At 33.4% G+C, this 144,179-nt stretch overlaps 3 protein-coding genes and 2 pseudogenes across 3 annotated transcripts; 3 read left to right on the top strand and 2 right to left on the bottom strand.

Moving 5' to 3' along the window:
• Positions 1–5,365: 5,365 nt before the first annotated feature.
• On the top strand, positions 5,366–7,276 carry LOC134267336 (large ribosomal subunit protein eL27-like). The gene is made up of 3 exons (XM_062749562.1): positions 5,366–5,446; positions 6,869–7,038; positions 7,183–7,276. The coding sequence occupies exons 1-3, from the start codon at positions 5,366–5,368 to the stop codon at positions 7,274–7,276; spliced, it is 345 nt and encodes a 114-aa protein (XP_062605546.1).
• Positions 7,277–14,647: 7,371 nt separating this feature from the next.
• Positions 14,648–17,175, bottom strand: LOC134267338 (uncharacterized; annotated as a pseudogene).
• Positions 17,176–23,286: 6,111 nt separating this feature from the next.
• Positions 23,287–27,639, bottom strand: LOC134267335 (uncharacterized; annotated as a pseudogene).
• A 17,669-nt stretch (positions 27,640–45,308) lies between these two features.
• Positions 45,309–47,547, top strand: LOC134267333 (uncharacterized). The gene has a single exon (XM_062749560.1). The coding sequence runs from the start codon at positions 45,429–45,431 to the stop codon at positions 47,049–47,051; it is 1,623 nt and encodes a 540-aa protein (XP_062605544.1). The 5' UTR covers positions 45,309–45,428; the 3' UTR covers positions 47,052–47,547.
• Positions 47,548–64,089: 16,542 nt separating this feature from the next.
• On the top strand, positions 64,090–125,496 carry LOC134267332 (PDF receptor-like). Its single transcript, XM_062749559.1, has 12 exons — positions 64,090–64,141; positions 109,314–109,422; positions 110,689–110,799; positions 112,090–112,235; positions 113,210–113,476; positions 113,867–114,023; positions 115,608–115,668; positions 117,017–117,086; positions 117,180–117,271; positions 119,763–119,943; positions 121,210–121,338; positions 125,305–125,496. Exons 1-12 carry the CDS (start codon positions 64,103–64,105, stop codon positions 125,386–125,388), a joined length of 1,446 nt encoding a protein of 481 aa, XP_062605543.1. The 5' UTR covers positions 64,090–64,102; the 3' UTR covers positions 125,389–125,496.
• Positions 125,497–144,179: the final 18,683 nt, after the last annotated feature.

Here is a 144,179-nt window from a genome sequence, read left to right as displayed (position 1 = left end):
TTCTGTATCAGAAAAGAGCTTGTAAAGTACTGCTTCATAAACTACTTTCCCTTGCCTTTTCAAATGTTTTGATGCCCTGTCTATGAACTTTGAGATGCCTCCTAGAAATACCAACTCGGAATGTTTGAAGTATGGTGTGATTAGATGGTTTAAAAATAGATTGAAAAATTAAAACATCTCTAAATTTCATATACGGACGAGTAATTTGTCAAAACATGCATTAATTAAAAGCTTCCTCTGATATTCCACTACAAAAGCAGATCACATGTAGGCAAGTGTTCAACCTGTTACCTTTCTTGTTTGCCACACAAATTTTCCAAGGCACACTGTAGCCAACATCAGCTCGTTCAAATCCAATTTGGCAGCCAACATGTGTGTAAAAAAAAAATGTAAACAATGTAAATCGAACCTCTGACGGTTTGTTTACTTTATGTCAAACTTTGTCAAGGTGATACAACTTTATACTCTTGTTTTTGAGCTGTGTTCTTAAACAACTGAAGTATTTTATATATTAAAATTCGAACATGAGCTATTTCATGTGGAAATGAAAATAGGGTTCATTTCAAAGTTAACAAAAATAGATTTCCAGATCAATTTACTTTGATGAAGAAAACAGTGAAAGTCAAATGAAAAATTAATTTATAATCATAATTTAACTTTTATTGATAAATTCATTAACTTTTATTGATAAGTTCATTATTGGAAATCACAACACAGCATATGCATACAGAGTTCCCGAAACGCACCGGTCCACCGGGGATCCCCGGTAAACTTTGAATGGGACCGGTAAAATCTTAATTTTATCGGTCAAAATGTCCGATGGTTTTTTTTTTACAGACTGTATAACGTTTACATAATCTAACAAAATCATTTAATTCAATTGTCCTGACAATAAACAAATGCAAAACTAAAGGAATGAAAAAAACGTCAGGGGCGCGCCAGATCTTGTTTAAATATAAAATGTAGACGGTGATTGTCTAATATAAAAAGCTACATATAAAATAATAATTTCCATAAGTCTGGGAGGAAAAACAGTTTTAAAAACACTGTCAAACAAATATTTTCCCTCTGATAAATATATGCACTCTGTAGTTCTGACAGTAAAAAAATGTGACAATCTACTTTCGTTTTGAAGGACGAATTTGCAGGGTTGCAAGAGTTGCCTGCTATTTCTGCTTGATTACAGACAATTTGTTACCATTTATTATTTTCTCTATAATTTAATCTATTAGCATGATAATATTATACCAACTTCTGGACTTTTTTTAATGTATTTGATAGCATTTAAAATACATGCGCGTTTTCCCCCTTTTCTAAAAATAGCGGACTGACTTTTATGTAATAAAACGACAACAAATTCACTTAAAATCATCATTTTCATGATAAATTTGCATATCTTTATATCATTAGTACATATTTTTAACTGTGTGGAGGTTGTATAATAAATTTTAACTAGTCAGAAATATCGGACGTTTTCCAGGCTTTTTAAAACGAGTTTGATATTTTACGTAATATTTTTCCTGGCACATAAAATACCAAAATCCAAAATCCAAAAGAAAAAAGCCTGGAAAACAACATATATTTCCCACTAATTCCAAACAATCAACCAAGAGTTGTCATGTTGCAGATTTTATTTTAAAAAAAATATAAAAAATCTGTCAGAAAGGACATAATAATTTTATACGATGAATTAAGCGTTGGTCATCACATGCCGTCGGCGACGTCAAATCCTGCATACACAGGCCTTATAAAAAATATTTTAATAATTTTTTTTAAAAAAATCTGCATTTGCCATCTTTTTATTTACACATATTATTTATTATATCGTTACAATTTCCAATCCTATAATATGTTAAATTTACATACAAAAAATTAATGTCCGGTAAATTTTACAACTGTCCGGTGAATTTTGAATATTTACAGGACAATTGTCCGACATATTTTTGACTAGTTTCGGGAACTCTGTGCATAATGACATATAAGCTAATTATACCCCCCGCAAACGAAGTTTAGGGGGAGTATATTGGAATCACCATGTCCGTCTGTCCGTCTGTCTGTCTGTCTGTAGACGAGATTTTGTCCGGACCATTACTCAGAAACTATTGGAAGGATTTGTCTGAAAATTTGTACACATATTATTCACCATATGAAGTTGTGCACCTGATATTTTCATCTTGATTGGATTATTATTTTGAATATTACAGGTGTTTTTTCATTTTTATTTTGTGGTTTTGTCTGGACCGTTTCTCAGAAACTATTGCAAGGATTAATCTGAAAATTTGTACACTTATTATTCACCATATGAAGGTGTGCACCTGGAATTTTCAACTCTTTTTGTTAATTTTTTTTGCATTTTACAGGTTTTATTTTTTATTTTAATTGACTTGTTCATTTTGGGTTCATGTATAAGGTTTGAGATATAGAATCTAGAATATCTGTTCAAAAATACTACAGCTTAAAACTACTCATAAAAACTTAAAAAAAGAAACATCATAAAGTGTTAAAAACAGTTTTTACATTGCACAGAAGATAATGTAATTTCATTTGTCTCTTGGGAATAATGACTAGACATGCATCCAGTTAAAGATAAATTAATGAGTTTGGTGTTGGAAGTTGTTCAGGCATATCTCTTATCAAGTGTGTGTGTTATCTATCTCCAGGGAATAAGGCACAAGAATTAAACTGTCAAAGCACTTCATCACTGGATGACCAGCTCTTTATTTTCAAAATGCATTTCAAATTGATATATCAAGATTAATTTGATTTTGTATAATGCTTTTTTTCAACAATCAGTTTGCAGAGTGACATAACACATAATTGCAATATATTTTTTTAATGCAATAATAAAAAAAAATAAAATGAAAAAATTAAAACAAAATGTTACAATGGAATTACAATGTATTAGTTTTGATGTTTCATTTGGTTGCACCTTTGTTTCATTCATTAAGAAACATGATGAGCAATTGTATTTAATTTTTTTAATTTTTGTAAGTAAATTGTTAACACGTTTAGATCCTTAAAGTATTTTTGAATTGGCACCTTCTCTGAAAAACCCAGCGGGGGGTATTTGTCCCTAATGGACAGTTCTTGTTAATATATAATAATAACGAAATCAGAGGAAGACAAGTCTTGCTTTTTACATCTCGTCAATATAGTCCTCTGTGTTTCAACAATGGCCGGGAATATTATGAAATTGCAGATAAAAATCTCTAACTGGTACCCACATTAAATTCTGTTAATATTTTGATCTCTTTTCCTGTATTTAAGGCCTAGAAAAAAAATATGCTTGTTTCCGCTTTCAGGCTGAAAAAAATATAGGGTAGGTAGGTAGGCAATTTTTTTTTTTTTTGAAAAAAATTTTTTTGCTTCTTTAATCAAAACGTGTATAGAAGTAACATTAATGACAAAAGAAATGGTGTTTTCAAGCATTACTGTGACTTAACTTATAATAGAAAGGTGACCCAAACTTCTTTCTGTCTTGAAAAGCTTGCAAAGTTGGAGGCTATAATTCCCTGGTTGAAATCTTGCACATCATGGGACAAAAGCATTAAAAAAATATTTAGGGTCGGCACTATAAATTAGGGTCGGTCGGGAAAGCGGAAACAAACATATTTTTTTTCTAGGCCTTATCTGCTTTTTATTTGCCAATACACTTTCTAATCATTTTCCGTGGAAAGATAGCTAACTCTGTGTAAACTCTGCATTTTTAAAACATAAAAAACTCTGATTTTTGTTCTCTTAAAAAACTTAATTTTTTTGGAACATTAATATCTCCCCCGTCTTTTGAATTTAAAAAATAATTTCTGAAATTTGGATTATTTGTAGTAAAATGAGAATCAAATAAAAGGAACTACAAATGATTTTACTGAAGGTTAACTTCAGATCTTATTTGAAATCATTAAAACAATCTCTTTTTAAATATTAAAGATGTTGATCATGGAATATTGGGAACATGTATATTCATTTATTTAATTTTTTTTTTTTTACAAAAAAACCCAACTAATTTACTTTGATTTAGATTCATAATCTTGTAAACTATATTATATTAATTATCAAGACGAAGTCACAGATTATCCTTACTTCTTTTAGTGAAACCCTACAATGTTGCCTATTTCCTTTTATTAGCATTACCTTATATCTACCAATAGCGGTCAAAGTAAAATGTCAACATCAAAGCATGTATCTGGGACCTATAACCATGTTAACAAGCTATTTGTCTGGTTATATCGATATTTTCATTGTTTCATACACTTATCACAAAAAGTTTAGCATGTGTCTGGGTTTGGGAAATAAAATTCAAGTTAAAAAGAACATACATAGTCTTTGTGTGCAATTTCTATAATTTTTGTCCAGTTTCATTATATTAATTCCTAATACTTTTGAATTGGAAGAAAAATATTACCAATGGGAAAAAATAGCGAAGTTATGTCATTGAAACAGCTGATATTTGGTGGTTATTTTTATTTCCATTAAAATCACAGAAGATTACATTTTTAACAGGGCTCTTTGGGGAAAAGAAACATTGCATCTCCCATTGTTTGCTCTTCTTTCATTCTCTGCAAAAAGTTTTTGGACATCGTGCTATCTCCAAGACATTTTAACTGCACTTTAAAATAAAGACATGCTTGCCGCCATGTTTACACATTTCTGTTTATGGTCACTGAAACGTTTGAAAGAATGACACGTTTTATTACATGTTACTCAGATGCATTATTAATATTAAAACCCTGATGATCTGTTTTCCGGAAAATTATCGAAGTGGTGATGAAATCCATTTTTTATTTTCCTGGGTCTTATTAAAAACTGATTGACTTTGTATATCAGCCTGATAACTCAGTGGTTAGAGCACCTGACTATATAGTAATGCAGGGGTCCCGGGTTCAATTCTTGGTCCAGCCATATGTTTTCTTCATGCAATTCTTTTCTCCTATTATGCATGCTTTGCGCTTCTAGCTGCGCTCACTATAATAAATTAACACACACAGTAGATGTTCCTACGGATAGCGACAATTTAAACTCTCTTATAATAAATTCACACACAATGGAAAGGAATGATAAAGAATTAAGTTTCATAAAAAGAAAATATTGATAACATTCATTACTTACCTATATTATATACACTGATATATTTGTTTATTGTTGATTGAATAGCCAAATTAAGATATTGTGGTGGACCTGGTGATTTTCAAGCAAATCATTCAATTAAGCAAATAAATATTCTTGATGCTATTTTTCAAAAAACCTCAGATCTGATTTCTGTAAAATTATGACTTAATATTAAATATATAATTTATATTGTAAAGGTTATGGTTATGGTATACAAATGTAAAGGTTTAAAATTAGCAAATTTGTATTTTTTTTAGCCATGGGCAAATTTATGAAACCAGGCAAAGTTGTGCTTGTATTGAGTGGACGATTTGCTGGGAGAAAGGCAGTTATTGTCAAGGTTAGTTATTAACGTTAAAGCAATATGAGATGCATTTTTGAAAATTTTATTTTGCTGTTAAAATGTGTTATTATGATAAATTTGTATGTAAATTAAAACTTTATGATCAGTTGGGCTAATATAAAGCAGAAGAAAGACTCTATACACAATTCAATATACAGTTTAATTTATATAAGGCCATCCTTAAAAAAATTTCTTTTTGCGGTAACGCGCCTCATCATTTTAAGTGTGGGTAGGTAGGTAGGCTTAATATAAATTTCGCAGAAGTTACTAATCAAACAAGAAAATTAAGGCATTCTTAATGAATCCAATCTTTTATAATTGTAACAGTTCAAATACACACATTCTTTTTTAATATACAGTTTAATTTATATAAGAAATCATTATTTTACAGGACAACAATAGTGTAATTTTGATTCAATCTGAGGTTTATAAATAGTTCTCCCATCGCAAATATGGACAACAGACTGAAGTTAATTAACATTATTTTTTCTGTCATTGAAATAGTTTATTTACAATATTGCAACAAAAAAATTTGACATTAAAGTTGCAGCTCATATTGATTTAAACAACATTTAATATTAAGGGAGAATATTGACACACAAAAACCGGTTTTGGGTGTGCCACATAACCAGGATAGGGTGCATGCAAAAATATTGTAATACATCATTACATGCACAGTGTGATGAATAGAGGATGCCTATATTGTGTGATTTGATATTTGCTTTATTCAACCAGTTGAAATGGAGTATATTTGTGAGGCCTGCCAAGCGAATATACACCAGTGCAAGAAGTTGGATAAGGCAAGTATCAAATCACACAATTATAGATGGTTTATTTATCTAATACAATTTTGTTTTGTTTTTTTAACAAAACGAGAACACCACATATGTTATCTCCTTTATGAGCACTGAGGTATTTAAACCTTGCATTCATTACACCCAACTGCTTTTACCTGGCATATAGATGTCATTTATGTTATGACCATGCAAGTCTATTGTATTGACAATGGAAGAAATGTCTGTTCAGTTCTGTGCAGCAAAATACTTTGAATTCTGAACAATGCTTGAAGCATAAGTAAGTGACAAATTTGAGATTCAAGAGTAAAAATAATGGACAGAGATAACTCTCTTCCTCTTTTGAATCATGTTCAGCTTTGAGAACAAATATGCTAGCCCTTAATAGTAGATGACAAATTGTTTTTACTATCATTACAGATTTAAAATTTAGAATTGATCTCATTTTGATATTGCTAAAAGAGGAACAGGGTTTATCTTTTTCAATATTTCTTGTGCGAGATTCATTTTCAAGTTTTCAATTATGGACATTATGTTCCAGTACTTCAATACCACCATTAAATGCAATTCCTTTGCTTGGTTGAAGCAGACTACTCCCATTTTCTATTTCTGTTAAATTTTACAGAACCACGATGATGGCACACAAGACAAACCATATGGACATGCTCTTGTAGCAGGAATTGACCGTTACCCACGAAAAGTGACAAGAAAAATGGGCAAGAAGAAAATGAAGGACAGGTCTAAACTGAAGGCTTTCCTGAGAGTATACAACTATAACCATCTGATGCCCACTAGGTATGTCCATAAGAATTACAGACTACACATTTTAAACGTTTGAAAATATATATAAATGATAATGTCACACCTTCCTTAAACGTCACACAACAGGCTATGGAGAACTGTGGATCAGGCTTGTGTTATTGATATGAATTCTCTTAGGAGCAAGGCTCCTGCTATCCATTGTCTTGAGCCACAGTTAGAAATTCACTTAAACATCTCTGCTACATTTACCTGTGGCTGCTTAAACACATAAATTGTCGTAAGGCCACATAAAATTAAAATTACAGTTCTCAGGCCCACACACATCCATTTTTTCGAGGTAGCAGCATAATTTTATTTTTTATAAAAAAAAAAAGTTGGTATTGCAGAGACCAATCTGGAAAAAATAGTTCCGTCCTCACTTTTTTGTTATATATAGTACTCAAATATCACTGGTAGCCATTTGCATAAAGATTTGGCTACTTCGTATAAAAATACATTCGAAGACATTGCCTATGATGTTCACACATTGACAAGCAATGTATAATGCAAACCTTTTGATTAGAAATGGAAAGTATATCTATGAACAAAGAATTTTTATCATTATGTTAAAGTAAATTAAAATTTAAAAAATACCTTCCTCACTTTATTGCCAATAAAATGATAAATAAAATACCGATTTTCCTTATCTGTTTCGGAGAAAATTGGCCTGAAAACCAGAGAACTAAATTTATATAGCCTAATCTTGAATATGTTAGCCTCTATCGTGTTCAGCCAATGAAAGTATCTTTTACCATTGCAATGGAAATCAGGCCATCTCTAAATAATTGTTTAGTTGCCTCTCCCGAACAACAAAAAAATTTTTCTAACCACCATCAGGGTTTCAGATTGAAATAAGTAACTAAAGGACATATGGCATATTTACCAGAAAAGTTATAGGCCATAATGTCTTAAACTTCCTAAAACTATAGGCCAATAGAAAAGTTAAACTAAGATTTCTCTCAGACTTTTACAAAAAATCATTTAATTACATAGAATACTGTAGACGTACTTTTTTCCACGGGGTCATAATTCTGCGGAATCTCAATTTCTGTTTAATCCGCGAGTAGAAAATTACGCGGATTTTCTGGATTTTCACTATATGCCTTACATTTAGATTAAGTACGCTTAGACAAACTTCCGCGGAAAATTTGTGTCCGCGTACATAGCGTAAATTAATACCACGCGGGAAAAAAGTACTTCTACAGTATTCAAAAATGTTAATTTGTTTTGAATAAAGTGGAAAATAATATTTTGTTTCTTCTAAGCAAAATCAATTTATTGAAACAGAATAGGAATTGTTAGTTTTCATACATGCCAACTTTTGAAAATTTTCTTGGGGGAGATTGCGCGTAACGACATTTTTCAAAGTCCCTAATTCGCGGCATTTTGTTGTGAATAATAACTATTTGTAGGGTTTTATTTTTTAAATGTCAATCTACTACCTTGTATCATATATTATCACTACTTCAAAAAGTGTTTTCTTCTCTATCAACTTCAACAAAAGCACAAATACAATATCATTTGAAATTTTAAAAAAACAATTTTATTCAAAATCATTTAATATGTTAATATTAACTTAAGGTAAACATATCCCCTGCCTAAAAGAATGTGATGCACAAACAGATTATTACATGAATAAGTATGTTAAACTTTACAAATAATCTGAATCAAGTTAAGTTTATGCTGCAGTTACAATGTCCCAGGTTACTGTTCATTGTCTGTTGGTAAATTACAAAGTTTATAAGGCTACTGTCACAGACACATTTTTTTTTAAATCAGAGGGAATATCAAGAATTAATTTTTAACATTTTTGTTCAAAGTCTGCAAAGGCATGGTCTTTCCCTTTCTTTTTCTGAATCACTCCTAATGGTTTGTACTTGTAGTTGCAGGCAAATCTTTTCATGTTGGATTTGGGCAGTGTCTTTTCCATGAAGTAGATAATTTAATGAGAAATGCCATATTTCCAAAATTTGGAAACCTTTTATATAAGGTTTATACGTATATTGTCAAATTTTGCTGTAAAGTGAACTCTCACAAGTTTGTCAGTTTGTATCCTGTCAAGTGTATTTCTAAAATTTCCACATCTGGCGTAATTGTCTAGGTTAAAATACACTGTTAATGAGGTTCAGGAGCAATTAAAACCATTGTAATGACTGGTAGCACAGTTGACACCTTGTTGATTACCTGTTATCAGCGGCAATAAACAGATATCCTACCGATAGACATTGTAACAGCCATGTTTTCTGCACACGGAAATACTGTATTATTCAAACCGATTCGGTAAAAAATCCGGATTTTCGAAAAATCGGTAGATACGGGGTGAAAAAATAAATCGGTAGGCAGGCGGTAGACAGGGTTTCAAATCGGTAGACTCCCGAAAAAATCGGGAAAGTTGGCATGTATGAGTTTTTTTTTTGACGTTTACAGATTGCCTAGACTAAAAATGTTTTCCTTTGTATAGTAAAACCTTGCAATATTGTCCATTTCCTGCAATTAATCTGTCCCCATGTTCAATCATGGCTGTAAAAATATCAACAGATATCAACAAGAGCAAAGTTTTTATTGAATACATGTACCCTTATGGTTGTACAGAAGAACACAAGTAATCTGAGTACAGAAATAAAATTTTATCATTTGAAAATACAAGCTTGACAGCTGTTGAGACAGGACTTTGCCTGCTGTTTGTCATGTTTACTTACTACTACGTACCTAACCCATTACACAGTCATTATAAATGCCGCCAAAACACTCTTTATTAGCATGATTCATTGTGATATGCAAGCAATTGACCAAATGCTTCAATAACAAGGTCGGATCTTAGAAAGTTTACGAAGTTTGGATGCCATTCTATCAGGAACATTATTTATACACGTCTCTGGTTCTATCAAAATTTGTACAGCTGCCATAACATTACGTGATCTAAGTCCATGTGATGCTTTGTAAAGTGTTCTTCAAACATTTTCTTGATAGAGAATCTTTACAAATAAAATCTCGATCCTGATCTTAAAAATGGACATTTCCAGCCCAAATTTTCTCAGTCGCGAAAATGCGAGTGTGTTTTCATTTTTAGTCGCAAAATCCATATTTTGGTCGCAAATGCGACCATTTTAGTCGCAACTTGGAGCACTGCCAAAGGGAGATAACTAAGAAATTGTGAAAAGGATGATGTGACATAACTCCTATCTGGGGCCCCTTTTTCCACGACGAATTAGGTTTAATCTACAACGATGTTGGTAGTTTTCAAACACGAGTGAATAAATACGACGCCTTTTGAATAGTTTCAATAGTTCAGACACTTTTAAATTATAAGGAATACCGCAATATCTTTGATTTTTTAGACCCTATCACAGCTAAATTCGGCCAGGTTTGTGCAAATATTTTGTCTTATGGCAAGAGAATGGGCGGGTCTTAGTACAATAGAGGGATATGCGTGTCCGAGAAGACCTTATATGGCTATTGTTGTTATTTCGCACTTAGTCATTGTCCAATCCGATGACAGAACAACAAAACATGCTGGTTTACTACGTTTACATTTTATCGCAGACACGTGGTTTAGGTCAATTTACCTATTATCCTATTCCACATTTCAAACTTTTATAAAGGTCAGCCAATGCTGTTTATACTTAATAATAAGCATGGATTTTCAGTATTTACGGTTTTTAGGACTACAAATGCGCATGAAACTTGTATTCACCGATACTCGTAAATACGTATAGACCTAGCGAATTGCTCACCAAACACGCTACAAAACTTTAAACTAATGTATACATTTCATGTATATTCTATCAATTGTTTGTAACAGTATATTATAAATTTTACTGTGGTCTCGGAAATGGTACATATGTAGATCTGTGTCTAATCTGTGACTCAAATGCATAAAAAGCAGTAAACTTCCAAGCATGTTTCCATAGTATTTTTGTGGTACTCACTCGTAACGAATTTCATTTAGCTGATTGGTCAGTTAGAAAGAATCGCCTGTGCCTCGATTAGCATATGAATTCATTCTTACGTCAGAAAATCTAGTTCCGTCGATCTGTTTATAATGGGAAAGGCCAACCAGATTTTACAATATTTTGAAAAATAGCATGTGAGCGCAGTTAGGTACAATTTTCTCCTTTCACATATAGGTAGATTTCGATAAAATACAGTGACCAGACAAAGGAGAAAATTGTACCTACCTGCGCTCGTATATTTTAAGGGCTTCAAAGAGTGGGGCGGGGTTAAAATGCAATGGGAATTGAATGTAAACATGATACCCCTACCCCAATAAAAGATCTATATCTTTCAAATCACGTCTCTATTTTTGTTAAAAATAGTATTCTATAAAGGTTCACATATCAGTGATTAGTTACATACAAGAATTTGAGTAAAATTTAGACATTTAATTTTTATCAATATACGAGGGGCCGCAAGTCACCTCATCCCTTGGCGGGTGTATTTAAAAATCTTTTCCTTAAGAATCAGTGGGCTGGAAAAATGAAACTTATATGAAAGTATTTTGATATAATTAATGTAGATTCATATCTGTCCAAATCATGACCCCAGTGGGTATGGTGGGGCCACTATGGTGAATCAGAGTTTTGCATAAAAATATCTGGGAAATTTCTTTAAAAATCTTCTCAACAAGAACAGCAAAGCCATGATTGGTGATATTTATAGGAAAGCATCCTTAATAAGTGTAGATTCATCTTCGTTCAAATCTTAACCCTCGGGAGTAGGATGGGTCCATTATGGCCAATCAAATTTTTACATAAGGCCAAACAAATTTTTACATAGAAATATATTGGAAAATTATTTTAAAATCTTTTTAAGAACAGGAAAGCCATCCTTAGGTAGTGTTCATTCAAGTTTGTTCAAACCATCACCCCTGAGGTGAAGGCCTAAAGGAGTATTAAATTCAAGTTCCCCCCCCCCCCCCCCCCCCTTCCCAACCTGTGCAATTATCAATACTGAATAGGGCTGAAACGATTCACCGAAATATCGATATTGTTCGATATAAATGCTCGGTTCAATGTTCGATTCACCATCTCGATTTTCGGTTCGATACGTTTTTTATAATCGGGTTTGGTTAACTCTTTGAAATAGATCGGGTTCGACCTTATTTTAACAGTTTGACACACACGAGGGAGAAAATTGGGACGGTAAAGTTTCAAAGTAGACTGCCTCTGCTATTATTTATATGAATAAAGTGTTCTTATTCAACAGAACCACAAGTATCAGAGATGTGGAATTAACAAATTAGTAAATTCGGGCTAGCAAAAATTATAACTACGCATGTAATACATGAAAAGTACAACCGGTATTTTACTCATTATTTTCTATCAAGTTCCCAAACAGTGAATATTTTCCAGGCAGCATGCTCCTACTGTCAATAAATCTCCATAATTTTCTCCATTTTGCAGTACTTCCTGACTTATTTACTTCCAAAAACGATCGTTTTTTTTTTCTAATCCGAATTTCCTCCATTCCTCCGTTTATTGTAAATACATGCAGATATCTCATTAAATTATTTACGATCACTCAATCAACTGAAAGATCAGTGTGATTCACATGAAATATATTTCTAGTGTATTTAAGGATTTAATATGAAAACAAAATGAATTTATTTTCATTCTAAATGAGCTAGTGCAAAATAATCAGAAAAGGAAAGATCTTCAGATAATATTTTCTGTCATAATCATTAATTTTATATGATTTAATCTTAATAGTGAGAATAAAATTTTAATTTTCAAAAGAATGACCTTAGTACCCTGACTTTTCCAATGATTAATTTTTTTTTCAACATTAGTTTTATTTTAATTTTTGTCCCTATATTTGGGCTAGTAACATTTTACTTAGGGCTAGTAACTTTATTGCTGCCACTAGCCCATGGGCTAGTACTTGAATTTTTAAATTGCATACCCCTGGTAATATATTTCTATTGTATCACCACCTTTTACTCTTTTTTTTTTTGAAATCTGAATACGTTTTCTTTAACATTATGAATAGTTTCATTCTTAAATTGTATCGTATTGAAAAAATTGAATTGTGACACAAGTATTGCAATACGTATCGTATCGTGTAGGGGGCGTATCGTTTCAGCCCTAATACTGAATTGATTTGTGCTTTTTCCTAGCCAATGTACTTGGGTGAGGGATGTGGCCCTTTGGTCTCTTGTTATATGTTCTCTGGAAAAAATGGTTTTGAAAATTACCATTGAAATTGAAATTTTCAGAGAAAAAGTTCTCATCTACCTACCGACCCAATATTTTCAGATAAAAAAGATGGCAACCATGATGAACCTAATTATTACTATAGTATGGTAAGAAGGGAGGGCATATTGCTTTGCTGCTGTCTGTCGGTCCACTTAGTTTCCGTTCATTTTCTTCGCAACTGTTGCACATACTGTAATGAAATTTGGTATACAGATATATCATATTAAAATCAAGGTTAAGGTCTTCAGGCCGTAATGCATTTTAATATGCACAATTTCAAAAATGATAATTTTCTCTCAAAACAATTAAAATACATTATGTACGAGGGTTGTCCCGTAAAATCGTGGACAAAGCGTTTTTCTCGAAAAGTAATGGGCGCACTAAGCTGAAAATTTTAGTAAATGTTTATTTATCATATTTAAGTGCATGATAATTTTTTTTTTATAAAAAAAGGCAAAAATTAAGATTTTATTATGCTTGAATGTGCACAAGGTATTGTCCTACGGCGCACGGTAAAAAAACCAAGGTTTTATTAAAGAATACACAAGTTTGAATTCAAAATAAAAGTTTTAAATACATAAGATTTTGATTAAAATTATCATAATTCAATTCAACAATCAATTTTGTAGTCTTTGTAAAAAATTTAAGGCATTTGCTTAATTTTTGGCAGTTTCTCGAGCATTCGAAATGGAAAAGTAGTAAATACAACACACGAAAAATGGCGACGTTTTATGACGTTACGGCGCACCGGAGAACAGTTCAGTTTTATTTCGATGTTGTAATGATACCTTTAGAGACTTGAAATGACCATAGAAGAAAAACGATTATAAAAATTCACCATATCTTAAGTATACAAATGAAATATGAGTTTTCTTAGCGAAGTTTTTTTGATCGAGTCCCTGGGGAGTTCAAAACATACGGACACACTACTGATGTAATAGCAAAAGACGCTGTCACAGTAGACCGCCGATATGAGATTTTTTATTAGTTGAATGATAGTGAGAATATTGTCCATAACTTACTAATAAATCTTTAGAAGATCGCATGAGGGTGCCAACTGGTTCTTCGGCTGTTTATGGAGACTAAAGAATGTGTATCAATGAAATTCCAAAATTTAAGTCGGACTCATCCAACTTCATTTTCAGCAAAGATAAAACGTGACGCTGTTTTAGACACTTTGACGTTATAATCCATGCGCCGTAAGGTGATACAATACATCGTATAAAATCTCATAATTTGTTTATTTTTGCATATATTTATCTTAAATTTGCCGTGTATATTACTGAAATATGTACTAAATAATAGTGAAAATTTCATAACGCAGTGATGTTTATTTTTCACACTAGACAACTTGTCCACGATTTTATGGGACAACCCTCGTACTTTATAAATAAACAAATTTATCCAGACTTTTCTTTAATCTGATCAAAATATTTAGAAATATGGTGATGCCATATTGCGCACTAGTAAAATTAGATACAAAATCACATTTACTAGCATATTGATATCAAATAAAGTGTTCTGCAAGTAAAACACATGTTTCTAGAAACCATTTAAATACTTTTATTAGTTAAAATAAGATTTGTAGTTCTTTCAGTAATATAACTTTGAAAATTTAAGAATGTTTCATATCGACTTCAATTTTTTGACAATGAAAATATATTATTCTGATCATGTCAACACTCCTATGAGGAAAAAAAAGGAGCTGACATGGGATAGTTTGTAATAAATACATTCTACACTATATGATAATAAAAATAAAAGAAAAATTGTAAACTTTTACCACAGATTATATTATTTTTAAACAATTTTCTAACCCTACCCCCCAAATTTTCAAAATCACATTTTGGATACTAAATATACAAAGACACATATCATAACAAAATAGACATAGCATCACAACTTAAATATAAAGGCAATGTAATAAGTGACAGTATTAAGTGCTTTACTATGATCTTGACCTTGACAATGACCTTTAAATAAGTAATGACCTTGCAAACAACCTTCACTTTGAACAATAGTGGTCTTTGAACATAAACTATCATAGGATATGGCAAAGGCAAAAGCATTTTAATAATTTTATATAAACATAAGTGTAAATGTCATATTGTTTTTCAAATTCATACCAGTATTTGAAATAGTAACGGTTTGCATGAATAAGAGCCCTCACTGCTCAATGACCCTGAGTGTCAAATATAGGTCTAAATTTGAAGCCTTTCAACGGCATACGGTGATGTCTCAATACAATTGAAAAAGTCTCGAATGGGACATTAAACAATATACAATCAATCAATGTATCAAATTCAAATTTGTATTTGACCTTGTCCTTATACTTTTTTCAACAGTTTGATATTAAAATTGCCATAGACAACAAAAAGTAATATACATATTCAATTCGCTTTGACAACCACATGTAATATATTCAATTCATTCTGATAGCTAATAGAACTGAACAACCTAATCTGTTTGTAAAATATTTACAAAATACTTTCTGCAATTTCTCACAAATCATTGTTTCTCAAAATATTCTACAAGTTTTGGAATTACAGAGTCTAGAACACGTTTTGCAGAAGATACCCGCGGCTGACCATCCGAGGTTTTCTGACAAAATGTAGCTCTCAGTCCATCCTCACCATCTCTCTTAAATATTTTGTTAAGATGTGACAGGTTTAGGCCAGAGCCTGCAATGTTTTCTGCCGTATTATGTTTAATAACACCATTTGCAATTAGAACATGTAATGAAGTAATATTTTTCGATTTCTCATTGCTGAAAAGAACACTTTGAAGTACAGAAACTGGTGGAAAACTAAATTGTAAAATTTGTGAATCTGATAAATTGGCCTGTTTTATCAACATTCCCAATGTTTTCACATCCTCTGTAGCATCATGAGCACTGTACGTGGTGTTTAGAACCGTTTTTACCAAGGTCTCCTGTTTTTAATTTGGCTGGCCACTAAAGACTTTCTTAAAGACACCAAGTGAATCAATAAAACCAGAAACTGTAGAAAATAGCATAGTTGTCATTTTCAGACTATGTAAGGTACTGATAAGAACTGGGAAATCAAATTTCCTCCCATTGTGTGCAACTAAAACTACATTTGGAAAACTTTTTAACCATGTCAAAAAATCTGTCAAAGCCGATATAATGTTCACGGCATCAACTTCTTTTCCATGGACAGTCATTTTATCTAAATCTGAATTTACAACTATTCCAGTGGTATTCATCGCCTCCTCTGTAATGGGCACCTTGGGAAGAATATATGTATTATAAACAGATCCCGTTTTCATTTCAAGTGCAGCAAGTTGTGTGATATGGGGCATCTGTCTTCCTCGAACTGAAGTGAATAAAAAAAATGCAAACAATATATTTCAATTGTTCTAAAAATTCATATGTAAAATTTTTATTAAAAATGCTTTCTTATCAATATTTAGTATGTTCAACTTGCCCCGTCCCCTTCAAAGAAATTTACTGATAAGTTTGTTCTTTGTCAATCCTCATTGTGGCTTGTGTCCCACATTCAGTAAAGTTTTTAAAATTGTGTTTCTGATTGTTTTCAAATTCAGGAAGGGGGTTATACACAACTGCTAAAACTTTGGAAATTGAAGCTGTGTGTTAAATTTTCTAGAAGTAAACTAACTCAGATCTGTGGTCTCTAAATCAAACATCACAAGAGAAGGATCTCCAGTGGACAAGGTGACAGGTTTGAAAACACCACGTGGAACAGGATCCGGGATTTGTTCAATATCAACCTCATCTGCCAATCCAATCTCTGAAAAAATGTTCATGTCATAATGGAAGTTGCAACAATTTTCATTTATATATAAAAATTTAAAAGTATAAATGAAAGTTATGGATACCTGACTCATAAGTGTCCCCCTCAGGTGCCTGGAATGCACACTGTGTAACATTTCTCTCCTGTTTCAACTGAACTCTTCTTATTTTCTCCCTCGTTTCACTCCTCCGCAAATAAATATTTTCTTGACTAATTTATTGAAAAACAAAGAAAAAGAATATACTGTAGGATTGTTGCGTTCGTTACAAATCGCATTTTTATTCAAAACATACAAATCAAACTACATGTAATAAATTTTACACGATAAACAATGCAAGGGCTGGGAGGGCAGGGAAAACCAAAGACACAAAACAACCTGCGATTCTTTGTAATGAACGTCGCATTAATCGAACATTCCCTGGTTAAAGTATTTATAGTGAGCGCTAAATCGCTCGTGCATGAAAAACCAGTTTCTTAAGATACGAAGTTTCACGGAGAATACCGAAGTAAAAACGTAAAGAAATAAATTTATTTTCTCCCTCGTTTCACTCCTCCGCAAATAAATATTTTCTTGACTAATTTATTGAAAAACAAAGAAAAAGAATATACTGTAGGATTGTTGCGTTCGTTACAAATCGCATTAAACAAAGGACAGTAGGTGCAATAAATTAAAATAATTTTATAATCCAAGATTCATTGAAACCAGAAATTTATGTTCAAGATTGGCTTTTATATAACCGTCTTTGGCTTTATCCGTGACCCACCGACCATGTATTTTAAGCAATCGAACAAACACATTAAGCAATCGAACAGACACATTATCATTAGCAGCGGCTGTAACTCCGCCGCTACGTAAACTGTGTAAAGCATATTCAAAACTGTCAAGGCCAATTTCATTTAAAGAAGACAATATTTTCCTAGCTCTTGTATATGACAGAGGTTTGAGTTTATTTGAAACTTTGCATTTATTGAGGGATTTACAAAATTTACATCTGTAAACATGTAATCATTGGAAGACATCCATCTCAGACATGACGATGTTTAACCAAAACACAGGGCACAAATCGTTTCCAGTTTTTGCGTATATCACCGAATTTCCTCTCCTGTAGATATCCGTTTTGCTTCTGGGAATATCAATTTCGATGTGAGCACTTTCCCAATTGATATCACATAATCAAATATTTCATACCATAAAAACACAATAAACACATCACAAAGGAACTTATCCTCGCATGGGAACAAGTTTGAAGAAAATTCATGAGTCCGACTTATACTGTAGAAATACGCTTCCAGAAGCGACGTTGATACCCTCTGTCGCACCAAACCTCCCACAAAAAGAGCAACAGTAGACACTGATGCAGGAGGATGCGTAAATGAATGCTTCGAACACCAGTCTCTGAATTTAGAGAAATATATGTCGTAGATCTTGTTCGTTGATTAAGATTTTGTATTTCTCACGATATGCGGCAAAGACTCCACTATGTAGCTAAAAGGAAAATCGACTTTAAACTTGTCAATATTTATCCATTGGCCTTGATAATTCTTCAATGTCTGAAATATATATTAACATGAAAGCACATTAAAATTCAAACCAAATTTGTACAGTAACCAATAATAGCCACGATATTATATCACACATATTTACAAGCAACTTTTTCATCAGAATCATAAATTGGAGAGCAGTCCTCCATGATTAAAAATCAGTCATCAAAATACTAGTATATGATTTTCAGAACCGGCATGTTAGATTATAATCTTATATTAGTATTGTAATCATTCAAATCTAGGAGAGCAGTCCTCCTTATTGGATAACAGTCATCCAATCATTTCATTTCAGTATGCAAGCACATTGTACACTGGTTAAGGCCATCCTTAAAAAAATGTTTGTTTGGAATTGCCGCCTGGGGGTTTTCAGACCCAGGAGGGAGGGAGGGATTTTATTTTTTTTTTTTTTTTTACAAATTGAAGCTAAATGATAAAAAAAATAAAATCTCAATGAACAGTGGTAATTTCCATTTATTATCCTCTTTCTTTTATTTTATTGATATTATTTGGTCCGATTGTGAAAAAAAAGATATGCCGGTACACAGAACGGTACTCAAATATTAATCTCATTTAGATGTTAAGATCTGTTCATATATATTAATCAGGTCCAGTCCAAAGACTATTTCTACCTACGTAGCTATTAATAGCTACCTAGGTATTTAAAGCTCCCAAAACTAGCTATATTTACCTACTTTATATAATTTCTGCATTTTGCGACCAAAAGACCAAACGGCGCAACATGGTGAATACCATATTTTTTGATACGGTCACACTAATGATGAATACGACAAAATTTTGGCGAAATGATTACTTCCTGAATCGGCAATTTTACATTAGTTTCTATGCAAAATTGATAAAATACGAAGTTTTCATTTTTTGGCCAAATATTTGTCATATTCATCATCAGTGTGACTGTATCAAGAAATTGTGTGCTCACCATTGCGCCGTTCATGCCTTTGGCCACAAACTGCAAGTAAAGCAGAAAGTAGGTAAAAATAGCTACTTTAGGTAGCTTTAAATACCTAGGTAGCTATTAATACCTACGTAGGTAGAAATAGTCTTTGGACTGGACCTGTTAATAGCTAAATTTCAGCATCAAACTTCTAGTTTATTTTAAGAATCTTATTTAATTAATAAACAATACTTATATCAGACTATTTCATAGTATATCTCTTTGAAATTTACCCCTTTGTTAAAACAACGTAAGCAAAGAGTTTGAACCACACAAAATTTCTTAGGAATAGTTGGGATGTTTTGTGTAAAACCGTGAGGGGGTGCTTCGTATATTCTCGAGTTTTCACCATGCATCAGTATTAACATTACGTTTCAAGGACTTGTCATACTGACAGACAACATTTTTCCTTTAGTATTTGGGATAAAACGTTCCTGAACCATGTAATTTTTTAAGTGGGAACTGAACGATCATTTTTTTTTCAACATGGCGGACTTAACTTATCAAGTTCAATGTGCAATCTATTACAATAGCTCTTTCCAGGTATCGATGTATCATTTCGTTTAATTTTTTATTCACCTTTAATTTTCATAGAGATGCATAAATGTTCTGCTCTTCAACACAACGCTTGAATGTTTCCAACATCATGAACACAACATGGTCTGACATTTTGGCGGCTTTTATTTTGTCAAATCGCCACCTATAGTCGTTATATCATACACACTATGAAGAAAGCGTTTTATTGACCCGAGTTGTTAAATTAATGTGAGCTCAAACCCGACTTTAAAAAGCTATTTTGACGAACGAACTAACTTATATTAAAAAATGCAAGACGATAAAACGATAAAAAAAATATTGTTAATATTTTGCCAATAAAATTTTTTGAGCGGGGGGTATTTTAATGAGGCGGGCGGCAATTCCAAACAAACTATAATTTTATTTTGGCCTAACAGTCAACCTTTGTGTACTATTCTGTTCATATTTCACGATCAAAGCATGCAAATGAACATATAAATATAGTGTTCAACATCATAAATAGGAGAGCAGTCCTCCATGATTAAAAATCAGTCGTCAAAATACTAGTATATGATTTTCAGAACGAGAATGTTAGATTATAATCTTACATTAGTATTGCAATCATTCAAATCTAGGAGAGCAGTCCTCCTTATTGGATAACAGTCATCCAATCATTTCATTTCAGTATGCATGCACATTGTACACTGGTTAACAGTCAACCTTTGTGTACTATTCTGTCCATATTTCACGATCAAAGCATGCAAATGAACATATCAATATAGTGTTAAAGTGACTTAATTACGAAGCATCCAATCCCAGTGCTATAGCATTACTGATTAATTTGTAAATACTCTTACTCCTTATTGGATAGCAGTCATCCACTCATTTCATTTCAGTATGCATGCACATTGTACACTGGTTAGCAGTCAACCTTTGTGTACTATTATGTCCATATTTCACTATCAAAACATGCAAATGAACATATAAATACATCTGTATGGTGTTACAATGACTTAATTACGAAGCATCCAGTTGCGGTGCGATAAAATTACTAAATGTTAGCAGCAAATACGTTATTTTTATCAGAACATGAACTTTTTTTTTTTTTTTTTTTTTATACTCATATCTTTCACAAACCACAAGAACTTTCATTTTTTGTCGATCAAAGAAGACCAAAAAGCTGCCGAATTCCATTTCGGAACGATTAAGGCACCATATACACTGTAGAACCGTAATTTAATACATGTAAATGTTTTAGTGACCTCCCTATCAAATTAATAAATGGGAGGAACAATCCAAATCCTGTGACCAGTCGAAAGAAAATGCGTCGAATGCGCTTGTTCCATGGATCCTAAACAAAGAAAAAATTATTTATTTATTTATTTATTTATTTTTTTTTTTTTGGACATTTTTTCAATACGCAAAGAGATATCGCAAATATAACGTCCCCAAACCTTATTGAAAAATGCAACAATATAATTGCTTATGCCCCAAGCGACAAAGTTTGCTTCCACTTTTTGCTCTCGTGAAACCCAACCTACAGAAAAAGTGAATATAGTAAAAACAAAAGATAATAAATCCGAATTCATTGTGCCGATCTGCGAAATTCTACATGTAACATGTTTTGATTGTGTATATGTAGTTTTACAAGTTTTATTTTCTAAAAAAAAAAAAAAAAAAAAAAAACCCAAAAATTTTCACGAACATTTCAACTGTTTTAAGTTCTCTAAAAGTTGAACTTCGAACTCTCTCTGGTTCGGCCCACATAACATGCAAAACTTTCTTAGTCGAATCTAACATCACTCCACCCCCATCAAAATCACTAGCATCAGTAAATACAATGCGTTCCGTATGCGATACCGAGGGGAAATAACCCTGGCGGGAATATATATATATAGGCTCTAGCTCACACCTTACGAGCAGTGGAATTCTAATACATGTGTATTTTCATCCCAACATGATGCATTAGCAATTAATAAACATTGACAGTTTGTTTGTTTGTTTGTTTGTTTGTTTTTTTAATTATTATTATCTTTCTATACAAAACTTTCTTATTTATGTCGAGGGATACCTATAAAACCGACTTCTTAATTCCACTCAAAACCAAACCATTCTAACTTTGCATAGGACTCTTACTTGTAGCATCAATAATAAGAAAACCGGCATGCAACAAATCTTTTTGAATATTCTGTAAAAATAAAATACAGTTTTGTTTGGAATCGCAATCCCAGCCATCGTCTAAATACATTAAAACTCCATATGCTTTAGCTCTCCAATACAATTCTAGTGGTCTAAATACTTTAGTAAAATATAACCAGCACTATTGAGACCGAAGGGTAGGACTGTGAATACGAAATAACACTTTGAGCCATTGAAATTCCAGGTTAAATTTACATGATGTTAAACACTTGTTAAATAAAATTTGATCATGAATAAACCTTTTTGGCAAAATTGAGATCCTCTGAAGACCCCTCGAATTTGAAAATTTCTCTTTAAAACGCATGCATTCACTTGTCAAAAATCAACAATCAACCTTTGCTTTTTATTCAGTGGCGCCGAAACGGTCAGTGGATTAACAAAATTGGCGGTTCAATTCATTCGATGGCTAACTCTTCTCATCAATTCTAAAATGTACATGTACGTTTCAATAACGGGGGAGGGGGCGCTCTGCAATATTGATTTGTTGTTAGACAAATATACAACTTTAGAATATAATATAAATTCTATACTCTAACCAAATTTGATAACATTTAAAATATTATTGTTTTGTTTTATAGCATTCTTATAATTCAAGATATTTTTTTTTTTTTTTTTTTTTTTAAACGATCTTAAACTGAAACAATTGAATTTTCAGCAGACACTGTCAAAGTCAGATTTATAGTCTAATAAATGACTATTATACTCAACTTCATTCTGAACCTCGCAGTCTCTCCTCGTTGAGCTGAAACTGCTGTTTAATAAACTGACAGCATCAATGAACTCAAAATCCTGTCCAGAATTGAAGCTTGTCTCTGTACGTTGTTTTTAAGGAATATCTCTTTTAGAAGTTGAACTTGAAAATAAAACTCTGTAATCTAAACATGCCAAAGACACAAAACAACCTGCGATTCTTTGTAACGAACGTCGCATTAATCGAACATTCCCTGGTTAAAGTATTTATAGTGAGCGCTAAATCGCTCGTGCATGAAAAACCAGTTTCTTAAGATACGAAGTTTCACGGAGAATACCGAAGTAAAAACGTAAAGAAATAAATTTCTCTTTGTTGAGGGTAGTATTGACCTCTCCTCAATCCTTAGGCGCTGCTTCATTTGTTTTGCTGCATACTTCTGGGTATACTTTCCAGGTGACAAACCAGCTTCCTCATTTACCTTTCAAAAGAAGATTACAATTTCAGAAAAAATTCAATTTTTAACCTTTAAATAGTAATAATTTTGACCTTTGTCAATTATCAGAAACAAAATCTGTGTGAAATTGAAGAGGATTTGGTAGCTACTGTAAATTGGTCATTTTTGTGAAGTAAAATTTACACAATGAGAGGAAAAATTACCAGTTTGAGGGATTAAATTTGTGGTTATGGAGATACATAATACAATGTATTGCAGAATGAAATTTTCATACCATGACAATTTTAGAAATTAAACCCATGAAAATTAATGATTTCACTGTAAGTAAGTAATAATCAAGCCCAAACAAATTATGATTATATACACAAGAACAAATACTTACAGTTAATGTAGGCTTGATGGAAATTGCTGAAATCAACATGATGCTAAAAAAATTAAACAACAAAATAATTAAAACAATCAACATTTTTAAACAATAACAATTCAACAGAAACACAAACAACTGAAATTAGAAAAATAAAGAAAAATCCAACAATAAAAATTTTCAATCAAGATACCTTTGAGATGTAGCCTCTTCCTTCATTTATGAAGGCTGCGGTTGCATGGACCCTAAAATCAAGTGCCTCTGAATTTCCATAGTGGAGTGACTTAGGTAATCTCATGGTGACTTCTTTGTTAGCATGTTCACACTGTTGACTAGAGCCGAGGTCCACATACTGGGCTGCTCGTGCTGACACCTGATCAAAAATGGGCTCGAGATGCTGGCGAAGATGGTTGTCCTTCAAAGCTGCTTTGTACGGAAGACTTCTGTGAATGTATTTTTCAGATGGATTCCGTTTAAATCCACAAAAGCGAGCACAGCACAAGGAATGATCACCAAACTGATGCGGCAATATGGCCTTGAGGTTTTCTTCTAAATCGTCTTTGCTGCGATTTTTTGCAAGGGCATATTTAATGCATTTCTGCAAGTGAGTAATTACATTTTTACTGAGCTTCACGCCTTTTGTTCCATGAAGTGCATAGAGTCGTTTTCCAATGTTCTTAACCACATGATTTTTGTCCAATCTTTTCTTCATTGTGATTCCTAAGTCACTTTTAATTCTTGTAATCAATGTATTGTCCCCATCTCCTTCGAGAATATCTACAGGTGTACCTGAATCTCTCAGTTCTTTTATACCTTGAATACCGCTTACACTTTCCATCAGACGGGCACTTCCAGTGTGACTGTGGACGCATCTGTGATTTCTGATCTGTTGTCCAGGCCGGTTCCTCTGCCACCACTTACAGGTGCCACAAGTTCTATGAGATACCACTGTTTTCACAACTTTTTTCCCATACTTGGCTTTACTCATAAAAAATGTATGTGCTGTAAAAAAGTATATTTGTTATAGATTAATTGTTTGTAATACCAAGTAACTGGCAATATTTCAGCCACATTTCAGTGGTTAAGTATCATATACATGGAAATTCATATACACGTAATGGTAATTCATGCTAGTAAATATGTGATGCAGTAAATTTACTGTACTTACTGGTATTTTATTTTTGCAAATTTTAAGTTGTCTCAGAATTTTTTTTTTTCAATAATAAACTCACAAGTAAGGCTATCAAAACCACGTTTGTGCCATGCTGTATCTACTGCACAGGACATTCCAGATCTAGTCTTTGTTGGAAATTTAGACACAAGCTTTTTTCTGCACTTCAAAGACTGGTATTGTGAAGGGTTACAGAGAGCTCTCTTCTTCGACTTTGGTCTACTTTGAATTTTTTTTCTTCATTGCGCTAAAAATAAAATTAAGTCAATCAAGAAATGCCAAATCAAATAGCAAATTTCTATGAGCGTATCAAGCACTTTGTTTAGTCTACCTTAATGAACTGGATACATCCATTCCATTTTTGAGCAGTTCTGGTGACTGCAAAGCAGCGGATTTTTGTTGCACCAGTTTCCTAAATTAAAAATAATTTTTTTTTAAACCTTTGCATCACACACTCTTTCTTACTTATTTTTTTTTTAGTTTCCACAACTTGTAACACTTCAATTTACAACCCTTATTAGATTTTAAAATTATTCTTTTTCTACAGTAGATAAATCTTTTAACTTGATAGCTTTTATATTTAATAATTCATTTTGATTCATTATGCAACAATACTGGAAAAATTCACCACTTTCCAATTACCAATAAGGTCACAATTGTTAATTCACCCAAATGTCCAATTAAAATTCTACTGTTAGCACAAAATTTTTTACTTATTTCATAGCAATGTCAAGAACAGTGTCTACATAAATATAGCCTCTAAAAAGCGACCACATCTTTTATCAACGTCCATTAAAATTATTATGCCACTGGAAAACCAGTAACTGAATGCACCCAAGCTTTTGTTAATAATATACGCGTTTAAGATAGAGTGATCTCAGGCTTTTAAAAAAAAACGTGTGACTTGAATGAAATTTGAAATTATCTAACAACATAAAGATGAACAATAAACCATCAACTTATAAACTAAACATCCAGTAAAATCAGTAAAACTCTCACACAAAGGTTTATAAAAGATCAAGCAATCGTTATACTAGTAATAACATAGCTTTCGTTTTATATACCACATAGCCATCAAATTAAGAATTTAGATAACCGCGTTAATGTCTCCCCCGCATTCCAAACAACCGTTCTCAACTGCCATAAAGTTATTATCAAAGATATTTAAAATGTTTTTAATTTAAAATATTCATCAGGTGTCTATATTTTTATTTGTAATTTTCAACCAATTCCACGGAAAAATAAATGAATTATGAAGAAATTCCACGAACTTTTGGATCAACCCTCGTATATTTAATAATTCATTTTGTGAGGAAATTGTTAATTTTAAATTACTGTTAGCACAAAATTATTTTTAGTACACTGTACATGTATTAAAATCTTACTTTGCACTTGGAGATGTATCATGAAAAAAACTGACACCTAAGCCATCAATTTCCTCTCCCATTTTCTCTTGCGCTTGAATTGACTCTTCATTACCCACATCTCTACAGTGTACAAAATAATGAATTTTTTTAACTCTAAACTATTAAAAATTTCAAGTTCTTCATGTTTGATTTTTTAATAAAGAAAGTTAATATTCTTACTCCATTTCAAGTTCAAAAGACTCTTTCGCTGCCTTGGACATGGATGATTTGGCAATTGACTCCACAAAGTTCCCTGCTCTTCTTTCCATTATCTTTAAGTTTTTCTGACTAATAGGCTTTAAATTCAGTGCAGCCAAAACATTATTAACTCTATCTGGACCACCTAAACTGTCAATCATAACTGAAAAAATAATTGTAAACAATACATCTTACTGCTTAACACTGTATATGAATTATAAAAATAATATAAAAAATTTGTAAGCATTTTTCAAACCTCACTGTAAACGGTCATACTAAAATACGCCTGCCAGGAGAAAATACGCCTGCCAAGAAAATCCATATGCATAGGGCCTGTTTGACAAAAGAACTTATGACTAAGACCAAAAACTTCAGATTGCTGTAAAATTTTGTAAAATTAATAATTCTCTTTGAAACTGGTTGTGTAAAAATTTCTTACCACTTTCCTTTTAAAAAGTTTAAAATAATTTTCCATATAATGTTAATTAAAAAGTTATTTGAAAAATTAAATTTTGTCTTAAGTTGTAAGTCCTTTTGTAAAACGACCCCCTGCCGTTTTATTTATTGAATTAATTGAATTTAAGGCGTATAGATTTCCTGGACAGGCGTATTTTCTCCTGGACAAGCGTATTTTAGTATAACCCACTGTAAATGTGTTTGTTATTTATCATGGTATTGGAAAGAAGTGAATAACACTTAACTTAAAGTATAGGAAAGGGATTTAATTTTATGTTTTATTTATCCATAATATACTTTTTATCAGTTTACCTGTTCCGAGTTTTGTATTGACAGCAAAGCAGGGCATGCCTTGTTTCTTAACGCGGTGTGTGCTGCCATAGGGTACCCTATTGACATGGCCACAGTTATGATTACTGCATTTAACGTATAAATAACCTCCAAGGCCCTTCTGAAGTTCCCCAACAACGCTTTCATAAGTTAAAGCTACTGGTCCGAGGCGACATTTCTCACAGTGTCGAAGTTTCGAAAGGAGGACACCGAATTCTACAACACGCCTGCCCTCCTTCCAGTTGCAATCTCCTTCTGGCTCATCTGTTGCATTTGAAACAGTCACCGAAGTATCTGAACTGTAAGAATGTTCTTTTCGTAGATAACGTGGGGCAGCTACAACTCTTTTTTAGCTCACCTGAGCCGAAGGCTCAAGTGAGCTTTTCTGATCACATTTTGTCCGTCGTCCGTCCGTCCGTCTGTCTGTCTGTCTGTCCGTCTGTAAACTTTTCACATTTTCGACTTCTTCTCAAGAACCACTGGGCCAATTTTAATCAAACTTGGTACAAAGCATCCTTGGGTAAAGGGAAATTTAAATTGTTAAAATGAAGGGCCAAGTCCCCTCACAAGGGGAGATAATCAAGAAAAGACAAAAATAGGGTGGGGTCATTAAAAAATCTTCTTCTCAAGAACCACCGGGCCAGAAAAGCTGAAACTTATGTGGAAGCATCCTGGGGTAGTGTAGAGTCTAAATTGTTCAAATCATGACCCCCAGGGGTAGGGCGGGGCCACAATGGGGAATCAAAGTTTTACATAGAAATATATTGGAAAAATGTTTAAAAATTTTCTTCTCAAGAACCAGAGGGCCAGAAAAGCTGAAACTTATGTGGAAGCATCCTGTGGTAGTGTTAATTCTAAATTGTTCAAATCATGACATCCGGGGATAGGGTGGGGCCACAATGGGGAATCAAAGTTTCATATAGAAATATATTGGAAAAATCTTTGAAAATCTTCTTCTCAAGAACTACTGGGCCAGAAAAGCTGAAACTTATGTGGAAGCATCCTGGGGTAGTGTAGATTCTCAATACTTCTAATCATGACTCCCAGGGGTAGGGCGGGGCCACAATGGGGAATCAAAGTTTTACATAGAAATATATTGGAAAATCTTTGAAAATCTTCTTTTCAAGAACCAAGGGGCCATAAAAGCTGAAACTTATGTGGAAGCATCTTGGGGTTGTGTAGATTTTAATTGATTCAAATCATGACCCCTTTTGGTTGGGGGGGCACAATGAGGAATCAAAGTTTTACATAGAAATATATAGGAAAATCTTTATAAATCTTCTTCTCAAGAACCACTGGGCCAGAAAAGCTGAAACTTTTGTGGAAGCATCCTGAGGTAGTGTAGATTCTAAATTGTTAAAAACCTGACCCCCGGGGGTAGAGCAGGGCCACAATGGGGAATCAAAGTTTCATATAGAAATATATTGGAAAAATCTTTGAAAATCTTCTTCTCAAGAACCACTGGGCTAGAAAAGCTGAAACTTATGTGGAAGCATCCTGTGGTAGTGTAGAATTCAAATTGTCTAAATTATGATCAGTGGGGTAGGGTGGGTTCACAATATGTATTACAAGTGGGAAATCTGGTTAAGAATGGAATGGTCAAAGCTTCTCAGGTTAGCGATGTGGCCCGTGGGCCTCTTGTCTTTTTCTAGCGGCGAACCGGCCGTTATTATCCCTCGGCTTGGCGGTTATCTCTATGCAGGCCGCCATGCCTGTTTACAACAAGAACTATAACTCTTATCACTTCCGGTAAACAAGAAGGCTAACTCTTGCGTCTTCCGAAGGTGAGAAAACTTTCCGATGTTTCAATCATCGGGATTTTCCGGAATTTAAACAGGAAGTCGCGTATTACGGATTGAAATCCTTAAGTTCTGTTTTGGGTACAATTGCACCATTTTTGACAGAGTTATGCCCCTTGGACTTAGAAAAATTCCAATTATTTGCATTTTCCGTTCATTTTCTTCGCAACCGTTGCACAAACTGAAATGGAATCTAGCATACTGATTTATCATAGAAATATCTAGGTCAAGTTCTGTTTTGGGTATGATCACACCATTTTTGACAGAGTAATGCCCCCTGGACTTAGAAAAATTCCAATTATTTGCAGTTTCCATTCATTTTCTTCGCAACCGTTGCACATACTGAAATGAAATATAGCATACTGATTTATCATGTGGATATTTAGGTCAAGTTCAGTTTGGGTATGATCGCACCATTTTTGACAGAGTTATGCCCTTTGGACTTAGAAAAAATTCCAATTATTTGCAGTTTCCTTTCATTTTCTTTGCAGAGGTTAGACATACTGAAATGAAATTTGTTATACAGATTTATCAGATAAATGTCTTGGTCAAATTCTGTTTTGGGTACGATCGCGCCATTTTTTACAGAGTTATGCCCTTTTGGACTTGGAAAAATTCCAATAAGGGGGGAGGGGGGCATAAGTGTTTTACAAACATCTCTTGTTATTTATGAAAAGAAAGGTTAAAAACATCAAGTGCCTTTAATTATGGCTGTGGTTTGTGATGATGCCCACTATCCTGTTAAAAAATGTTTCATGATAATGAGCTTGATCATTTCTTATTTAACATGTCTAAGCTGATAATTCTCTTCCAGGTATTCTGTGGATGTTAACCTCGACAAATCTGCAGTCAACAAAGATGCTTTCAGAGACCCAGCTCTGAAACGAAAAGCAAGGAGGGATGTCAAAGCAAAGTTTGAAGAAAGGTCAGTAAACCATCCTCTTTTTACAAAATCAGGGTTTGACATTAAAATTAGTCAGTTAGTCTCAGACTAATACATTTTCATTCAGACTAATAAAATCTGGCTAATTAGTCCGAACGGACTAATAAAATTTTCTGGAAAAAAAAGAATAATTTACTGATGTTCACCATTCTCGACAACTTTCACTGGAAAACCACATATGTATTTTTAGGTCACCTGAGTAAACTCTATTGCTATCCGTTTTTGTCCGTCGTGGTGCTGTGTTCGTCGTGTTAACATTTGAACATTTTCAGCTTATTCTCTGCAACCACTCAACCAATTTCCACCAAATTTGGCATAAAGCATATATGGGTGAAGGGGAACAAAAATTGTGGGTCAGGGGTTCTGGTGTTAGGGTGGGGCTCTATTGATTATATAATGAAAATGCATTCATTATACCCCCGCTCCGAAGGAGAGGGGGTATACTGTTTTACCCTTGTGTGTCTGTCTGTGTGTCCATCTGTAACAATTTTCCGTCGCAGTTTTCTCAGCAACTACTCATCGTAGATGCTTGAAATTTTAACACATTCTTCTTTGAGGCTTCCCATATGGTGGGATATATTTTTGTTTAAATCTGATGTCAACTTCCTGTTTGTTTATGTGTCTGGCCGTTACATACATAACAAATTTCTGTAGCAGTTTTCTCAGCAACTACTCGTTGTAGATGCTTGAAATTTTAACACAATCTTCTCTGAGGCATGCCATATGGTGGGATACATTTTTGTTTAAATCCGATGTCAACTTCCTGTTTGTCTCTGCATCTGTCCGTTTCATACATTACAAATTTCCGTTGCAGTTTTCTCAGCAACTACTCATCGTAGATGCTTGAAATTTTAACATAATCTTCTCTGAAGCATGCCATATGGTGGGATTATGAATCTGATATCTGCCTGTAATTGAACTTGTGTATATTAACATGATAGTGCTTATTTACATCAGAGCAGGGGTATTACTAATGAGCATTGGCTCACAAATTTCTTGTTCTTTCAAAATCTCCTCCTCTGTTCCTGGGTATTAAATAAACTGGCTAAGTACATAGTAATAATGAGAAAGAGTGCCTCTTCCAAAATTGTAAATTTTATGGCCCCAGGGTCAGGGGTTCTGATGTTAGAGCGGGGCTCTATTGATTATATAATGAAAATGTATTAATTCTTTGAAAATCTTCTTCTCTGCTCCTGGATATTAAATAAACTAACGAAGTACATAGTTATAATGAGCAAGAATGCCTCTACCAAAATTTTGAATTTTATGGACCCAGGGCCAGGAGTTCTGGTGTTAGGGCATGGCTCTATTGATTATATAGTGAAAAGGCATTATTTCTTTGTAAATCTTCTTCTCTGCTCCTAGGTATCAAATAAACTAATTTAGTATAAAGTTATAATGCCTCAACCAAATTTGTGAATTTCATGGCCACTGTGTCAGGGGTTTTGCCATTCGGTGTAAGGAGGGGGGGGGGGGGGGCTCTTTTGATCATGTAGTGAAAAATACGTTAATTCTTTGAAAATTTTGTCCTTTGCTCCTTGGTATTATGCTTATGATATAAGTATATATGTTCATGAGGAAGCAAGGTGCATGTAGCAAAATGGTCAATTTCATGCCCCCTGGGTCAGGGGTAACGGAGGGGGGATGGTTATATAGTCTGAAAATAAATTGATGCTTTGAAATCTGCTCTTTGGTTATAATCAACCATTTATGATGAAATAAAATCTTTGATAAAATTTCCAAAATTTTGAAATATGTGACTCCAGGTCAGTGCTTCCTTTAGATGGGGTGCACAACTGGTTATATAAAAGTGGAAATGCATTTTCTCTTTGTTACTCTGATCTACCTCTGGGTATTAAGTAAACAGAGTAAGCATGCTAAGTTTATACTGTAATTATGATAAGCAATGGTGCCTCTTTCAAAATTGTGAATTTCATGGCCTCTGGTTTAAAACACGAACCAAATTCAATTGTTGGAAAGTTGTTACATGATACTCAGGTGACCTATAAGGCCCGTGGGCCTCTTGTTAGCTTTCTAGCCTCTCAAAGTTTTCGAAATCCAAAAAGTACTAGTTATGATGAGTAAAAGTGCTTCTTCCAAAATTGTGAATTTTATGGCTCCATTTTATTAGTCTGTCAAAATGAATAAGTAGAATAAACATTGCAAGGTATTTTTTTTTTATGCTTTTTAAAGAATAAACAAAGCATTTCTTGAAAAGTTTTATTCTTAGATTTATTGAAATCTCGCTATCAGGAACTACAATGAAGCGCATTGAAGTGGTAAAATTTTCCGTGTGGACGAAACGTTCTGAGTCATGTTTTGAACGTCAGTTACAACATAATGACACGCCCATATTTTTAGAAACGAGAAAAAAATATTCGTCGTAATGTTTTAGGACACCCCAATCTTCGCGAAAAGCAATATGAGTTACACTGTAAAATGGAGCTTTAAAAATTAGAAGAGAGAGTTAGAGACTCCCTGCTTCTGTAAAACTCTAATTGCAACGCATATGTACATATTTTTGAACTTATCATGATTGAAGTTACCACAACACATGTTTCGGTCGATTTTACTCGGTGTTTATTTAATTTCATTGGCTATTATATTTATGGAAAACCTGTTCTACAGGTCGAATAAACAAATTGACAGTTTTGTCCATTTCTAAAGAAATGGGCGTGTCATAAGATGACAATAAACGTTCTAAAGATATCAAAACCTTCCATTCGAACGGAAAATTTTACCACTTCAATGCGCTTCATTGTAGGATTGTATTTTCCAAGCTCATTCGTTTTTCTCTTTACATGAGAATTGATTTAATCATCCAAATGTCCGACATCTTTCATTATGTGTCATACTAAATCATGAACGCTAAAATGTACCAATGTGTCCTGAAAATAAGGCCGAATTGACTCAGAATTGCATAACTTCCCGCCAAGAAGCTAGAAAGCTAAAAATACGTAGTATGGGGTTTTCCAGTGAAAGTTGTCAAGAACATCGGTAATTTTTTTCCCCCAGAAAACTTTTTTAGTCCATTTGGACTAATTTAGCACAACTAACGGACTAATGTTAATGTTGAATCCTGCTCTTGTAAAGTAGATTATGAGTAATACATGTAGGATCCACATGTATGAGTGTGTCAACCCAAAACTAGGTCACCATGCTATTTCTAGGTATTTTGGATAATGAGAGGCATGAAAAGTGTAAGTCGATGCATCTTGGGTTGTTAAAATGTACCAACCAAAAAGGACGCCACTGTGAATTTTTTTTTGGAATTTCACACTATCATTTCAATATTTAGGAAAATAAAAGACTAAAAATCATCTTAGGGTCATTAAACTTTGTAAGTTGATTTGGGTTCTTAAGATGTGATTGTGTGGGCCAAAAATAGGCTTAATTAAAATTAACTGTGGTTATCGAAACTATTTTATTTTTGCTGATACATATATTTTTCGTTTTTCACTCTTGGATTAATGCTTTAATACTATATACTATTTTGACTATAAAACTGGCTTGTCTGCATTTACAGCTGTGACATGTAAAGTGAGATTTAATTTTTTTTTTCAGGTACAAGACAGGAAAAAACAAATGGTTTTTCCAGAAATTACGGTTCTAAATTGACAATAAACTATGTTATTAAAAAAAGTAATTAAGAGTTATTTGTATTGACAATGATGAAAAAAGGTCAATTTGCCACATAATTCAATAGAATACAGAAAATAAGTATAAATTCAACTACCGGTACCTGTTTTGCCAATCTTGCAGTTCTGCTCACCACCTAAATGAAAATGAAGAGCTTATATGATGCCCTCAATTTTGGTGTACAGTGTACATGTTTTTTTTGGAGCAAAATTCATATAAAATACAGTGTACATGGTTACTGTTTAGTTTATACCCCCTTTCGAAGAAGGGAAGGCATATTGCTGGTGTCAGTCAGCCGGTCCATCAAGTTTCCGTTCATTTTCTTTGCAGCCATTGTACATGTATATTCTTTGCAGCCGCTACTGAAATGAAATTTGGTATATAGATTTATCTAGCTGCAATAATGTAGCTCTCTCTGATTTTTTTATTCTGATGTTTTCTGGAGAGGGCTACAATTCAACAGCATCTCCGTAATGGTGAAAATATTTTTTTTTAATACGGGCAACGGCAGGCAAAATAAATTGTTTTCAAATTCAACTTACTTCTAATATAAAGACAAAATTTTTATTCACTGTCAACAACATTGCCCGTTAAATGAAAAAACCTTGGGCCAAGCTTAAAAAATTCTTTGTTTGCAGTTGCCGACCTATAATTTTTAAACTGGGTAGGTAGGTAGGAATTCTTTTTCCTTTTTTTTTTTGAAAAAAAAAATTGTTTTCAGATTTTTATTAGAAAACATAAAATAGCGTTTTTCGTAGGCTTACTATACACAAATAAGCTCCACTCTTGGTATAAACTACTGATCTGATTGATAAAAACCAAAATTGAAAATGGAACAGTTTCAATGTCCTGAAAAAATGAAGAAGAAAAAAATATATATTATAAAATGGCTAAAAAAAAGTTTGGGTCGGATGCATTTTAGTGGGTCCGTAGGCAATTGCAAACAAACAATATTTTATTTTAGGCCTTGTAAAATAACTATGCGTGTTTACCAGTCGGTTTACTCAGCAGCCATGACAGTTCATGTGTGATTTTCTGAGACTTTCGCTTGAAATTTAGAACAACTTAATAAAGCAAATTAATGTCGGTGTTTATAAATGATTGTGCTGAATTGTATCACAAAAACATTGATAAATAAAACCATTTCAAGTGTTATTTTTATGCAAACAGCAATATTTATGCTTAAAATACTAGTAAGGGAATTCATAAAAGATCAGCTCCTACAATTTATAGAACTTAAATTCTCATTGGCTGTCCCAAAATACATCTATCAAGGTCCGACGCGTCGATTTACCCAAATGGAACCCAAATGGAAATCAAATGGAATATTGAATATGTATTATCGTATTTTAATACTTATTTAAAATGATGAAAATAAATGAACTTACAGTTACAAATGGATTTTTTGAAAATTATTCTCTAATATTGTATTTTTGATAGTATTCTCTCCCCCCCCCCCCCCGCCCCCTTCCGTTCCTACGGTCATAGAAACTATAAAATACTTCAGTTTTGTATTCAATTATGTTCAATAGTTATTACAAATAGAATTAAATCGCATTTTTAAGAATACAATTGAAGAAAATAATGATACTAAAATATTCTCTTTTTGTTCTAATTTCTTTATTTTCTATATTTTAGATAAGTAAAAACTTGAAAATACGATATAATAAATATATTATATATTCCATTTGATTTCCATTTGGGTCCATTTGAGTTTCCATTTGGGTAAATCGACGCGCCCATCAAGGTCAGTAAACATGGCAGATAAATTTAAGTTGTGATGTTGACAAACATGAAAAATAACCGATATATGGATTGTTCTGTATATTTTTGGATTGATTTATGTCTTGGATAACCACATTTTTGGAATCCAGGGAATAATCAAGATTTATCATAAGAATATCTAGAGCAAGTTCTGTTTTGAGTACAATCATGCCATTTTTGAAAGAGTTATGCCCCATGGACCTAGAGAAATTCTTATTAATATTTACAGTTTCCGTTCTTTCTTTTTGCAGCAGTTTAACAAACTGAAATGAAATTCAGTGAACAGTATTCGAGCTCAAAAGTACATCAAAAAGGGTGGTTGCCGTTGGTCATGGCCATTTTTAGACTATTTCGATCTCCTTTAGAAGAAGAGCTCCATATAAAGATACACAAAAATGAGCAACTTTTAAAACTTACATGTATGAATTATTTCTTTGTTAAATTAAAGTTGACAGCTTAAGATATCATATCTAAAAATTAAAGTTATATCTGGTGGTTAGTTTGTTGTTAATTTGTTGACCCCCAGCCTCCTTAACATTACAAAATTTGAGCAAAGCAAACACAGACCTCTAAAACAACACAGATGGGATCAGGTGCCATGGAGGAGTGAACAACCCCTTTTGACCTGTCACGTGTGCTCCTTATGATAGGGAAAATACCTTAAAAAAAATAATTCAGTGTAAAGAATGACCTACCAATTGGTATGAAAAAAGTCAGTCAGCGTTTGACTTGATTGCCTGACGTCACGGCGTCAGGCACTACTAAGGATCAATATTTCCTAGGCGCGAATCTAAGAGGTCACAGTTAGCCAGCAGAATTTTGTGCATGCTGATTATCATGGGATTTTGTTACCTGCTTTTCAACAACAACAGTTTAGCAGAAAAATAAACATATTACTGATACATAATATTGATGCACTTATTTCCTTATAGTACTTATCGATTTATTGCATGCAGCTACTTATTTCATGCGAGTTCCTATACGGACATGTCCGTTTGACCTTTTTTCTGCGTTTCTATACTACTGGAATAGTCCATTTGTCTTCTAAGTAAGGGGTTACACAATCACTTCGCGCCAAAAGGCCACGTGTAAGTTTTTGTGCATTTTCTTGGACTATTCTATTGAATGGAAATGAAAACTGCCTGGATTATAATAGAGACATATAATATTATGTCAAGTCTGTTCTTTTTTGTCGGAATCTTGATCGAGCTTTGGAAAAAAACATATCGGTGATACATTGTGAATTTTGTTAGAAGTTGCTTCATTTAAAGTAATAAAAAACGAAACGAACAAATATACATATGATCATACCCACCCCCCTCCAGGGGTTTCCTCCTACAAAAACAGAATATAGACTTTCGAAAGAGCCCTCACATTTCAGGATTGAGGAAGTTTATTAATTTTTTGCTCGTACATTTTTTGTAGGTTCTATTGATATTGATGGCATTCGTCAGGCAAGCTTTTTGAAAAGCTGTTACTTGTGATAGATTAAATTTGCTGACAAGGTCATAGTATCGACCATTAACTTACCTCATTTTTAGCTCACCTGAACCGAAGGGTCAAGTGAGCTCTTCTGATCACATTTTGTCCGGCGTCCATCTGTCTGTCTGTCCATCTGTAAACTTTTCATATTTTCATCTTCTTCAGAAGAACCGCTAGGCCAGTTTTAACCAAACTTGTCACAAAGTATCCTTAAGGTGAAGGGGATTCAAGTTTGTTCAAATGAAGGGCCACAATGGCCGACCAACATTTTATGTAGAAATATAGAGGAAAATTCTTCAAAAATCTTCTTAAATCATGAACCCCGAGGGTAGGGCAGGGCCAAAATGGCCGACCAAAATTTTACATAGAAATATATAGGAAAATTCTTTGAAAATTTTCTTCTCAAGATTAACAAAACCATAATTGCTCATGTTTATATGGAAGCATCCTCAGGTAGTGTAGATTCAAGTTTGTTCAAATCATGACCCCCGGGGGTAGGGCGGGGCCACAATGGCTGATCAAAGTTTTACATAGACATATATGTTTATAGGAAAATTTCTTTTAAAAAATCATCTTCTTAAGCATAGCAAGCCATGATTGGCCATGGGACTTCTTTTTGATTTTAACTTTTCAATAATAAACCAATTTCTACTTTTTTTAGCCACAATGCTCAGGTGAGCGATGTGGCCCATGGGCCGCTTGTAGAAAATGTTCATACGTCGAACATGCTCTTCCGTATTAAATCAACTGAAAGATATAAACTCTGTATGCAGGTGAAAAGGGTACATGCATATAGGTAAGTTGTTGATTGAAAATTTAGTCATCATGTTTATCATAAAGCTTTGTTGTTGGATAAACATTAACGTCTTTTTTAGGTCCTCTGAGTCACTGTTTTTGTCCGTCGTCATGTGTTAACAGTTGAACATTTTCAGCTTCTTCTCTGAAACCACTGAACCAATTTCAACCAAATTTAGTATACAGCATCTATGGGTGAAGGAGAACAAAAATTGTGAATTTTATGATCCTCACCCCCCCCACCCCCACCCCACCCCCCTGGGGCCTGAGGGGTGGGTCTCAAGCGACCAAAATTAATGAAATCTTTAAAAATCTTCTTCTTTACTCCTGGACATCAAGCAGTCAAACTGTTGGTATGAATGTAATGGGCCTTGAGTCCTCCACCAAAATTGTGAAACTCCTAGCCACAGGGTTAGAGGTTCTAGTGCTATGGCGGGGCTACATAGATTATATAGTGAAAATGCATTATTTCTTTGAAAATTTTCTTCTTTGCTCCTGGGTATTAAATAAACAAAGTACATAGTTATGTTGAGCAAAAATGTCTCTTCCAAAATTATGAATTTTATGGCCCCAGTGTCAGGGGTTCTGGTGTTAGGGTAGGGCTCTATTGATTATATAATGAAAATGTATTAATTCTTCAAAAATCTTCTTCTCTGCTCCTGGCTTGGGTATTAATAACTAAGTACATAGTTATGATGAGCAAGAGTGCCTCTTCCAAAATTGTGAATTTTGTGGCCCCAGGGTCAGAGGTTCTTGTGTTAGATCAGGGCTCTATTGATTATATAATATTTACATCCGATGAATATTTTCTCCTTTATTTCTCTATTGCTCTATTGATTATGGATTTGTTCTAACTTTAAAAATCTTTTCTGCTCCTGGGTATTAAACTAAGTACATAGTTATGATGAGTAAGAGTGTCTCTTCCAAAATAGTGAATTTTATGGCCCGAGGGTCAGAGATTCTGATGTAAGGTCAGGGCTCTATTGATTATATAACATTTACATCCGATGAATATTTTCTCCTTTATTTCTTAAGAAAACCCATTGCGTTAATCACTGCATGAACTGCAGTCGGCATGTCGCCTGTACAGATTTCTTGATCAGTGGCTGTTCCATCAATGAAACGTATAAAGACGTTCGCATCATTAATACAATAATTCATCTTTTTAATCCTACTTAAAATGATTATTTAAACAGATATAAGTATAAACAATAAAATGTCTTACGCGGGTTATGTATTTTTTCCGCAACAGCTGCTTCCGTTAATTCCAGTAATAACAAACAAAGAAAGCATTTTATTGTTTAAGTGAAAATGCATCAATTCTTCAAAAATTTTCTCTGCTCCTGGGTGTAAAAAAACAACTATAAGTACATAGTTATGATAAATAAGAGTGCCTCTTTCAATATTGTGAATTTTATGGCCCCAGGGTTAGAGGTTCTTGTGCTGGTGGTTGGGGGGGGGGGGGTGGCTCTATTGATTATATGGTGAAAATGCATTAATTCTTTGAAACTCTTCTTGCCTCTTCCAAAAGAAGACGGGCGCATTTGGCGTGTGATCTGCAGGAATCATTTGTACGAAACATTTATCAGGTTGGGGGGAAACGTAAATTCCGCTATAATAGTGGTATTTCACTATTATAGTGAAATTACGCTATATTTCCCGTCGCGGATACTCTCAATTTCATCCGATACCATGCAAGGCGTTTGAACCGCAAGTCATGGTGGGTATTAAAATGAACAAAAACTGTCATGATTGCATGTTTTGAATTTTAATTAATTTTCTACCGTTGCGTTTAATAATGCGAGCACTCTTTTTTTTAACGGAAGTTGCATTTTTAACATAGCAACCGATGATTGCGGGGGTATTTAAGCCTGTTTGAATCTCACTTATTGCTCATTAATGTGCACAAGTTGACTCTTGTTGCGATTGTCAACTTAAACTGGAAAGGTTTTATGGAATTAAACAAGAAAAAGATTATTTCTGTCTGCATGGTTACGGGTATGGAGGCCCGTTATGGTAAACGGAAAGACCCATTATTATCGCAGCGGCTGATCTTTCTGTGCATGGTTGTGTTAGATAGTGAACATGGGAATTGAGAAGTAATTTTATAATTCAGAATTGAGAAGTTATTTTATAATTCAGCATAATACTTCTTCTTTGATAACATGTAGAAAATCATAAGTAAAATATTTTTTTTAAAGCTTAATAAACAAAATTAAAATATTATTGTTATACAGTTTCAATTTCATTGTTATTTCTCATCAAGATATTTGATAGTTTTTGACTATATAAAAAGAGTTTACAAAAGGTACTATATAGAAATAAAAGGAAATTTTGAATTTCCGGTTGCATCATAACGGCGTGGTACATATAGTTCATGGTTAATAAAAAATCAAAAACTGTTCAGCTCATAAAAATTGAATATGCTACAGACCTGCGAATGTTGTGAATGATAAAAGAATAATTTCGATTCCATATTTTGCAAAGCGCCTTGCGGCATAACCTATACTGCATAAACGATAGGAATTATCACGTGATCAGGACCCAGGGAACACGTGGTTCGGTCATTTTTATTTCAGACTGTCTTCAAAGCAATATAAATAAATATTTTTTTTTAAAAGTAAATACGCACATAGATATTTAAGTGCATTTGCTCATCAGATGGATTAATCAAGTCCATAGGAGTCGGAAGCAAATTGAAGGGGGGGGGGGGGTAAACCAATAAAAAAGGTAAACCTCAATTTTCAATACATAGAAAATGTCTATCACTGCAAAATAAAAAAAAGTGGGGGCTAAGCCCCCCTCCCCCGGTTCTGACGCATATGAAGTCAGTGATAAAAGATTTGATTGAAAATGAAAATATAGGCTTCTCGTGATTCTAGTTCAGCTTTGAATATCTTATACTTCCATTGCATGGTTATGCATTCAAAATTGTGATAGTACTTTATCAAATGCTAAATTGTTTGCGGTCGATTTGGTCTTGACATAAATTTTTGATTGTGGAAAATATGAATTGAGTCAAAGATATTTTAGACACATCTTATGCTGAATATTGAGCAGTGGTGATTGGTTATTTGAAGTTTCCTTGTGTTTTAAACAATAATACAATAGCATAATTCGAAAAGCTTGAAAAATTAATACTTCTGGTGTGATTTTTGTTACATTCTTTCATTTCCTAGAATATAATTAGATACAAATATTTTTAAATAGCAAGAAAAAAACTACAGCTATTTCTCTCAGGTTTTAAAGTTAAATCATTCTTGCCTAAGTGCCTAACTAGAAAGTGTTAAATAAGATTCATTTGTGCAGAGTTAAAAAGATTGTTCCAATCATAATTATTTGAACATGTTTAAAATAAGGTTACAGGCACTCTTGTCAAATATTCCGGACACCAAAATAAATTGAGTCTTTTTTCTGAAATAAACAATTAACCAGCAGAAATTAAAAATTATATATATTTTCTAGAATCGTTTTTATCTTTTAAAAAGTAATTTTTTGATTATTTATTATAAATTGATTTTGTAAAGAGGATAGAAATCGAATTTATCATTACACTCTTTTTTTTATTTTTGCCATAATGTGTCTTTTCGTTTTCCATAACGAGCCTCCATACCCGTAACCATGCAGACAGAAATAATCCTTTTATTGTTTAATTCCATAAAACCTTTTCAGTGCAAGTTGACAATTGTAACAAGCATCAATTTGTGCACGTTAATGAACAATAAGTGAGATTCAAACAGGCTTAGATACTACTGCAATCATCGGTTGCTATGTTAAAAATGCAACTTCCGTTAAAAAAAAGTGCTCGCATTATTAAACGCAACGGTAGAAAATTGATTAAAATTCAAAACATGCAAGCATGACAGTTTTTGTTCATTTTAATACCCACCATGACTTGCGGTTCAAACGCCTTGCATGGTATCGGATGAAATTGAGGGTATCCACGACGGGAAATATAGCGTAATTTCACTATAATAGTGAAATACCACTATTATAGCGGAATTTACGTTTCCCCCTAACCTGTTTATGGTTTAAATGTTCATGATTTGGTTGGCTGAACATAGCTTGTCAGAGTTTACAAATCCATAGGGTTTTTTTTCAATTAGTTTGAAAGCGTGAGATTGTAAAATTTTTGTCCGTTTTTCCAAGGGGGTACTATAACATAGTAATGTTTCACAAAAAAATAAACAACTCAAATATTCAATGCATATAGATGCATGATACGTGTACATGTACATTATATATACAGTATAGAATAGAAGATTGATTTCGCTCGAGAACCAGACTGAACCCAAATTAATCTTATTCAAAATTTTAATATATCAGTAGATAAAACGAAAGTGACAAAATAAATGGTTGTTTGCATGAAAAGAAAATAATTAACGCCCCATGCTAGGCTCAAACCAAAAACTTTTCGATTCCAGTGCACTGAACATGTACATGTATAGCCCAACTTACTGAGCTGTCACCGCTACACATACACAGTTGATTTTAAATTAAAAGGACAAAGAAGCACTGCATTCTCACATTTGGATTTTTTGGGGAAAAGTTCGTTTTCTGTGGTCTTTGGGTCTTCTCTCCATTTTTTAAAAAACTTGTATTCGTTTCTTTGAATTAAAATACACACAAATAACGTTTCAAAATCATGGAGAGAAGACCCAGAGATAGAAAAATTTTTAAAAAATGTGTTTAAAAATGTACCATTTTGCACCAAATGTCTGATCTGGCCAATTTTCAAGTTATTTTTTAGCAATCAAAGCCCATTTTTATAGGAAAATATTTTCCTTTCCTGTTGCACAGAAACCCGATAAATTTAAAAACATGTTAAAATTTCATGTGACATGTCGATAAATTTTTCACTTTTCAATTTTGCCCAGATTCCTGCCGAATGCCAATCAAAAGCGCCCTCGTTCTTTTGAATTTTATGGCCCCTATGTGATTATAAGTAGTGTGAATACATTTATTCTTTGAAAATCTTTTCCTTTGCTCAAGGGGGGTACATATAGTCTTAAGATAAATTAATGCTTAGAAATCTGCTCTTTGGTATTAATTAACCATTTATGATGAAATAAAATTTATGATAAAATTTCTGAAATAAGTGGCCCCAGGGTGAGTGGTTCCTTTGGTGGTGCATAACTAGTTATAATGTGGAAGTGCATTAGTTTTTCTCTTTGTTACTCTGATCTACCTCTGGGAGTAAGCATGCCAAGTGTTTAATTATGATAAGCAATGGTGCCTCTTTCAAAATTGTGGATTTCATGGCCTCTGGTTTGAAACACGAAACAAATTCAATTGTTCAAAAGTTGTTACATGATACAGAGGTGACCTATAAGGCCCGTGGGCCTCTTGTCTTGTAAAATATGCAAATGTGAAACAGATGTGCCAGGCGTTTCATGGTTTAGTTCTACTTTTCCACTCGGCGAGGCAGGGTTTCGACGCTGTTTACGGAAATAAACTAAAACAAAGTACATGCATGCCACATATCGATGTGTAGACAAATTACCGTAGAAAAAATGGTATTACACTTTGCCATTGCACTTCCTCTGAAATTGTAAATGAGTGCATTTCTGAGAAGGGGGTACTGGCTGTAATTCGGAGTTCGATACCTTGTGTTATTTTTATACTATGGGTTAAAAATTTATTTCCAAATCAAGTGCCTATGATAATATACTATATCCAATGGAAAAATCGTGGTTAAATTTCATTCTAATAGGATTTAGCCAGGAACTATATTTTATGGCGGAAGGTTTTTTTTTAGACGAAAATGATCAATTTTTCCTTTTTGAAAGATATTCAGTATTGTTAAGTTTAGATTACTATTATTCCATGCTGGTTGCTCACAGAGCTGTTTTTTGCAGCGAAATGTTTTGTGCTGGTTCTGAAATATCTAATATATTCTGAAAGTCCAGGAAAAAAAATGAGCCGATTTTAGCGTAAAATCAACACCTTTGTTGTAACTATCGAAAAATTTACATCATCGACCCCCACTTTTTTTTTCTTTTCTGATATAAGATAACTTTGATCAATCTGCTTAAATTAAGTAAAAGTTTAAGACTTTAAATAATTTTTTAGCTTGTTAAATTTTTCAATACCAAAAACATCACACTTTGTGAGTGCAGAAAGGTCAAATAATTGATTATGCGGAGCAATTTGAAACTTTTTCTTAGTCTCAATTTTTAAGGAACTCCGATCCTCAGGTTCTGAAAATCAGGCATTGACTAATTTAAAATGCTTTTGAAAATGTCTCTGAATTCTTAAAGTAACGTGCTTTTACCCAAGATAATTCTATAAACTTCATCTGTAAAGATTTAATCATATTATATAGGGAAAATTAGTAAATCTCAAATAAATTTTCAGGAAATGCGAATTAAACCCCATCTATATATGCATTTTCCAATTCAAAATTGATCAATAAACACATTTTAGAAATAAAAATCATGGTTATCCAGGCTTTTGAAGAAATTGCATAATTTATATATATATAAGGTACTTTAATTTCTTGTATATAATTCGATCATTTCACAATGCATAGTGTATAAAGATTTTCCTATCATTGCAAAACACCATTATTCACTTCTAATTTCATATCATTTAAAAGACATTGGTATCTATGGTTATAGATTAAAATGGACCTCAATTTCTTTAAACAGGTAAATAAAAAATACTTTTATAAGATAAAAATTTCGACTTTTTATAAGATCTTTTAGAAACTTCAAAAAACCTTGAAGCACATAAAGAGTTAATTATAAAATGAAAATTGTTGCATGAAAAGATTTAATTTTCAAGCTTTATTTTGAGACTTTTTGAATTAAATTTTAAATTAAAGAGTTATTCGTCCTTGCTGAGGATCGGAGTAACTTAAACTGTCTTTTTTAAAATAGACTAATAGTGTATGTTGTCTCATAATTTCTTTGGAGGGAAATCGTTGAAGATGTGATTTTTGAATCAGACACAAATTTCAGTGCAAAAAAGTCATATTACGACTTTTGTACTGTAGTGCCAAACGAAGCATATTGACCCCCCTCTTTTTTTGTTTGATTTTTAATTAAGCTATGTGTGTAGAAACTAAAAGTATACTTGAAAAAAAAAGTTTAAGACTTTAAATATCATGGACTAACCTCGTTTTTAAGAGACCTTTTTTTAAACCCTAAACATTTCAATGGATATATTGTACATTACAGAAATCAATTAATTGGAATTAAAAACCTTCTGCATCTATCAGCTGTTTATTCCTGCTTTCTGCTCATTAATTTGAAACTTTCTGTACTGTTACGGACTCCATTCCATGACTTCACATTATTCCGCTCCACTAAGCATTTTACCCTAAGCCTTTTAAATCATACCTAAATCGGGAAGTTGGAAAACCCATATTTTGGTATTGAAGATAATAGAAAGGAATGCCTTTCAAAAATAATGCTTTAAATACACGACAACAGTGTAGGAAACGGGACAGGACACTTCAGGCAAAATATCCTAACCGGTCAATATTATGTCAATATTTTAATCGAACGAAACGATTTTTTTATCGTCTGCTTTTTTTAAAATATTTTTTTTTACATTTCGCACTACAGATTTAAATAGAATAGCCTGAATTTATTCAACACCAGAATTAGAACAATGTAAAATCAGACTGTTATTTTTTTGAGGATGTGATTTGTCTGAGATGTTAATTTGACCTGTGTTTCGATTCAGATCCCATTACCTTCCGAGGCAATGTTCTCGAGGTTTCGTGCTGAATGCACCAGATTTAATGCAAGGTGTTTTACTGAGAAGACTATACGGGCTGTATCGGAGTTTATAGATATACGACACGAAGACACTCTTTTTAGAAGTTCCGAACGAACAAATAAACTTTCCTCCGCGCGAGAAGTGACCAATATTACTCAGGCTGTTAAGTTTATGATGAACAAAATCATACTTGAATCTTCGGGAACTGATTATCGATTTAAAGTGAAGCAACTCCAGCTTATTGGAAGCATGTATGAGGACACCAAAATTAGGAAGCAGAACGAATTCGACTTTTTCGCCGTTTTTGGTTACAATATCTTAAAAGATAAAAATATCCACTTAGAACCAGGATGTCGCCCAGGTTTTACCAAGATTCGCATAAACGGTAGCTCCCATGAATTATCTGACTGCTGTCAGGGACTGTACCTGTCCCCTCATGTCTGTATGAAGAAGTTTGAAAGTCTTCTCCCTTCTCAGCTGGGAGATTTTGAACCGGTTAAAACCACTTCCGGTATACTGCGTGGATGGAAGAGGAGAAAGAGGACGTTTGATTTGGTTTGGGAGAATGGAGACTTCAGTATGATTATAGCTGTCGATGTGATGCCAGCTTTCCTTGTGTACTACAAGAACTTACCAAAAACCCTACGTGAAGATTGTACTGACAACAGAATGGACCAAATAGGGGCTGACCACTCTAGTTTCTTGATCCCAAGGTCCTGTGAACATCATAACGAAGGCAAGTGTTGGCACAACTCGTTTGCACATGCCGAAAGCACATTGATTAAAAATATGGATAATGAGAAAAAGAGATGCCACCGTGTGTTGAAACTATTGTTCGTAAGCAGTGACAGGTTTGGTAACCCCAATTTTTTGTCGTCCTATTCGCTCAAATCAACTATAATGTACAAGTCAAAGAGGTGCTATGAGAATGAATTTCATTTCCTGCTTTACGTTTTCGTCCACTTTGCAAAGTGTTTTGATCAAACATGTATGCCAACTTATTTTTTGACAAAAACCAATATTTGGAAAAACATAATTGAGCACAGAACACATAACAGTTGGGGGTCCAATTTTCTCTATGATTTCCGTTTGAGTCGACAGATTTTGCGGCACGTCAGCAATGCGGATCTAGAAGAGCGTTTTGCTGCCTGGAATGTAGCTGTTGTGCTTGAATTCTGGCGCCGGATGATGATCCTACTAGTCGTTTTGTTCTCCAGGGCACAGTCTTCTATGACAATTGACTTCTTTCTTAGTGTCATTTACCACTCACAAGCGAAGCAGGATAAGTTTTATATGGACTATCTAACAAACAAAAAAGTGAACTGGCTATTATCGGCCTCCCAGTACGACGTGCTTACAATACGGGCAAACCATAGAAAAATGATACGGACACTGGACATACCTGTCTTCACTGAACTAACTAACGAGTTACAAAAGTATGGAATGCTAGACGTAAATGCTCTGAATAGCTTAGTGAAAGAAAATAGATACGACTTCAAGATAGCACACAACTCATCAGTTAGCCTTGATGTACACAGATACGCAAACATTTATTTGCCTTATAGATCTTCCTGCAGAACCGAGGCCATATACCGCCATAATAAGTAACAGAATACGTGAAAACACGAGCAAAAAGTGATAAAAAAGACAAGAATTTACCACGTCTGAAATACATGTCATCGAACAGATTAATTATTTTGGGTTAGAATCAGAACAAAGCCGCAAGACACAAGCAAGATTTGTCTTAGGATCTACTAATCATGCTAATGTGTCTCATTCTAAGGTTGGGAATAAGGCGGGCCACCAATGAAGTAATTTTAGGTCCTTCGACATGACCTTGGCACAAGTAAAGTCCATGCAGTATACAGAGTATACTAACATAAGGAGAAATATGATAATGATTCCGGATTCATGCATAAACAATAGTAATTCACGCTGATGAACGAAATGGCATTTTGTAAATTAAAAAAGAATTGTTTGTTTAACGTATCGTCGAGAAGATGAATGTATTGTTTATCCAAATTCAAAAAGAAAAGGGGAGATAAGAGAAGTGTTGTATATTATAGGTGCGGCAGGACTTCCAGCCCTCATAGGCTGTCAAAAATTGACCGAGAAATGTCCGTCAAAAAGAACTCAAATGTTGACTATAGGCATGTCTATGCAGACATAATTTAAAAAAAAATCTGTATCGTAAAGAAAATATGTGTGTAAAAAGTTTCTAGTAAAATAAGCAAGTTTTACACCATAATTAAATGTTATATATACATTGTATTACCTGAACTGCAAAGTCTGCAATATCTAAAATTGGATTTTAATTATGCTTTATCAAGGCATACATTGCCTCGATCTTTAACTTTGGAATGTTAAAAGTAAATGAGTATCATCCACCCATCACAATAACGTTATATGGGAAATTTTTTACTCAAACTCGGGGTAAAAAATATTTTTCAGTTTTAAAGATTAATAACACAAACTTTCTTTTAGGAATCAGCAATATTTCTCATTCAAATAGTTAATATTTAAATTCAATGATATTTTCTGATTAGAGTGAGAAAATTTTGTAAGATTTTTTCACAATGTCTAATCTAATTAGAATTAGATGTTCCGAATCCGCTATCGCTTCTCAAACGTTTGAGAAGCGATAGCGGATTCGGAACATCTAATTTTAATTAGATTGCACAATGTCAAAAATATGAGTAAGAATTTGTATAGAAGTACATCGCAAACGTTACAAAAACGCTTATCTAAGCAAGAAAATAAACTTTGTATATCTTTAAAAAATTGGTTGGTTGCCCTTTCCCGAGCGCCTGGTTAAAAATACACTGTGGTTGGACTCAAAACTTTTTTTTAACTTTAGAAAGCAATTATTTCTTATATGTGCATTGGAAAATATAAATTTATAAAAAGCATAGAAATAGAAAATTTCAGAGAAAATTTTTTGCTCACCTACTTACTGACCCAATATTTTCAGACCGAATCTGGAGAGGACAAACAGATTTTTTCAAAGGTATTAGTATATACTACTATATACTAGTACCCTCTCTTTCTCTCTCTCTCTATATATATACATGTAATATACATAGAGAGAGACAGGGTGGGAGAGGGGAATTCCCAGTTAAGTCTTCCTGATATTTACAACTGAGTCTAGGTGTCTTTAAAGTGTCCATTGACTGTCAAAACCAAACACTGGGACAAGTGATATCCCAATGATGAGCTAGATTGGAATAACCTACTCAGTGACAGGTAGTTATGGAAGTTTCTTATTGGTTGTTATTATTAGTACTGCAGTTCAAGATGTCTGTATGAACAGGTATGCAAACAAACTAAATCTCTGATAAGGGATATAAAACTTCCTCCGAGCTATGATATAAATTACAGATTTCATGCAAATCTCATTGCAGTTCTCATTTACTTACATGGAAGAGGACTGCTGTGTTAATCGATAAATTTATTAAAAGATGGTTTTTCATGTGACATATCATCGAATACAGGACTTCAATATCCAGCACATTCACGATACGCCGTCCTTAGCGCTGAGGACCCGAAGGTCATATCACAAAATTAGGTCCCCTAACATTCTCTCTGACTTATTCATATGCACAGGGATAGGACAAAGAAGCAGAAGGGTTCAAGCTAAAAGTAAATCTAATCAGGCTCCAGCCTTCAGGATTTTTTCCGAGAATGAGGTGGACCAAATCGTTAATCGTTTGTACAAAAGTCCGCCCAAGAAGGAAATACAGTCACTTCCGGCAGTAGAAACCTCACGCCTTCTTTCAAGAGAGGATGAAATTAAACTTAACACCCGACTTATGCAACCCACTGTCGCAGCCAAGATTCGGACAGCTTTCCTGAATGTGAACTCTGCAGAGAAACTACCGGATATAGTGAGGAGTTCCTGTGATCGGTTTGATATGGCGCCATCTTCCCGGTACCATCCAAGCTGCTACGAGAACATCTCTCAGCACAATTTCAGTTACAGATACTGGAATGGTTCATCAAGTACATTTTAAGAATCATGCTATAATTACTGTGTTTTACTTTGATTATTGCCTTTATTACTTATGATAAAATGTCCAGGTGTATTCATAGGTTTAGATCTACAATTATATAAGTTTAATCAGATAGATAAGTAAATCAGACAAAACAGCATATTTTAATAAGAAGTCGATTTCAAAAAAGTAGCATTTAATTAATTTAAATGGACGTTGTATTACTTAAAGTTGTTAAAATTTTTAGTTTATCTTAGTTGTACATGTACATGTTTCAGTAAACTTTTCTGATCAGTCTTTGACTGGCGCCCGTTTCTATCTTTACTGCACAGTTTCGGCTTTTTCTCTAAAACCGAATTTCAGCTAAACTTGGAACGTATCATACTTTAATCAAGAAGTTCAAAATTGCTCCGTTGTCCTTTTTGGAAAGAAGAGATGATTGAGATCAGACAAAACGTCTGGGGTGAGTTATAAATCTCTTCTTCTTGAGAAACACTGGCCCACAAAAGAAGAAAGTTGTGACATCTTCCCGAAATGTGCACACTGTAAATTTTAAATTATTAAAACTATAAACATCGGAGATAAAATTGGGGTCATAGTTTAAATGGAAATGTAGGGGGGAGATCTTTCTCAAGAAGTAAAAGTTTGTTCATTCAAATACTGGCCCAGAGCTAGTTTGAGCATTTAGTAAGGAATCTTTCTCATTTCTCAGCACCTTTTCTTCTTTTTTTGGCATTGTAAATTTGTTGCTTGTACATCACGTGTATATTTTTTTTATCATTTTGTTTGTGTTGGAGAGAACAATCTAAGTTGGAATAACTTGTGTCCAATTCCATTGATTATGTTTCAATAACATATGTTTAAATTAAATCTAGTCTTTTACATTCGTATATGAAAAGTTTTATTATAAATCTTTTTTCTCAAGAATAGGAAAACCACAGGATGCTTATCGATTATGATATGTAAGCCTTGTCATTTCATGTAGATTCGAGTTTCTTGTAAAAGTTATGAACAAATTTTAACCTTATTTTGCAAGAAAATTTTTAATTAGAAAAACAAGGTTTTGAAAGCTCTGTACATTCCTATCTGCAAGCTTTGCAGTTTAATAATCTATTGTTAAAGCATTTTTTATGTAATTTATTGCGGACCTGTTCTTGAAGTATGTCACCAAATGTCATCGCCAAAAAAAAAAAAAAAAGATAGAGCAAAGTTGTATAGAAAATATGTTTCTATCTGACTGCTTGAAAGCAAATGTGCTAAGTAATCAGAGAATACCGGTATTTAGTGTCCAAAGATTAATTGGAAAAGGAATTTCGATTGACATGTGATACCGTGGATATAAATATTAACTTTGTGTTCCCAAATGACATGAGAGATGGTGCACCTGTTTTTTTAAATATTGAATTCTATACTTTGTATAGATATTTTTTTAATCTACTGAATGTATTTGTTTAAGCTTTGATTGGTTCTCCGATTCCTTCATGGGCAATAACAAACTGAAATCTGCGATACATGTCAAATTATATTTAACTGAATTAAATAAGGGATGTTAAGAAAGTTCGTTCCAGGATGAAATGTTTTCAAAAATTTCAAAGTGGTGCTTAAATAAAGAGATGAATTTTCAAGTCTGACAAAATCACAAGAATGTGCTTTGAATTTATAGCAGTTCATTTCTTGCAGGAAATTATAGGATTTTTTCTCCCATATGGAAATATATATAACATCTTTAAAGCACCCGAATGATAGAAATGATGGTCATTTTGAGTGAGAATAAAGGATAATCTATTTTTTTTCTCCATAGCTTATCTTGCATAAGACAAGCTGATGACTGTATAGGTATAAGAATGATAGACAACTTTTCAAAAGAATTGGTTTGTCATTTTGAATATTTTCACAGATTTGATAATTTTTGCATAGTAATTATAAGGATGTTTTGAGCTCTGTACTTAATATATGTCACAAATATCCGTCATCCCTAATTTTTCTGAATAGACTTCATGTTGTAATACCAGCCCTCCCCTTACTGATTCAACAAAGGACAGTTAAAACCTTATCAGTAGCAAGATTGGACTCTGTAGACATGAAACATCACAAATGGTAAAAATCTTCTCATCTTTTTTCTTTTCGAAAATAAAAGAAAAATGTGGAACCAAATTTCTTAACACCCTTTATAAACAGTCAATCGATTACGGGAAAAATAACTTTTGCATAATTCCTACAATTAAATTTTGTTAAATTCTTGAGAAGATAAAGATTCATGAAATAACACGTTTCACGAGCTAAAAAATGTGCTTTGGAGATGAAAAAAAATTGCGTGGCCTTCCACAGTCACTACTTTCATTTTCGGTTAACATCCTAAAATTAGCATCAGAAAGTAATTAAAGTGGTGGTTCCGGTTTGCGGATCTAAGTTACTGGCATTTTATAATAAAACTGACAACAAACAATCGCTTATTTAAGGAATAACTGTCTTATTTTTAGATTTCATTGTGTGTTCAATCGATTGGCTTGTGTGATAATTTGCATAAACGCCGAAGGCGTTTATGCATAAAATTATCACGCAAGCCAGTCGATTGATCATCTTCATGAAATTGAAAAATAAGACAGTTATTCCTTATATTTACATGTTTTGATTCCGCCAATCCACGTGCTCCAAGCCCTGATTCAATACATTGATGGGGATATAAAATACATTTACAATTTGTAATTTTATCTCGAACAAAGACATTGGAAATGTAAATATTTATTTCATAAAACGTCATTAATGAATTATTCAATCAAAACTTGATTTAAGTGATATAAAAGAAATAAACTCTGGTCATTGATTAAAAAACGAAATGTGCATCCTTTCCGTTTATGTCTGATCTCACTCTTTGTTGAAAGTTCTAGCTAAAGTTTTATAAATTAATGTCGATTGATGGCCATGGTTATTTGTTTAGACATATAAAATGGTACAATTTGATTTTAAAATATATTACTTAAATGCTTTTAAAAATGTGTTCTTTGCTGAATACATGTCAGAGGATTCTCTACGTTTAAGTCTGTGTGTACCTACGGGTTGAAAACTAAGCTTTTTTTCAATATTTTAAAATGCTGACAAATTCATAGTTAAATGCGCACATTCATTCTCTTATCCCTGATGTAAATGGAAACAGAATATTCGAAGTATAATAAGCAATAATTATAGTTCAACATATGTACATATATTAAAATAAAGTTTCCAACAACAGTCTGTGTAATAAACTGTTAGTAGGATTTCCAGTACAATCTGATTCTGATAGATAGTTTTAAATAGTACTGTTAATTAGCAGTAAAAAAAAAATAAATCAATGTTTGGCAATTAATCAATGTTTGGCAATAAAAACAAAACCATGTGACTCTTTATTAAATTCTCATTGGATAATGCGCCATCTACTTGGCTCATATTTCCTGGGGTTCAACACAGGGTTAAATCAACGGGGGTTCCAAAAGGAGGGCAACTATTTTTACAGGAAAAGTATCGCCATATATGCTGTTGTCTACATAATAGGTGTTTTGCGTTGTAATCGGCCGATCTACTTGTGGTTGTGTTGCACATGGAGAAGTTTTTTTATTAGTTCAATAAATAATTTTTAAATGATAACAAGTAAAAATCATTAGTAAAATATTTAAAAACTTGCTTTAAATCTAGTATCAATTTTTTTAATTATATTTCAGTTGCATTATCATTTTTCATCAGATAATTGATAATTTATGGTTTTTTTATTAGACTTTGCAGCGAGAGTAAATTTAATTTTTGTAACCAGTAGAGGTAACTAAACCGTAAAAATCATTACATGTAAAATATTTTTAAAACAAAAATATGTGCGTTTTTTGTTCTTGTAAAGCAGACAGAGGTATTTTATTATAAAACCAGATAAAAGTAAAGGCGCAGCCTCTGACTTTTTAAAGAATACAGATCTTAACATCGAAGAGAATGTATCAGCCAATGAAAATCCATACCGATTTCTCGGTATTTTGAAATTACAAAAATTAAATAGGAATCAGACCAGACTCTCGCTCGGGCAAAGTCTCGAGAGCGAGAGTCTGGGGAAAACGAGACTATTTATGGTTATATAAAAAGAGTTTACAATAGATACTCCCCAGCCTTGGAGTGTGTAAGATATGAAAGGAACCGTTATTATTTTCCGGATAATAATGAAGTGGTAAAAGAGCGTGTTGAATAAAAATTGAAAAGTGTTTAAACTAGTAAATATTGTTTAGAATATGCCCTACAGCTGCAAATGACACAAAGATATTTTTTCCTACATTTTGCACCGTGGCTTGCAGCATAGCACTCTGCAGAAACCTGGGCATTATTACATGACCAAGATCCAGAGTATGAGCACGTGGTTCATTTTGAGAGGCCTATATCATTTTGAAGACAATAAATTCTTTTATCATTCAATCATCGATGATCATTGACTTTTTTTTTTTTTACATCAAATATATCTTTTTATGAGCAAATGCGGTAAAATGTCTATTTATTTAATTCTTTAAAATTTTTTAATATGCTTTGAAGGCAGCCTGAAATAAAAATGATTGACGTGCTTTTCTTGTATGGACGCTTTTAAAATTGCGAAAGAAATTTTTGAAATGCTAAATTTGTTTGCGGTCGATTTGATGCTTTGCATCAATTTCACTTGTTACATTGCGCACTGATCTCGTCGCAAAATGTAATGAAGATAAATGTAATAATCCTAAATAGTCTGTTGTTACATTGTGCGTCAATACATTCGATTTGCGACGCAAAATGAAATATCAACATTTGCTGTGTTTTCCTAGTAAGCCAATTGTGAAATTTATTTGAATACATGTACCAGTTTTAGCTCACCTGAGTCGCATTTTGCGTTTTTGCGTTGTTATTACATCTCGCATTGTTACACATCCATGCTTTGCATATCCAGAAGTGGAGGTTACGAAAAAAGACAATTTTTGAGAAGATAGATAATGTATACAAAAATTAAATGTTTTCAATGTTAAAGAGGCCGGGGGGGGGGGGGGGATGGCAGTCATTTTAGACTATTTCGATCTCCTTTAAAAGAAGAGCTCCATATAAAGATATACAAAAATGATCAATTTTACAAGTAAAATGTTTGAATTTTTTCTTTGCTACATGATAATTGACAGCTTAAGATACCGTATCTAAAAAATAAGTTAAATCTGGTGGTTAATTTGTGGTTAATTTGTTGACCCCCCCCCCCCCCCCCCCGCCTCCTTAATAGGATCTAGCTAGATTCTTACATATGGGAATTTAAAAATTATAATAGCTAATGATTATTTGGGAAAATGGAAATTGTTATTTTTGTCATCAGCTATGGCCTTGATTACTGAAGGTAATGTCAATACACGTACCTGTGAATAATTTATATCAGAGAATCAGAGGGTATGCATTAAAGATCCATTTATGTCGAGTCCCTCTGTTGAGAGATTTAAATATTGATTTACTTAGTAAATGCACCAGAGTTTCTTTGTTAAATCGGAGGGCATTAAATGTTTTTTAAACTGTCCCAAATACTTAAATCAACAGAAGTGTTCGGTCAGAATTATAATAAAGTTATTGACGAATATGGAATGTCAAACAGTCGTTTTTCTATAGGATAATAGGCGACAGAGACATATTTTGTTTACATTAACGACGATTTGTCATTGAAAGTGTTTTGTTGCAATGAAAACAACTATGAATTATAAAACTTATTTGATTTAAAATTTTCTCATGGTGCAAAACTAATGAGATTATTTTCTGGAAAATCCATCAAGCAAAATCAATTTCCGAAAACAAAATCATCAGTTCATCTTAGTCGGGTTGAGTTACTGAAAACTATTGTCACAGAAATGGATCTAGTTATATCCCACCCCGCCATTGTGGATAAAGGAATAAGGAATATATACAGCGGACTAAATTCTCATCATATTGTGGGTCCGAGATCATGTGATTCGGGAGAAAAACTGTTCAAACAGGACTTCAACCATGTGCATGCAATGGAAAAGTTCAGGAGAAGTCAGGTAGAGTACATTCCAAGGTTTAAAACCTGTTTACCAAGAGCTCCAGCGTACACAGCGGTCAGCAGTAGTAAGGTCAGAAAAATCGTGCAACGTCTATACTCCTCAAAACGGCCGGAAACTTGCACCTCTGTGACGGTACAAAATCAAAACAAGGAAAGTGAAACTTCATTAACTTCAAAACCAACGACCAAAAAGGAACCTAAATGCCGGGCTCACTCGGCGCATCCCCGTAGTTTAATTATTTTTCCTCATACTCATTCAAGGAAAAAAGAATCAAAACATTTCTCATCAGCTAAAACTGCTTCTTATATGTCAGATGAAAAAACTGTGAGAAGTGAGTCTCCAACCAGTTGTAAATCAGAACTGACGCTGGATCTGTCAAAGCTGAAGAGAAGAAAGAAACCTAGACCTGCAACAAGCGCCAAGAGTGAGGGATACCCCGGTGTTCTTTCCAGTATAAGTAACTGTTACTCGGAGAAAGACCAGTCTCACTACAGGCCAAGCCGACAGAGTCTATTTCAGATGATCCAGGATCTTTATCTTGATGAAGATGAAACTAAACTCAGTGGATATACAGTGTATACACAGTAGATTTACAATGGAATACAATGGATGTACAATAGATTTACAATGGATATGCAATGGATATACATTTACAGTAAATATACAATGGATGTACAAGTGATATACAGTGTATACACAATAGATTTGCAATGGATGTACATTGGATTTACAATGGATATGCAATACATCTATGATGGATACACAGAAAATACACAGATCTACGATGGATATACAGTAAATATACAATATATTAACAATAGATATACAGTAAATATAGAATATATTTACAATGGATAAACAGTAAATTTAAATAGATTTACATTGGATATACATGTACAATGGAAATACAGATGATTTTCAGTGCCATGCAACATTACGTGTTGTTAAGAATATTGATTTTTTTTTTAGTAAAATACTTATTCTGCATTTGACTCAGTATCAGTCAGATTCTCATTTGGCCTTTTTATCCGCCAATTATTTACTCTAAGTTAATTACAAGCACTCTTTGTGTACTAGTAGTGGTGCCAGTCAATGAAGATGCAACAGTTGTGGTATCCTTGTCCCACAACTGATGAAGATCATAACGCCAGTGCTTTGGTACCGTACCTGATCCACTACACTTCCTGTTGCCATAGATTTGGGATGCGATCTTCCAAAAATTGTGTTAAGAGTCTTGAATATAGCTGAATTTCACATAATGATAAAGTTTGAAGAAGAAAATAGCACTAACTATGCTTACCAAGAAGGGAAAATATTTAAATTTGTTACACTGTACCAATGTAGCAATCATAGTTTTAATCTATATGTGGAAGCTTCTTGCATCCAGTTTGAAACTGTTGCTACTGAGTCTTTTGTTGAATCAATAAGGGTCTCAGGTCTTAATATAATGTGATGAAATATTGATTTAGTGGATAGAAAGTTAAATGATTTTTTCCTCAACGTGAAATAAAACATTTTTAGGTATACATGAAAGTTGTCGTACACATTTAATTCATATAACACTGTAGAAACATAATAAATGAAGCACTGCTTTAAAAAAAAACAAAAAACAAAATATCTTATTGTTTTCTGTGCTTGTTGTAAAAAAAATGTAACCTTCTATAAGTGTAAGAGTTATCTTTCCATCGACATGAGTTATCTTTCTTCAATATCTAATATCTATTTGGGTTCGTCCATCCACTTGTCTGTCCGTCTAGCTTTGTATAGCTGTCTGTAAAACTTTTGCTTCCGCGCAATATCCCGAGAAGCCCTTGAGCTTTTGCAATGAAATTTTTAGTCATTTCCCTGTGGTCTAAAGAAAACCCCTGTTGATTTGAGGTCAAAAGATTGAAGGTCAAGATGATAAATTAATACATTAAAAAATATATTTATGCTAAACTGTTAAAATTTAGTTTTTGTGTTTGTCTGAGGGTGTGTTTGTGTTTTCTGTACTTTAACGTAAGGTAGGGGTGCGAAGTTACGACTTAAATAATAACCATCTTCTACCAAATCGCTGATTTACAATATATTGTATGTCATCGTTAGCACCCGACTAAAAACACCGCAATATGTATGTAATTCATTCACGAGAACTAAAATTTCAGATTTGTGAAACTAAAATAGAATTAAAAATTTGACTAAGCTTGAGACAATGTTTGATTTTCACATAAAATCCCCTCCTCCAAATAACAAAAATATCAATAATACATTCTAAAAAGAGTTTTATTTTGTTCGTCCTTCCTTCCCCTCATTATATATAACAGGACTTTCAAGGAAGAAATGGTATCCTTGTGATTGATATATATTATTCTTTCTCGGAACACTTAATTTGATATCTGCGTTTTCCGGGGTGAGTGACATCTGGCCTTGTACTGGACATATCGACAGCTGACAGCTCATCTTATAGACAAGTCCTGCAAAAAATATCAAAACTTATTGCTCTCTCCGTATATTAGTATTCTGTGTGATTGAATTTCTCATTTTATTGACGACCGACGTATATGTTTGTGTATAAATATTCATTGTTATGAAGCTTTAACAAACTTTGATTGGATAGAGCTGTGCATACAAAAATGGAATATCTACAGTATAAGTCGATGAAAGAGATTATGTTTCGAAAATAATTGGAAATCCTTCACAAACCCTTCACTGTAAGATGTGAAGGATAATAAGGATAGTGGGTTCCATGGCAATTCGATGTTGGTTTTCTGTTCAGTGCTGTGTGACTGCATGTATCAATTTTACTGCTGGTAAACCATGTAAACTGCGAATCGAGAAAATATTGTTTTTTGGAAACTTGCAGCTATTGGCATTTGTCAACAAATAGTTTAAATTATATATTTTTTTTTCAAATAACAAAATGAAATTAATTTTTTGGGGTTTAAATAATATCAATTAAACAGCGTTTGGGATGCTTTTACATCTAAAAGGTGCCCACGTACCCGGTAAATTAAATCAAAGGTGAAAGGTCTATATTGTTGGTATTCAATGGATAAAATCTTAACAAAAAAAAATAATAATAATAAACACAGACATAAAACACGAAAAATGCAGTTACCGTAACAAGTGCTAAATACTGCCGGAATTTGTAATACCGGTATCTCAGAGAATTATTTTAAATCATAATAAATTTTCAAAGGGGTCTTAGCCTATCTTGTCCTTCTATTGCCATGAAAACCTTTGAAAATTTACTCTTTGTAAGAAAAATAAGCATTATTTTGTTTTCTACAATTACATGAAATTAAAAATTGCGGTATTGTTTATTTGATTTAAAAATATTCATTACAAGGTGTTGAATACTTAGTTGATCTTTCTATCGTGGTCGTTAAAACTGTTTGACTGAATTTAGGAATTTGGCCATATCCTGCACAACAGCCTATCTAGGAGGACGAGGGCGATATCCTGAAATTTAAATCTTATTAATCACCTACCAAAACCATATTCAACATAATGCAAATCTGGTACGTGCCATTCAACGTTTAGTTAATTCACTATATGCCCGTAGACTTAGATATGAAATCTGTAACAAACTTGGTTGACGCATATCCAGATTTACTTGAACAAGAAGAATTCACATTAAAAGGATAGAAAATACTTCTAAACAATAAATTCGCCCTTGGAATATTTTATATACTAGTTACTTTATATCATGGAGATAGGAGAACGCTGAATTTTTAAAGGACTTGTATTTGTAATGTTAAAGAATGAGTGCACTTTAGTACGTCATCGGGAACCTTTTTGGCTACCTTATGTTTTCTGGAGAGGGCTACAATTCCACAGCATCTCCGTAATGGTGCAAAAATATTTTTTAGGTACGGGCGACTGCAGGCAGAATAAATTATTTTTGCATTCAATTTACATCTGATAAGACGAAGTTTTTATTCATTGTCGACAACATAGCCCGTTAAACGCGAAAACCATGTAAAATAAATCTGCTTGTTTACATGTCGTTTCTACTCTCAGCCATGACAGTTCACGAGTGACGTACTGAGACTTGCGCTTGAAATTTAGAATAACTCAATAAAGTAGATGTTGGTGTTTATAAATAATTGTGATGAATAGTATCACTAAACATCGATAAATAAAATTATTCCATGTGCTATTTTTTTTTTTTTAGCAAATAGCGATATTTAGGTTTAAAATGAGGTAATTCCAAAGAAATCCGCTTCCTATAGATCCTTAATTTCAATGGCTGTCCCAAAATAAAATCTGTAAACATGGCGGATAAAGTTGTGATGTTGACAAACACGAAAAATAACCGATATATAGATTGTTCTGTATATTTTTTAATCGATTTATGTCTTGGATAACTACATTTAGGAAATCAAGGTAAGACATGTTGATAAAATAGCCGTTTACTGACGATTTGAGCCGAAATCCGTGCGGGAGTGAATCGCTTCCGCAGTTGCACCATTACGGAGATCCTAAGGAGTTGTAGGCCCCCCCCCCCCCAAAAAAAAAAAAAGGGAGAGGGCTATATTTTTGCAGCTACGATAGATACTGTCATAATAGAAACTTCCAATCACAAACTCAATGAAATGTTCAATGAAAGTGTTAGCGTATCGAACCGTGGAATGTCACATGAGTAAAGTGATTATAATATCAATAATATCAATCGTTGACACTAGGGGACCTGTTACATTAGTGGCTGACCTGACCGTAGTTTGAAGACCTTTTCAAACTAGAAGTCTCTCCCGAGACAGCAAAAAGGAATTTGTCACTCAATATTTATTTGAATAGTGTCAATCCTCTGCCTCAAAGAGTGTCCGACTCGTATGTGTGATAAGTGCGTAAATGTGCTAATTCATTTAAGTGAATGCCGTATGTTGTGTGAGAGAGTCTCGAAGCTTGAAACTTGAGGGTCAGCTTTAGATCCGCCGTGGACAATGCTGGACGTGAATATTAGATGTACTGGACATTCCGTCATCAAGAAAATACAGTTTTACTCTGGACTATTCCGGTCACCAAAACGTTTGTACGTGTGTCTGTGTGTAAACATTCTGAAGTTGCTTTGTGTTATATAACCTTTCAAAATACAAGCTTTTACTTTTTACTGCTTGACTTTCGTTAAAATAAAATTTCATCACAAGTTCACTTGTGTTATTGGTGGAGAATCCGGGTAGGTAATTTACCCGGGGGTATTGCATTTCCTGTGCAATACCTAGATCTCGGTACCAAGACTCTTACCTGTGCAGTTAATTTCCCCCGATTTGCGTAGAAATGTAAATTTCATTGTACTACCGCTGTGGAGAACTATTTTACAAGAATAACCTTATCAAGTGTAAGGTAATGAATCCACAGTGCTTTAGATGTCAACAATTCGGTCATCTTTCTAAATAATGCAGAAACACTAATGCAAAGCAAATGCATACCTATTGTGTTACTTATCACAAAGGAAGAGAAAAGTAGCAACAACAGCAATAAATATATAATAATGATTCATGATAAAGTCTTTTTTTACAGCAAGATATCAAGAAGACCACAGATGAATAATTTTAATAAAATTTTACACAATTTTCAATTTTAGTTATCATGGCAACAAAAAGAAAACAAAAAAGAAAGAAAATACAAAAAAAAGACAAAAATGTATCTCAATATATCCCAAACTCTACTTGTTTGCCAAGTTATATTGAAATCAGACCAAAACTATCGGAGGGGTAGCATTTTGAAAATATTTCACAGAATTTCTATTTTTAGTAACCAAGGCAACACCGTTCATTGAAATCAAAACCGATAAATAGAATTATGTATATTAGTGTAGTCTACTTGGTGCCAAGTTATTTTGAAATCAGACCAAAACTGTAGGAGGAGTAGCATTTTGAAAGTATTTCACAAAAATTCTATTTTTAGTAACTACGGCAACACTGTTTATCGAATTTAAAAACCGATCCACAGAATTATATATCTTAGTGAGCAAATACAGAAACATCAGAAGTCTGATCAAGTGCGATGAAGGCGTGAGCTGAAGGAGTGAGAGGCCAAAGTCAGGGCAATATCATAACACAAAGGCTAAGAAGTGATCACTGACACATCCTCACACCGTGACAGAAGCGGGGCTCAGAGCACCTTGTCATAGCAAAGAGTTTTATTTTATGATCATGCATTTCAAGTTTCATGATGATATCACATCTAATAAGAAAATTATGTAAAAATAAAGAAAGAATGTAAGTGTACACCGGCGCATGAAAGCAAGCGTATAATTTACGTCTCTTATAACGTCATGATATCTTTGTCTGCTTCACTCGCGTCTATTAACATTCAATTTTTTTTTAAAGTGATAGACCATCCTTGACTTAGGGACTTGATTCAATTCACTACTGTCCGTTTGATTTTTATTTGTTTTTTTTAAGCAGATTCAAATTTAAGTTGAAATAGTCGACAGATCGCCTTACATTGTAGAGAATACACATTGTTTGATGTCGTTCGTGGTCCAGATGTCTGCGTTTAACAAACAGTCCTCTACTTCTTACATGACGTAACCATTTTTGTTATAGAGGAAAAACTCTCAATGAATATCGTGCCATTTAAGATTAACGTATTCATTGAAATCTGGTGTGTAAGCACTAAAATGTTACTTCTGTACTCTTTTTTTCCGTCTCTGATGTATATGAACCATATTCAACACAATTTATGACAAATCCGTGCGCCGGTTACGCGTTTGACGACGTCATTTTCATCGAACTCAATTCCAACGATACTATGAAAATCATGACACCAATCGTCTGTTTCTAATGATATTTATATGAAATTTTGACATATTATAAAGATTTTGATTCTGGTTTCAGTGATATAAATTTGAGTTCAATGAAATACATAGTACTAAAGAAATAAAAGCAAATATAATAGATATATGCGTAAATTATTCCAAATTTTGTTCGTGCGCCGACAGGCCTTATCGGCCTTCATATAAATCATCCTAATATTATTAATTCGAAAGATATATATCTAAAAATTCACAATTTTAAATAACATGTCTATGCAAAATTTGGTTAGTATTAGTTGTATGTTTAAAAAATTATAAACATTGTCTACGACTTTTTGGGACAACCCTCGTAACTGTCAGATGTTTTGGTTTCATGACGATGATCAATCAATTGGCCTGCATGATAATTTTATGCACATGCAAATTATCACGCAAGTCACTCGATTGATCACATTATTAAACCAAAAAAAAAATTGACAGTTATTCCTTAGCTAAAGTTTTTTTTTAGCCGGGCTTTGGTGAAGGCAAAGTCCTGGCTATAGGCATCATGATCGACTGTCATACTATAAATAGCACAGTGTACAAAAACCAAACAGCGTCAAAGCAGACGCTTCCGATAAACAAAATAGTCCCATTGCGAGACTATGATCAAACAAATATTTGTAACATCGCAATCGTGGGAAAAGTTAAGTTTCAATATTTTTGCTTGAGAATTAAACTTAAAAAGAAATTAGATGATTTCTTTTTTGGGATAATCGTGATATAACAATTTGTGCACATACGCTGCTAAATGCACATTGTAAGCGAACTATTTTCAATAGCGCGGGCTTTTCGAAATGTTGAATTTGTTGAAAAGTTTATCGTTTTCGCATCGTTTTCGTTGAAGTTATGGTAGTGGTTATATTCTGTTTTGAATCTTAGCAAATTAATAGTATAGTGAATTTGAATTTTAAGAATTAACATGCGTGAGGTCGCTTGACAATGTACATGTATCTATGTTTCTACATGTAATTGGCGATAAAAGTATTGTTTGTTTGAAACTAAATGAAAGTCTATAAAATACAAAAGTGTATTATTTTAACTACTCCAAGACTTAATCTTTAAATTATGAGAAAAAAAATCTTATTGAATAGAAAATATGTGAGAATTTCTTGGAAATATTATTTATTAGATATTAAAATCATAGCATATCTTGGTGTCTGATTGGACTTTTTATTTCAATTACTGGCATATGGGATATTGTTTTAAATCATAATCACACAAACTCTACCTGTGAAAAATCAATTGCCAAATGGAAAAAAAATAATTAAATATGTACTGGTTTCAGATCAAACAATATACTCCTGCAATTAAAGCCCGGCTTTCAGGTCTTTCAATACTTTGATTATGCAACAACTATTGTAAAACAACCAGAACGCACTGGTCTAACACAGGCAAACGTCGGCCAGGGATATTCAATAATTATATCTTTAATGGCCTTTATTTTTGGAAAAACGGGTGTCATTTGAAATCATTAAAGGAGTTTGTAAATATATAGATAAAATATTAGTTATGTGGAAATATACATAATAGATTAAACATAGTATCATTCAACCAATTCACAATCTAAAATTTTAAGACATAATAATTTCATTAAGTAATTATTTAGTGATTCTACTTTAATGAGACAGAGGTAAAGTTCAGAAGCGTTGACTAAGCATAGTGAGTATGCCACTGTCATCTGTTTCGCTGTATACGGTTACATATTGAAAACAGGAATAAAATTAGCCGCCTAAGCAACAGCTGCGATAAGCGACTGCCTGAGTTTAAAAGAACGCGTCAGATACAGACCTGTGAGGATGTATTGGTTTGTCAGCCTTACCTAGCAGCAGATTCTCCTAACAGCTACAACAACAGTAAAGGATGAATTTTTCTTTGGGTGGCGTCTTCTCGTTTTTTGCGGTAGGTTGTTTTTAAGTACATGTTTTGGTGATATTATGCTTTTAATTGAAACTGGAGCTGTATAAAAAATCTTTTGATTTTCTCCCAAAATATTCGTTATGTAAAATGCATGTATGTATAGCAAAATGTATCCTCGAAAATTCTTGGCAATTTTTTTCAAATGTAAAATTCATGAAAAAAGAACGATTTAAATTTTTATACTTTTACCAAGTTCTGATTAAAAAAAAAATTCTCAATGTACTTGCATGATGTTGTATTTCTTTGGTAGGATAAGGAGCAAATGACAAAAAATAAAATCATTTAATAATTAGAATTATTTAAGGAATGAATTCAGTAGTTATCCAAAGTAATTCTGTATAACCCGGGTTGGGGCTTTATAAATTATAATTTAATTTTCCTTTACGAAGTATAGATGTTAAGTTAGCTGCAGATCTGTAGCTCTCCGAAAAAATATATATTGATAGATCGGAGAGGTTTAATGTATATTTATTGCGCACAAAAAAATTATTTATTTCGCCATGTTTTTAAACCTGTAATTTCAAAATATTACTAACCGTGTGTTCCTAACATATTCTTTGACTCTTTCCACAACAAAACATTCCTCATAATTGTTGTTAAGTCCTCCTTGCCCTGATATTGCAATCATCGAACATTTTGCTTATTTATACTGCCATTTTGGTTTCAAAGATAATTCGGTCCAATATGCTTCGTTCAAATGTCAACTACGAGAGAACTTGATAGAGGAGAGAGGAAATTTTTGAAATCTTCCATTTTTTGCAACTGAGGTAAGAATTTGGAAGAATTAATTCCGCACTCTTTTGTGCGCAATAAATATACAGTTTTTTCAATGGGTGGCACTGTAGCTTTCCGGTCTATCAATATATATTTTTTCGGAGAGCTACAGATCTGCAGCTAATGTTAAGTCGAATAATCTTTCAAAAATTCTTTGAAATTGAGCAAATTTTTATTGTAATGCCAAACGGATTGAATAGTCCTAGACATAAGTTATGTGACGTAGGCTACACAGGTTAAACGATATAGACTAATTTCTTAATCAAGTGACGCGTTACATGTACAACCAGAATTAAATTATCTCATAATGGAAGTCATTCTATGCCGGATATTGGTATTAAACCTTTCCCCGACATCTTAATCAAAGCAATCCAATCAGCTTATCTTTTTTAAATTAAATCATAATTGAAAAAGATACAAAAGAACGGACGACTAAGACCAATTCTAATTTTGCAATTTTTGCTTTTTCTTTACGGTGATTAAGACTAATTCTTCGCGAATAAGGAGACTTCAACTACTATAAGTAATTTAATATACTTAAGTATATTTTTAAAAAGTACATGTTGGAGAGCTAGATTTTAAAAGTTTGAAATTTTAGTCTTACTCGTAAGTCCTTTTGTAAAAAGAACCCTGGCCTTTAGGCCATAAACTGAGAACAAACTTATGTCAAATTTCAAATGAATACATGTATATCGAAAATACTTATGATAATCGACCAAACATTTTATCACATGTTTGTATTTGAATAATTGATGAATTTTGAGTTTTTAAAACACTTATTAGACTAAAACTAAATTATTCATTTTATTGTCTTGGGGCCTGCATTAATTAACTTGAATGTCGAAATTTTGGCTGGTTTTAGACATTTCAACCAGATGTCTTATCCATGTTATCTTCAACAAATCAAAGGATGTGCAATTATTCAAGAATTCAACATTTTCATTTGAAATACATGTAATGGTAAACGAGATAATTCTCGCATATCCCTAATCATATATAGCATGACTGTAAACAGGCTCGGGGATTAACAAGAGTGTTCCGAGAAACGCATATGTCGCCTGCTTTTAGGTTCCTCAAAGATGTAACCAAATATAAGAGTGGTCAGCTATTTATATGCTACTTGCACATACAGTATTTCATGCAAAAAATCTAACATGAAAGTTCATAAATGCACAAAAACCATCCACATAGTATAAGACTGCAACAGAGTATGTCAATAAAAAAAGATTTCCAACCCTTAAATGAAAAATTAAGGTGAAATCTTTATAAATAATTATCATTTTACATGTGTTAATACGTGTATCAAAGTCTTAACACCAATTGTCACTCTTCACTATCCATTGTGGGATCCCGATCCCGATGTATTTTCATAATATTTAAATATTCGTTTGCGTGGCTACTGAATAACATACAGTTTCAAAAAACAGTAATGTGAACTCATAAACATGTATACATGTATGTTAATTATCAACATCCGCCGGCGACTCAAAACCCAGAAGTCTTAAGTTAAATTAAATTGTCCGGGGTATCCTTTGTAAAGTAGGTCAAGGATAAGTGAATTGTAATGCTGTTATTTTTCATAATGTATTATGACAATCTGTGCACATGCTAAATAGCATAGAATTACCCCCTAAATGTCAAAATATGCTGTATGTTGGCATTTTTATCTTTTTAGTAAAGTAGGTCAAAGTACAAGGTCAAGGGTAAAGAGGTCGATAAACATGGCAATTTACAAATGCCACAGTGCCAAGCAATAAATGTGCAAAATATCAAGTCCACACCTCCAACAGTTCTTAAGATACAAGGTGAAACAGACGGTCAGGCAGACAGACAGACACCGGTCAAGTGATCCATTGGCTCCGCTCTTCTCCGCAGGCGACACAAAAACACAACTCGTTGGATAAAATTCCTGTCCAACCACAAAACCTAGGAGATTCTTTATGTACCATGTTTATACATTACTGTCAATGTATTACACTGTATTATATAAAAATCCATGTGTTAAACTTCATCACTTTCACACAAAATCCATTGTGACGCCACAACTGAGGGATATAAAAAAATATCCAATGGTTGATATCCACGGGACAAAAGAAGTGAACGTGGAATAAACATGTTTAAGAACGTATTTAAAAAATGCTTTCCCACATGTAAAGCAACAAAATCTATTGTGCTTCATTATCAAAAAAGGTGTTTAAGATGGCATGAAAAAGGCAAAAAAATATACTAACCTACGTCGAATGACGTCATCGTTTAGAGAACGAATCCAGGTCTGTCTAAGGTAATGAAAAATTAAATACACAAATATGAAGGGCATTCAACTTTTTTGAAAGGGTACACGTATTGCTTAGAAATCTTAAGTTGTACCTGTCTACAAAGTAGTACAACATCTTGTTATTATGTCGTCCTCTGACTCACAGATTTAATATTAAAAGAATGTTTTATGTTTGTGATAACTGTAATGAAATGTTGTGTATTGATTTTAATAATTATTTGTTAGTTATGCATATGAATACGTGTATAATAATGATATTTCGAAAAAAAAAAAGATTTTTGAAATAGAAAATTACATTTTTGATAAATATTTGCACTGTAAGTCTGAAAGTAACACCTAACATTTATTTAATCATTAAGTGCAAAAAGGTCAACAGAAGTAGTATCGATAAAGACATCTCTCGCTTTAGTTTGCAAGGGAAGGTAATCACATGAATATTAATTACTTTTCTTAATTATTTTGGTATGTTCTTCATTATATTAAGAATTGACAACACTGCAAGAAAACATTTGGTAAATACAATTTCAGTGTTGTTGATTGACTAGAAAATCCTTTGATTTCGCATAAATTTCCACATATTTCATTGAAAAATACTGAGCACATTTGCCTATATTCGTTGACATGTGATTTCAATTAAAAGAATTTAAAGAACTTTATTCGGTAATAACCAATATTTGCCCCCCAAATCAAACTTTGATGGAGATATATTTAATTAAGTTCATATATGCTGACTTCAAAGCACAATATTTTCATAAGTAATGACGCCATATGTACGTAATGACGTCACAAACATGACGTAAATTTCAGTTTTTTATGAATTTTACAGAAAAATGTACATATTTCGTCGATATTTTGATTTGTGTGTTCCAATATTTTGATATAATGTGTAGAATGATAATATCAATGAAATATGTCAATATTGTTCCTGAACAAACTTGCGCCTATTTTAAAGCTAAAATTGTTGAAATTTTGTCCATTTTGTCCTCTAAAAAGTATATAAAATCGGACTAGTTTGACATAAAAACAAAAATTGTGAATACACTGCTTTGAAACTATAATATTTTCTGTTAATTTATATTTCTCATACAATTTATTGAATTCAGCACATTTCAGGAAGTTTTCAAAATTTGACTTTTGTGGGGGCAAATATATGCAATATACCGCATATAGTTCTTTAGATGATAATGCTAAATTTTGTTCAAGTGAAAAAAAATTAAGTCAATTACTTGGATAATCCGACGTTGACAAGTTTACAAGAATCGACGTGACAGAATTCCACCTTGTATCCCCAATGATACACGATGGAAAATCGTTACCTGGTTTCGGTAGTCTAATCAAGAGGCCAACCACAGTCTTTTCTGTACAGAAATATTATGACTACTTGCCTTTGCCTGGTTTTTTTTTTAGCTCTTTGTTTTGTACAAAACGATAAAATCTTCTCCACCATATGCAGCTACTCTCACATCTACATTCATTTTCCCAAATGTCGCTTAAAAACGACCTCTCTGATTGGTCAAAATTTTAATGAATATTTTTATTAGAATGATCACCATGAAATGACCCTGAATGGGATTTCTTCAGATCCTTGTGTAGCGATCTCGTGTGAGCGGATAAAAGGTATTGATTGATTGATTTTGTATTGTTTAATGTCCCTCTCGAGAATTTTTCACTCATATGGAGACGCCACCACTTGTCGGTGGAGAGCTGCAAATTTTGTCCTACCCTCTGCACTCAGAGCCATTGAGCAGGGAGGGATCTTTTTCTTGCCAGCACACGGGACCTCGGATTATACGATCTCATCCGAAAAATGTCCCACAGTGGGATTCGAACCCGCGACGTTAGGATTGAATCCTTACTGAACGCAACTCTGATTTTAATCAGATTGCTCATTAGTGCATGTATAATAAGTGCTAAAATCACATGACAAGTTTAAATAAAACAATTGAATCGTCCTCATTATGAGATTGATAACCACAATTAAATCATTTTGAGTACTTAAAAGAATCGTAATCCTAAAAAAAGAGATTTTTATAAATCATGAAACAGATGTTTAAGTTGTGCACCTTAACTGTACTGCAGCGTGTAACCCTAAAATGGAAAAAAAAAGTTGTACTAGCTGTATTAAATATCAGTCCAAGTTGCACCGGCTGCACTTCATTGTAAAGTGGGAGGGTATATAGAGGTCGGGTTTCTGTCCGTCTGTCTGTTCCGCTTTTTGGTACCCATCTCTTATCCACCATTCCTCTTTTACCAAGGAAGGAAATTTAATGGGACTTTCACAGAATCTTTGTTAAGTACAGGTCCACGTAAGAGTCAGGCAGCATATATATAAAAGGTGATACATCGGGGTTCTCATAAATTAATGATTTTTCACTCACAGTTTTTTCTTGGGCTATGAGCCATGTATGTGAAAGGAAAAATAATTTGGGTCATTGTTACTATAGAAAACTGGAGAAAGAAATTTCCTTAGCAACAGGCCAATTTTTCCTTATATATTGACGAAATTTCACCCATTTCGAAGGCTTTGTACAAAAAATTAATAAAGTATTTTTTTTCTTCTTTAGTGTCACAAGAAAGATACACTCTTGTAGTGTTCTGCCAACGTAATAAAAAAATACATTATCTAATATGTTTTCTATAGATACAGCTAAAAATATAGTACGTTTCCCGTTTTTTGCTGATTCAGCATTTTGCTTGATTTTAGCAAAAATCAAGTTGATATTTTTCGTTTCACCATATTAATACAATAGTTTCATCTATTTCCTGTAAAACTACAGGAAAGGCTTTCTTACAATTAAAAATAAAATGTTTTGCAAATTTGAAATTAACTATCTGTTGCTAAGCAACAAAAATGGATAGTTTGATAAATAAAAACGGGGAAAATATACTCACCGTCAATGAAAACGCAACACCCAAATTTAAGGGGTGAAATTTATATACAGGATTTAACTATGTACCAAAAAAGTTAGGAAATATGTTACTTTGCAAAATCAGTTATTTAACGGTTGAATGATTTTCATTCCATTACCGGAAGTTGGTTTTTTAGCTTCCTGAACAGAAATCAAAAATTAGCATTTTAATAAAATTATTGAAAATATTTTGGGTTTTCAAGGTTTTGTACCTGTTAATTATAAGTCTTGTACCCAAAGTCCGGTAAAAATATCCTTCTTTCTCTTTCGGATGTGATGCCTGTATTTCCTCATATTAACTGAAAGCACGCATTTTCATTGTTAATGTTGGAAATTTTCAAAATAAAGAAAAGGGAGAGCTACAGATGCAAATAAACACTACATAACGACTTTTCGGGCTCATGTGTTTCAAAAGCATGAATGACAGTTCCTTGACCGGAAGTCCAAGGGTTACTACACTACGCCAAGTTAGAGAAAATTCGAGCTCAGTATCTGAAAAACAGGCATTTAAAAAAGGACAAGAATATTCATTTCGCTCAGATTAAGACATGGATAAACTTACTGCATGGTAGAATTTGGGCTGCTTATGTTGTACAAGGCTGACTAGCACGTTGTAATTGAATGGTCGGAAGGGGGATGTTTTAAAAGTTATTTGTTACTTTATAAGGTTTAAAAATAAGATTAAGAATGAATACATAAATTTAAAAAGTACATTTACAAAACAATGATGCTTCATTTAAACTTAAACTGTTATCTTTAGAACTTAGAAAGCAAAACATAACTTTTAAAGCATCCCCCCTTCGGACCATTCAATTACAACGTGCTTGTCAGCCTTGTACAACATAAGCAGCCCAAATTCTACCATGCAGTAAGTTTATCAATGTGTTAATCTGAGCGAAATAAATATTCTTGTCCTTTTTTAAATGCCTGTTTTTCAGATACTGAGCTCGAATTTTCTCTAACTTGGCGTAGTGTAGTAACCCTTGGACTTCCGGTCAAGGAACTGTCATTCATGCTTTTGAAACACATGAGCCCGAAAAGTCGTTATGTAGTGTTTATTTGCATCTGTAGCTCTCCCTTTTCTTTATTTTGAAAATTTCCAACATTAACAATGAAAATGCGTGCTTTCAGTTAATATGAGGAAATACAGGCATCACATCCGAAAGAGAAAGAAGGATATTTTTACCGGACTTTGGGTACAAGACTTATAATTAACAGGTACAAAACCTTGAAAACCCAAAATATTTTCAACAATTTTATTAAAATGCTAATTTTTTATTTCTGTTCAGGAAGCTAAAAAACCAACTTCCGGTAATGGAATGAAAATCATTCAACCGTTAAATAACTGATTTTGCAAAGTAAAATATTTCCTAACTTTTTTGGTACATAGTTAAATCCCGTATATAATTTTCACCCCTTAAATTTGGGTGTTGCGTTTTCATTGACGGTGAGTATATAAAGCATTGGTAGAAAATTCATATAAATTGTAATCATTGAGTACCAAAAACAAGTTTTAAAATAATAAAATATAAAACATTCTTCCTTGTGTACCAATGACTACTAAGTATTTTGCAGTAAGTTATTTCCATGGCAACAGTAAGTTTTCCTTAGCAACGAAGCATTGAAAGTTATTTTTAGCACATATTCATTAGAGTTTTTAACATATTATCTAATTCTTAATTTTTTTTGAAAGTATTTTTAAGTTATTTTATCCCTAGCAACAGACGTTACCCACATAGCAACAAATACATTTTATAAAGAATTTTGATGTAGCAACTTCTCAACAAGAATCTGTGTCTTTAAGAATGTTAACTAGGCAAAAACATTCTACTCATAGAAATGAAAAGTCATTTACTTGACCTATGACTGTGGTATTTTTTCTCATGCAAATAATAAATCAATGACCTATTTTTCATTCTAGTGGCTTATTGAGGCTCAAAAGTCTTCTAATTTTATTGTAAATTTCTAAAAATTTTGCATCATGACCAATATCTACACAAAAACAGGATTGTCTAATGTCTGACAAATTTAGAAAATACAGTAATCTCATTAAAGCTGAACACGACTCGTAAATAGGCATACGCCATTTTCGATAGCATTATTTATGATGCATCAATAGTAGGGTATACTCGTCGCATTCGTTACACCTGACTGCTTTATTGTCACGGGTATTGGCGTGGAATGGCGACCCGTGTTCGTGCTGCTTATCTTGCATTACCGTTGTTTATATTTTATTGCAGTTACGTTTATCTGTGTTGTTTGTATACTGCACTGACTTATACAACTATAAATTGTAAATTTATTTGGTATCTTACTTTCCTGCATAAGACGAAGTATTACGTTATAATTCTCGCTACCGAGTCCTGCATACCACACGTCCGTCTACACCGGTATCGACTGATTACACTCAGCAGTGACTAAGTTCTGCCCTATTTATAGGGGTCTGCAGAGCTGCGAGACTCGGGAACAAAAATGGCGGACACATTCTTTTTACGAATCGTGTTCAGCTTTAAGAAAAAAAATATTGAACCTTTGTTGATGTCAGCTTGTGATAATGCAGACCTGGTGAGGTTTTAAATGACCAAGGCCAAAGGCCGAGGTTAATCAGTTCCTGTACATAATCCTGTACATGTAACATGTAGGCAGTATTTAAAGTCAAAAACTGTTTTTAAAAATATATCTTCCCACTTTCTCTCCCTCTCGCTGCTCTCTCCCCGCTCCCTCTCGCTTCTCTCTCCCCACTCCCTCTCGCGCCTCTCTCCCCACTCTCCCTCTCCACTCTACCTTCCACACTCTCTTTCGCCCCTCTCTCCCCACACACTCTCTCTCTCTCTCTCTCTCTCTCTCTTTCTCTCTCTCTCTCTCTCTCTCTCTCTCACTTTCTCTCTCGCTTCTTCCCCACTCTTTCTCGCTCCTCTCTTCCAACTTTCTCTCCCCCTTACTTTGAGTATGAGAGAGTTATCATCCCCCCACTCCAACCAGGAGTAGGGAGTCGTGGAGGCATAGGGCAGGTAAAAAGAAAGGGAAACTTTCCCTTTCGTTTTTTCCCTTAACTATGTCTCCCTCCCCCAGCATATTTTCTCTCACACTACTCACTCCCTCTTTCTTACCCTCTCTTTCTTTCTTTTTTCCATTTTTCTGCTATACAACATTTCACAACGTATTTGTCTTAGAAAACCTTGTATACAGGAATATTATAAAAAAGTAATAGTGTTTTAAGCCTAGCATTACTATTATAGCCAGAATTTACGGTAGTGGTTAGTTAGATTCAAACTTTATCACCACCAATAAATTTTAATTTTGATTTTGAACATTTTTGAAAAATTAATTTTTCAAAGAAACATATCTGTTGATTCATAATCATGAAATAAACAATAGAACTTTGCAACGCATACAAAACGTTTACTCTAATAATAGCGCTATTGAACCACTAAATGCGCCATAGGCGCTTCCCATCTCTACTTATACACTTTTAGTGTGTGTCAGATTTTCAGTTTTAACTTGTTTTGCAACTTTTATTGGTAATTAAAAAAATGTTCATGATATAAACCTACATGATTGTCACGTATATGTTACAAATTTTATTGTACTGTAATTTAATTATATAATATGACAATGAATATAAAACATAAAACTACTAAATGATTCTAATTCCTTTGATCGTTGGGTTGCATGTTTCTGGCCATAAAGGATACAAGTTTTTGGTTTACTCTACTAATGATTTGGTGTTCACTAAATCGCCTCTGGTGTAACACTGTCGCCTGTAGGATCTTTCTGAATGGGGTGTCAATTGGTTAGGTATTGGAACAATCAATTATAGAGGTTTTTAAATTCCAAGTCATTCTATTACAGTACTGAAGTTATGGAGAAGGCGGCGGTCAACATATTTCTCAAATGTTTTACCGTAGATTCAGAAGAGAAAAATAGGTAATGTGTATGTGAGGCAGTTGCTGGGGAGATGGGGTGATGGGGTGAAGGGGGGATTTTCATTCAGTCGACATAAAAATATCAGGAAACTAAGACTGAATTTTATTATAATCCAAAAGTATTAATTATCTATAAAGATCATAGGACAGATGATACCGTTAAAATCACCTTGAAATCCGAGCCAGATGCAAATTCTTATAACATTCATTACCAGTTTTCCATTTGTTACTGTCAAACTCGTTTTTTATTGGTTGTAAGACGCTTCACATTTTTTCCCCAAGTTTTCATATCGGTTGATTTCTTTAAAAATAAACTACTAAGTACTCTGAGTAATGAGCTCACTAAATGATACCTCCCGCCTCCCTTATGAATATAATGGTAGTGTCCATCTTTTGCCCTGGGAAACCCAAAAAACGTCGGATCAAAAAGTAAAATGGGAGGTGCGCAATGTAAAATCACATATTTTCGTGGGGTCAAATTTTTGTGGTTTTAGTAAAAACTCTTGGTACGTGGGGATTTGAATTCGTGGATGAAGAATTGTTGAGTAGTTATCTATTTAATATTTTAAATTTCGTGGTGGACATGAATTCGTGGATCTCTTCATACCTCGAAAACAACCAAAATTAAACCCCCGAAAATTTGTAATTTCACAGTATGTAATAAAGACTTTGTCCGCAATTGATTAACCTCAGCCTTCAGCCTCGGTAAATCAATACCTCACCAGGCCTGCATTGTCATAAGTAGAGGGGTAATCCTCATCAAAATTATGTATATATCTTTTATATAACCAGATTGCTGTATTTTTTAAACTTGTAGAAATTAGACAGCAGAATTTTGTTGCAGATAATGGTACATGTAATGATACAAAATTTTCAGGAATTTGCAAAAATTTTGAAGACTCAAGAGTCTCAATAAGCCACTAGAATATGAAAAGTAGGTCATTGATTAACCATTTGAGAGTGAAAAAAATAAATACAAACATAAGTCAAGTAATTGATTTTTCATTTCAGTAAGTACATTGTAGAATGTATTTGCCTAGTTAACATCCTAAAAGACACAGATTTTGTTGAGGAATTGCTACATACTGATTCTATTTAAAAAGTATTTGTTGCTATGTCGATAACTTCTGTTGCTATGGATATATTACCTTAAATATTTTCAAAAACCTGGTTTGACAATGCTGATCCCGGGCGATAGCAAATAAACTGTAAGAATCAAATGATCTTTTAAAAACTTCGATAAATACATGTATGTGCTAAAAATAACTTTCAATGCTTCGTTGCTAAGGAAAATTTACAGTTGCCATGGAAATAACTTAATGTAAAATAGTCATTGGTACACAAGGAAGAATGTTTTATATTTTGTTGTTTTAAAAATTGTATTGGTACTCAATGATTACAATTTATATGATTTTCTACCAATGCTTTACATTTTCTCTCTTCTCTCTCTCTCTTTTTCTCTCTCTCTCTCTCTCTCTCTCTCAAAATTTGTCTCTCTCTCTCTCTCTCTCTCTCTCTCTCTCTCTCTCTTTTCACATTTTCATCTTCTTCTCTCTCTCTCTCTCTCTCTTGGCACAAAGTATCCTTGGGTGAAGGGGATTCAAGTTTGTTCAAATGAAGGGCCACGCCCTTTTCCAAGGGGAGATAATCATGAATTTGTTAAAAATTAATGGCATTTTTAAAAAATCTTCTTCTCCAGAACCGCTGGGTCAGGAAAGATGAAACTCATGTGGAAGCATCCTCAGGTAGAGTAGATTCAAGTTTGTTCAAATCATGACCCCCGGGGCAAGGGTGGGGCCAAAATGGCCGACCCAAGTTTTACATAGGAATATATAGGAAAAATCTTTAAAAATCTTCTTCTCCAGAACCACTGGGCTAGGAAAGATGAAACTCATGTGGATTCATCCTCAGGTTGTGTAGATTCAAGTTTGTTCAAATCAAGACCCCCGGGGCAAGGGTGGGGCCAAAATGGCCGACCCAAGTTTTACATAGAAATGTATAGGAAAAATCTTTAAAAATCTTCTTCTCCAGAACCATCGGGCTAGGAAAGATGAAACTCATGTGGAATCATCCTCAGGTAGTGTAGATTCAAATTTGTTCAAATCATGACCCCCGGGGCAAGGATGGGGCCAAAATGGCCGACCCAAGTTTTACACAGGAATATATAGGAAAAATCTTTAAAAATCTTCTCCTCCAGAACCACTCGGACAGGAAAGATGAAACTCATGTGGAAGCATCCTCAGGAAGTGTAGATTCAAGTTTGTTCAAATCATGACTCCAGGGGCAAGGGTGGGGCCAAAATGGCCGACCCTAGTTTTACATAGGAATATATAGGAAAAATCTTTAAAAATCTTCTTCTCCAGAACCACTGGGCCAGGAAAGATGAAACTCATGTGGAATCATCCTTAGGTAGTGTAGATTCAAATTTGTTCAAATCATGACCCCCGGGGCAAGGGTTGGGCCAAAATGGCCGACCCAAGTTTTACATAGGAATATATAGGAAATATCTTTAAAAATCCTTCTCAATTACCACTGGGCCAGGAAAGATGAAACTGATAGGGAAGCCATCCTCAGGTAGTGTAGAAAGTTTTTTTCAAATCAAGACCCCCGGCCCTGGGGATAGGGTGGGGCCAAAATGGCCGACCCAAGTTTTACATAGGGATATATAGGGAAACCTTTTAAAATCTTCTTTTCAAGTACTTCAAAGCTATGATTAGTGATACCCGGGGTATTTATATGGAATCATCCTCAGGTAGGGTAGATTCTAGTTTGTTCAAATGATGAACGCCTGGAAGGGGGGGGGGGAGTAAATTCAAGCCCGATGTGCTCAGGTGAGCGCTGTGGCCCCTGGGCCTCTTGTTATTGCCTAGCAACAGATAGTAAATTCAAATTTGCAAAACTTTTTAATTTAAATTTTAAGAAAGCCTTTCCTGTAGTTTTACAAGAAATAGATGAAACAATTGTATTAAGATGGTGAAACAAAAAATATCAACTTGATTTTTGCTAGTTGGGCAAAATGCTGAATCAGCAAAAACGGGAAACATGTATCTTAAGCTGTATCTATATTAAATATATTAAAGAATGTAATTTCTTTTTATTACGTAGGCAGCGAAAAAATATCAACTTGCTTTTTGCTAAAATCAAGCAAAATGCTGAATTAGCAAAAAACGGGAAACGTGTATCTTAAGCTGTATCTATATTAAATATATTGAAGAATGTAATTTCCTTTTATTACGTTGGCAGAACACTTCAAGAGTGTATCTTTCTTGTGACACTAAAGAAGAAAAAAAATACTTTTTTAATATTTTGTACAAAACCTTCAAAATGGGTGAAATTTTGTCAATCTATAAAGAAAAATTGGCCTGTTGTTAGGGAAATTTCTTTGTCCAGGTTTCCATAGTAACACTGACCTAAATTATTTCTCCTTTCGCATACACGGCTTATACCCCAAGAAAAAAATCTTTCAGTGAAAAATCATTAATTTCTGAACACCCCATGTATCACCTCCTGTCTGATTCTTACGTGGGCCTGTACTTAAAGGCCATTATGCTCCTCCTATTTTACTTTTTGATCGGACATATATTTTGGGTTTCCCATAGCAAAAAATGAGCACGGCCATTTTTTCTATAATATTGAAGGTTACCCATCTCTTATCCGCAACTCCTTCTATACCACTGAATAAAACTTGATGATACTTTCACAAATTTTTAATTACATAATGCCATTGTGACCTCCTATTTTACTTAATCTTTTGAAACTTATTCGGGTCTCCCAGTGCAAAACTTGGACATTATAACTATCTGGGAGGCGGGGTATCATTTTGTGAGCTTATTGCTCACACTACCTCCAGTTTGTAACTTTCTTGGTTAAGAAAACCCTACATGTTCGACGGAGACATGTGGTGTGGAAAGATCATAATTTGTAAGATCCTTCTCTACTATTCTCCAGGATTCAAATCCATACAGGAGAGTTGATACAACATAGTTCTAATAAAGCTTCAGCTTGGTGCTGATGCTATACTATGCAAACATCGATAATATCATACATTTCTCTAAATACTCCCCTGGCCTTGTCCAGTCTGATGTTCATATCCATCGCTGTGCCTTCTGGTTTGTCAGAGCTACCCAGGTAAATAAAATTTTCCGTCTGGCGTAGTTCTTCACCATTGATCTCAGCAGAACAAGAGCAGGCAATTCCGCATTAATTGTCATTGTCTCCGTCTTCTTTGTATTGATGCATAGCCCATCGGTGTGCGTGTGTGTGTGTGTGACATTAGCGCAAGGTTGTCCACAACGTTAAACAATATATATATATAAATATATGAGTTGCGTCAAGGGAAAAGGGACCTTCGTGACCAAATTTTCGAAAATCGGTTTTTCACCGTTTCTGAAAGATCTAGTTTTTCTGAATATTTTGATACCAAGCTTTTTATTATTTACCTTTGAAATTCTAATTAAAATTCCAATTTAAAACAATGCAAAATTTTAATTTAACAAGATAACGCCGTAAAACGTTGAATAACGTCACTTAACGTCATGTTGATAATTGGAACGTCATTAATAAAATACCCTTTTGAACTGGTTATAAATCATTTTTTCTACTTGTATTTTAAAGTTCTTGAAATATATATTTCTCGATATATTAGCATTTTTATTGTGAAATAGTGGTAACTTAAAGGTTGTTGAAAAAAATACACTGTAGACGTACTTTTTTCCAGGGGGTCATTCAATTTCTGTTTAATCCAAGGGTAGAAAATTACGCGGATGCTCTAGACTGGCACTGCATGCCTTACATTTACATTAAGTACGCTTGGAGAATTTATGGCCGCGTACGTTTACAGTGTTAAGTAATACCACACGTGAAAAAGTACTTTTACAGTAATCTAAATGTACATGTACATGTACATATTGAAATAAATTTGTATTTAAAAGATCTTTGACCAGCTAGGACAGACCGCTGACCATTAATAAAATCAATAAAGTTCCTATTCTGAAATCATCTCGCAAGACATTCGTAACAACATGGAATTTTTCAAGATGAATAATTTACATGTAGTGTTCACGGAATTCACCGAGTTTTTACGATTGCTCGCAGTGGGGTAAAAAGAATATCTAACATCACTGTTCAGGCATGCAGTAAGGTCTTAAGGATTGATCCTGGTCAAAGTAATGTTATTTCTCTTTCGGTATAATCGGCAAACTCGCCTTCACAAAAAACAAAATATGAAATATAGAAAATCTAGAAAATTAGAAATTCAAATCAGAATAAAGAAGGATATGGAAATAACGAACAGTATTCAATCTCAACGTCCATCAAACAAACATACAAAATAAGAGCAGAGCAAACACGGACCTCCGAAACATCAGAGGTGGGATCAGGTGCCATGGAGGAGTGAGCATCCCCTGCCGACCGGTCACACCCGCCGTGTGCTCGTTGTCATAATCAGGAAATAACGGAAAAAAAATCCGTGGTCAATTCAGTGTATAAATAATGGACTAACAATTGGTATGAAAAACGTCAGTCAGCATTTCATTCAATGATAAATTGTATTTGCTGACAAGGTCATTGTATCGACCATAGAATTTACGAAATGATGACTTTAAACGAGACTGTTGATATTCTTGTTTCATCAACTTGCTTGTCAATAATTTACCTCGTTTAAGAAATTGTTCATACGTAGAGCATGCTCTAGCGTATCGAATCAACTGAGATATAAATACTCCGTATGCAGGTGATGAAGGTATATTGCTGCATAAGTAAGGGAAGTTGACGATAGAAAAGTTAAAGTCATCACGTTTATCATAAAAACGTGTTTTTTTCTTATCCCCTCCAGTGATGCTACTTGCCTGTGTGAAAATTAAGTATACTGGTTCACATATTGTATCAATAATTGTGACTTTACCATACATCAGTGAAATTAATAAAATTTTTGAACAGTTTTGTACATTGGGAAATGGGGGGAGGGGGACGTCTTCTTCGAAAATGAGCCCGGCATATTCTGCCTGAAACAAAGTTGCGTAACTTCAATGCATTCATTCATTCAGTTCGATTTGTGTTGTTCAATGTGAAAAAAACGTGTTTTTTATTCTCATTAGAATTATCAAGGAGTTAAATTTTATTTGCTCTGCACTAAAAATACCGAAGAAAAATACCTAGGTTACGTATAGGTTATGTAATATATATCTAGGCTTGATGCACCACAATTCAATGTCAGACGTTAAATTTGACTTTCAGAGTGTACTAAAATGGTTTAAGCTTTTCTTATGTGCCAACTTTTTCACGAGTTGGTCCGATCCTTTATGAAATATTTTATTGACCAAGTCAGCGTCCCGATGACATTTAACTTGCAGATATACAATCGAAACATCACTTGAGCATAGAAGTACATTACACATTTACCTACATGTAAATTGAATAATCAGTTAAATGGGAGCAATTGAAAGTAGGGGCTAAACCAACAAAAAAAAGGTAAATCCCAATTTCAATGCCTACCCCCCCCCCACCCCCACCCCCGGTTCCGACTCATATGAGTTAAATTCATATTTTATAGCTGCAACTAATATATGTTAAGATGGTTGGAAATGGGTCTCACCCCTGAAAATCAAAACAGTATTCACTATGTATACACGCTTTAAATTTGTTCTCAGCGTGTGATTGTAAGCATAAGCTTCAATTATTTGCATTTTTTTGATAGATAGATCTCGTTATGCATAATCTGCACACTACAGTCGGTAATCCTCGGCTTACTGCGCTACACTTCGTATACGAGACATCCGAGGAGCTCCGAGGGATATATATGTGTACGCAATTACACCCCCTCCCCCCCCTCCCCCGAAAAAAAAAATCATGCCGAAAAAAAAAATCATGAAGTAACAAATTAATGATGATTGTAGGATAATATTCAAAAAGCGTATTTTAACTTTTTATAATCCTAACTTTTCTTTCTTATAGTCAGGTTATGGTAGGGTGTGTAATACTTAAAATAAAAAAGGTCAAGAATAATTTCTATCATTCCTGATTCTTCAAAGCAACTCCTTTGCGGAAAAGGTTATTTTACAGAGATAAAAAGGGAGTCATTGGGCAAAATTATTCCCAATAGTTCATAGAGTTCATAAAAATAAGTGTTCGTAAAATATATAAGCAAATAATCAAAAATCCCAAATATCAAATTATCATGATCCTCTGCAAATATCGTCTATAATTAAGAAAGAATACGGAGTTCTATCGAAGAAGTATTTACAAAACTTAACTGATGATGTGAATTTCAAGACAATAATCCGGTACTTTGTTCATTGATCTAATAATTATATGAGCGATGTTTTATTTAAAAAATAGGGGGGGGGGGGTGTATGTACCCCGTGTTTTCAAAGTGGTAATGGTCGATCTAAAAAATATAAAGTATTAAATTAGATACGTAAAAATGAAAATGAACAAAAATTAATTGATTTTAAAAACGTAAGAAAGAATAAAGAAAAAAATCGGAATTATTCTTTGAAAGGCTTCCCTTTCCCGTTTCATTAGTAATAAAACATCTAAAAAAAAAGTGGGGGGGGGGGGTATTCAAATCATTTCATTACAATATTATGTAAGATTATAATCTCAAGATGTGTTCATATTTATAGTATAGTATAGTATTTATGGTATATTTACAGTACTGTTTTTCCCTGAAGTTATCAGAGAACAAAACTAATGGCCTTCATGCGTCTGATTTTACATGGCCTACACAGTATTTCGAATTCGCTCGTCAGTAATTTTCGACTTCAACTTTACCTAAAGTCACCGTGTTTAGTTTTAATTTACTAAAATTAATTTATAGGCAATGAATACAAGACCACAAATTAGTTTTGAAAATGACCAATGTTTATTATCTTCAACGTTGCGCCAACGTGTACGTGTTATGAGTAAATATGGCAGTCCGTATGGGTTTCGCCGCTTCATCATTTATGACATGGCTGTTTCTCAGCTGCTGAATTTGTATTTTTTTCCTTACATGAATTGACAAAATGCTGTTGCAACCATGCTAGAATCAGTGAACTTGATTCGAATATTTAATCTCGGACGACAAACTTTGGGCACTGAGTCGCCAATTCTCGGGCTTTTCTGTCTAACGGAGAAACAATCTGGAATGTTTCACACATATCCCCCACCCCTCTAATAAAAGCAAAACAACAAAAACAAAAAAAAACATTGAAATAAATGCAGGGATCACTTGCTTATCTGTAAAAAATGGAGCTCAGCCGTAAAGGCCGAAGAAGCGATTGATTTCAGATCTTAATGAGATAGTCAGGTACATTGATTTGTTGATGAACATTTTTTGACAGCTCAAGAATAAAACCATTCATAAACAATCAAAATTAAATAAGTTTATAAATTATTTTGGAAAATTACCAGTAAATCTATATATTGACGACATTAAACATTTTTTCATAGTTTTATAAAATATATATGTATATATATTTTTTTGTTTTGTTTTATATCGTACGAATTTTTTTTCCATCGGCAAACGCACAGACGCGACGTCACGTCTTTGAAGCGCTATTGTGACGTAATTACGTTTATGTCACGAAGGTCCCTTTTCGCTTGACGCAACTCATATACAATCCACAAAGTCCAGATCCTCCAATACTGAGAACAAACCCCAGCGGGTCCTCCTTGGAGAGACTTCTGTTGTCTTTTGCACGACCAAATCGATGACCAAGTTGAATAATACTGCTATGGCAAGCCCTTTTACTATTTATTCAAAATATAAAATTTATCTTTAAATTACAGAGATATCTCTTAAAAAATAGAGATATCTCCAAACTTAAAGAGATATCTCTCGTTTTTAAGAGATATTTCTATGAGAAAAAGGTATCACTTATACTTAGAGAGATATCTCTTTCACTTAGTGAGATATCTCTTTTTGTAAGAGAGATATATCTTCCTACTTAACAGATATCTTTTTCACCTTGAAAGATATCTCTTTTATGAAAAGAGATATCTCTACACGTTAAAGAGATATCTCGTACACATAGAGAGATATCTCTTTTACTTTGGGAGATATCTTTCCAAGTAAAAGAGATATCTCTCAAAGTAAAAGAGATATCTCTTTTAGTTTATCTTAAGAGATACCTCTCAAAGTAAAAGAGACATCTTTTAAAACTGTCCAAAAGAGATTTATTGCAAAGAGATATCTCTCTTCATTATTTTTATGTAAATTGCATTTATAATGACTACTCCCTTTACCGGAAGTAAGCTTTTCATTCACGGAAGTACATTAAATTATTTTGAAAGTTCGACATATTCATGATATTCTACATTATAGCTTTACTAAACGTAACAAGTAATTCAGTAAGGTCTAGATTTCAAATTAGTAATAGTTGATTATTTCATAAGCTGAGAAAATTCGGTCCATTGCATTCGAGATTTTATGCGTTCTTTCGTTTTTCCTGATTATAAAACTTTTAACTTCTTTATCAACGAAGTTGCCATTATAATATTTGTTGTTTCAAACAAGGGACTTATAGCATTTTTGTCCATATAGTACATATATTATTCTGGGTATGACATGCTCAGTGTTTTTTTCTCATAACAGCGAAATTATTCTAGAGACTTTACTTCCTGTTTCGCTTTCATTTGAAAGGGGAGAATTAATTATTTTATTTTAAGGATCACTGGAAGAGATACCCCATTCATTAAAAAGGATATCTCTTAAGCTAAGAAAGATGTCTCTTTATGAAAATCTAAAGAGATATCTCTCTAAGAAAAATATCTCTTTTAACCTTGTTGAAGAGATATCTCTCTCACTTAGAGATATATCTCTCTAGCTATTAAAGATATCTCTCTCGCTTAAAGATATACCGGTACCTCTCTTTCAAAAAGAGATATCTCTTTTGTTTAATGAGATATCTCTCTTAGGTTCAAAGATATCTCTATTAGTTAAAGAGATATCTCTATAAGCTAAAGAGATATCTCTCTATGCTAAAGAGATATCTCTCCTATTGAAAGAAAATTTTTATTTCACGAATAAATAGTAAAGGGGCAGACATTACGCAGTCTGCATCCTTGTCCGACTCCAGTTTTAACATCAAAGAAGATGTCATAATGATTGTGACCCACTTGGCATCTGAAGATGTTTTTAAAGCTCTTAATCGTGTGGACCAGTTTGAATGATAAACATAGGATGCTCCAAAGGCTATTTCGGTGCTTTTGCTGTCGAATGCCGAAGTCCACGAAGTTTACGTACAGTTGTCTTTGCCACTCTGTGCACTGCTCTGTGATCTTCCGGAGTGCAAAGATTTGGTCACTCAGTATATTCTCGATGTTTCCGAAATCGACACGAAGTTGCTTATGGCTATTTTTGTGCAATAAATTTATGAATCCAAATTAATTTAACAAATATTTCTTTAATAACTGAGAAAAATGAAATTGATATAAAAAAAACTACTAAGAATCAAATCAATTTATAGATGTATGTTTAGTGATTTTAGGTCCAATTTCGCCTTAGCTTGAAAGATAATTAAAAAAACGTAAGATGATACTGCAATGGGAAACCTTTCTGTTATAAACCGTCAACCAGAAGTCTCTGTCCAGACTGAAGCTGTACTGGTTTGTACTTATAGTAAAGAAAGAGAAAAGTAGCAGTTTGGACTTAAAACTTTACAAAAGCAATAAATAGAATAATGATCCTTGATTAAGTCTCTTTTTGAGGCAAGATTGCAATAAGACTACAACTCTAGGAGTAGCTTTTATTAAAATTTTACAGAATTTTCAATTTAAATTACTATAACAACATAAATCATCAAAATCAAACACACAAAACTGATAATTATGTATTAATTAAAACCACGGCAACACCATTAATCAAAATCAAAAACCGATACACAGAATTCTGTATCTAAATGTAGTCTACTTGTGTTTCAAGTTCTATTGAAATCAGACCAAAACTGTAGGAGGAGTAGCATTTTGAATGTATTTCAAAAAAATTCTATTTTTAGTAACCACGGCAACACCGTTCATCGAAATCAAAAACCGATATAAAGAATTATGTATCTTAGTGTAGTCTACTTGTGTGCCAAATTATATTGAAATCAAACTTAAACTGTAGGAGGGGTAGCATTTTGAATGTTTTTCATAGAAATTTCTATATTTAGTAACAACGGCAACACTGCTTATTGAAATCAAAAACCGTTACACAGAATTATGTATCTTAGTGTAGTCTACTTGTGTGCCAAGTTATATTGAAATCAGACCAAAACTGTAGGAGGAGTAGCATTTAAAAAAATGTTTACAGAAGACAGACGGACGGACGACGGACGCATTATTATTGCATAAGCTCTTCTGGTCTCTGACCAGTAGAGCTAAAAACGTTTTAACTAGTTATCAGTATGGTTGGTTAGATTGTGTCTATTTCATTTCTATTTTTGTACTTTAAGGTTTCCACACTATCTTTGTCCACATTTGCTGGTCTGTTGTCTGAATGTTCGTATGTTTGTGTGTTCGTCATGAAACGATAACTCAAACAGTTACAGTTCTCATTAGAGCTTTTCTTTTAAATTCAAAATATCAAGCTAGTTAATCATTAGAAAAAGACACCTAATGACTTTGGGGTCTGTCTGCCCGTCTTTTTTCTCACACAACATCTGTTATGATGCATTAACATAGCCATCGCTGTTACGAAATAACACTTCCAATTCTTTTTTCAACGTTTTCATTTTTTCAAAATTGATCAGAATTTTTCAGAAATCGATTTCAAAAATCTGCAAGACAATTAAATAAAAAAAAAATTCAACAGAGATTGATAGATTATTGAAAATTTAAAAATATTATAAAACCCATACGCAGCATTAATGAGAAATAAAGTATCTATGCATACCCAATTATGTCAGGAACGTACATTTGATTTTTTGCTCCCTAGCATGGAAAAAACGATTTCCATTTTGTAAAATAAAGACAAAAGAACATTTTTTACCAAATAGAATTATTAATTACATCTGATGGTCTATCTGTGTTTCCTGTGTATTCCGGTATTTCTAAGGTCAATGAGTTATTAATATAAAATCAACAAAGATCTATTGAAACAATTTAGTACTTAATTATTTACAGCTTTATTACAAAAGATATCCCTATTTCAATTTAATTAAGCCGTATGTGTTTATTTTACTTTATCTAAAGAATGTTAAAAACACTGAAAATTGATATAAAGTTCAAGTACTGTAAGTACAGTAATTCCTCCTCAACTTTACTGAAGCAAAAACACATTCTGATGTACTTTAAACTTCACAATTCTTATTTAGAGACTTTTTTGCTCTTGATCAGGAATGCAAGAGGAATGCAACAAAAATGTCAGAATTATTGATGATCGAATATGAGTACTTCGAATGAGTAGAATATTTCTGGTTTTTTCTTACCGTGTTTGTCCCATTAAGGATACTATACCATTATATATACTTTTAAATGAACGATTTAGCTCCTTATTTTGATATAAATAGGGGAAAATCATACTTACATACTTTAGTGTGTTTTAACCATGAAGTATCGGACTACGAGGGGTGATCAAAAAGTTCGCGAACAAATTGAATAACATCCAAAAAATAAATTAAATTAAATTTCAGTGTTCATTATTTCTTAAAGTAGCTCTCTCTAAATTTAATGCATATCTACCACCATTCTGCCCATGCGCGAATCACGTGATCCAGGCGGTCTCGTGACATGCTCTGAAGTACTCTGTTCATAGACGCTAAAATATTTTTCCGAGTCATATTTCTTACCATGCAAGTTGGTTTTTATAACAAGAACAGTCCAATTCGTCAGAAATGACCTAATCTCAGAAATAGGATGGTTGGATAAGGATATCCTTTCCCAGATAGTTGTTGTGAAAATCACAACACGAATCCTCTGTCTTAGGAACGCCGTTCATCAAATATGGAAATATAGTATGAAAGCCTTCTTTTTATCATATTTAATATATTAAAAGCCTAAAGATATTTTAGGAATATAATAATAATATTATTGTTAAGATATTCCACCATTTTACTAGCTGTAACTTAGCTATCTTTCATTATAAATTGCCTAACAAATAACACACCTCTTCCCAAGCTTGCTGTCGCTGGGCTACAAAACAAACGTCATTTTTAACCATCTCCCGCCCTTCACTAAAACAATCCAATTTATGATTGAACGTCTGGAAAGTCTATTGTCTTCATAAACTCTGAACAAATTATTATAAGATATTATTATAAGATACTTCAAAGAAATTTTCAAGTTATATGTTGAAATTTACAGCCGTTCGATTCTTTTCTCGAGTAAGACTATGACAACCATTTTTCGTCACGAGTAACCTACATATTGACGTCATTTTCACATTGTGACGTCACAATGATGGAAAAAATTATTACTTTTCATATGCTATTTATAGAACATGTGCATTATTATAGGTGTGTTAAGTTTCATTCTGATCTGAATCGTGGTTTTGTAAATATAGAGATAGTTCGCGAACTTTTTGATCACCCCTTGTATATTGCACAAATTTCGTAGTTACTTGATGTTGGCAACACTTTCTAAGTTTTTAAATTTTATTGCAGCCAGGAATACAAACTAATTATAATCATGAGTGATCTTCATCTATCTTTAAAAACAACATTGCAGAAAATATTTAATATTTTTATGCCTTTAAGAAAAAAATTCAGTTTGAAACAATAAAAGCAAAGGTCATTGTATTAAAAATTTTCAAATACCGGTATTTAGAATGCGCAACAGAAATGGAAAATAAATAGAGGCTAAACTGCTAAATAATTAGAGTAATCAGATGATAAGAAAGCTTTAAACAGACCTTTCACCAACCTTACTGGAGTAAAAAAGAATGGTTTTTTTTTTTTAATTATTTAATTTTTTTTTTACTTTAAAGAAAATAAAATGCTAAAAGATTTGTAAAATTGTTCAAATCAAATCGTTGATACCAATGTCGTCGGTTCGAACTGACTTTCATATTTCACAAGAGTGTTAGTGTATTCCTTGTGACAAGACCTTTAAATTTAACCCATTTTTGCAAGAATTTACGAAACTTTAAAACTTAGACAAACTTTTGAACAGCTGTTGCTAGGCTTTTCATACTTCATGTGCATTCATTGTGACAAGACCGTTCCATGGATATAAATATTTTTGACCTTGACCTTGGAGTTTGACGCACTTTTAAAAAGATAAATCTTGGACATAAGTTTTGAACAGTCAGTACTACGCCGTCATATTTCACAAGTGTATTTCTTGTGACAAGGCCAGTCTTTCGATACTAAATTTTGTCTTTTTATCCTTGATATTGGCTTTTGACCTTCTTTCGAAAAACTCTAATCTTGGTCATAACTTATGAACAGTTTGTGCTAGAGATTTAATATTTCACATAATTGTGTATTTCTTATGACAAGGCCTTCCCCTGGGTACATTTGATTTGAATCTTTGAACTTGACCTTGACCATTAAAAAACGTTAACCTTGGCCATTAATTTTGAATGGTTAGTGCTTGAGTTTTCATATTTCACATGTATATTCATTGAGACAAGTCCTTTCTTAGAGTTACAACGTTTTTTCATTTCTTGCCCTCGAAGTTCGATTTGCTTTTGAGGAATTTAAACTTTGGCTAAAAGCTGTCATAGCGAGGGGCATCAATTTTTCACAAAACATTTTGTTTATTTCTCAAATAGGTTTAAAATTGTTTAAAAACGTAGACTCTGAGGTGTTTTCAGGTACAATTCTTTCGCTTTCCCACACATTTCATCAGGAATTATATGAACATCCCCTATCTTATTCCGTGGTAAACCACGAGGAAATGAGGAGGCAGAACGTGTTGGAATCAGCTGGATCATTTCGACATTTATTGTTCATAAAAAGCGTCGCTTCTTGGGTCTTGTATTAATAATTCGTTCTTTTGGTCAGATTTATACCATATATAGTTACTCCATTCACGACATAGGGATGTCTTTCCCTAATGTCCTGGAACTATATCAAAGATGGTTAAATATATTTAACTTTTTAGAAGCGGTTGATATCTTTAGATTGCATTTGACAGGAGGTGAGGCTAATATTCTGCAAAGGACGTGATAATAACGTCACATGCTTAATTTAGTATGTAGCCATACATAACAGTATCGACATATATAAGAGTTGTGTGTATGACACAAGACACAAAAGCAATACTGTGGTCGAGATTAAATCCTGTTTCAATATGTACATATCAGTAACATTATTGGTAATACATTCTTTTAAAAAAAATGAACCTCTTTCCAAAGGTCACCTCTCTGTAAAGGTCACTTTGAATGCATCCCGCGGGTGACTGCTTAATACAGGTTTGACTGCATTCAGTTATGTAATGTCTGATCAGTCAATAGACAAACAGCCCAAGGTGCTCGGAACATTTCAATGTATTCTATTGTACGAGGCCGTTTTGACTGATCGGACATAAAGTAGCTGTTAAATTACCTAACATTACCTAATACGACTGATTTTGCTGCTTTATTTCAAATGTAATATTGTACAATTATTCAATAGACCTGGGAAAAAATATACTAACGAACACAAAATAGCAATTGAGTTTTTCGGGGGGGGGGGGGGTTTAGGGGGTATCTTTGTTTTCAAAAGGTTGGTTGAATCCCCTTCTTTGATTCGGGGATTCTACATGCATCATTAATATAAATTTGAAATCCAGGATAATTTTTTCCGAAATGCATTGTCGGTCCAATAGATCGCAGTCTATTGACCGGTGGTCCGATGGATCAGTTTCAAAAAATAAGAAAAACCAAATATACACACAAAATAGACGAAAATCTCTAATAAATCTCTAATAAAACAACAAAATTCATTTGATTACTAAAGGTAAAATTTGGACTATTTTCTTTTTGAATTCCTTTCCCCTGAACTAACTAAGAAACTTCAGAGTGATACATTGGATCGCTGGTCAATATTTTGCGACTTTCGGACTCTATCAATTGCCCGCCAGTCAATAATTTGAAAATTTTGGATTGGCGAGCTAATTTACCTGCATGAATTCTCTTATTAGTGGAGGTAGGAAACGTGTGCTAGCTAAATGTGCTAATTAAATGCAATGCACAGTCGATCATAGAAGATATATATAAAGGACATATAAGTGTAATGTGTTTTGTGGGTTCGACCACGGATGAAGTTTTGATAAAGAATTTTCCTTTACGTTACTTGACGTATTTAGCTAATTTGATTAAATATAAGAACAAACACAATCAAAAATAACCAACAACACAACGATTCTTACTGATCTTCTATATAATTATAATTTTCCTTAGTTTGTTACCTCTTAGTCCAAGTGCTAAGCCCCTGGTCTGACACTATGTTTGAGCACTAGCTCCCAGACCTATAGTTTCGAACACTGGGTTTCAAACACCCGTTTATATAATAGTAATTTACTCTATTTTAGTAACCTGTAAGGATCTATGTAACTCAAATGGTCCGTCTGCAGAACTTTGAGACACCGCAAATGAGCTAACATAAATACCTTACCTTGTCCGTAATACGTCCTTCCTCTTCTACGGCTTCTCAATCACTGAACCCCGGGACTTGAATGAGCCCGCTTATATACTTTCCCAAGATCTGCTGAGTCAGATCTTGATCTTCTGAATGTTTGAAACATAGACTGGACATAGGAGATAACTTTTGATTGCTAAGACTATTTTAAACCCTGATTATATAAATATTAACTCGATCAAAGGAATTTCACTACATAAGAAAAAAAAGTCCTTTCAAAACACATGTAGAGTATATTGCTAAACATTTTCTGAACTCCATGTATATTGAATCATTAATACAAAATGATTGTTTGTTTGTTTAATGCCCTTTTGAGACTTGTCGGTGGAGGGCAGTCACGGTCAGTCAGCAGTTCGTCCCATCACCTACTGTGACACGGAACCAGTATAATAATGTATAATAGAAAAATTCGGATACGCCAATTATATAAAAAAATACCAAATTTAAAAGCAAAATTTGCGATTATATAAATAACCCCGGACTTGAATGAGCCCGCTTATATACTTTCCCAAGATCTGCTGAGTCAGATCTTGATCTTCTGAATGTTTGAAACATAGTCTGGACATAGGAGATAACTTTTGATCGCTAAGACTATTTTAAACCCTGATTATATAAATATTAACTACAATTACCCATGTCTCCGAAACATATGCGTCCCGCATATAGATAAATAAGAGTTCTGATCATGAACTTTTTTTTCTTTATTTTTTCTTTTTCACCAGATAACAGGTTACAGTCATAATAAACGCGCCAAAACCTTTATATACATGTATTATCACCATGTTTTATGATTAGGTTTTCTTAAAAGTGCTATTTGCCACTTTCTTTCTTTCTTCTTTTTTTTTATAAGTCACCGATCACTAATCATAAAAGAATTCCTCTTCTTCGACGATCTCCTCGACCTTCTTGTCATCCTTGACGTAGCTAGATGTTGTCTTGTGAAACTTCCTTTTCTTCACAAGGTTTCGTGACTTTTCTTCAAAGTCAGTTTGTGTGCTCGACCTTCTTGTCATCCTTGACGTAGCTAGATGTTGTCTTGTGAAACTTCCTTTTCTTCACAAGGTTTCGTGACTTTTCTTCAAAGTCAGTTTGTGTGCTTTTGGAGAGATATGACCTAAACCTGAATCGGTCCAATGACATGTTCTTCTCCGGCATGTTGTCACTTGTCTTTCTTTTCGAAGCGAATACAGGTAATGGGGCTGTGGCTTTCCTCACTGTTCTACCTTCCTCCAAAACACTGCTATTGTTTTCTTCCCCACTTTTCTTGTTTGTCTGGTAAACCTGTGATACAGGATTGTGTCCACTTTCTCCTGATGAGATTTCCTGCCCCTTTTCTTCCTCTTCACCACTGTCGCTACTACTATCGTCAGAGCTATCATTGGAGATCTCTCCGATCAAATCGCCAGGATCTTGATCTAACCACTCCTTGTCTGCTTCGCTTTTTTTCTCGATCGGGACTTCATCTTTATTATGAAATTTTATCTCATGACGCTGTAGGTAAGAGCTCTTCTTAAAGAGTATGCCACAGGTCTTGCATGGGAACCTTCCTCCATTGCCTAGTACAATTACTTTTCTTATTGTTAGCACTTCTGTTTTTGATGGCAAAGCTATTGTTCCTGAGGCCTGTATCCTGAAGCATCCAATTTTTCCTTCAAAGGCTAATGAGTGGAACTCGTTCTCTAGTTTAAGACTTTTATTGCATAAATCTATAACGCTTCTATTGGCTTTCAATCAGTCTAAGCCTAAAACAGCATCAATAGTCATGTCGGCAACTATTACTGTTTGAAATATAATTTTCTTGCCGAATTTAAGCCTCACAACTGCTTTTCCATGTACATTAAGAGGAGTGCCTGAAGCTGATAAAATCTTCTGGCTGGTCTCATTCAGTTTCACATCATGCTTCAAACGGATTGCATCGAACACCTAACGTGAAATAAGTGTAACCGTAGCACCAGTGTCAACTAATATTATGGCAGACACATCATTGATGGTTCCACGAATGTACATACCTGGTTCATTAGACTCTTTGTGGATTCCAATGGAACCCTTAAGTTTCTCTTCTGACTTTCCTTTATCATCGGTAGCCATTTTAAATTGTCCAGACTTCTCTTTACCGGTCTCTGTATTTCTGACAGACTTTCTTTTGCCAAAAGAGTCAAATGGTCTTGGCTGAGCATAAGTCTCATTCTTATTTGGACTTTTATATCTACAATCCTTCTTGAAGTGTCCAGGCTTACCGCACTTGAAACTTTTTTTGGAAGTACCTGCTGTCTGCTTCTTCTCGTCAAACCTCCGAGACGTGTTGTAAGTAGTATCGCAAGTTCGAGACTTCTGTTGCTCAGTTTTCATCTTATTTACATCTGTCTGTAGGCTCAGCAGCATCTCCTTGATAGACTTTATAGAGTCCTCTAGACTACCACTGTTAGTCTCATGAACGAGTATTATCGCCTCCTGCTTCTCGAACAAAACCACTGTCTTCATTTCTTCTGCGTTCTGAGCCAACGAATGCACTGAGCTCAACAGCGTGTCGAATGGCATCATTCAGATTCTGGAGTCGTGACTGTTTAATTCTCAAACACATGTCAAAACTAACAAGCGCATCGATAAAATACTCTTTCGCCAATGTTTCACACACATCTCCTGGAGCTGTTGGATATGCTAGGCGTGTAAGCCGTCTAATGTTTTGGCCTAGCTGCGATATTGTTTCTGACGCTTTTTGTCGTCTCTCCCTAAGTTGCGCCCTATACAGTTCCGTCTGATTAGCTGGGGAAAAACGTTCTTCCAGGGACTTGGACAACTCTTTAAAATCCATTTGCAGATATTCTGGTAGGTTTCCAAACACATCTTGCGCTAGACCTCTTAAGGACACGGCCAGATACATCCCCTTCTTTTCTTTAGACCAGTGGTTCAAACAAGCGCTTGCATTGAAATGCGACTTATAGTCCAACCACGACGTCGTTCCATAATAAGTTGCGGGTTTCAGCTTACTGGATTTTTCATCTTTTCCCAAGCGGTCCCGTACATCATGTGCTTCAAATCTATTGTCTCTAAACCTGCGTGTTGTAACATTGCTTGGAACATTTCTAGGTGTTTCAAAATATAGCGCATGGTCTGAAGCTGGTCTATGTGTTCTGTCACTGATGTAGTCAAAATCAGTTTCTGCCTCGGCCTCAAGCTTTACTTTAGGTTTAGCTCCTCCAAACTCTCGTCTTGGTTCCGAACTCGCTTGTTCCGAGGCACCAATGCCAGAATCTCTATTTTTTTATTGGTGTTGATGCTTTCTGTCTTTCTTTTTCTCTCAAACATACTCTCATTTGAGAACTCTTTAATTTTCTCTTCAAGAAAACTTATCTCTTTCTCAACGTCATCCATGATTTAAGACCTAAAACTAATTTTCTCAAACAAAGTTCTTTGACAAATAATTCTTATTATTATAAAAATCACAAGTGGGTTTTAGATCAATCGAATCCCACCGCTGCCACCAAAAATTTATAATGTGTTTTGTGGGTTCGACCACGGATGAAGTTTTGATAAAGAATTTTCCTTTACGTTACTTGACGTATTTAGCTTATTTGATTAAATATAAGAACAAACACATTCAAAAATAATCAACAACACAACGATTCTTACTGATCTTCTATATAATTATAATTTACCTTAGTTTGTTATCTCTTAGTCCAAGTGCTAAGCCCCTGGTCTGACATTATGTTTGAGCACTAGCTCCCAGACCTATAGTTTCGAACACTGGGTTTCAAACACCCGTTTATATAATAGTAATTTACTCTATTTTAGTAACCTGTAAGGATCTATGTAACTCAAATGGTCCGTCTGCAGAACTTTGAGACACCGCAAATGAGCTAACATAAATACCTTACCTTGTCCGTAATACGTCCTTCCTCTTCTACGGCTTCTCAATCACTGAACCCCGGGACTTGAATGAGCCCGCTTATATACTTTCCCAAGATCTGCTGAGTCAGATCTTGATCTTCTGAATGTTTGAAATATAGACTGGACATAGGAGATAACTTTTGATTGCTAAGACTATTTTAAACCCTGATTATATAAATATTAACTCGATCAAAGGAATTTCACTACATAAGAAAAAAAAGTCCTTTCAAAACACATGTAGAGTATATTGCTAAACATTTTCTGAACTCCATGTATATTGAATCATTAATACAAAATGATTGTTTGTTTGTTTAATGCCCTTTTGAGACTTGTCGGTGGAGGGCAGTCACGGTCAGTGAGCAGTTCGTCCCATCACCTGCTGTGACACGGAACCAGTATAATAATGTATAATAGAAAAATTCGGATACGCCAATGAATATATAAAAAAATACGATATGCAAATTTAAAAGCAAAATTTGCGAATGAATGGCATATTCTAATTCGAACAGGGAAAATTATTCTACGGACAAATTTTTTAAGGGGTGAACTCTCTAGAATTCTCCCGCATGCGTAGCCTGAAGTTTGTCCATGGCATCCGGTTTAACCTCACTTATATATTTTCTGCGTGGACCCTGACACGTACTGCCATTTTTTCTATAATATTGAATGGTAACCATCTCTTACATGTATCTGCAACTCCTCCTACACCACTAAAAACAATTGATGACACATTCATAGATTCTTTATTATATAATGACATTGTGTACCTCCTATTTAATCTGACACTTATTTCAGGCTTAAAAGCGCAAAACAATGAAGGAATTTTCCATTATAATCATATTGGAGGTGGGATATCATTTAGTGAACTAACTGCAGGCAGTACATGCAATGAACATAGAAATTGTAAATGCTGCCGTCTACTTTCTTCTTCTTCTTCCGGTACAGTGCATGGCCTTTTGGGCATCATCGCACTTCACTAAAACAGGACACATGCGCAATGGAGAGTCCTCTATTTACAATTAAAGGCTGGATAAAAAACTACTGTCACCTTAAGGTTTACCAACAATTCCCAGCCCCGACTTGAATAAGTCAAGGGATTGATTTCTGTGTCACTAGATGGTAAAGTGTTCAACAGACGGATCCCAGATGGAAAAAAAGATCCTTTGTAGGTGTATGTTCTGGCAAATGGAATTTGCAGTCTTTATTGATGGTCTCTAGTAGCAGCATCAGTAGGATGGAAAAAAGGTGAGGATGGAATGGCTACTAGGGAATGCAAGATCTTGTACATCAACACTGCTTTGGCGGCTTGTCTGCGATGTTGTAGCGGTTCCCATCCAAGCTGCTGGATCATGGAGGTGACACTGCTGGTTCTCAGGTATTCAGCCAGCACATACCTTGCAGCTCGGCGCTGTACACTTTCCAGCTTGTTGATATTGTTCTGGGTATAGGGGTCCAACACAGTGCACACGTATTCCAATTGTGGTCTGACCATTGCTGGATAGGACATCTCCTTGGTCTTATGAGGACATGATGGTAAATTCCTCCGGAGGAAGGCTGTGGTGGAATTTGCCTTCTTGCAGACCTGGTCTGTGTTGGGATTCCAGCTTAGGATGCTGGTAATAGTTACACCCAGGTACCTAGCCTTGTTGGTAAGATTCAGGTCCTGGTTATGTATGAAATAACTTCCCTGGATAATCTTCCTTTTCCCTGTGATGCAGGTGACCTCGCATTTGTCAGGATTGAATTCTATTAACCATTTCCTTTCCCATTCTTGGAGGCTGTCTAGGTCCTATTGTAGCGCCGCTGTGTCTTCTGGTCTGCAAATTTTCTTATACAGGAGGCAGTCATCTGCAAACAGACGGGTGTTTGACTTCACTTGTATAGGTAGATCATTGATGTACAAAAGGAATAACAATGGACCTAGTACTGTCCCTTGAAATATACTCCTGAGGTTACTAGTGCTGGGATCTGTTGCTTAGGAATGACTCTATTCAAGCCAAAATTGGGCCGCGGATTCCATAGTGGTGTAGCTTTTTAGCCAGCCGCTGGTGTGGCACTTAGTCGAAGGCCTTGGAGAAGTCGACGAGCAAGGCATCAATTTGGATGTTATCGTCTAGCTCTTTTGCCAGGTCTTGGATGGTGAGTATGAGTTGAAATTCGCAAGATCGTGATTTGTGGAATCCATGCTGCATATCAGTTAAGATGTTATGTTGGTCGATGAACCGCATGATGGAGCTATGTATAATGTGTTCCAGGACTTTGCAGCATACAAAAGTTAAAGACACTGGGCGATAATTTGATGGTTTACCCTTGTCTCCTTTCTTTAAGATTGGTGTAACGATGGCTGTATTCCAATATGCTTGTGCTGTGCCTTGATGTACTGAGGCCTGGAAGACAAGTGTGAGTGCAGGTGTAATTTCACTGGCTATTTCCTTGAGTAGGCATGTGGGCAGTTCGTCAGGACCACTTGCCTTATGAGGGTTTAGCCTTGATAGTAATTTCCTAATACCCTCTTCAATCAATAATCTTTTGTTTACGTTTGATATGATGCAAAATACAAACCAAGAGAAATCTTTACATCCTTTCCTTATTTTTTCAACACCATTACGAATATAAGTCTTGTTCAATTACATTCGCCAACCCAAATCAGCTTAGTTTGTCTTGTCAACAGAACAGACTTGTAGCACATTGAATTTTTAGACATAACTCAATGCATAGGGAGAAAAATCAAATGTGTCACCATTGCTTGTATCAAACCTAATTAACCCCTTCCCAACCATACCTTCGATTATCACTTTTTGACCTTCAAAATATTTCCGTCTTCCCCAGCGAGAGAAAAAATATTTGATTTGACAAAGTTGACATTCTGTCACAAGATCGATCCTTGTCTTAAATAATTGTTACCCTTTACCAAACGCATCTCAGTCTACATGGAAGACGAGAGGCCCATGAATCACAACACTCACCTGAGTCAATAATATTCTGTTTTTGTTCAATGGGATATTTTTTCTTTTATTTGATCCACCGTTGTGGCCCCATCCTACCCACAGGGGTCATGAGTTGTACACTAACTAATGATGCTTCCATATCAATATACCTTATTTTTCAAGATTTTCCCAATATATTTCTATGTAAAATTTGATCCCACATTGTGGCCCCATTCTACCCCCCGGGGGGTGATTTGTACAAATACGCACTTGAATCTACACTATGTAATGAAGGATTCACATACAATTAGATTTTTTTCCAAGTGTTTCTTGAGAAGAAGATTTTTAAAAAGACGCCACCAAATTGTCATTTTATCTTGCTGAGTCATGCTTTTAAGGCAAAGTCAAGTCTTACAGCTCCAGAGTCACCATGAAGGGTATAACTTGGACATAATTCTTATCCCCCTCTCCCTAAATAAATACCTTTTATTTCAATGTACTATAAATTATATTAAAGTTTTCAATGTATAATGACCATATTTTGTAGCCGATGCATGAGTCGTCCGAAGTTATGGTAACATTTTGTAGGTGTTAGTAAATAAACCATACTCCACCGAAGGAATTTACAAAATTTGAATTATCGTCCAATTAATTGAAGCATAAATTTCTTTTGCGGATTTTTTTTTGAAATTTTCGACTTTTCATTTCCAAGATTTCATAGTTTCATTTGTGACATTTTAAAGTTTTTTTTTATCTCAAACATTTTTCAAGTACATTTGTAGTGCTTTTCGGCAATGAAAGCAGGATCGAAGACTCCACTTATAAAAAAAAATTAAAAAAAAAAGTAAAAAATAATTAAAAAATTATTTTAAAAATTCCAAAAATTAGTTTAACTTACCAATATATATAAATCAATGAAACGAAAATGAATAACATTTTCAATTTTAATTCAAAATTTCGGAAATAAAAAAAATACATGTCGAAAATGAAAAAAATAAATTGGCACAAATGAAATTTAAAAAATGTCGAAATGCTATGCAAATTTCCGGAAATGAAATGTAAAATTTTAATTGACGTCTATGAGCAGCTCGTTTTATCAAAATATTGTAAAACCTAATATGAATGTCATACCAATCTGCTGTTGAAAATAAGCATAAACTTTTTTTTATTAAAATATGAAATAAAATGAATCATTTACCACAGATATTTTGACAATATATTTTTTTTTCATCAAGGGCAGATAACTCTTCAAAATCTTTTCAGGTGCAAAATGATCAACTTCTCATTTGTCATTAGTCATATAAATAGTTCATTTACTTTAATCGTTTTCACTAATTTAAAACAAATCATAATTGTTCAAAAGCTCTCCGTTATATACATTGAATACCTTAAAAACATAATTCACAACATGTAATTAAATAACAATGTAACATTAATAATATATAGACGATTTAATGGTAATGTCTCTTTTCTTGACCTTTGATTTGTCATTGAATCACGGTTATGCTACAAATTCAGGTCGACAGCAACTGCATTCTTTTCAATTAATAGTTCCTAAATTTATATTTTGAATGCTTTTAACGAATCATTGTGTGATGGCATCGGTTTTTAAGATATGACTGAGTATATATCATTTCATATGCACATGTCATGTATATATGCGTCATCACTATGGCCAACATCATACTTTTCAAATGGTATTGTAAATCAACGCATCTTCAAAGAGTTCATGCTGAATTTGCCTTTGATAAAAAACTGAAAAAGATATCGTCTTATATCCGAGCGACCTACTCGATTGAGATATAACCCTGCGATTGGGTCATGGTCATGAAAGAAAAAACAATCCATTCCCCCTTTCCCCCCCCCCCCCCAAAAAAACACAACCAAACAAAAATATGATAAATTATACAAAAATCAATGTCTACTTGGTATGATAATGAATAACTTTGGGGGGGGGGATTACAAGGTTTTCATTAGAATACCTGGTAAGTACCATGTGGTTCTTAAGAAGCGGTCTCGTTAATAAGGCAATATATGAGGTGAATAGTGGTTTAAATACGAAGAACGACACGTAGACATGGTGTTGTTGTTATGTCCAAATGGTGTGTTGTTGTTTATTGTTTTTCTCTTGTATGCTGTTAATCGTCCCTCTCGAAAATTTTTCACTTATGTGCAGACTATGGCACGCCAAATTCACAAAAATGAGCTAAACATAGTTTCACACTTGGTAAACTAGGTTTATCGACTTTAAACTATAGTTTACAAACCGTGAACTATAGTTAACAATTCGCTAACTATAGTTTTCATTTGTAAAACTATATTTAACGGTTGTTAAATATAGTTTACGAATGCTAATCTTAGACTAGGTTTATCTGTCTGTAACAAAGCGTTAAGAATAGATTTTGTTGATAAACATAGTTTCACGTCTGTAATCTATAATTTACAATCGTGAACTATAGTTAAGAGTTGTTAAACATAATTTCACAAATCGTGAAACCATCTTTATAAGATCGTTTACCAAAGTTAAGAGTTGTAAACCATAGTTTACAAATCGTGAAACTGTGTTTTTCAGATAATCTATGTTTTGCAATCGCAAATACTAGTAATTGTTTTCATTGTTAAGTATAGTTTACGTTTCTTAAACATAGACTATCGCGTTAACTATTGTTAACAGATGTAAAATATAGATTTACGATTATTTGTGACACGATAGCGGTGTTTTTCTTTGCGGAATCTCAATTTCTGTTTAATCCACAGGTAGAAAATACAGCGGACTTTCAATTTAGTACAAATAGACTGTGTTTTCCTACTATATGCCTTACATTTATATTTTTAAAAACTTATTCCACACAGAATCTACGCGTAATTTCGACAAATTTCCGCATTCACTCTCCTCGTGAAAATTTGTGATTTTTTGAAATCCTTCTCGCGTACATAATTTGAAAATAAAAATCCGTAAATTAATACCACGTGAAATAAATAGATAAATCTCTTCAATTTAATAGATAATTGTTTTCCATTGTTCAAGTATAGTTTACGTTTCTTTTCCGTGGAAATATATATACATAGACTATCGCGTTAACTATTGTTAACAGATGTAAAATATAGATTTACGATTATTTATTTCTATAGTTTACAACCGATAAACCTAGTTTATCGACTGTGAAACTGTGTTTAGCTCATTTTTTGTGAATTTGGCGTGCCATAGTAGACGCCTCCACTTGCTGTTGAAGAGCTGCAAAGTTTGTCCTATACTCTGCACTTACGGCCATTGGGCAGTGAGGGATCTCATTCTTGCCAGCACCTATTGCGACACGGGACCGCAGTTTATACTGTCTTATCTGAAGGATCGGTCTACACATCCTACAGTGGGAATTGAACCGGCGACTCCTTCGCGTTCAAACCACTGCGCCACGTGGGCGACGATATGGTCAAAGACAACGGAGTTGATTAGAAATTTCATTCAAGTTGAAAGTCTTTGAATCATTTTATGTGGAGAATTAATAGCAGATTTTAAATTTTTATTGTGTTCTACGTAAAATTCCTGTGATAATGATACTCTCATTGAACGAATTAATGACTTTCTTCGGCATCATAATGATTTCACAAATATATTTTATCCATACATAGTTAGTGTATGTCCTCTCTGAAACAGATTTAATACAGGCTCTGATGAATTGCAGGTTATTAATTTTATATTTCTGCCCTTTTATTACATACAATGACACAGCTTATTGTTTATTATTAAAATAACCCGATCCTGAGAATATATAAGGCTCTCGATTCGTTAGCACATCTTTGCCAGATGTTTTGCATTGCTGCGTATATACATGCAATCTTTAAATGAATCATTTATAATTGCATATTTCAAACGGTTTCAACAATATATTAAGTCTATAGGTAAAAGGATAATTTTTTTGTGGAGAGCTTTTTATCCCTAGGTGGGAAATTAGGCTTTAACTTGAAATATTTTACATGACGAACAAAATATTATGTACTGGTAATCAAGCAAAGCCTTTGAAATAATTTCACACAACTCTTTTCATTTTTAGCTCACCTAAGGTAGGATTCTTCTCTGGTTTCTGAGGAGATGAAATATTCAATGTATATTTGCTTTTATGTCGTACATACAATGAAGCGCATTGAAGTGGTAAAATTTTCCGTTTGACTGGAACGTTTTGAGCTATCTTTAGAACGATGATTGTCATACAATGATACGCCCATTTCTATAGAAAGGAAAAATGGTCAAATGGTTCATTCGAATACCTGTAGAACAGGTATTCCAAAAATATAATAACCAATCAAATTGACGGTCTACATAAACACCGAGTAAGCACGTGTTCGACCGATACATGTGTTATGGTAACTCCAATAAACATGATAAATTAATAATTATTGACAAATTCTTTGAAATACGTGCTTTACAGAAGCAGGAACTATCTAACTCTCTCTCTCTTATAACTTTAAAAATCTCCATTTCGGTGTAACTTATGTTGTTTGTCACAAAGAGTGGGGTGTCCTAAACATTTCAACGAATATTTCTTATTCGTTTCTAAAGAAATGGGCGTGTCATTATGTTATAATTGACCTTCAAAACATGACTCAGAACGTTTCATCCAAACAGAAAATTTTACCACTTCAATGTGCTTCATTGTATTTAGGTGAGAGAGATTTAAAAGACCATATTTTTCTTTTCTCATCACAATCGCACAACTTTAAATAGAAATGGTACATTGTGTTCGAAAACTAGCAGGGACTATATTTTTCGCGGAATGGTGGCGTATGAAAATATCTTCTTTTCTGCCCCTCAAAATTATATAGAACAACGAATTTAGTTATGATTTTACAGGTAGCTAAGTCGGTAGAGCGCTCGCTCCGTGATCGGGAAGTCGTGAGTTCGTATCTCGGCCGCGACTGACCTAGTCGTTAAAATGGGTAGCAACTGTTCCTTCGCCATGCGCTCGGCACTTTGAAGTGAAAGTTGCGGGTCCTTCGGATGAGACCTTATAAACCGAGGCCCCGTGTCAGTGGCAGGCGTTGGCACGATAAAGATCCCTCACTGCTCAATGGCCATGAGTGCCGAGTAAAGGTCAAAATTTGAAGCCCTTCACCGGCATACGGTGACGTCTCCATATGAGTGAAAAATTCTCAAGAGGGACGTAAAACAAATACAATCAATCAATCAATCATATAATTTTACACAATCAAAGACTTGAAGAATTTTTCAAATGTAAGCTAAATTAATAATAAGGGACTAACGTTTTAAAATATATTTTAAATATATGTTATATATCAAATAAATATGATTTTCCAAACAAACTACAGTTATGTTAGCTGTAAAAAGCTTCTAATTTAAGTACAGATTTGAGCCAAAAATCCATCCAAAGTGTTTTTACTCTCTTACTAAACGGTCAAAACTTTTTTTTTTGTATCATTTTGTATCTCTATATGACTTCTTTACCATATGTGAAAATAAGAAAAATTTAAATATAGGGCGCATATAAAAATAATAACATCCTAAAAATTTAAGAAAAATAGAGAAAATTCGGATTAGCCAAGATTCATGTTTGTTAAACTATTTTTGTTAATTTGGTAATATTATCTTATAGACCCTATATGGTAATATCTTTTTATGCAAAAAGAAAAACATTTAATGTTTTGAAATAGAAGACACTATCGCAGGATTGGATGCAGTCATTTTTATTCTTAATGTCCCGGGAAAAGGTAATGACCTTGACCTGACCTTGACTCTAATATAAAACGGTCAAAACTAATCTAACTGATACCATCACTTAGTAATATTGTCTTCTTGATTCCGTGAAAATTTCATTAATTTTTAAATACAAGAAATACAGTTTTGTGTGAGAAGAAGCCTACCTTATGTGAACTTTTCTAATGACGTGTTTCCGGCGTCTGTGTGTTTGTCTGTAAACTTTTCACATTTTCGACCGACTTCTCCAGAACCACTCAGCCAATTCCAATCAAACTTGCCACAAAGTATCCGTGTGTAAAGTGGAAATATGTAACTCATGTAGAAACATTCTCAGGTAATGTAGACTTAAGTTTATTCAAATCATGGCCCCAGGGGTTAGTGCGGCGTCACATTTGATGATCCAGGTTTTATGTAAGAATGTAAAGGGATATATATAGGAAAAATCTTCTTCTCAAGCGAAGCCATGATTTGTCACATTTATATGGTAGCATCTTTAGTTAGTGTGGCATCAATTTTGTTCAACTCATGACCCCCAGGGTTAGGTTAGGGCAACAATGGACGATTTAAGTGTTTTTTTGGAATACATAGGAAATATCTTTTAAAATTCTTCTCATGAACAGAAAAGCCACTTGATGGTCGGTCATTTATGGTAGCATCCTCAGATACTGTAGATTCAAGTTTATTCATATCAAAGATCCACGGGAATGGGGTGGGGCCACAAATGGGGATTGAAGTTATACATAAGAACATATATAGGAAAAAAAATTCCTGTCAAGAAAAGAAAAAAAAAACTATTTTAGTCATATTGATATGGAAGCATGCTTAGAGGTAGTGTAGATTCAAAGTTGTACACATTCTGCCCCCCTCCCTTGGGAGTAGGGTGGGGACACAATGGGGGAGGTTAACATTTTTACAAAGGAATATAAGGAAAAAAATCTTTGCTCAAGAACAGCAAAGTAATTTGTTATCCTGACGTAGTTCTAAGCATCTTCAGGTAGTTTAAATTCAATCCCCTCCCCTATTAACTTTTCAATACTGAATTAATTTGTGATTTTCCCTAGCCATTGTGCTCAGGTAAGTGATGTTGCCCGTGGGACTCTTGATTATCATTTCTTTTGATTTGAATTTTTTTAAACATCATGTTCAGCATAAACAGATACTATAGGCTTTCCTTTTACAAGCCTCCTCCACAGAAGACATCTTCCTGTTATATGCTATCACAAACCTTTTTTATTAGGGAGTTACATGTATAATTATGGAATTCTCCTATGTAATTAACAAGCCTACAGGAAGGCTTTTTTATTGATTACAGTAGCTTTGTCTTTGTTCTTTGTAATATTTACAAATAACTTAAAGCATAATAACCTCTCCCTCATGTGACATTGGAATATAATCTTCGTCCTCGTAATCGACCTTAACTTTCAGAAACACACTGCATCGATATTCCTAAAGGTATATACAGTAGATATATATTTTATAAAGCGTCAACAGAATTAAGTAAATTGGTCGGTATCCCTTTGACAAGTTAGCTGTAATGTCGTTTTTCCTAGGTAAACCTTATAGTGATTCTACATTGCTATTGGTTTTTCTGATTATTAAGGCCTTCCTTTTTTTGAAATATGTTATAGTGATTCCCCTGTTTCTTCAGTTGTTCTTGTCTTGCCCCCCCCCCCCCCCTCTCCCTTCCTTGATACAAATTTTAGAATGGTTTGGAAGCTCGCTAAAGGTTAAAATTTAGGGCAAGAATCATGAGTGAATTTTCGAGTCATTTTGTGTCATAATTATCTATTTTATTCAAACATAATTAACGCAATTTTTGCTGAAATAATAAGATCTTTACATTATACACTATATTATCAAAAATATATATTATCAAAAAGGGGCGATCCATTAAAGTAGTTGGCTTAGAAAAGCCAAAAGTTATAAACCAATAACTTTGTAATTATAATCAATATTTTGTTCAATTACTGAAACAATGTTCATCTTTACAATCTGCAACTACACCAAATGATCATACGTTATGCAATGAAGGGCAATAAGGGGCCAGAATGTTAAATTGTTGGTGCTTTTTATCTCTAACAGGGTATTATTATCAAATATACGATTAAAGATGGTATTAATAATGTTCTTAATAGTATGCAACCTTCAAATTTTGCAAAATGAGTTTCTGAAAAACAAAATTTCATTTTGTCTCCGGATACTCTTCGAACACCACGAGATATTAATATCAAACTTTTAAGGATTACAGAAATTGAAAAGTCTTATGCCCTGTTTAAAACTGAGAGTTTATTTCGAATTAAACATAAGTCACTGCGAATTAAGTTTGAACCGCGTTCACACGGAGAATTTAATGCGAATTATTCTAATTCGAATTAATTTAATGCGCATTAAATTACTTTGCATTAGCTCCGTGTGAACAGGTCATTAGTATCACCCTCCTCAGAAACGCACTCATTTACACTTTCAGAGGAAATGTACTGGCAAACTGTTAAAATATTTCCACTGTCTTCTACAATGATTTATATACACAGCCATATATCGCATGCTTGACTTTATTTTCCTTTATCTCTGTAAACAGTGTCAAAACTCTACTTGCCGAGAGGAAAAGTCAATTTATACCATGAAATATTATGTGCTTATCCCAGACGAATATTTTGATTGGCTAGAAATTTGTCTCAAAAATTACATCGGAAAAGAAAATAAACTCTAAGACAAGTATGCCATATATGGTTGTGAAGATAAATTATCGTAAATGAGTGCTATTCTGGGGAAGGGGCAATCTAATTAGATTGGGGAAGGGGGGGGGGTTACTTTGTGTAATTTGGAGTTGGATACTTTATATTATTACACTAAGGGTTAAAAAAAATTATTACAGAAACAAGCACACATTGATTCAATCCACCTTTTTCTCAGACGTCCGCGTCAAATTGCCAACGGCTATTTCGTTGTCTTTTATCAATGTTGTATTTCTTTCTGAATACATCATATCATACAGCGTATTACATTTGGTTTGAACATATTTTATTGTTAAGATGTTACAACAAAAGGATTGGACACAAGTACTTAATACTTAGAACGTCCTCTTCTTGAAAACAATTAATTACACAAAGTATTGTTAAAAAATTAATTTACACTGGAACCAAAGGTCAGTAAGATTTTTAACATAGGTAATGCATGTACAGAATTTAAATTGATGTAGTACGTACAAACGAATCAAAATACTTTCAAAAACGACCAGATCTCTTGATAAACAATCGCACATTTAAAAATAAACTTTCATTTTCAGAAATACTGATCGAATTATCTCCCCATAACAGAACATGAGTGTCTACAATACGTAAAAATAGCATTGAACAGGTCGTTTCTTGGGGCAGTGTATTTCGCACAAGAGAAAAAGAAATGATATGCGTCTTCTATTTTTCCACAAGGACATAATGGACTGTCAATAATATTACACCTAAATAAGTCTTTATTTAGAACACAATTGTGTCTTAATCTAGTATGAATTACACTCCAGTAACGATCACAAAAAGTAAACTAGAGGTACTGTGAGCGATGAGCTCACTAAATGATACCCCCCGCCTCCCATATGGTTATAACAGGTGAAAAAGTCCATGTTTTCCTGTGGCCGGGAAACCCAAAGTATGTGTCGGATCAAAAAGTAAAATAGGAGGTGCACAATGGCAATATGTAATAAAGATTCTGTGAAAGTTGCATCAAATTCCATTCAGTGGTATGAGAGGAGTTGCGGATAAGAGATGGGTACCCCAAAGCGTAACAGACGGACGGACGGACGGACAGATAGACGGACGGACGGACGTACAGACGGACGGACGGACGGACGGAATTAACGATTACTATATACCCTCCCGCTTTTCAAGCGGGGGGTATAAAAAGGACGGGGTAGGTATTCTTTGAGAGTTTACACAATTTTTGAAGGAACCTATAGTAGTAGATTGTCTTGTTTCGAGAGACAAAGAGTTCCACTCCCTTATTGCCATTGGAACAAATGATGATTTATATATATTTAATCTACACTTAGGGATACAATAATTTTGTGACTGTCTTGTTAAGTAATTTGATTCGTGTGATCGAATATTTGGAAATATTTCTTTCAGATACCCGGGTACCATGTTATAATATATTTTATACATAGTTGTTCTTACTTTGGACATTCGTCTTACAGCAAGTGGTTCCCAACCAGTTTCAAAATAGAGAGAATCTCGCGATTCTAATGAAGTTAAACCAGTGACAATTCTTGCCGCTGCAAGTTGTAATTTTTCTAATTTTTCAGAATCTTGACTAGAACACCCACACCAAACTTCAGTTGCGTATTCTAACTGAGGTCTTATAAAAGTAGTATATAAAAGAGATAAAGTTTTAGCACTGACTCTGAATTGCAGTTTTTTAAGTAGACCTAATTTTTTATATGCATTGGCCCCGATAGAATTACATTTAAAGACCCCCTCCCCTTTCTCGCTGCTTTGCTCGAACCCGGCCATCTGTTTTTTATGCCCCCCTTCGAAGAAGGGAGAGCATATTGCTTTGCTGCTGTTTGTCGGTTTGTCGGTCGGTCGGTCCATTTAGTTTCTGTTAATTAATTATAAAGGCAACAGATTCTGACGCAATGTTACGTTTAGGAGATACAAAATTTACTTGTAAGTACAAGATACAATCATGTATAGACAAAAAGCATTTTTAGGTAAAAACATTCCTAGCTCTTAACCATTTTATTATCACCTTCCCATGCGATGTTTGGAATTATAGGCCAATCGTACATTATAAAAAAAAAACTGCTCTTTCTAAGACCTTGTTTGACGTCGCACACGATGGTGGTGCTAATACAAATAACATTAACTGTTAATTAGTTGTATCCTGGGTGTTAATTATCTTGGTATCAGTTATTTTAAGGAACAGTTGCTTCTAAAACTAATTTGAAAGAAACTTTACAAGCCGAAATTACCACGGAATACTGTTTTGCAAATGGAGAAAGCAATGTATGGCCAACATTATTTTTCCCCAGCAAACAAAATTATATGTATGAAGATTAGTTTAGATCCAGAAAGAAGTTGCTTCTTTAATGTTACAAAAAAATTAGCTTTATTTTTTTTCTATAATTTAGACCTAATTAAATTATTAGCGAAATTTGTGAAAGCTAGCCAATTTATACCTTAAATATTATACATGTATATACACTGTATTAATTCAATCCTAAGTAAAATCTATAATTATTAATATATATATGTTCTGTCTTCACTGTTTCAGACGTTTGGGCTCAAGATTGGTATTTTCCTGAATGATTAAACATTGCAAACATTAATATCGTGGTCATGTCTGACCATTTCAGAGGTTTAATCGGCAATGATCCGCTTTGATGGGCGTTTTTTAAGCCAAAATTAAAAATAGATATACAGCTGTATTTAGCAGTAGAGCATGGATGTCATTTTACATAAGGGTTCCACCTATTCCCGATATGGCATTGATTAACCAAAAGAATTCTATAAAGCATTGTTGAACTGCCTTAGAGGAAACTTATTACAGTAAACTAGAAACAGATGGTAATCATAACCAGAGCCATTATTACGCTTATGCTGTTTTTACTGGGACCACCTTCCTCTAACACGTGTAATTTTTTGTTAAAAGTAAAGATAGCATGTACATCACTAAAAAATCTGTTCATGATATACCATTCTGCATATGCAATAGAAAATAAAAGATTTCAGTTAAATACTTATAAAATTGGCTTTCTTTGAAATCAGACCATTTTCTTTTCATCTCCCAAACAGAGGAGTTACAATGCTTTTTTTTTTTTTTAAGAATTTCTTTCAATGAAATCTTTGTACTTGGTATGAAATTTTAATGCATGGTGTAAATTGTAAAAATAGACTCAAAATGTTCATAGAACAGTTATAGTAATAAAACTCCTCATAGAGTTTTTTTTAAATAAAAGTATTCAAGATTATGGGAAGCTAAACTTTCCCTTTATTCACCAAGTTGCATGGTTTGGACAAACAAGAAGTTCTCCAACTAAACAGATACAACTTCTTTATTAAGAAAGGCACCTATTTTAAGCAAAGCTATTTGAGTTTATTAAAGAATTTTTTTGTACTATTTATCCCTAATAGCGATTGAAATCCAGTGAATCCACACTGCATTAGTGACTTTTCAGTTATGTTTATTAAAGATATTGCAAGTTTTAGACCATTGTACTCTTTTCAGATTACAAATAACTCTTTGTTATTTGAGAACAGTCTGAGAAAGCCCTGGAAATACATGTCTGAAGTAGACTGTGTCCAGACCCTAGAAACAGAAATGAAGACACAGGAAGGTAAGGGTCCAGTCAAATTGTCTTTCAAGTCCGGGAAAGACATTTCTTAGTTTGCTGTTTAATGTCCCTTTGAGAATTTTTCACTTGATCATATTGAGACGCCACCTTTTGCCGATGAAGGGCTGCAAATTTATACAAGGACTCGGCACTCAGGGCCATTAAGCAATGAGGGATCCTTTTCATATGCCAACACCTGCATGGAAAAGGAAGTGAACCTTGCGTCGTGCGTTCGAATCTAATGCGGGACGTGGAGACGACCCTCGAACGAGACTGTATTCATAAATCGAAGTCCCGAGTCTCAGTTATTGTTGGTATGAAAAAGATCCATCATTGCTTTTAAATTTCCTTAAGTGCCGAGTATAGGTATAAAATTGCAGCCCTCAACCGGCAAGTGGTAGTGTTTCCATATGAGTGTACAATTCTTGAGGGCTTTAACCTACAAACAAAACGTATTTATTTTTGATGAAAATACACAATGGATCTTGTAGAGTGACAACTGCAGAAAAGACAAACTTAAATCTCTTCTGGGGGATTGCTGGAAACACGTGTTCATAAATGATAAATACTAGTAGTTATTTCTAAAAATTTCAATCTAATTGTTCATTTGAGGGTTAGGGACCATGGATACCATTTTTTTTCTTTTCAGGCAAATCCTTTTACTATCTTGGTTATAGTAAATAAAAAGCCGACCACTCTTATTTATATATATTTAAATCTATAATGAAGCTACAAAGCAGGCGACCCATGTGTTCCTTGTAACACTCTAGTTATTCTTTGCAGAAAGTTTATATACACTAATCTCTCTACACCCTGCATATAATTCGATCAATAGTTAATCGGAAATTACAGGGTCGTTCTGACCCCTTCTTAACCTATGTGTCCAGAAGATGCAAATAAAACTGCACTGCCAATTAAATGAGTTAAAACTATTATTAGCGAGAAAGTCTCGTCAAATTCTGGCCATCTCGCATAGGGTATTATCAAGCATACAACTGCGAGAAATATACATGATGTCGACCAACTCGTGAACAATACGAACTTACATGTATGAACTTACCGATATCGGGGATACAGTTTAACTTTAATAAAAAATAACACTCGGTATAACGAAAGACTCATTATAACGAGAAATACAACTAATGTAATGCAAAGCAATTACTACCTCGTTGGAACATGTGTAATATTATTTTTTTGTCGTATATCCTTTAGAAACTTTCATAAGTTAATTCTCTTTCTTTTACGGAGATAATGGATAATGTTTTGTAGCCTCCGGCTGGTGTCAGGCGACCTGGGACACCATTCTCTGCTGGCCCCCTGTCCCGCCCGGACAAACAGTGTACATGGCCTGTCCCCCCTACCCGGGATTGGACCCTCAAAGTAAGTAAGATTTTTCGAATATATTCCTACGTAAAATCCCCCACTGTAGCCCCACCCTATCCCAGGGGGTCATGACTTGAACAAACTTGATTCTACACAATCTGAGGATTATTCCACATGAGTTTTATCTTTCCTGGCCCAGTGGTTCTTGAGGAGGAGATTTTTAAAAGATGCCATTAATTTTTACGAATTCGTAACTGTGTCCCCTTGGAAGAGTTCGTGGCCCTTCATTTGAACAAATTTTAGTCCCCTTTACCTGAAGATTTTTGCTAAGTATTCCTAAATAAAACTTTAATGGCCGTTGTGGCCCCACTTAATCCCCGGGGGTCATTTGAACCAATTTGAATCCACACTACATGAGGATGATTTTAAATGAGTTTCATCTTTCCTGACCCCGTATTTATTGAGAAGGAGCTGTGTAAAGGTTTTAGCTAAATTTTGATCCCCCCATTGTGGCCTCATCCTTCACCCGGGGATTATGATTTGAACAAACTTAATTGAATCTACACCACCTAAAGATGCTTCAGTATAAATATGAAAAATAATAACCCCAGAAGTCATGATTTGAAAACTTTGAATCTATACACTACCTCAGGATGCTTCCACATGAGTTTCATCTATCCTGGCCCAGTGGTCCTTGAGAAGATTTTCAAAAGATGTCATTAATTTTTTTCACTGATTCATAATTATCTCCGCTTGTTAAAAGGCGTGGTCCTTCATTTGAAAAATATGAATCCCCTTTACCCAAGGATACTTTGTGCCAAGTTTGATTTAAATTAAGTGATTCTTGAGAATATGAAAATGTGAAAATTTTACGATAAAGTCAGACAACTGATGAATTTTGATCAGAAAAGCTCGCTTGAGCCTTCGGTTCAGATGAGCTAAAAATGTTCTGTTCTCTCACTAATACAAGGTTGTATTAGACATATATACCCATGAGTTATTAAAACGGTCTTTATCAAAATGTTTATACAGAAAACCTTCATTACTTGGATGCATGATTAAAAATCGCATCTAACTTGACAATGAAAACCATGTATTCCTTGAGAAAAAAGCAAATTAGGACCGCAGTTATGTAAAATTGTATGCAATATCAATCTGATAGTGACTCAGATATTAAGGTTAAAATTGGAATTGAAAGACGAGTTTTTACCAAAGAAATTTTATAATGAGAAATTCCATGCACGAAATTAAACTTTCTCTGAATTCATTTCTATTTTTTTGATAAGACATCTTTCTAAATGTGAAACAGGAAGACTTGCTTCATTTTGCCCTCTTTTTTCGTTACAGAGATGGCGTTCAGACGCTGTGGGTGTTCTTCGCATTGGGAGGGACCTCAGCCCCTGGGGTACTCCAACTACACCGAGTGCTACACGCCTGAATCCCGGAGACTCATGGCCAAATTCTACGGCAACAAATCAGCGGAAGATCGACAAGTAAATAGCAATCTAATGCTTCGTGATCTCTGTGATTTTGTAAATGATTTTAACCTGCTAGGTACTGCATGTGAGCTGAAAAATGAAAACATCTTACATGTTGGCTATACCTGACATTGATTGGAAGAGTATTAATGTATATTTAATCAAAAATAAAACACAGATGATTATTTTCTTTCCGATATTCGTATAATTATTCTTCTTTGCCGTTTTGAACATCAATCTGACCTTTATTATTACCCAGAGGTGACTTGTTTCGTATGTCAACATTTCACAATATCTTTGATTAAAGAGCTTGACAAATAAGATATGATTTTTGTCAATATTATGATGCAGAGAAAGACACATATTATATTACAGAAGATATAATTCAATTTCTGATTAATTTCAAAATAATTCGATTTGATTTTAAATTAGAATTGAAAGAATCTGCCTATTTCTCCTACATGTATTACTGTTACGTAAATATAAATTATTCTTGTTTTAGTCAATAAATTTTTTATAAGTCATTGAATTCATATTCATTTTAAATATTTTTATTCAAAATTTTTAAACATTTAAATAAATTAAAGTGGTTTTGAAAACTTTCTGGAACATGAAATGTGGAAATAAAGAACAGTATTTTAGCTCAAAGATCATTAAACAACACAAATCAGGAGCAGAACAAACACAGACCTCCAAAAACATTTGAGGTGGGATCAGGTACCATTGAGGAGTGAACATCCCCTGCTGAGCTGTCACAACCACCGTGTGCCCCTTGTCATTTTCGGAAAAAATCTGAAGACATTTTACTTGTTAATTTCTTGCAAATTAAACAACCATACAAACGAATTTTGAGTCGAGTTTAGAAAAGTTAGAGATTTTACTCCAAAATACTAAGTCGAGAGTTAGTATACAAGTCACAGATTAAATGTAATTGACAATTTTATCAAACTAAACAGTATATCAATTCGTACAACTGATTTTTTTTTCAGATGATGAAAAAAATAGTGGTTGGAACTCGGACTATGGAAATAATTGGTCTATGCGTTTCCCTTGCGTCTTGTTTGACGTCACTGTTTATTTTCTGTTATTTCCGAGCATTAAGGTGCCACAGAACGAGAATCCATCGGAACCTCTTGGTTGCCATTATTGTCCAGATTTTAATTCGACTGGTTCTTTACATTGACCAGTACATCGCGAGAGAAAGACAATCGGACTACCTCATGACAACAGGAAGTTATATAGCCATATTCCATACGGTATTCAATATTATAAACATTCCATTCTTAGAAATCAGTTGCATTTTATTTCATTCCTCTAATCATTTAAGAAAATGTTTAATTCTTTAAAATTTTATATTGATCTTAAGGGCTAAAAATAAATGTTACAGTTTTTATGCCATCCCGAGGCAATGTATACGTATAATCGTAACAGAGTAGAGAACATGTGAATTGTTATATAATTGTGCTTTCAGCGAAGTATCAGATTGACTAGCTGAAATTAATCGAATTTGATTACGAAACGAGCAATTATGGATTTTCATCCATTACCAGGAATTTTGGGCTCTCTGTTAAAGAACACCATTGTCATTTGCTCATTTTCGTTTTGGTATTATACCAGTAATGTCTGTGTGTATTTTTTGTTTTCAGCCCACTTTTTGTGAGACGATATACACGTTACTGGAGTACACGGTCTCCGTACAGTTTATGTGGATGTTTGTAGAGGGAGTCCACCTACATAACATCATAGCCGTCTCCTTCTTCTCAGGGAAGCCCAATTACTTCGTTTATTATATCCTTGGCTGGGGTAAGGAAAGACACAGTTTTCACTGTTCACGCATATTACATGATGTAATGATTATGCAGTGTTCGGTTTCACAAAAGAGCCATTCTCTGTGATCACTTGAAATCTTATACAGGAGCTGTGGCGCACGTAAAGTCTCAGAATTTCTCTTAATTCTCTATAATAATAGTCTTTGAAACCCTAGAATAAAATCAGGCAAAAACTGGTTGCTATGTTTGCCCTTACCATGGCAACATGTCTTATAGTTAATTTTTTTAAAACATGTATATTACCCCATAGTTAACAATTGCGGAAAAGTAAACAGTTGGCAATGACTGTTTCCAAAAGTTAGAACACGATGTCTTACATCCATGATAAACACATTTGGCAAATCAACTTTACGTTGCTATAGTAACAAAGTATTCAAAAGTAAAAAAAAAATCCTTGAATTTTATAAAGTCATACATGTAAAAATTTAAAAAAAAAACAATAATAGGATGAAATGTGACCAAATAATAGAAATAGAAAAAACCCTTTAAACATTCATATTTAATTTTTTAAATAGAGCGTTGCTATGGAAATAAGCAGAAAATATATATGCTTAAAAATCTGAAAAATATTTTGTTTCCTTGGATACGTACCCTCAAATGAAGATTCCCCAAACTTTATGATTGATATTTATGAACAACTTACCCGAATTTTAATTTCATCTTGATGAATCTCAAACATGTTGCAAGAAGCTAGCACATAGGGTTTGATATTGATATAAAGCTAAAACTTACAAATTCGAGCATTTTCCCTTCTTGGTAACCATAGCAACAGTGTTGTTTTCTTCATCAAGTTTTATTAATATATTATATTCAACTGTAGTTATACCAGATTAGTACTATGGAAGGTGTGTCATATATGTGTTTTGATTAAATTGCAAGTTAAAGCATCAAAAATGTCAGTTTAAACCACTGGTACTTTTTCCATGGTAACATCGCAAAGTAAACACTAATCCCAATTTTTCTTATGCTGTTGGTGTTGCAAGGTTTGATGATGCATATTTGCCAGAAAAGAAAAGAAAGCAATTTTATCCTGCTTCACTTCTTCCTCTTTATTACACTCATTCGCTGAAAAGTTTAAGAATTTACCATGGTTTTAATTCCATATATATAAATGTCGGATTACTGAGAATTTTAAACAATCTTCAATAAAAGATTATCATAACTTATTTGTTATTGCTCATTTCTGTTAGCTCCAATTCCATGTAGTTTACAAGTTTCATGCTAAAAATACAACACGCATATGACCTTGACATTGTTGACATTGATGATAAAAACAAAGCGATAGATACAACATTGGTTTTTTATTGCTTTGCAGAGCAGTTAAGTTGTCAAAACTTCGTTATGCTCATATTTCACAGAAATCTTTTGATTGTAGTACAATTGTGTTAAAAGAAACACATGATTTTGACTCATTATGTAACTGTATTTCAAAACTTTTTGAAAACATCAATTGAAAGTTTTGATACATAATTAAACCAAAACATCACCTTTCTTATCTGAAAAATACTTCGTATATACCGGTATTTTATCTGATAAAACCGTATAAATATTATTCCAGGTACTCCCATTCCATTCACAGTGGCCTGGGTTATAAGCATGCTTGAGCTTCATCAGAACAGGTAGGAGTTTGGATGGGAATCCATTCTGAAGGATTTGATTTCGTGATCAGGTTCACTTCTCGGGGAACTTTTTACACATTATGTCTTTCTGAATCAAATTCTTGAGAAAAAGACTCAAAGTTTCCTTTCCTCTTCAGCATTGATATTAATATTCATGTTCCCAAAGCTAACCCGAGGAACTTATTTTTACTTTTTTTTTTCTATAAGTTGCTTCTCTGGTTTTTTTTTTTTTTTTTATAATATTAAGTATGTATTGTATATATAAAGAAACATTAGTTGTATTGTCAAGATGAATGACAAGGTCAAATTAGCATGCACGTGTGCTTCGCTCTGATTGGTTGACACAAAAATTCAATATCTTTCACGTTTTCGATAAAATTTAACATTTAAAAAATTGGTATATATTATAAGGTTCTACAATATGATATAAACGGGCATTCTCTGAAACTTTAAATGGCTATACCTTCTTTAGTTTTCAACAATAAATGATATAATTTAGAACATAAAGGGATATAATGGGGTCTTACAAGTTACGTGACACTGCTATCAAAATTGCCTGTAAGGGCATGCATGCAGGTGTGCTGAAAATTGATTGCTCAATACTTTGAAGGCTGTATTCTTCTCACTCACTATTCAATAAAATACTTTGAAAATTAGAACATGGAAAAATGAATTGCAATGCACTGTAATAATATACATGTAAGAGATTCAGAAAACGTGCGTGCTAAAATATGATTGGATGTAGTATAAGTATGCATTAAAAGAAAGAAGACGAAATTCAGATTATACATGTTCATATATGTACATGTATACTCTGAATATCGTTATTATTATTTCGTTATTATAAAATTATATTATGCACATGTATATAAATAATACATGCACATTATGAAATTATCAGAAATGAATACGACATATGCTGAATTCTGAGTGGTTATAATCCGGGTTGTTTTAGGTTTTCAGTGAAATTCTTTTAAAGATTCTTTCTTAAGATCCCATAGGTTTACCTCACTCCGAATATTCAATATTCAATAATCATATGATTCTTTATGTGCAACTTAATCTAGCAATCATCTTAAAACAAATGAAAATGATTTTAAAGTTGTATCTTACTCTTAATATAATAATCATGTAAATATCAGCCAATACCCATTTATAGCTGATATATTTAAGTATTTACTAGTATACGTGTTATTTTGATCATTATATTTACAGGCTACGTTTTATTAATAATTAATGTCCATATTATGGAATGTATTAATGACCATTACTTTCAAAAGAAAGGTTTTCTGATGCAAATCATTTGGGAAGTTCTGTTAAAACAGTAGATAATTGTCTTCTTTTTTAGTTGCTGGTTCCCATATTACTTTTTAAAGGAGTATTGGATTATAGAGGCACCTAGGGTTACTGTTATTGGTGTAAGTATTTCAAATTCTGTACATATTTACTGACTTAAGAACTTGTATTTTTTTAATGCATCAAATTGATAAACCCAATGTTTTTTTTTGTAGGTAAACCTACTTTTTCTGCTCAACATAATTCGTGTTCTGGTGCATAAGTTACGAAAAACTCGAACACTTGAGCCACAACTGACGAAAGTAAGGTAAAAATACATCTGACGAAAGTAAGGTAAAAACACATCTGTTGAAAGTAAGGTAAAAACACATCTGATGAAAGTAAGATAAAAACACATCTGACGAAAGAAAGGTAAAACACATCTGATGAAAGTAAGGTAAAAACACATCTGATGAAAGTAAGGTAAAACACATCTGATGAAAAGTAAGGTACGGGTAAAAAACTTCTGATGAAAGTAAGGTAAAACACATCTGATGAAAGTAAGGTTACATATTAAAAGCAAAACTGAAAAAGTTATGTAAAAAATACAAGTACTAAAACTCATATAAGTAAAAGATGGGTTAAACAGACACTGTATAGCGAAGATAAACACAAACTTGTGGAGAAGCAGGGTAAACACACATAAAGCAAGATGTGTTTGTGAAAACACTCTGATGAAAGTAAGGTAAAACACATCGGATAAAAAGTAAGGTAAAAATACATCTGATGAAAGTAAGGTAAAAGTAAAAATACATTTGACGAAAGTAACCTAAAGGTAACAACACATCTGACGAGGGACATATTAAAAGCAAAACTGAAAAAATTATGTAAAAAACACAAAGATCAAGGTCAAAAGGTCACAAGTGCCTAAATATCTATTATTTGTTGATAGACATAATGTTTTGGCAATCAAAAAGTTTTCTCTACATGTCAAACTCTAAAGGTCAAGGTCAAAGGTCACAAGTGCCTTGTTGATAGACATAATGTTTTGGCAATCAAAAAGTTTCATACATATTCATATATTTTGTCCTGTCTGTGTGTTTTTCTTTCTGTCTGTTGTCAAATTTAACCTAGCTCATAGCTCATAACTATTGAGTTGGTGAGTTATGGCTTTCATATTTCACAGGTGTATTCCTTGTGGTAGGACCTTTCTGGGTACCACCAGATTTGACCTCTTGACCTTGACCTTGAATTTTACCTACTTTTACAGAAAATACCATACTTTAACCTTAGCCATAACTTTTGGATAGTAGGAGCTAGGACTTTCATAATCACATGTGTATTTATTAAGACATTTCAGCTGGCATAAATATTTGACCTTTTGACCTTGACTAAGAGTCTGCCCCATTTTCAATAACTTTAACCAAGGTCATAACTTTTGAACAATTAGGACTAGGGCTTTCACAACTATATACTTCTAACGGTGTATATTCTTTGTAACAAAACCTTCCTTTTGGCATGAACACTTTTGACCTTTTTACCTTGACCTTTGAAGTTTGACATGCATTTGAGAGAATTCAACCCTAGCCATAAGCTGCCATACGGGGGCATCAGTGTTTCATAAACACATTTTGTTTTCTTTCAATTTATTGTATACTAAATATATTTGTAGATCATTGATAATTATAAAACAGTTTTGTTGTACCGACTGCAGTAAAATTCAAAATCAAAAACCATAGAACACAAAAATTCATAAATTATTGGAAACATAAAGTGATGACGAATTTTTGATACATAAATATTGTTCAATGCTTCAAATTTAAACCTAGCTTTATATTTTGATTTATATTATTCCTTATTTATGACAAAAAAACCCAGCTTAAATATGTATTTAGATGATAAGATATATTTTAAAGTATATTTTCCTTCAGAGGCTTAGCACTGTTAGCAATTGAGGTCAACCAGAAACATTCTATTCGTCATTTTTTCCTTTATGTATATTCATAGTGGACCAGCAATAATTTTAACAAATTTGTTACATTCCTGGCCAAAAACGTTTGGAGTCCTTGAAGAAGAATTTGAATAAAAAATACATCAGAACTTGTTCTGTTGTTTCAGTGAAGTTGAGGTGGAAATACTTAAATGTTATTAAAATTTTCAGTGTGATTATTTTTTACGTTCCTAACAAAAATCACAGAAAAGATTAAAAAAAACATATGAATTGATAAAATAAAAAAAGAAAAGGATATCAAGTATAGAGATGTCAATTATTTCTTTCACTAAATTATTTAAATAGGTCATCTTTTATTAAATAAAACTTTTTATCATGAATAGAAGTCTTTTTATCATGAAATATATGGAGATAATGAACAGCATTCAAGCTCAAAAATCCAAAATAGGAGCAGAGCAAATAAGGATATTCAAAACATCAGAGGTGGAATCAGGTACCATGTAGAAGTGAGCATTCCCTGCATTCAATATAAATCGAATCTATAAATATAGAAGTCTTTTCATCATATAAATTGAGTATTAAAAAATATATTGCACTTCTGACCATGGAAATATAGATCAGAAACACAGAAAGATTCAAATTTTTTCTTTCATGATGCTATAAAGCAGGCAACGCATGCGTTTCTTGGAGCACTCTTGTTCAGAAAACTTGGTAAAAAATCATGTTAAAAATATGGACTAAAAAGCGGCGAATCCAGGAATTAACGTGGGAGGGGGGTGTTAGAAGGCAGAGGGTTTTGGGTTGCATTAAAGCATTAAAAGGTTTTTATTTCACTCAATAATAGAACCGGAATATTTTTTTTCAACAGGAAAGCAGTAAAGGCAGCCATTGTTTTACTTCCACTACTCGGGATCACTAATGTCGTGAACCTGATAGATCCGCCAGCAGATAGTGTGGTTCATTTCGGACTCTGGTCCTACTCCACTTACTTCCTAGTCTCATTTCAAGGATTCTTCATTTCACTATTATACTGCTACACAAACGGAGAGGTAAAAATGTCACACTGTTGTACTGCTACACAAACGGAGAGGTAAAAATGTCACACAATTATACTGCTACATAAACAGAGAGGTAAAAATGTCACACCGTTATACTGCTACACAAACGGAGAGGTAAAAATGTCACATTGGGATACTGCTACAAATTCGGAGAGGTAAAAATGTCACACGGTTATACTGCTACACAAACAAAGAGGTAAAAATGTGACACCGTTATACTGCTACATAAACGGAGAATGGGATTTAAAATTGTCACATCGTTATACTGCTACACAAGCGGAGAATGAGAGGTAAAAATGTCATACCGTTATACTGCTACATAAACGCAGAAGTAAAAATGTGACACCGTTATACTTCTACATAAACGGAGAATGAGAGGTAAAAATATCACATCGTTATACTTCCACACAAACGGAGAGGTAAAAATGTCACACCGTTATACTGCTACATAAACGGAGAGGTAAAAATGTCAGATCGTTATACTGCTACATAAACGGAGAGGTAAAAATGTCAGACCATTATACTGCTACACAAACGGAGAGGTAAAAAAGGCACACAGTTACACTGCTACATATACGAAGAGGTAAAAATGTCACACCCTTATACTGCTACATAAACGGAGGGGTTAAAATGTCAAACCGTTCTACTGCTACATATACGAAGAGGTATGAATGTCACACAGTTATACTGCTACATAAACGGAGAGGTAAAAATGTCACACAGTTACACTGCTACACAAACAGAGAGGTAAAATGTCAGAACGTTATACTGCCACACAAACGGAGAGTTAAAATGTCACACAGTTATACTGCTACACAAACGGAGAGGTAAAATGTCAGACCGTTATACTGCTACACAAACGGACAGGTAAAATTGTCACAGTTATACTGTTACACAAACGGAGAGGTAAAATGTCAGACCGTTATACTGCTACATAAACTGAGAGGTTAACATGTCACACCATTTTACTACTACATAAACGGAGAAGTAAAATGTCACGCATTTACTCGTATATTTCTACATGTAGATCCATCCACCTTCGAAGACCTTGGGCTCGGTAAATCATTGTTTTAACCCCACAAACCAAAAACGAGAGTATTATTTAATATTAGAAAAAGTGTTGGTTATATTATGCCTTGCATTGACCAATTTTGCATGAACTTTATTTGCATAAGATTTAAAATGATTTTTATCCTTGAAAAAATTATATCAATTCTATAAATGATTTAGAGATATAATAATGTTTTACCTCTAAAGGTACAGGCAGCGTTAAAGAAACACTGGAGTAACTACTTGGAGAGTAAATCCTTTTCCGGTTTGCAGGCATTCCAAAATCGGCGATCTTGTTCTATCGTCACCAGTTCATTTGATTTGACACTTAACCAGGTAAGTTTAGGCCAACTCATTGCAGGAGGGTTTTTTTGGGGGGGGGGGTAAATTGTTCAAATCGATATATATTCTAGGAGATGTCAGTTGTTTGAATGACGATTTCAAGAAGGGAATCCCATGAGCTCTAATTCTTTCCCCTGAATTTAAGTTATAAAATATAATATATGTGTCCCTCCCGAAAAAAAAATATTAAAAGAAATATAAATGAAAGAAAATTAAAACAAAATTCTTTTTCTGTCTTAGACAAATGGTTACCTTTGTATCTTTTATTTTAATATAACTGAAAAATCAGGTGATTATTGTTCCTGGCCTACAAGTTTGTCATAATCTTAAGGTGTATTCATCCTCCTATGATGTCATAGGTTTTTGCAAAAAATGTTATTACTTTAAATCCATACCCAATAGAACAACATCTTTTGGAAGAATAGTTTTCTATAGGTGTAATGATAAATATTGTTAAGAAAAAGAATTTTAAAAATGTATATTTTCTTTATCTAATCAATTAACCAATCTTTAAAAAGTGTTGACAAGGGCAATAACTCCTTCTTAGGTATCATTCAGGCATTTGAAGCAGGGCATTTCTAATGTAAAGTAGTTTCCCTGATATTCAAAATTTATAATTATCTTATAAGTAGCAAGTATTTTGGAACTTTAGCATCGGAATGACCAAAAAATGTACGAATTTTAATGTTGACATATGCTTTTGTATATATATATGTCTCCCATCTTAAATAATATGGCGACCAATACATTTTTGACAATAATTGGTAAATCAAACATTATTGAATGAAAATAAATGCAGTTTTTGTACTTTGAACCATTAAAATTGTGAGGGTGGAAAGACCTTAAGGAGGGGTTTATTGTCTTTAAAAATAAATGAAATTTTCATAGATTCAAGAATTAATATCACTAACTGATGGGATCAGTTAAATTAAATTTGGTCGTTTTATTTTATTAGAGGTTAGGTCAGATCAAGGTCATTATCTTTTTCTTGGACATTTAAAATAAAAAATTACCGTTGCCAATCATGCAAAGCCCACTCCTATTTCAAAAGATTAAATGTTCTTCTTTTTGCATAAAAGGTTATTACCGTGATATATGGTATAAAAGACGATATGAATACCAAATTGACATAAGTTAACTAAAATTGATATAGGCTACTCCGAATTTTCTCTATTTTTCTTAAATTTTCAGAATATAAATATTCGTTATTTTTTAAATGCTTTCTATAAATTTTATGTTTTTCTTCTTATTTTCACATATGGTAAAACAGTCTTCTACATGTAAAGATACAAACTGATACAGAAACAGAAAGTTTTGATAGTTTACAAGGAGAGAAGAACATTTTTTATGGATTTTTGGCTCAAATCTTTACTTGGATAGGAGGCTTTTAATAGCCATCCTAATTCTAGTTTGTTTAGAAAATCATACTTATTTGATATGTTTCAACACTTCAGTCTTGTTTTTCGACTTATTTTTAATTTTACTTACATTTGAAAATTTCTTCAAGTCTTTGGTTGTGTCTAGTTTGTTTAGAAAATCACATTTATTTGATATATTTCAACACTTAAGTCTTGTTTTTCGACTTATTTTTAATTTTACTTACATTTGATTGTGTAAAAATTATAACTAAATCATTGTTCTATAGTAATTTTACGGCACAGAAAAGAAGATATTTTCATACGCCGCCAATCAGCTTAAAATATAGTCCTGCTAGATTTTAAACTCAGTTTATCATTTCTATTAAAGATTTACAATTGTGATAAGGAAAGAAATTAGGATCTTTTAAATCTCTTACATCTAAATATATGACATATACATGTAAGTAACGATACTTTGCATATTTCATCAAGTCAGAAACCAGACAGGAATCCCTTCCTAGCATCTATCTCTGTTAAGGTTCATTGATACTCTGATAAGAGAGATAACTTTTAATAACATAAAAATCTATTATTCCTTTATAGATTTGCCAAGTTGAAGTGTCTTTTTTGTCTAATTTTGCCCCGCAAGCCATGCTATAATTGTTTGTTTTTTACTTATAAAATACATTTCTTTTGGAAAATCATGAAGGTTCAAGCAACATTTTATATGAGTGAGCAGAGGGTTTATGTACCTTAATCTCACAGTCAACGTTGCTCAGTTATTGACAATGTTTCCAGCTTATAGCTTATATATATACTTACAAACGAGCATGTATAAATTTAAGTCTTTCAAATGGAAAGAAAATCCATCCTCTTTTCATTACATAGAATTTTTAATACCACAGTTACTCCTCCTTAGCAATGATTATTTGTAATGAAAAACATTTCTGACTCGTAGTACATGTATTTCCAACGAATTCTTAATTCAAAGTTTTTCCATTCAAATTTTTCAAAGACTTTTAAAAAGTTTTATTATATTTTTTACATGCTTTTACTGGTTAAGACCGAGTGAACATTGGCAAAATAAATGCAGAATTCCCTGAACTTGTGCCTATTTTGTTGAAGTTAAGAAATTTCATGTGAATTAACAATTATGCAAATTAAATAAACAGAATCAACTATGAACATTTTATAAAAGAGACACACGGGAATATTTAAAATGAAGACAATGGGTAGAAAACCCCACAAAATTACACTACGTTGGAAAGGCCCTACATCCACTCCATTCTAGTGTACATATACACAGTACCGCAATGGTCATTAATTACATGTGTAACATATATGATTGTCAGAATTACATAAAAAAATTAGTTGAAATTTCTCTGTCTTTTTTTTCAAAAATGATAAAAAAAATGTTTCGTAGTCTCTAAAATAATTTTCATAAATGAAATCGGGAATTTGTTGCTTAAAAATATTATCAATTATGTCAGAAGACTCCATGTACAATGTATGCATGGTGAGGGTTAAAAAATAGGTGAATAAAAATAAAAATAAAGTGACCGGACACTTAAATAACAAGGACTAAATCAGGTTATGTCAAGAAATTCTTATCATTTAGATATTGTATTTTGATATTAGCTAGTTTCGTTCCAAATACATGTATCTAAGAAATATCTTGAGTGTAAAAAAGTTACTACACAAATACATACACTCGTGTATACTGTACAACCGTGATAAGCTCGAGAAATAGTCCAGTTTTTTTTTTAAAGTATAAAATCTTTATAATTATATTTCTGGGCTTATGTTTGTCTTTAAAATTGATATATAATAATATAGTTACTGTTAGTCTGATGTGAAATATCCTTGGACTAATATTTTTATCTTATGTCAAAAATCTTGTAGAGGTGTCCGAGGGTGTAAAGAACGACAACTCCGCAAGGGAAATTGTTTCAACACCTGTATTTTTGTTTTAAAAAAATAGGGAATCATTGATTTGTAGCACCACATTGTTCTGAAACCAGAAATGAATCATATACATGTAATATAAATGTCAGTATAAAATTCCAATACTTATATACAGTGAAAAAACTCGATCAAGGCATTTATCTTCGACACAAAACTATAATTGATATATATACTTGATTTTGTCTTTTAGAGCCTTTTACAATGAATATATAAGTATTTTCATTTTAAGTTCTATGAAGAACAGTATTAAAACTTTTCACCAAATCTATTTCCACCTTGCACTTTAGTAGATAGTATAAATAAAACGACTTAAAAATTGAAAAAAAATAAGGCAATTTTTTTTTATTTTGAAATGTTTGACAGTCATTTTCTTAATATCCCCAAACTGGTGGGTGAAATATTGCCTGGTCCAATTGGGCATTTGGGAATTTTTTTGTAACATAACTATTGAAAGGAGTGTAACTTTTCTTTCGTAAAGTATTATTTTTCCATAATTTAATTATAGCGACCGAAATCACCTAAGTTTTTAACTAATTAGAAATAATTTTTATAACAATGTTTATGGAGGAGTTTCCTTTGTACAAACAGTAAATGATTATTGTTTTATTTTGTACATGCAATTCATATTTCATTATAGAGAATCCTAAATCAGGTCAACAAGAAAAGCCCTCTAATTCGAATGAAGTCTACCGGAAGTGCTTACACAGAGTCCATTCTTTGAAAAAGAAACTTCCATGGAACCTTAGCCATAAACAAGCAGCATTTATAATATGTACAACATAGGGATATACGAGTATGTTTTATATGATTAACAAAATAAAGAGCCTTTTTACAGTCAAAGTTTGGCTTCTCTTCAGCTGAGAATAGGCTTTCAAGGAACGTATCTGCTTTATAGCTTCAATAAAAAGGTAGAGAAATCTACGAGAGGTCAGCTATTTACATGTATTTGCTAATAGAATTATAGTTCATACCTTTGTCTAAAAAAGTAGGACTGTGAGAAAAACTTTCAATCAAGTTCAAGTCCCCAACCCTCAATGCTAAAATGAACGAAGAAATTTTAATATCTACATGTATTCTCTGTAAGCAATTAAATTTCTTTGCCACGCATGGTCGACGTTTTTGATGAAAATTTGCCCATTCTTAGTACTTGGCACCAGGAGCATAAATCAAATAAAATTTAGTTGTTATGTGACTTGGTTGCCATGGTAACAGAAAGAAAATTACGTAAATTTAAAAAAATTGAGATTTTCGGTTATTTTAAATCGTAATTGAGCCTTAATAAAAACGAGGAAAAGCAATCAAACCATTCTCACAAGAAAATGACACCTTGTTGCCACTTATGCTTTATACATTAAAGAAATTGTTATAGAATATATTTCTAAGTAAGAGGTAACGAAGGGTATGTTTGGAATACATTTAAAATCCTAAAATATGCTGAAAGACACTCAGTATTCAGTAATGTTGGTGTCATATGATAAAACAACTATAGAAAAAAATGAACATATTTGACCATAAGTATATATACATGTATAAGCAGTATTATTCTACACTTTTATTGTTGCCATGGTAACACAGTGTAACCAAGCAAAATCAGTGACTAAGATTGGGTTAATACTACTGTCTTGAGGAAAAACATACAGATTTAAGACTGGCAAATATGCATCCTTAGGACCTTGCAACACCAACAACATAAAAAAAATTGGAATTAATTGCTACTTTGCGGTGTTATATATTTAAACAATAAAATGTTTTCTTTGTTTGTTATTACTGGAATTAACGGAAGCAGCTGTTGCAGAAAGAATACCTAACGCGCGTAAGCGGGTTATGTAATTTTTTTTCTGCAATAGCTGCGACCGTTAATTCCAGTAATAACAAACAAAGAAAGACATTTTATTGTTTATATTTATATCTGTTTAAATAATCATTTAAAGTAGGATTAAAAAGATTAATTATTGTATTAATGATGCGAACGTCTTTATACGTGTCATTGATGGAACAGCCACTGATCAAGAAATCTGTACAGGCGACATGCCGACTGTAGTTCATGCAGTGATTAACGCAATGGTTTTTTTAAGAAATGAAGGAGAAAATATTCAGCGGATGTAAATATCATGGAAACAACGTACCAGTGGTTTAACATGTTTAAAGTGATTTTTTTTTGGCTGCTTTAGGGATTAATTTGCCTTTTAAACAAGAAACATATTATAAGACTCACTTTGAATAGTACTTATCTGGTAGAACTTAAGTCAAATATCATTTATTGATACAATTGATGTAGAAAACAACTGTTGCTATGGTTACCAAGAAGGGAAAATGTTCGATTTTGTAAAATTTATATCAATATTAAACCCTATTTGCCGGCTTCTTGCAGCCAGTTAGAGATTGGTTGATAGTCAAAATTAATGTCGGAATAGCTGTTCATAAACATCAATCATATAAATTTTGGGAATCTTCATTTAGGGTACATATCCAAGAAAACAAATAAATATCTTTTTAAGTATACAGTTTATTTTTTGCATGGAACATCTAATTTAATTAGATTGAGATTTGAACATACGGAGTGTAAATTTGTAGGCTCTCTGTGGTCTAAAAAGCATGACGTCCATTGCCAACCCAAGAAATATAATAATTTATTCTTGATTTTTGTTTCAAGGCTCTTTTCTAGATTATTTAGTCACATTTCATCCTATAATTGTTTTTATTTTTACGTGTATGACTTTATTAAATTCAATGAAGACTTTTTTTTTACTTTTCAATACTTTGTTACATGTACTATAGTAATATATGAAACACTTGCTTTACCAAACATGTTTATTATACACTGAGACACCAGGCCTTCAACTTTCAGAAACAGTCATTGCGACGTGTTTGCTTTACCGTAAATGTTAACTATGCGGCACTAAACGTGTTAAAAATGCCATTTTTTCAAACTTTAAGACATGTTGCCATGGTAACTGAAATACAAAGCAATCGATTTTTGCCTGATTTTAGTTTAGGGTATCAAAGACTTTTATCATAGAGATTTGGAGAAATTCTTAAACTATGCTTGCCACATCCCCTATGTAAAATTTCAAGTCTTTACAGAAAATTGTCTTTTAAAATTACTAGCTTTAGAATTAATTATTTTATTAAGTTGTTATAATCATCAAAAAGAAATTTCAATTGCAAATTATCGGGTCTTTCTGGCAAGCTCAAAAAACACCTCGAATATTTACACCACTCGATGTTAAAATTCTATACATAATAGAATTGTTTCCTATAAGACATATTGAGTGTCCATTCTGTGGTGTATTTTAAGTAAAATATGTTCAATGATCGAAACATGGAGATAACGAACAGCGATCGAGCTGTCCATACCAACAATACAAATCAGGAGCAGAGCAAACACGGACCTAAAACATTAGCAGTGGAATCAGGTGCCATGGAGGAGTAAGCTACCCCCGGTAACACCCGCCGTGTGCTCCTGTCATAATTGAGAACAAGAGGCCCATGGGCCACATCGCTCATCTGAGCACTGCGGCTAGGAAAAAAGCAAAAATCAATCCAGTATTGTAAAGCTTTATTGCAACCTACCCCTAAAACGAGTGGAGGGGTTTAATTTGAATTAACCTGAATCTGCACTAACGAAAAATGCTTTCAAATTTCTTTGACTTACTGTGGCTTTTTCCCTAAAAGTTTGAAAATTTCATTTTTGGCCTCACCCTACCTCCAGGGGTCATGATTTGAATAAACTTGAATCTGCAGTACCTGAGGATGCTTCATTACAAATATAAACAATCATTGCTGTGTTGTTCTTAAGAAGAAGATTTTTAAAGAATTTTCCTATATTTTCCGATGTAAAACTTTAATCTATGTTATTTTTTTTTATCAATATTTAATATTATAAATGTTTAATTTTGATCGTCCATTATGATCCCACCCTCCCCCGGGGGTCATGATTTGTACAAACTTGAATTTATACTAACTGAGGATGCTTCAACAGAAATATGACCAATCATGGCTTTGTTGTTCTTGAGAAGAAGAATTTTCAAGATATTTTCGTCATGATTTGAACAAACTTGAATCTACACTACATGAAGATGCCTCCATATAAATATGACTAATCATGGCTTTGTTGTTCTTGAGAAGGATTTTTAAAGATTTTTCCGATATATTCCTAAGTAAAACTTAGATCGTCCCGCCCTACCCTCGGGGGTCATGATTCGACCAAACTTGAATCTACACTATTTGAGGATGCTTCCATACAAATATGACTTATCATATCTTTGTTCTTGAGAAGAAGATTTTTTAAAAAAATTCCTGTATATTCCTATGTAAAACTTGGATCGTCCATTGTAGCCCCATTCTACCCCCGGGGATCATGATTTGAATAAATTTGAATCTACACTACCTGAGGATGCTTCCAGATTAGTTTCATCTTTCAAGACCAAGAGGCTCTTGAGCAGAAGATTTTCAAAACATGCCACAAAAATTATACTATTTCTTAATTATCTCCCTTGAAAGAGGGCGTGGGCCTTCATTTGAAATACTTGAATTACCTTTACCAAAGGATGTTTTGTGGCAAGTTTGGTTGAAATTGGTTCAGTGGTTCTGTAGAAGAAGTCGAAAATGTGAAAAGTTTACAGACAGACAGACGGACGCCGTACAAAATGTGACCAGAAAAGCTCACTTGAACTTTCAGCTCAGGTGAGCTAAAAAACGAGAAAAAAAACTACAGACACTATAGTTTGGCCTAACAATATGTATGAACAACATTCATCAGAATCTGATGTATTAATATATTGCTTTTGCAAGGTAATTGTATCGACCATAGAACTTCATATGGAGATGTGCAGTTTATTCATGAGATCGCTCCCAAGCGATTATTCATTTATAAGGTACTGCATGAGCTCTATATATACCTTTTTAAATATTAAATAGTTTATTCAGAATATAACTTGAATTCAAGGTTGTTTTGTTTTTAAGATTAGGCGTTGACAATTTATTCTTTTGAGTTTTCTATCATTTTTATACAATATTTCCCTACGCCCCCACCCACCATTCCTTAACTGCACTCCATCGACACCCCACCCCCCACCCCCTCGAAACCGCGCATATTCTTTTTACACATTTTATAAGCAGGGTACTTTGCGGGATGCACCGAGGCAATCTTGTAAACATTTTTATAATTTACATTTTTCATGATTCTCAATTTGAACTGAATGGCTATATTGCTTAATTCAATGGTTATAATTTTCCCAGAAGCATGGCTAGGGCTTGTAATGAGGTGAACATTTGCTCAAATTACAGTGATGCCCTAACGGTCAATTATTTAACACTATCCATTCAAAAAACGCTAAGTGGAAATATATGGTTAGTAGAAAGAAACTTGCATGTAGGTTTATAGATAATCGTACGTATTTAATAAAGCACCACATGAACATTAATATGCAATGAGAAAATATGACATATCGGGTAGAGGGAGTCATGATGCAAATGCATATGGCTAGCATCAACGCAGCGACAAGATGTGTAAATAGAACAAGATAATGGTAAAAAATAATGGTAAAACAAAGTATACCCATCTTGAAATTCATGTATGTCAGTAAATAAATGAATAATATTCTTCAAAAATATAAAACGTATCTACATTAATTATACAAAATAACACGAAATAATCGTATTGCGAACTTGGAATCGGTATTTTGTGTGTGAAGTTATCGCCCTTATATTTCTAAATGACATTAATATTTGTGCACTATAAATCAATTCTGCTTAACTTACATTACGGGGGAAAGATCAAGAATCAACATTTTATAATTTTCTCATTAAAGAAGTATTAGAATTTCTTAATGTTATTGGATTAAACACTAATTTTGGTGCTTTTTATTGTAAATAATTATGAAACATTTAAGTATAATACAAATATAGATTTTTTTTCACTCATGTAAACAGTACGTGAGTTCGGCAAAAATAAAATGGAAAAAAAAGAAAAAGAGAGAGAGAGAGAGAGAGAGAGAGAGAGTCGCAATTCATTCATGGCGTCCAACAACGTCATGGTTTCTGAATTTAAACTCCCTCTTTTTACACACTTCTTTTACGCCCCCTACATGCAAGATAAATTATGTTAACATGCAACATAATTATGTAGACATGCAACATATTTATGTCAACATGCAAGTTAATTATGTTGACATGGAAGTTACCAATCTTATAAGAAAACATAATTTAAATATAGGTAAATTTACTTACAAACGCCTGTATCTGACATTTTAGATGCAATATGCAAGATAATTATGTCAACATGCGACTTATTTATGTCAACATGCGACTTATTTATGTCAACATGCAATTTATTTATGCAAGATATGTAAGTTGATAGGCAAGTTATTATCTTGCATGTTGACATAAATAAATTGCATGTGAGCATAAATATCCTGCATATCTACATAATCTCGCATGTTACCATAAGTATTTCGCATGTTAACATAAGTATCTTGCATGTTGACATAAATAAATTGCATGTCTATATAATTAACTCGCATGTTGACATAAATATCTTGCATGTCAACATAATTATATCGCATGTTAACATAAGTAAATTGCATCTTCTGAGAATTATATTGCATTTTGCATCTACGATGTCCGATACGGGCGTCAGCACGGGATTTTACCCATATTTCAATCAGATTCCTTTAAAAGATTTGTAGCTTGCATGTCAACATAATTATCTTGCATGTATACATAATTTTCTTGCATGTTGACATAATTTTCTTGCATGTTAACATAATTTTCTTGCATGTTATCATAATTTATCTTGTACATAGGGGCAGAAATATGCCACCATATTCTTTTGATGAGATTCCCCGGAGTTAAACAAGAGGCCCAGGGGCCATGCGCTCACCTGAGCACATCGGGCTAGAATTTACGCCCCCCCCCTCCAGGCATTCATCATTTGAACAAACTAGAATCTACACTACCTGAGGATGATTCCATATAAATATCACTAATCATAGCTTTGAAGTACTTGAAAAGAAGATTTTAAAAGGTTTCCCTATATATCCCTATGTAAAAAATGGGTCGGCCATTTTGGCCCCACCCTACCCCCGGTGGTCATGATTTAAACAAACTTGATCTACACTACCTGAAGATGATTCCACATTAGTTTCATCTTTCCTGGCCCAGTGTTCTTTAGAAGAAGATTTTTAAAGATTGTTCCTATATATATTCCTACGTAAAACTTTGATCGGCCATTTTGGCCCCATTTTACCCCCGGGGGTCATGATTTGAACAAACTTGAATCTGCACTACCTGAGGATGATTCCACATGAGTTTCATCTTTCCTGTCTCAATGGTTCTTGAGAAGAATATTTTAAAAGATTTTTCCTATACATCCCTAAGTAAAACTTTCATCAGCCGTTATGGCCCCACTCTACCCTCGGGGGTCTTGATTTGAACAAATTTGAATCTACACTACCTGAGGATGATTCTATATAAATATCACTAAGCATGGCTTTGAAGTACTTGAAGAGAAGGTTTTAAAAGGTTTCCATACATACTTCAAGCCCCCCCAACCTCAGTAAACTTTCAGTTCTGATCTGATATGTGCTTTATCCTAGCAGATTGCTCAGCTGAGCAATGTGGCCCCTGGGCCTCTTGTTAAAATTTTACAGTTAACAATTTATTAGAAAACAAATAAACATATAAACATTTATTTAAATTGATTTGAAACTTTTAATACATTAAAGAAACATACAAATGTGATGCAGTATTAAAATAAAGATTGCATTTCATATATAGATCTAGATTTAACCTATCAAATACAAAAATATGCATTAAAGAGATAATTTTTTTTATTAAAGATCTCACTAATTAGATGTTGTATGCCAATGTACACTTACATAAAAAATGAGGCTTTTATTACGTTTATCAATCAAAATGATAATTATATATTTCTAACAAAATACTGATACATTATATAATTAACAACTTCAATTCAAACATTTCAAAATGGCGAATTCTTTGTTGACCTCAGTTCAATTTGCATTTGTTTGGATGAATTTTTCTTTACTGTTCTTGCGAACTTCCTGCAAATATTCAACCATTTGGCATGTATGTTTCACAGTATAACCCTCAAACATGTTGAAGAGTTAGTGGCAATCATCTGCTTACAGAATTTAATAATCAACTGTTCATAAGTTATGACCAAGGTTCAAGTTTTTCAAAAGTAGATCAATCTCCAAGGTAAAGGTAAAAAATTGTTGATATCCAAATTTTAAAGTATTTTCACAAAGAATACACCTGTGAAATATGAAAGCCCTTTATCAGTAGTGTATGGACAAGTTAAAGTTTTTTCAAAGTAGGTCAAACTCAAGGTCAAAAAATCAAAACATTCACACCCATTGAAAGGTCTTGTTACATTAAATACTACTATACATGTGAAGTATGAAAGCCACAGCATCAACTGTTCAAAAGTTATGGCCAAGGTTATTATTTTAATTATATACCCCACCTAGAAATCTGAAGCTATAACATAACAAATACGCACGCTAACTCTCGATTTCCGCCTACCTTTTGGAACCATTTAGTTCAATATAAATACCAATTTGGCCATAAAATCTTTGTTTAATTACAAAGAACAGTTCAATGGTAATTGATGAATTGTGTTAACAACAGCGCTAAACAGTAAATTATCCATAATTCCAGCTCTTGAAAAAAAGTGGGGGTAGACGATATTTTCCATTGAAATCGGAGTTTCAAGCATCACCATATTTTGAAATAGTCTTGGATATGATTATCTGTTCCTTATGTTTTTTCTCATGTTTTAGGCACATAAATAAAACATAAATGTATCACACAAATTGATTTTTTATCGGTAACTTGTACACAAAAAGCTTTATTAAATTAACATTCCATATTACCTGATTTTTGTGAATTAAAATTTTTGATAACAATTTTACTTTTAGGAAAACATATAATTATCGAAATGTTAATAGTTTTAATTTAATTTAAAAGTAAAATATGCGTTTCTTTTTCCTTTCAGTATATATACCTTGGACAGAATTAAAACCTCGCTTGATTTCTCGAGTAAACTATAGTTTTGATTCACATTCTTGTCATTTATTTCCCAGAACAAATATATAATTGTCAGAAAACGACATCACTGATTCAGAGAACTGCGCATCATTCATTCCTTCAGGTTCCCACTGGTAGAGTAACACAAGTTTTATATACGCAGAATGGTAAAAGTATGTTCTCTTTTGTGTCGGAATTGACCAGGAAAATCAATTTTAATTAGATGATTAGCGTTTTAGAGAAAGACAATTAATCAGTCATTCACGGGTTTTATTACATCTCAGGGATTAAGACTAGGACTGTTTATTTTTATGAAGTCGTACACTTGATAATTTTAGCAAATACAGGCTGAAATGCAATAAAATAAGAAAGAAACTAGTAGATCATTGAAACATACCATGGACGAAATTTGATATTTTTATTGGTTGGCTTTAGTACCATGGTTTCAATATCATGAGAATTTCAAATGTACTCCCTGTACGTTTTATGTCGTATATTTTAAAATAGCTCATTTCAGTATAACCAATGATAATAATTTTCACACTTCATAAATGCCTAATTATCAGTGAATATTTCACATTTTCAATCTATTCTAATGTACCAATGATTACCTCTTACTTATAGAGAACTAGATAAAGGCAAGCCATTAAGACACGCTCTATTCTAAGATTCGTAAAAAAAAAAATGAAATGTGAAGATGATTCCATAAGAACAATGAATATTTGGAGCAGATGAAATACAAAACCTTTAAAACAGGTGGGATCAAGTGCCATGACAAGAAAGTATCCTCTGTTACATGTAATTGGCCACAGCCGCCGGTTGTTCCATGTCATGTTAAAGGAATCCGTTGACAATTCCTTGTGAAAAAGATGCCTAATAATTTCAATTAAAAAGTCAGCCATCATTCCACTTTACGATAGGATGAGTTTACTAGAAAGGTCATTGTATCGAAAATAGAATTTGCAAAATATTGACTTTAAACGAGACTGTTGATTGCCTTGAATCGTCAATTTTTTTTTCTAGAAATTGTCGTGCTTCAGAAATTGTTCGTATGTAGATCATGCTCTTGCATCAAGTCAGAGAGCACCTGAAAGTTCCTCTACATGTAAATGCGTTTAAAATACTCATACGAAGGACCGGTCTCCACGTCCCACAGTGGGATTCCAATCTGCGACGTAATCTCCGTCCAGTTGAAAACACGAGGTCCCGTGTTGCTGTAGGTGCTGGCACGAGGACAAAACTTGCTGCTCTCCAACGGCAAGTTGTGGCGTCTTCACATAGGTGAAAAATTCTCGAGAGGGATGTTAAACAACATACAAACAAACAAAGGGACGGAGTTCGATGCAGATATGATTAACGCCTAACTATTAATTTAAAAACAACTACATTGTATATGTCAGTCAATTCACATGCAATTTGTGACAAATAATATATCATATTCGAAAATACATTGTCACGACCTACTTTCTAACGAAACAAAACTTTTAAAAGATTTCTCACGGTCAAATGGTTTATTTTGTGTTTATATTTAAAGTTTCGTACCTGTAACGACTGTATAAGCTTACAATTAAAAAAAATTAACAAATTGTAACAAATTAAAAGGCATTTTCAAACCTTTACTTCTAAGACGTAATATTTCTAAAAGATTATCCTTTTTCATACAAATTCATCTGTTTTAAGATAGTCGAATTCCAGTAACAAGGAAGTACTTCACCCTGTTTGATGTAATTATAGCCCTATTTGATGTAATTACCAATGTCTACAAATTTTGCATTTTTTCATTTGTTCGGTATATGATGTTGTTTTTAGGAGAGCAAAGGGACTCTTTATTGCTTGTTACACGACTTAAGGTGAGCCTTGTATTATCTTTGTTTTTTATTGATTGAATTAATGATCTTGTTTTCTTAGTGTTCTATGGAATGACTAAATCTTTACTACGTTTTAATATTTTTAGAATATAAACATAATTTTAGGGATGTATGTTGTCGAAACTTTCAAAATCTATTGATAAGCCTGTAGAAGGTCCATTGGAAAAATTGGGCTGTATAAATAAGTACAAATACCGGTATGTCACTTTACAAAATATTTTATAAAACTGCAAACATTTATTTTATCCAAATACTTTGAAAATACTTTGAAAAATGTGAGAAGGTTTCCTATATTTTTTAATTGTATTCATTTTTTTAAAAAAGCGTTTAAACTCTACTAACAATAAGTAGTACTCTTATTCGACTTAGACCGATGTTGCAAATATATCTCAAGATTCGTATGTAAATCATGGAATAACAAAATTCTCTTCATATTTAACTTTGTGTTCTCATTAATTCGTAAAAACTCTAGAAGCACAGAAGGAAATCAAAAGATTAATTATCGTTAATGCACCCTAGCAGGTTGCCTGATGGAGCGTTAACACACCGTTAAATAATTCCTGAGGAGTTACATCAAACGTTAACCGATGTTGACGAAGACTTAATTATATCCGTGAGTAATAAAGAAATGTTTGTATTCGCTAGTTTTTTATCTGGCACATAATAACCTTTTTTTCTCATTCTCATGTAAAAATATAAGAATATATAATTCTTGGAAAGGATTATGAAATGATCAGCCATTTGAGAAGTCGCTTACACCTTGTAGACGATATTTTCACACCCTTTATACTATCACACTTTCTATTAATTTAGAACATGGTATTTGAATGAGTTCTAATACTCTGAATGATTCTTACACATGACAAAAAGCGGTCGCTTGCGATATTTAAAAATTCTGATGGCCAAAAAGAGATCAGGCAAAATAAAAGTAGGACACAAAAATTCTAATATTAATCGCAGCATTTCTGCATTAGAGAGAACACAGAGAAAACCAAGAGCTGAAAATTCAATTAAAACGATAAAATATGAGCAATCTCAGATCTCTTAAAACATCAGAGAAGAAATCAGGTGTCATGGAGGAGTAAACATCCCATGTCAACAGTTCACACCCAACGCGTGCTTCCTGTAAATCCCTATTTAGAAATTAATTATTTAAAAAAATCCTAAACGATTTGTTTGAAAAACGCTATTGAGAGGCATAATGAAAGATCGTATTGCTGAAAATGTCATTGTATCGACCAAAGAGGATGTAAAATGATAATTTGTTTCATCAACTTGTTTGTTAGTAACATGCTTGATTTAAGAAATTATTTGCATGTAGAGCACACCCTTGTGTTTCGAACAAACTGGGAGACACATATACTGTATATATTTTAAGGGTATATATTTAAGGAATCATTTTTTGAGTTTATTGGGATGTAAAACGGGTTGGTCACGTGATCAAATCCCATTTATGGAAGATTTGATCATGTGCCAACTCGTTTTACATCCCAATTAAACTAAAACATGATACCTTATTACTTGTATTTACATTTGTGACTGATTTATTACAAATAGTAAGGTACTAAAATTTTAATTCCATAAAGTATTTTTTTCAAAACTCAACGGTATAAATTGAATGTGTTGAACACGTTGATCACTTATGACGTCACTATGAAATTACGTATAAAGCTTATGACTAAACAATCAATTTGTGGTCACATATCATGATGAGTGTTTTAGGGCCGGTACACACGGTAAGGTTTCTATTGTGACGTTAACAAAATCAATTAAATGAGAATGTCGAAACATTGAATTTTTTTTGTCAATTGCCTGTCTCGGTTTAAAAGATTGTTCATACTTAAAACAAGCGAATCGGCTTGGGAAGAATGCACAATATGTTCATGATAATGGAATGTTTCTACATAAATCTGAGAAGCTAATTATGGTTAAGAATGTCATCAAGTTTGTCAAATATTCTAATTAAGGTCTATAGTCACTAACATATCCTTATATGAAATAGATGTAGTGATTCTGTGGTATCTTTCAATTTGAATTTGCTGGCAAATATAGAGTCAACATATGAACAAAAACAACTTTTTATTGATAAATCACCGTGGACTTTTGAATAAAAAAGGTGAAGATAATAAGGAACAGGCGAATAAAAAGGCCAACAAAGAAATTTCTCCTTTAGATGCTTTTGAATAATACATTTTTCTTCATAAAAAAAACTATCAAATCAGGGCGGTTAGTATTAGAACACTTACACTGTAGGTACCAATAAAATGGTTATAGCATAGAAAGGTCATGCATTCAGATTTGAGGATAACAAAATACGATTTGAAAAGAAACTAACGATTCAGCGTAGAACACATCATCCGCAACCAGGTCTGCAAAATAATATTGCATAAAGATGTCACCACCAAAAGTATTCACACGGATGTTATACCTCAACCACCCAAAGGTGATGGTGAGAAAATTGGTTTCTCATATCATCATGTTATTAATTATAAACACCGGAAAGATAAAATTACCTCTCATGTAGTTTTACGCTAATGACAGAGACCCCAGGAAATCGTTTATGGATAAGTCGACGACCGTCTTAGGCGTATGAATACACTGCATCGCTCTCACGTTCCTTGGGGTAAATGTTCTTCAGGAACATCTGTATCTACAAAAAGATGAAAACACAATTGCTTTTGTAAAAGAAAAAAAGATTCAATGTAGACCAAAATACCAAAAAAAAAAAAAAAAAATGCAGTTACATGTACGCTGTCTTTTATAGATATGCTGACGTGAAGAAATCACCAAAAAATACCCCTGGGAATCTACGTCATTATTTGGGATCAGAACACACAAGGCGGACAAATGCTCCACCTCGATGTAACAAGTTGATATTTTAAATAAAAAGAATGAATATTAATTTAGTCTCCTGTCTAAAGCACGCAAAAGAAAGTCTACTACTAGATATTGTACGTTTGAATGTGAAAGGATCTTATTCCTATTGTTCCAAAAACAGGCATTTGTAAACAAGATGTAGAACAAAATAAGTGGTACCGTTGAGTGACATCACAATTTTATGTAACAAGCAAATTCAAAGAATTGTGGTTCCCCGCTTACGGTGTCTTTTGGGTGAGATGTCATTTTTTATGATATATTGTGTCAAATATGAACGCCCTATCATAGGCCTATGTCATTTAAAACTTATCAACGAAGTTGAATTTTGAAATCAAAGTACTGAAAGCACTCATGGGAGTTGAACATGGTGTAAAATAAAATATTTGATCGGGAGGTTAAGTGAGTGAAAAATATTATTATTTCAAATCAAACAACTGTTTCAGATTTTTTGAGTTGCAAGAATCTTGAGAAAGACATTCAGAGATATTAAATAGCAAAAAAATCATGGGCCATAATGCTTACCTACGTACATTTAGTCCTTTTATAATACCCCCTGCTTGAAAAGCGGGAGTGTATTTATTAATCGGGATTTCCGTCCATCTGTTTGTTACGCTTTAGGTATATCCATCTCTTATCCGCAACTCCTCTTACACCAATGACCGAAATTTTCATAGAATCTTTATTACATATTGCCGTTGTACACCTTCTATTACTTTAATTTTCATCCTACACATATTTTGGGTTTCCCATTTCAAAACATGGACACTGCCATCATATTCATATTAGAGGCGGTTGATCATTTATATAATTCACTGTTCACAGTCTTCAAATTTGTAATATATTTTCCTTGGCACCTTTACCCATGTGTTATGAAAATTTCAGTTTCGCAGGAATAATATCTATGTTGATAAAATGTAGATTTTAACACAGCATCCTTTTAAGAGCTAACAGGTTTGTTATAAAAACTTCTCTGTGAATATAAATGTATTTCAATTACATGAGCATTATACATGGAGTACGTCAGAACTTAATCTTTTTTAATATTGTTGAGAAAAAAGCAATATTTATGACCAAACATAAAAACAGTGGTATATGTGAGAGTTTGTGTGCGTACAAATTATCTGGTATGTAAATGAGGTTTTCCTTTTATTAAAAAAAAATATGCTTCATTTTGTTTTTTTTAAATCATGATTTTACGAAAACATCGGTGTCCGTCTTTGGTTTTAACATTTATAACAGAGTACTAGATTTACCGCTTTTGGCAGGTGATACTGCTGATTTAGTAATAAATACGCATGTTTCCTAAAGTTTTTATGCATTAATGAATTCATTTAAACCAAGAAAATGTTCATGAAAAGTTTGAATAAATTCTGTGCACCGGTAAAGAAGAAATTGCTAAAAATCCGGGACCGTCGGGCGTCGGGAAGACTAGATTTACCGCTTGCCGTCAGTATGTAGAGTTATCATTCGTATCTCTTTCAGTGTATGACGCTACACTAAAAATGAGTTCCATTACGAAAAACTTTTGAGGTTCTTTATAATTTAGTTTTACTTTGAACGAAATCTAATATTCAAAATAAGATTACTTTATCATTACGTATACTTACAATATGAAAATTAGATCAATTCAGGAGAAAATGACATGAACTATTTGTGGCGGATGTTTATTCATGTTTTCTTTTGAATATCATCGGAGTAAATCGGTCGACACAGTAGCCTCGCTTTCGGCTCTATATAATCAACACAAATTACTGCGCATGTTAAATGCGTGATGATCATGGGAGGTTGAACATAGTTCAACTCCCAAAAATAAAGCCAATCGTGAAGGTCAAGTTCAAGGAGTCAGAAATCATAGCATGCTCGGAAATATCTTGTCACAGGTAATGCACATGTCAAATATGAAAGCCCTGTCTCTTCTTAATCAAGTTATAAGGAACAAGATGTGTTTGTGAGACACTGATGACCAACATAGCCAAGATTAAACTTTTCTTAAATGCAAATTATATATATTGGAACCCAAAGTAGGTTTTTCTCAAAAGAAATACGATTGTGAAAATTGAATGCCCTAGCACCACCTTTTTGAAAGGTAGATCAATCTCCAAGGTCAAAGGGTCAAAGTTGTTGGTTTCTTAAGAAAGGTCCTGTCACAATTATTATATATGTGAAGTATGAATGCCCTAGCCCTAACCCTTCAGACGTTGTAGCCAAGGTTATAGTTTTTAAAAAGTAAGTCAAACTCCAAGGTCAAGGTCAAAGGGTCAACGTTCTTGATATCAAATGAAAGGTCTTCTTACAGAAATTACATATGTAAAGTATGAAAGCCCTAGCCCTTACCGTAAGTTATGGACACGGTTAAAGTTTTTTCATAAGTACAGAAGTATCCAAGGTCAAAAGGTCATAGTTTATGGTAGTCAATGACAGGTCTTGCCACAAAAAATGCATATGTTAAATATAAACGTCCTAGTATCTTCAGTTCAAAAGTTATGGCCAAAGTAAAAGTTAAAAAATTTTGTGTAAAAGTGGGTCAAACTCCAAGGTCAACGTCAAAAAGTAAAATTTGGTGGTACCCAAAGAAAGGTCTTGAAACAAGAAATACACAAGTGAAATATGTAAGCCATAGCTCCACTAAATCAAAAGTTATGGGCAAGGTTAAAGTTTTGTGACGGATGGCCAGACTTACAGATTGACGAATGGGATTTAATGTCCCCTCGCTTTCGCGAAAGCGGGGGATAAAAAATATCTACTAACAATTTGTAAAGATTTAAGTCAATATTAAACTTATCGGCAAATTGTATTGATAAACATTTTATCGACCATAGAATTTGTGTCATTAACTTATTTGTCGATTTTCTGCCTCTTTATCATTATAATCCTTGAAATTTAATGTTTTTTACTTTATGTAATTTTTTTTTCGAATGACAGTGGTTCCCATCAGCCACGCCCTTCAAATCACTCGGCCCTTGACACTTAGCTGGTGATTCGGTGGTGCTATGTTTACGAGGGTTATGATTTCGATAGTTTACTAATTAGCTGCAAACTTGTCATCATCAGGAGTCTTCTTTAGTTACAAGTATCGTATTTATTCAAATTGTCCTTAGTAATGATTTAATATATATATTTCATCAAAAAAGATGAAGATTCGAGAATTAATGCAACAGATTATAATTACTGTACAGTGGTTGAAAACTGCTATTGGAAAACTTCACGACCACCATGCAAAAATAATTGTTGTATTCCTTGTTTCACCAATCACCACATACTGATTATGAACCGTTTATGCGTAACAATACTGCCTGTTTATTCACTGAGTATGATCTTGCTATATTTAGATAATGTATGACGTCCTTGACTTCTTGGAGGCGCAGTGTAGGGAAATGGTGGTTGAGTGTCCAAGAATGTGAATACGTTTAAATATATTTATACAAATAGTCTTTGAAATCAAATTGACAAACATATCTTCAGGTATTGAGTGTTTTAAATTAATCATGTTTTGTATTTATATCACAAAAAAACTATGACGTAGCCAAACTAAGTTCAATGTTTGCTAATAAACAAATACATGTACCTCTTTGATCGAAAAATCTATTTCCTTATCGTCTAAAGGGTGTATTCACAATTTCAAAAGGACTGGCCTATAGGAGAGAAGAATTTATTTCGCGGAAAAAGTCACATTTGAAAATCTGTTTTCATTAACTAGTTGTTTTCTGCTGTATATATGTCTTACTTTTTCGAATTTGTATTTTGAACCTTAAACTTAATTATTTATTTATTTACTTCTTTAAAATTATCCTCCAAAGTTGGCTAAAACCGCAATTTGTCCGTTAAAGCATCGAATTTTGCATTAATTTTTATCTTAAAGTCCTTCAGAGCATGCCTGTCCCTATTTAAAACAAGAAGACATTGATGTAGCCATCAATTGTCGCCCGGGAAAAAAATGAAGTAAACAATGGAAATTGCTCTTGATCATCAAACCGCTTCGATTAGTTGATAAGGACATGCATCTGAGTGATTGAGACTATAATGGAAAAGATTTACGGAAAGTTTTTAGTCGGATCAAAATCGAACAAAAACTATACACTTTTAAACTTTATCAATTCCTTAAGTAGCTGTTGGCTGCATAAAATATAAAATTAAAATCAGACACAAGGATCACCTACCACCAAAAATATATTTGACTTGATTAATCTTAAACAAAAACTGTGTAGTACCGTACGTTTTTATGCGATAAGTAAAATTTAAGGTTCTAAAAAAAGATAGTAAATGATAAGCAACTTTATATTTTAAATATGAACATGAGGTTTGAATCTACCCAGTGCTGAAATTTTATAGTTTTTTTTCTCTTTTCAAAGACTTCTTCAATTTCGTTTATGGTCTTGTGTGTTTTCCTTCCATTATCTATTTTTATGCATGGTGTTATTTTTTGTAATAAGCTGTGATGGATTCAACCAAACATCTATTCAGTGTATTACGTTGCTTTCCATTCGAATGTACTGCTTTTACTTGTCTGGTTTATTGCTCTGGAAAGTATTGTACTGCTTTTTTGATAGTATTTAGAAAAAGATATATTGTATGCATGGAAATAAATTACATTTATATGGATAGAAGCAATAAGGGTAGGATTTTGAAGATATAAAATGTTTACAGTTTCTTAATTTAAATGAATTCGACAAGCTTTCAACGACAGCAATCCAAACCTTATAGGTCGGAGCTCTATTTATATCGAACTAGGGAACGCCGTCACTGCCTTACAGTAGAACACTACTATTGCATTGTGTCAACCTTCCATTACATTATGTCAACTCTTTATGACATTAACCCACACTACTATTGCATTGTGTCAACCTTCCATTACATTATGTCAATTCTTTATGACATTAACCCACACTACTATTGCATTGTGTCAACCTTCCATTACATTATGTCAACTCTTTATGACATTAACCCACACTACTATTGCATTGTGTCAACCTTCCATTACATTAAGTCAACTCTTTATAACATTAACCCACACTACTATTGCATCGTGTTAACTTTCCTTTACTTTATGTCAACTCTTCATGACATTTACACATACTACAATTTTATTTCGTCAACTTGCATTTCGTTATGTTTACTTTTCATGACAATCTTAGTTTTTATTAACTGATGTGGAAAGCTCATACCATACTGTGCGCGCTCTTTTACATTATGTCGATTCACTATTACGTTATGCGAACACGGGTATCTTCGGCCTTTATATGAGCATAACGTATTTTCCGCGTTCCGCAAGCACTAAAAATGGCGGGAGAGAAAACTGTCGTAGAAGAGATTCTCAGCGATTTCCGAATGACATCTTTAAATGAAAACTTTAAGCGACAAATGATTGACAATCTTGAAACATGCAAAGCCTTTACACTGCGACTGTGAATTAAAGTCACGTCGAAATTCAATGGTGTTTACTTGTATCTGATAATTAAATAAATCAAATATTATGAGTCGTACAGCAATCATTTTTTTTCTTTTTATTTTGAATTTTTTTTTTTTTTTTTTTTTATAAAAGTCTTAAACTTTGTAGGACATTGCATTAGTTTCACATTAAGTTTAGCTGAATTAAGTTGAAAACTTTTTTCTATAAAACTATAAAGCCTGAGAGCTTCTCCGCTTTCCGTCCTGGTCTCCAGCCATATACCGCCCCCTTCCTTGTTCAAGATTCCCATATCTGCCACTGATATGT

This window comes from Saccostrea cucullata, unplaced genomic scaffold (assembly GCF_032062105.1).
Source record: "Saccostrea cucullata isolate Sc308-1 unplaced genomic scaffold, CSIRO_AGI_Scuc_v1 ctg522, whole genome shotgun sequence".
In the NCBI taxonomy this organism is placed as follows: Eukaryota; Metazoa; Mollusca; class Bivalvia; order Ostreida; family Ostreidae; genus Saccostrea; species Saccostrea cuccullata.
This window is presented reverse-complemented; position numbering and strand designations above follow the sequence as displayed.

Coding starts and splice junctions, on each gene's coding strand:
- LOC134267332 (XM_062749559.1), top strand. CDS start 64,103: ATGAATTTTTCTTTGGGTGGCGTCTTCTCGTTTTTTGCG. Junction 112,236..113,209: donor AATCAGCGGAAGATCGACAA/GTAAATAGCAAT, acceptor TTTTTTTTTCAG/ATGATGAAAAAAATAGTGGT. Junction 114,024..115,607: donor TTATTATATCCTTGGCTGGG/GTAAGGAAAGAC, acceptor ATATTATTCCAG/GTACTCCCATTCCATTCACA.
- LOC134267333 (XM_062749560.1), top strand. CDS start 45,429: ATGTTCTCGAGGTTTCGTGCTGAATGCACCAGATTTAATGCAAGGTGT.
- LOC134267336 (XM_062749562.1), top strand. CDS start 5,366: ATGGGCAAATTTATGAAACCAGGCAAAGTTGTGCTTGTATTGAGTGGA. Junction 5,447..6,868: donor GAAAGGCAGTTATTGTCAAG/GTTAGTTATTAA, acceptor TAAATTTTACAG/AACCACGATGATGGCACACA. Junction 7,039..7,182: donor AACCATCTGATGCCCACTAG/GTATGTCCATAA, acceptor GAATTCTCTTAG/GAGCAAGGCTCCTGCTATCC.